Source organism: Eleutherodactylus coqui, chromosome 13 (assembly GCF_035609145.1).
Source record: "Eleutherodactylus coqui strain aEleCoq1 chromosome 13, aEleCoq1.hap1, whole genome shotgun sequence".
In the NCBI taxonomy this organism is placed as follows: domain Eukaryota; kingdom Metazoa; phylum Chordata; class Amphibia; order Anura; family Eleutherodactylidae; genus Eleutherodactylus; species Eleutherodactylus coqui.
This window is the reverse complement of record NC_089849.1, coordinates 68,127,683-68,249,578: the sequence shown is the minus strand read 5'-3', so window position 1 is coordinate 68,249,578 and position 121,896 is coordinate 68,127,683. Positions and strand designations below refer to the sequence as shown.

The following is a 121,896-nucleotide window of genomic DNA, read 5'->3' as shown; positions in this document are numbered from 1 at the left end:
GCTGTACTTACCAACTGACTAGCCAGAACTGTCCTGGCAAGGCATAGATGAGGAATTCCTCCGCCGTCAGTCACAACTAAGCCGTCTGCCACGGATGAAGGCATTTAGAAAAAACCTTCATCTAATCATCCTGCCTGCTGAGGTCTCTGCAAACTCTTGTAATAAAGATTGGTGAATGGTGAATCAGGTCCTAGGCCAGTGATGGCGAACCTTTTGGAGTCCGAGTGCCCAAACTGCGACCTAAAACCCACATATTTATCGCAAAGTGCCAACATGTCAGGGGGCGGGGCTTATCACGACGTATGATTTTACCTCCGTCGTTCTAAAAAGGACAGGGCCGCTTCAAAATAGACAGCGTGCAGATTTTAACTGCTTTTTGGATGCGCGTCCATCAAAGTAGCACATTATTTACCCCACATGGTGACCGTCATCCGAAAAAATTTAAAAAAAAGAACGCCAGAAATGCACTTTCAGTCACCCTGTCTCCCAGAAAAAAATGCAATAAAAAGCGATCAAAAAGTCGTATGTATTCCGAAATGATACTAAAATAAACTACTGGACATCTCGCAAGAAATGAGCCCTCGCACAACTACGTTGATGGAAAAATTAAAAAGTTATTGTGCGCAGATGATGGCGGCAGAAAATAATTTTACAAAATTAGATGTCTTTACAAAAAAATAAAAGTAGTACAGCAAAAAAAACTATACAAGTTTGGTATCATTGTAATCGTACTGACCAACTCGTCCCGCAAAAAACAAGCCCTCATACAGCAACGTCGATGGATAAATAAAGGAGTTATGATTTTTAAAAGGGAAAAGGAAAAAACGAAAATGGGGGAAAAAAACGAGTCCACGTCATTACAGGGTTAAACGTGAACTTTGAGCCACCTGCACATAGCCGGGTCAGATCCCGCAGCGGAATCAACCCTGTGCCTTGCCAGTGATCCCCGCGTACCTATCCGGGTTCTTCATAATCTGTATTGCGGCTCTACCAGCCAGCATGCATGCGCAGTACAGATTATGCCGCGCTGACGCAGGTCCTGCGGCCATTCTGTAATTATGACTGTGGAATGGCCGCAGGACAAGCTGCTTCCATTGACTTCAATGGAAGCCATCCGTGCGTAACCCTCACAGAATCGCTGCATGCTGTGATTTCTCTTCCGCGAGCGGAAAATCGCAATCAATTTCTGCTCATGGAAGTGAAACCACGTATTTCCCCAGCATGCTATGGGGCGGTATTTGCTGTGGAGTTCGGAGGTGGACGCCCGCTGTGGACTCCACAATGCAAATCCACCTGTGTGCGTTCTGCCAAAGGCCGCCTGCACATGAGCGGAAATTCCGCGGTGGGATTTCCCGCGGAATTTCCGCTGCTGGAAGCCTGCATAGGATTGCGTTAACAAACGCAATCCTATGCAGACGGCCGCGGTTTGGCCGAGAGAAATATCGCGCAGCAAACAAATTGCGGCACGCTCTATTTCTGTGCAGGGCTCGCAGAAATGTCACTCACCCGCTGCCGGATCCGGTCTGCCCAGCAAGCCAGCACATCAAACAGCCGGAGCTGCGGGGCGCGGGTGCGTACGCACTGGTCCCTGCAGGTGCTCGGGTCGGATCCCGCGGCGAGAATTCTCGCTGCCGGATCCGACCCGCCCGTCTGCAGGCGGCCAAAATACAACATGCTGCGATTTTCCATCCGCGAGCGAAAAGTCGCAATTGATTTTCGCTCGGCGACATGGAAAACTGATTTCCAACAGCATGTCTATGTGCAGTATTTGCATTGCGGAATCCGGAGGCGGACACCGCAATGCCAAAACGCCCGTGTTTATGTGTGTAGCGGTGAACTGAAGTGTTTAGCAGTTATCTTTGCAGTAACTGCTGTTCGCTTCTTACTTTAACCCAGGCAGCAAGGATCTTCTTTTAAACCTCTTCTTTACTGCTGCAGCTCCGCTCTGCTTCTCTCACCACAGGCAGTCACTGAGCGAAGGCTGTTGTCGGCTCTGCATTGGAAATCCCCGCACTACTTCTGACATGGGAGGTAGAAAGCGCTCCCATTGGGCTGCTGTGCGGAGGGGCGGGGATATGAGGAGCAGACAACAGCCTGCGCGTGCCGGCATCTCCTTCACCTCCGCTGCCGTCTGGGCTTTATTTAAATCTCCCGCTATAGGAGTGACAGGGGAGTAAGGAAGCGCTCCCATTGGCCTGATGTGTGGAGGGGCGGGGGGGGGGGGGGGGGGGGGGGGGGTACGAGGAGCTGCTAGAAGACCGCGCGTGCCGGCAATCAAGTTCACTCTGCAGTCAGCGCTGCCCTGCCTTACGTTTGACAGGGCAGGAAGCTCTCTCTGCAGTGCCGACGGCCGGGGTGATATCAGCGAACAGCACGCGTGCCGGCAGAAAGGACTCCGCGTGCCCTCCCCGGCACGCGTGCCATAGGTTCGCCAACACTGTCCTAGGCTAATAATCCCCAAATTGGAGCAATAAGGAGGAAATCAGACCACACACTAATATAGTCCCAAAAAAAATCTGTTTTATTTGCTTTCGAAAAAAAAAAAAAGAAAATAAGATCTGCAAATTTATCCTGATTGGAAGTTGGATAAAATCAAGACTTTTGAGAATAAATCCTGTACTTCTAAACGTAAACTTTATATATAATTTTAGAACAGGGAGAATACAGGTAAAAAGCTCCTCAAACATTGAGTAGAACTAAAATGAACTTTGTTTTTCTGTCTTGGGAACAGGTCCACCTCTTATAGGGACGTCCTGCCTGCTCCAAAAACGGAGCAGCTGGAAAATGGCAAAATAAACTCTGAATACTCTTCAATACCTAGGGGACCATTATCACAATAACTTAAAGAATTGATTGATCTCTATTAGAAAGATGGTTATTACCGTCTCAGACCAAAACTCCCAGGTCTGGTTCACCGAGGACAGCATATATGCTACTGAGCAGTAAGTATTAACCACCTTCACTTTTCTCCATCTCATTAACTTCGGAAGCCAAAGATGCCTTTGATGTAACCCGTCAATCCGCTCTTTGCTTTCTGCTCCAGCTTGTCTTCCAGAGATGGCAGTGCGACATGATTTAAGGCCAGATCAAAGAAGAGTGGCTACAAGGTATGGGATGAAAGTCTGGGGGGAAGGGCACTATGCGGGCATGTTTGGTCACAAGAGATGGATCAAGGCAGAAGTTGTCGAGACGTTCCAAGAGAGGCTGTACAAGAAGACAAGATAAAAATCAGAACAGAGACTGGGCGCATCCACTACTTATTGTCAAGTACACTGTAGATCTGCTATGGTTCTCTTCTGGGCAGTAGCTGAAGCCTATGAAAGCTCTATCACTCCCTAGCGGTGTGGCACTCACCGCTCAAGAGTCTGTACAGGACATATGCTCTCTGCCAGTTAGTACCTCAAAGGGGCTTGATCCGTTTAGTCTTCAGGCAGTTCATGACGATGTCACACCAAGGCATAGGCTTCAGCTGTGACCAACAAGTGCAGGGATGTGCACAGAAATATAACTTTGGTCGTTTATACACATTAAAAGTACCCTAAACAACTTCTGGACTTGTAGATTATAGACAGAACGATTATCGTTAAAAAAAAAAAAAAAAAAAGTTCAAATGAGCGAAAGTGAACGATAATCGTTGAGTCTAAACATGAGCCAACGACGAACTCTAAGTTGTCAGCTGATCATTTTATGCTGGCATAAAAATCATCATTGGCTCGTTCACTAATCGTTCAGTTTAACCCGCGTTCGTTCAGTCCTCAGTCACTTCTACAGCGAATGGGAAAGTCAATGATCCTGCATGATTTCTCTTTTGAACGAGCCAATGATGTAGCTGCCTGTATAAACAGACTGCTGAGTGAATGATGACGCCATCCGCTCGTTCAAATGATAAATCGGCACGTCTAAAAAGGCACGAAGGCTTACTTTGTTTTCTTTAGCCTGATAGGGTGAAACCTCCTCCGTGTTGACGGTTGTATCTGAAATAAAAACAAAGTATCAAGTACTGCGCTCAGAAAATGGAACGTCACATGGCTTTGAGGAAAAGAATTAGATTAACTGTTAAAAGAATCTTTGACGATTCTTAGCTATTTAAGGGGTTCGTATCACAGAGGTTATCTACCAAATGTATGTGGCAAGTAGGATTTTGGAGTCTGACTACACAAAGCACCTCTTGTGTCATCCCTATTTCCTCAGATTGTAAGGGCCCTCCCATCTATTGTTGAAGATGTCCATTGGCTTAATACTAGATGTAAATTCTGATTCTGTATGTTCATATTCCCTTTCATTAGCAAAGTAGTGCAGAATATGCTGACATACATAAATATTAGTCTTAACAGAGACAGAAGGCTGCACAGGACACACAACTACAGGTTTGTAATGAAAACTTTGCAAACAAGTTCATTTTAGATGCACGGAAACAAGAAAACTAAATGGGCTGCAAAGGTGCACCTTCTATTTAAGTGAATGTTTTCAGTTTTCTGCTTATTAGGTTGAAAGGGAATGAGGACTCTAATTATGGGGAAGGAGGGGGTTGTCTCCATCAAGTTAAAAAGAAAAAGTCATTAAAAAGTTGCACATTTTGGCATAAGCCTTATTTAGGCTGTCTGTCCACGGGTGGGTTTGAATTGCATTCCCCGCGGCGATAATCCAGCTACGGGGAACGCAGTGAAAGCTCTCCATAGTGTTGCTATGGAGAGCACTTTGCCCCTGTCCACGAGCGGAGAATCATTGCGATTCTCCACTCGCAGCCAGCAAATTGTAGCATGCTGCAATTCTCCGCGGTCAGCCTGTCTGTCAGATAGGCTGACAGCAGAGATCCCTCTGCGGGCTCCTGCTCCCGGGTGGAGATCCGCCGCAGGATACCGCAACGCCCGTGGACAGGCAGCCTTACACAAAAAATTGGCAACTTTCTACCTTTGTGCTGGCTCATGCCGCTGGTGTAAAATATACAAGAAATGTACTCCAGCTCCTGCATGATATTGTTTTCTGTATAGGCGCATGGCCAACTGATAATATCCACTTCATACAATAGGAGCATCAAGTGCCAGTGGTGATTATATTAAGGCCTCTTTCACACGGGTGACAGCGATATCGCAGCTACAAAATCGCAGATTTGTTCCCGCGATTCTTGTGAATAATCTTACATCACGTCTACCCACGATAAAATTGTGCGATTTTTCATTGCGATAGTCAATAGGACTTTCCAATGTTAAAGATGTATCACGCGACAATTGCAAGATCGTGTAATGAGATAAAAAAAGGAAGCTCTATGAGGAAAACATAGGAGATTAAAAAATTGCACATCGCAGAAAGATAGGGCATGCCGCAATTTTTTTCCCTTCGCAACATAGCATCAGTGAAAACATCGCTATGTGAAAAGCCATGGAAAAGCATGGGTTTCACTAACATGCGTTCTGTAGCGCCGTCGCATCACTGCAAAATCGTGCGATTTTGTAGCCCATGTGATAGCGGCCTAAGACAGATGTTTCAAATGGCAATATAATAGAATTTTAACTGAAACTAAATATATAGTAAAGAAAATGAAAACGGTGCATCATTTTTCTGAAAATGTTATGTGTCATCCCAACTAACCCAGCTAGTACTGTACAATCAGAGCCAAAAATCCAAGACATTTCTTCTAGCGCAAGCCTACAACTAAACTAAGCTATAGGATTAAATGTACATCCCTCAGCACAGCACATCCGAGGTGAGATGTGCGGTCATTTACGAACATTAATCCTACAGTGTACAAGCCCCCTCACACTCACCAAGAATGGCAGCGGCCTGTAGCGAGTACTTCTCCGCATTCACCTGCTTAATCAGCTCTTGTACATCCGGTAGCTCCTGCAATACCAAAAAGGCATCATCCTCAAGTGCTGCAATTTAAAATAATTATGGTGTCTGTTCTCATGAACTATTAGAGCATACGGATACCAGACAGTGGTGCTCGCCACTTGGCATGAGAAGGAAGTGGCTACTGCAGATTGCATCCTGCTTTGGTGGACTATATTTTACGTATTGGCCCTTTAATTTAGGAGAAAACCGTGACCTCTCACAAATGTCGCTTGCTGATACTGGATGTCTGCTGCTCTGATCAGCCGACAGCTGGGTCATTTTCATCTGAAGGGGATGTCATTGTGTGTCAGCTCCTTTCACTTTTGGCGTTGTAACCTGTTTATCCCAGCTCATGTAAAGGCAAACAATCTTATTGCTGCACATTTTACTGCAATGCACATGGTCCATGAAGAAATACCTTGATATTGCTCTTCTTATTTCCAGTCTGAGCTTGGACTTCCTTTGCGTATTTCAGCACCCGGTCATACAGCACCAGCGCCTCACTCCACTTCTTCACCAGGACATAGGACTGAGCAATGAAGAAGCACCTGCAAGAAGAGCCATAGTAACTTATAGAGACATACTGGATATCCAAAGGTTATACTTTAGAAAGATTCATATTTAGAACATACAGCGGTCCAATGTTAGCGACTGTTGAAACCTCAAGAACTCAGCACTCATACCTGTATGCCTTATATACCAGCGTCTTAAGGACAATCTCCTTTTGGAAGCTTTGGTCGTCCTCCAAGCCAGGCAGCTGTGTCAGCTCTGCCAGGTTCTGCAATACAAATAAGTGGAGGAGATCAAGTGTAAATCACACAGAAATACAAAGAGAAAGACAAACAATTCACACTTCTGTTGGCCAGTTTTTCTGTAGCATCACCCATGGGCATACATTAGGGATTTTAAACCTGTGTTCGGACTTGAAATCAGCTGCGTACCCGCAGCTGATTTTAGGAGACACAGCACTCACCTCCAAAGTCTCTGGCTGTCAGAGCACTACTGTATTCAGTACTTGGCTGCCTGTACTGGCACTTCAACTGACCAACTATGCTGTACTCGGTACTTGACACCAGGTGAAGGAGTGCGCCGACAGCTGGAGACTTCGGAGGTGAAATCAGCTGCACGTATGCAGCTGATTGTGACTGTTTTTGATGCGGAAATGCTGCTGAATTTGCAATGGAGTTTCTGCTGAGGACAATCTGCAGTATTTCCATCCTTAGGCCTCATGTCCACGGGCAAAATAAGAATTAAAATCCGCAGCGGATTTTAACTCATCTCCCGCACGCGGATCCGCATCCCATAGGGATGCATTGACCACCCGCGGGTAGATAAATACCCGCGGATGGTCAATAAAAGGGATTTAAAAAAAAAAAATGGGAGCATGAAAAAATCTGAACCATGCTCCATTTTCATGCGGGTCTCCCGCGGGGACGGCTCCCGCAGGCTTCTATTGAAGCCTATGGAAGCCGTCCGGATCCGCGGGAGACAAAATTCGGAATTTACTCACACGCTCCGTTTCTTCTCTTCGCCGCGGCGCCATCTTCTCTCCGTCGCGGCCAGATCTTTTTTCTTCGGGACGGCGCATGCGCGGGGCACGTCACCGACGTCATCATGCGCATCCGCCGAGCCGAAGAAAGAAGATCCAGCCGCGACGCAGAGAAGATGACGCCGCGGCGAAGAGAAGAAACGGAGCGGATGGGAGGTGAGTTTATTCTCATTTATTCTTATTTTCAGCGCTCATGTCTGCGGGGCAGGAGGGACCCGCTGCAGATTCTCCATGGAGAATCCGGAGCGGGCCTGATTTTCCCCGTGGACATGAGGCCTTAAGCTGGGTTCACATGGTACAGATTTGCTGCGGAAATTCCATGCAGAGCCTCTGCACAGAAAGGTTGAAAATCACATCCACAAACTGAAAAAAAAATTTTACACAAAGCCCGTGCGAAAATTGTAATGCGGCACAGAATTTAATTCCTCAGCATGTCAATTATATCACTGATTCACCTCTTGATGAAGGGGTGAATTCCACACAAAAATGCACAATAAAACCTGTGGTAAATGTTTTGGGTTCTGGGGCAGAGTTTACACTGCTGATTTGCTGTTCTGGGGCAGAGTTTACACTGCTGATTTGCTGAAGACATTCTGCAGCAAATCAGCTCCATGTGGACCCAGCCTTAGGATAGGCTCACATGTAGTGAAAATGCTGTCGATTGGTCACAGCGGGAGAATTCAGTTGCAAGATCCACGAATCAAAATCAGCTGATTTCAGAAAATATTGCGCTCTCTCACCTCTAAGTCTTTGCACACTCTGCGCAGCCTTCACCGGGCACCCGGTGGCCTCTAGTGAGCACAGCGGTGCTGGTCAGATGATGCAGAAATGGCCAACTGTACTGCACTCACTGGAGGCTGGCGTGTGCCCAGAATATCGGAGGTAAAAATCATACGTTGTGATAATTCCCTCCCCTAGTCCCTCTGCTTGACAGCACCCCCTTTTTGGTAGGGGTGCCCCGCAGTAAATTTTTTCCATGGGGTGCCCCACAGCCGAAAACACTGAAGTAGGGGATGAAGCCCCTTTCACAGCATTTGCAGTGTCTGTTTTTTACCGGAATCTCCTGGCACAAAGAAAAAGCCCCACACAACACATTCGGCTCACAGATACAAAGTCTCCATCAGGGTTGTATAAGTTGGTATACTTCTCTGCTGTATGCAATAGTGTAGTCTGCTGCGCTTTTACACCCAGAGACATCCAGTAAGAAAAAATAAAGCCATATACCGCCCGCTATACATTTTGTAAACATGGAATCCATCAGAAGTACAGGTCAGGAAATCCTAGCTCCCCTGATGAAGCCACAGAGGTGGCGAGATGCATAGGGTTTCTTCCTTCCCCCTTCTCTTATGTGAAGGCTCAGTATTAAGGGAGTGCTGCCCTTGGGTCACATTCCTTATAATACTCAATCTTAGATGTGGATGTGTTAACGGTTGGTTATCTTCTGTCTAGGAATCATATTATCATTGGCCCAAATAGAACACCGCATGAATCCACAGTTGTATGTAACATTTTTTGTTTGCTGGATAGAATGTATCTCATATTTCATTAACTATTGGATTCATGTAGAGAATGAAGTAGGCGTTTGCATAATATGGTTTTGCAACACCTCTTGACACTTCTGTTGCACTTTTAATGTTTTTAACAGTTTGTGATTTCTTATTAAAAAGGGTATTTATACTTACATTTGCTGGTTTTTTGCACACTACTGTGTCTATGTGCTTTTGTAGCTTTTAATTCAGTATGTTACCTACAAGTGTTATTTGCATAGCGGTGCTGGCCAATTATGTACTTGGTGCCCCGTGTGAAAATACCGTATATTCCGGCGTATAAGGCAACTGGGCGTATAAGACGACCCCCAAACTGTCGCCTTATACGCCGGGAATACGCTGTCAAAAAAAAAAAAGCAATACTCACCCCCCCCCCCCCCCCCGACATTCTGCAGCGTTCCTCGTCCCTGACAGAGCAGCCTGCAGCAGCGCTGCAGAACGCCGGGAGAGGAGAGTACTGGTTTTTTTTACACCTTTTTTTTTGTATACCCGGCGTATAAGACGACCCCTGACTGCAGAGCAGATTTTTCGGGGTTAAAAGGCCGTCTTGTAGGCCGGAATATACGGTACCTCAACACAAGCCAGCAGAATTAGACTAAACACAAGAGATTGTAACCGAGGCGATGCCAGGTCCTATAAAGACCCGTGTGACACAAAATGGTAGCATATTTTTTTTCATTAAGGCACCAATAGAGCCAACAGCTATAAGGCACATAAAGAGGCGTCATATGCAGTTATTTACCTGCAGGATGATATCGTAAAGTCTAATAAGGTCCTGGGGCCTTGCGGTCCTCTTGCCATCCTCTTCAGTTTGAGGTTGGCGGAGCAGCGCCTTCTGCAGAGCACTGGCCATACTTTCATTGCGCTGGATGGCTGTTGAGAGCTTGATGTAGGACAGGTAACTGCAAACGGAAAGAATTAACTAGACTGCAGCTTGGATCTGTCAACGGCTTATATATACTTAACTGGAAATTAAACCACTGTAAGGGTGTGTTATACATCACGGATTTGCTACAGATTTCTTTGCATATCTGCAGAAAATCAGCGACGTGTGAATGCATCCTTAATGGTCCTATTAGTTCTGCTGAAGGTAGTTTCCTTTGAAGGTTCAAGTAAAACGGTCATGATCATGGAAATGACATTCCCAACCTCCCATACAGATAATGCTCCATTAGAAACTACCTTCACTCTACAGCATAATGCTATGACCAACAGTATCGCCCACACATACCTGTGCAGGTACTGCAAGGTGGAAACTTTCCCCATTTCTCCATCCATAACAGCATCTCTCTGTCTCTGAAATCACAGCGTATATTACGGGGTTACAGGATTGATAATGCTACACTCCCAGGGTCCTTGATGATGTAATGGAAGAGATAGTAATACACAATACCTGTTCAGCTTTTAGTTCCTCACGCACACTTTGGATGGCATCTCTACATTCGCTCAGCACAGATTCAAACAACCGTTCTTTAGCCTCATCATCTTCAGCCTAAAGAAAAAGAAAGACCTTCATTATGGGATGATGCTCTTTAAAAAAAAAAAAAAAAAAGGGCCCTTACCCCCAATTTCTTCCCTAGTGAAAAACCTATAGTTTTGTTATTCAGAATTGTAGCCCACCATGCCTTAATGTCACCTTGTCTGGAGATATCATTACAATTCAGCCTAGCATAAGCATGAACCAGCGTTAGGTCGCCTGCACACGAACGGATTTACACTGCTGAGTCCGCACTCGGCGTCACCACCGTGGTTCTGCAGCAAATACTGTTCATAGCATGCTATGAGAAAACGCTTCTTCCTGCACACTCGGGAAAACCAACTGCGATTTCCACGAGCGGAGGAAAAAAATAAATAAATAAAAATCGCAGCATGCTCTATTCTTGCATGTTGTCCCCACTGACGGCTTCCATTTAAGTCAATGAAAGCCATCTGACCTGCGCCGCCGCCTGCCATTAACAAGCGATGGCATGGGGGAAAAAAAATAAACTGTACTGCGCATGTCCAACAGCGAGCCGCCAGGTCCATCCACAGTACAGGTTATGAAGAGAAAAGACAGGTATGCAAGGACGCCGGACATGGTCAGGGTCGGATTCTGCTGTAGGCTCCCGCATGCGGAATCCGACCCGTTCATGTGCAGGTGGCCTTAGGAAGAAAAGGATAGAAGCAACGCCAGGAATAGGACAGCATGCCTGTTCTCAAATTATTTGTAAATCCATGGTATAATAATAATCTTTAACAACAACTTATATAGCGGCAACATATTCTGCAGCCCTTTACAAAGGAAACAGAAAAAGTAAGACATAACATACAATATTAAACCAATAGTCAATTAGAACAATGGCAGGACCCTGCTGATGAGGAAATGGGGGAGATGCAAGATGTACAAGTGCTTGTTCTGTACATTACTAGTGTCACTTTTTATATACATAGGGTATTATACATAACTGTACATTAGGGTTTATGGGGGATGCAGTGGGATGAAGGGGGTCGGGTTTCCAAGGGTTAATATAGAAACTGGATAAATGAAGAAAGGTTTGGGCAATACGATAGGCCTTCCTTAGGGCACACAATAAACTGTGGGTTTGGGGAATTAACAGATTGTCTAGGGTAGCGCATTCCAGAGAACTGGTGCAGCTCGGAAAAAATCTTGGAGAAGGGAATGGGAGGTTTCAATAAAGGAGAAACTTAAGTCTAAGGTTATTAGCGAAGAGAATGTGTAGGGGGGTAAACAGAGGAGGAAGGAGATCCAGAACAACATTATTGGGAGCTTTATGGATGAGAGTGAGGAGTTTAAGTTGTATTGTACATTGAAAGGGCAACCAGGGCATCGGCCGGCACAGGGGGGGAAGCGTCAGGGCATCGGCCAGCACAGGGGGGAAGCGTCAGGGCATCGGCCGGACAGAAAGACTAGCCTGGCTACTGCATTCAGCATAGATTGTCGAGACAAGAGTTAATGAAGGGGGGGGGGGGGGGGGGGGAGAGACACACACCAATTGGCAGCAAGTTGCAGTAAACAAGTAGAGAATGAATCAGGGCAATAAGAGTTCTCGCTGTATCCACAGTAAGAAAACGTCAGATTCTGGAGAGGTTTATGGAGGTGCAGGTGACACGAGTGTGCAAATGATTAAATATAGTGAGCCAAGGAAAGATCAAAGTTGAATATGATGGCAAGACAACGGGCATGCTGCGTAGGAGACACGGTGGTACCAAAAACTAAAATGTAAATATCTGCATTCGGTTGGTTAGTAGATGGTAGAAACTAGAGATAAGCGAGTGTACTCGGTAAGGACAGATACTCGAGCGAGTATCGACCTTACCGAGTACCTGCTTGCTTGCTCGCCCGCAAGCGTCCCCAGTGCCATGATGTCCCCAGCGGTGCAGCAAGCTGTTTGAGAATTCTCCCCACTCAACTTTGAATTTCCCCACCGTCAGCGCTGTGTAGGTAAGCAGTGTGATTGGATCGAGTGCCAGCCAATCCCAGCTGGTGCTCGATCATTCCAGCTATTCAGTGGATGACATCACTGAATGGCTCTGCTTGGTATATCGAGTGCCGGCTGTGATTGGCCAGTACTCGATCCAATCACAGTGCTTACCTACACAGCGCTGACAATGGGGAAATTCAAAGCCGAGCAGGGAGATGACAGCGGGGAGAATTCTCAAGCAGCTTGCCGCACCGTCGGGGACACAGACGTCAGCTGGTAGGTGAGTATTGCATTTTTTCTTTACCTAGTATATACTGGAGTATAGCTCGGCTTATACTTGAGTCAATAAGTTTTACAAGATTTTTTTCTGGTAAAACTTATTGACTTGGCTTATACTCGGGTCAGCTAATACTCGAGTATATACGGTATATTAAAAAAGGGCTCTGGGCAGGAGAGCAGGTATATTTCCAAAATAAAGAAAAAAATTCAGACAACTACTTTAATGGATCAGCGTCCACAAATATTTTGTTATGTTCAGTCTGCTGGGGCCTATTACACAGTTATTTTGTTCTTCCTATGAAATTAGAAATAGCTTTTCATCTCATCCTCCTCGGACTTAGCGGAGAGAACATTTTTTTTTTAGAAACATTTACCAATTTTAAACTGCAAATCGAAATCCATCTCGTCCAAAACCTGAATTTGGAAGTAGAGATGGTCATTAAGCAAGCAGACTAAATGGAGAGCTGATCATCTTCTACACTTAGAATGATTACTGTAAGTAGAAGCAAAAGCATGTTCAAGAGGCTGCCTCACATTGTAATGCTCTGGGTAATGGGCTCCACGGATCTCTCATCAAGCTGGCCTGATAGCAAAATGAAATTGCTGCATATTTCTAGATTCTGACAAAAATATAAAATAAAAATGTCCCAAAAGATGGAAGTTTCCAAAAACTCTGTCTTCGCCCTACAATACCCAAAAGTGTAGTAAATGCAGTCTTTGGGAAAATACATATAAAACTTATACTATATAATGAAGAATCATGACACATTTTAAAACACTTTGGGGCCAAAAATAGCATTCAGACCGGACAACACCACTATTCATAAAATCAGAGAGTTGGAAGGGACCTCCAGGGTCATTGGGTCCAACCCTCTGCTCAGTGCAGGATCACTAAATCATGCCAGACAGATATTTGTCCAGCCTTTGCTTGAACACTTCCATTGAAGGATAACTCACCACCTCCCATGGTAACCTGTTCCACTCATGGATCCCCCTCACTGTCCAATATCTAATCTGTGTCTCCTCCCTTTCAGTTTCATCCCATTACTTCTAGTCTTTCCTTGTGCAGATGAGAAGAGGGGTGATCCCTCTGCACTGTGACAGCCCTTCCGATATTTATAGACCGCTATTAAAGGGGTTGTCCCGAGGCAGCAAGTGGGTCTATACACTTCTGCATGGCCATAATAATGCACTTTGTAATATACATTGTGCATTAATTATGAGCCATACAGAAGTTATAAAAAGTTTTATACTTACCTGCTCCGTTGCTGGCGTCCTCGTCTCCATGGTGCCGACTAATTTTCGCCCTCCGATGGCCAAATTAGCCGCGCTTGCGCAGTCCGGGTCTTCTTCCTTTCTGAATGGGGCTCCGTGTAGCTCCGCCCCGTCACGTGCCGATTCCAGCCAATCAGGAGGCTGGAATCGGCAATGGACCGCACAGAAGCCCTGCGGTCCATGGAGACAGAGGATCCCGGCGGCCATCTTCAGCAGGTGAGTATGAAGACGCCGGACCGCCGGGATTCAGGTAAGCGCTGTGCGGGTGGTTTTTTTAACCCCTGCATCGGGGTTGTCTCGCGCCGAACGGGGGGGGGGGGGGGGGGGGGGTTTAAAAAAAAAACCCGTTTCGGCGCGGGACAACCCCTTTAAGTCTCCTCTCCTTCTTTGCAAGCTAAACATTCCCAGATCCTTTAACCATTCTACATAGGACATGATTTGCAGACCGCTCACCATCTTGGTAACTCTTCTCTGAACTTGCTCCAGTTTGTCTATGTCTTTTTTTAAGTGGGGTGCCCAGAACTGGACACAGTATTCCAGATGAGGTCTGACTAAGGAAGAGTAGAGGGGATAATGACCTCACATGATCTAGACTCTATGCTTCTCTTAATACATCCCAGAATTGTGTTTGCCTTTTTGGCTGCTGCATCACATTGTTGACTCATGTTGAACACTGATTTACCAATAATAGCCACTACTGGCATAATCCTAGCAGTTGTGCAGTGTTCAGCAAAATGGTGGGTGCTGACTTGATGAATAAAGAGCACTCTACATGTACAGTTTCATTCGCTCTTGAACTGATTCCATGGAGTCCTATATCTAGAGTCGCTGGAAGCTGCTCTTTATTATGAACAATGCAGGAGAGGAAACAATCACACAAGGCAAGAGTGATATGGAATTTACTGCATGCACACCTTGTCAAAAATAAATACATTTTTAAAAACCCAATCCCTAGAAGGCATTGTCCGAATGAAATCAATCTGTGTGGGGGAGATTGTAACACTGATATAAGTAAGTGATCACAATATCAGAGCAAAAGGAGAATTTATTGTGGAAAACTGAACATTTGAAGGGAGGCTCTAGTACCCTGTTGGGCCAACTGTAGCTTGGATACAAGATGTGATACAGACAGGCATACAGGTTCTGTACAATATCCTGCGGTATATCAGTCCACATTTGCTGTAACTGAGCCTCTAGATCATGAAAACTTATAGGCTGTTGAAGTTGGCGTCCCAGATGGTTCCATACATGTTGTATTGGTGATAAATCTGGTGACCGGGCAGCCACTGAAGTGTGACAATGTTGTGGGGACATCCCTGTGCCCCCCTTGTGTGTGCGGCCGAGCATTATCCTGCTGGAAAATATCTCTTGGAAGCCGCCATGAGAGGAACACATGTGGCTGCAGGATGCCCTGAACATATCCCTGGGCTGTCATTGTCCCCCGTACTGCTACTAGGGGTGACCGACTGTCATATGCGATGGCCCCCCCAGACCATCACACCAGCAATGGGGGCAGTGTGTGTTGCTCCACACCAAATGCAGGATTGAGGCGCTCATCCCGAGGTCTCCAGACACGAACACAGCAGTGGTCAGTGCCCAAACTAAACCTGGATTAAACACTGACAACAACCCAGTTCCACTCTATAGCAGTCTAGTTTCATTGTTCATGACACTGCTGCAAACGGAGGCGACAGTGGGTGTCAAAGGCAGTACATGTGATGGACGCCATAGAAATGGGTCTGACAGACACAGGGGCTTGTAATAATGGTGCAACCAGTCTCTGAATGGCAGACAATGAAACAGTTGGAGCTGCTTGTGGGACAATCAGAAGATCCTCTCTACTGGTGGTCTGTCGAGGGAGTCTGTAGCCCAGTCGCCTTGTGTCCCTCATGCATCCACTGGTCCCAACAACTAACAGTCTAGTGAAAACGTCCCAAGTGGTAGGCAATTAGTAGACAGATTATACAGATTCCCACATTGCAGTAATGCGCCCCTCTCAAACTCTGGTAACGGGGTGAAATCTCTTCTCTGCATCGTAGAGGCGTCTAGTGGTCAACAAGCTCCACACAAGTGAAAAAAGAGGTCACTACGTACAAGGAGCCTCCGAGATGTAACTGCATACCAAATTTTACAGCAAATCGACATCTCCCATGTGCTTGATTTTTTTTTTTGAAAATGAGTGTATAATGTTCAACATTTATGCTTTCAACTATAAAAAAATATCTTCTTTCCAAGGCCAAAAAAAAAAACAGGGCTGTGTCAGAGTCATGGCCGCAAGTCTTTAGGGACGTAGGATAATTTATTTGGACAAGACCCATCTAGTCAGGAAAAGTTTGAATTTTATTTTTGGAAATTTCATTTAATGCTAAACAAATTTCCACATCTCCCAAACAAAGTGGATGTCCAACGGGTCTGTGATATGAGAAGTTACATACATATGGTAAGAGATCAACGTCTATATTATGGGCAAATGTTACATTTTATTGGTACCCCCCAGAGTCATGGGAGATTCCATGGGCCGATAATGTAGATTAAAAGGCATTTTCATGAAGCTTAAAGTGTGTAAATTCAGTTTGGCATTGTTTTTGAAATCTCCAGCTTGTATGATGGGCACTTGTGTATAGACCATCGGCTGGGGTTCCAGTAGTGTGGAACTCTCCTTACGACGCACAGCCGCCTTAACTTTGCTACCGATAAGCCTTTTAACTAGAGATGAGCGAGCATACTCGCTAAGGGCAATTACTCGATCGAGCATTGCCCTTAGCGAGTACCTGCCAGCTCGGGAGCAAAGAGCGGGCAGGTACGGGGAGCTGCGGCGGCAGGCGGGCAGCTGTGGGGGAGAGCGGGGAGATCTCTCTTTCTCTCTCTCCCCCCCGCAACTCACCTGTCACCCGCACCCGAACCTTTTCTTCCGAGCGGGGAGATAGTGATTTTAGACTAATTTTTACAAGCCGCTCTAAGATCTTCAATGCGTTGATAATGTTGCAGACATTAGCCATATGTCGTAACATTTTGCAAAATAATATTTTTCATACTTTTTCGCACCAGAATTTCCTCAAATGTTAACTATTTGCTTTTTTCCCCCCACATACCTGTAGAACTCACAGACTTGAGATAAATCAAAAAACCCCTCACATAATGTGATAGCACGCAGAGTCCAAAGCTAATTTTTAGCTACATGGCATGATGATTTTAGTGCCTCAGTATGGCAGTGCTAAAGCATCACCTAAAAGCGTCATATCGAGGTCAGACTCTTGTTGCTGGGTACATCGGCCCTCCCTCTTTACAATTAGATACTTAGAACTGTCATCATACGTGTTGGCTAGAAATTACTTTGATTTAGCCCCTTAACGCTACAGGACGTACCGTTAGGACCTGCAGCATCGGGGTATGTATGAAGGGAGATTACTCGACGATCTTCCTTCATACAACAGTCGCCGGCTGTTTATTACAGCGGACACTCGTCAGACGGCTCAGAGTTGTTAACTCTTTAAATGTCGCTGTTAATTCTGACAGTGACATTTAAATTCCCCGGCTGACGTTCCAGAGTCCTGTATGGTCCCCCACAATGAGTTCACAGTAAAGCCTTCATGGCTCCCATGGGCCTTCTGAAAGGGCCAAGGGCTGTCATGGCAAAATGCCCATCAAGCCATTCCCGTGGGGTTGCTTCAAAGACTGCCTGTCCGATCGCAGTATGATGTGATGCTATGGCATTGCATCATACTGCGGGAGCGATCAAAGAATCGCAGGTTATTGTCCCCTCTGGGAACTAAGAAAAAGTAAAAATAAGATCAATAAAGTTTTACTATTATAAGAAAAAAAAACCCAAAAACTAACTCTTGCCAGATTTGTAATAAAAGAATCTAAATAAAAGAAAATTATATATTTGGTATTGCTGCGTCCGTAAAAGTCAGATCTATCAAAGTAACTCATTCACCCTGCACAATGAACGTTGTCATAAAAAAAAAAAAGAACCCCAGAAATGTTCTTTAATGGTCACCCTATCTCCAAGAAAAAAAAAATGCAATAAAAAGCGATCAACGAGTCGAATGTATTCCAGAATGGTACCAATGGAAACTACAGAATGTCCCACAGACAGAAAAATAGAAAAAGTTATTGCGGTCAGAAGATGGTGGCAGAAAATAATTTAAAAGTTATCTTATAAAAAAAAAAAAATACAAGCAGTACAGCAAAAAAAAAAAAAAAACCCCAATGAAAAAAAGAACGATATAAGTTTGGTATCGTAGTAATCATACTGACTAGAGATGAGCGAGCATACTCGCTAAGGGCAATTGCTCGAGCAAGCATTGCCCTTAGCAAGTACATGCCTGCTTGAGAGACAAGGTTCGGGTGCCGGTGAGTAGCGGCAGTCAGCAGGGGGGGGAGAGAGAGAGATCTCCCCTCCGTTCCTCCCCGCAGCTCCCTAGCCGCCGCCGGCAGCCGAACCTTGTCTCTCGAGCGGGCAAGTACTCGCTAAGGGCAATGCTTGCTCGAGCAATTGCCCTTAGCAAGCATGCTCGCTCATCACTAGTACTGACCCATAGAATAAAGCTATCATGTCATTTTTGTTGCAGTTTGTGCGCCGTAGAAACAAGACGCACTAAAAGATGGCGGAATTTAGTTTTTTCTTTTTTCATTTTACTCCACTTTTTCAGTACAATATATTGTATATTAAATAGCACCATTGAAAAATACAACTCGCCCAGCAAAAAACAAGCCCTCAGACATCTATGTTGATGGATAAATAAAGATACGATTTTTTTTTTTTTTTTAAAGGGGGGGGTGGAAAAACTGAAAATGGGAGAAAAAAAAAAAAAAGGGGACGTGACCTTCCAACAAATTCGTATCCGCTCTTGCTGAAAATATCTTCCAAAAGCTAGAAGATAGAAGGGGGTTTGCTATCTTGGACCTAATTCTTACCAACATGGTGGGAATGGTTGAGGAAGTAAGGGTGGCTGGGTCCTTAGGAGGCAGTGATCATGTGATCCTTGAATTTTGTATAAAAACTGGAGGAAGACCTGAGAAGACGCAGACCTCAAGGTTGGATTTCAGAAAGGCAGATTTTAATGAACTTAGAAAGAGGAGAGGAAAAATCCAATGGCTGGATGTTCTTAAGGACAAAAAGACCCAAGAAGGTTGGGAAATATTGCGATAAGAGATTCTCAAAGCACAATGATTAACAATCCCTGAAAGAAGGAAGAATGGGAAGCATTTAAAGAAACCAGGATGGATGAACACAGAACTTGCACACATGTTAAAAACGAAGATAAACATGCTTATCAAATGGCAAGAGGGGGGAATATCTAAAGAAGAATATAACACGGTCTGCATAAACTGTAAAGCAAATGATAGAAAAACTAAAGCTAATAATGAATTGACGCTTGCATTAGAGGCCAAAAGCAATAAAAAAGGATTTGGGGGGTATGTCAAAAGCAAAGGAAAAGTCAAAGATGCTATTGGATGCTTACAGGATGAAAATCGTGAATTGGTTAAGAATGATGTTGAGACGGACAAACTTTTAAATTCCTATTTTGTATCTGTTTTCTCTCAGAAAGTAGATGGAACATCAACTGATCTTCCCTGGGCTTTTGGGGGAATAAAAGAATGCAGGCTATCTGTAAGCAGGGAGATGGTGAGGGAACACTTAGCTAACCTAAATGAATTCAAGTCTCAAGGTCCAGATGAATTACATCCTAGGATACTAAAAGGAAGCAGCAGAGGTAATTGCTGAGCCACTCGCCATAATCTTTGTAAATTCCTGGAGAACAGAAGTCCCAGTAGACTGGAAAAGGGCAAATGTTGTCCCCATCTTCAAAAAAGGGAAGGAGGTGGATCCAGGAAACTACAGGCCTGTGAGCCTGACCTCTCTACCGGGAAAGATCTTTGAACAAATTATTAACCCCTTCATGACATGGCCTATTTTGGGCTTAAGGACGCAACAATTTTTGGCGGATTTTCTTCTCCGTTTATCAAAAGTCATAACTTTTTTATTTTTCTGTCGACGCGGCCGTATGAGGGCTTGTTTTTTGCGTGGCGAACTGTAGTTTTTATCGGTGCCACTCTTGGGTACATAGACTATATTGTAAAACTTTTTTTTTTTAATGATAGCAGGGAGAGAAAACGCATCAATTCTGCCATAGATTTTTTTATTTTTTTTTTTACAGCGGTACTCATGCAGCATAAATGAGACATTCCATTTTTTCTGCGGACCGGTACGGTTACAACGATACCAAAATTCTTACATTTTTTTTTAGGTTTTCCCACTTTTCTGCAATAAAAACCCTTTTTCTGGGTAATCTTTTTTTTTTTTCTAAATTGCTGCATTCAAAGTCCTGTAACTTTTTTATTTTTTGATGTACGGCACTCTATGAGGGCTTATTTTTTGCGAGACGAGCTGTAGATTTTATTGGTACCATTTTGGGGTACATACGGCTTTTTTGATCACTTTTATTGCGTTTTTAGTGAGGCAAAATGCTAAAAATTAGCATTTTGCCTCAGTTTTTTAGCGGTTTTTTTTTTTGCGTTTTTTTCTGTGCACAGTCAAAAGCATGTGCAACTTATTGTACGCGTCATTACGGACGCGACAATACCAAATATGTGGGGTTTTTTTTTTTTACCTTTCTTTATGCTAATCTGAGAAAAAGCATTAAAAAATGTTTTTTTTAACTTTTTTTACATTTTTTTAAAATTCTTTTTTTAATCTTTGTTTTTTTTTTACACTGTTTGTGTCCCTCTGAGGGACTTTAACCACTGCCCTGATGATCGCTGGTATAAGGCATGGCAGAGCTACTGCTCTGCCATGCCTTATCGCTTGTACAGCGATTATAGGCATAGGCAATACAGGACGCCAGTGTCTGGCGTCCTGTTGCCATGGTGACAGGCCGGGCTTTCGCGAGTTCCAGCCGGAGACACAGAAGGAGCCGCGCTCCCTCTGTGAACTCTTTCCCTGCCGCGATCTACTTAGATCGCGGCAGAGAAGGGGTTAAAAGCGGGGGGCGCATCTCCGATGCCCCCCCCGCTGTTGCAGCGGGACGCCGGCTGTGACTGACAGACTGCTCCCGCTGCGAGAGCGCGGGATCACATAAGATCCCGCGCTCTATCTCCAGGACGTAAGTTTACGTCCTGTTGCGGGAAGTACCAGGCTGCCAGGACGTTAACTTACGCCCTGCAGCGGGAAGGGGTTAAACAGCATGTATGAGAGTACTTGGATAAAAATGGAGTAATTAACCAGAGCCAGCATGGGTTTGTAACAAACAAGTCATGCAAGACGAATCTGATTTCCTTCTATGACAGAAAACTGACTGGGTTGATCAGGGAAATGCAGTGGATATAGTGTATCTTGACCTTAGTAAAGCATTTGACAAAGTATCTCATACCATATTTATTGAAATAATGACCAAATATGGGATTGACAAGGCAACTGTTAGGTGGATTCACAACTGGCTGAGTGATCGTACTCAAAGAGTGATCATAAAAGGCTGAACATCCAAGTGAAAGAATGTATCAAGTGGGAACCACAATGCTCTGTCCTAGGCCCAGTGTTGGTCAACATTTTTATAAATGATCTGGAGGAGGGAATTGATGAGAAACTGATCAAATTTGCAGACGACACAAAGCTAGGAGGGATAGCTTACACTAAAGGAGAGAGAGTGAGTATTCAAAAAGATCTAGAAAAGCCTGCACAGTGGGCAGCGACTAACAGAATGGTATTTAACAAGAAGAAATGCAAAGTCCTACATCTGGGGAAGAAAAATGAAAAAAGCACATACAGAATGGGAGGAATTGGGCTAAGCAGCAGCACTTGAGAAAAAGACTTGGGTATACCAATAGATCATAGACTGAACATGAGTCAACAGTGAGATGCAGCAGACAAAAAGGCAAACACAATTCTAGGATGTATTAGGAGAAGCATAGAGTCTAGATCACGTGAGGTCATTATCCCCTCTACTATTCCTTAGTCAGACCTCATCTGGAATACTGTGTCCACTTCCTGGCACCCCACTTTAAAAAAAAAAGATAGAAAAACTGGAGCAAGTTCAAAGAAGAGTTATCAAGATGGTGAGCGGTCTGCAAATCAAGTCCTTATGATGAACGGTTAAAAGATCTGGGAAGGTTTAGTTTGCAAATAACAAGGTTGAGAGGAGGCTTAATAGCTGTCTACAAATATCTGAAGGGTTGTCACAGTGCAGAGGGATCAGCCCTATTCTTATTTTTACAAGACTAGAAGCAATGGGATGAAACTGAAAGGGAGGAGACACATTAGATAAAACTTTTTGACAGTGAGGGTGATCAATGAGTGGAACAGGTTACCACGGGAGGTGGTGAGTTGTCCTTCAATGGAAGTCTTCAAACAAAGGCTGGACAGACATCTGTCTGGGATGATTTAGTGATCCTGCACTGAGCATGGGGTTGGACCAGATGACCCTGGAGGTCCCTTCCAACTCTACCACTCTATGTCCTTAAGGGGTTAAAAACTTTCATGATTTTGTAACTCTCACCGGCCCAAGTACAGTTCCGAAACTAGAGACGCATTCGTGTAGTGTTTTAGTGCTTCCTTCTGACGCGTGCACTTCCACGCACTGAATGGTTTAGAGTAGACAGAAGGGTTTTAATTCATGTAAGAGAACATCCGAAAGCGGCTGCATTCCACAGTTAATGGATTTTTCTGCAGACCTGAAATCATTTCTACATAAATCCTGTTTTCCTTTACTTCCATTTATTTTACTAGGTGAACACGTAAAGGTCAGTAAACAAGCAGGGATGGCTCTTCATTGATTACGCTGATTAGACACGAGTGGATATGCGGCTAAGTGGCTCGGAAATGTTATGCAGCAAACTAAACAATCCAACGTAGCAATGTTTAGATTGACACAATTTATGTAATTTCATAGTTGAGCACATTAAACGTTACATTATTGTGAAGGCTACATTGAAGTGGCAGAAATATCCGAGGCCACGCGAGGATACTAAACGACCTACCGTCTGGCCAACAGTTATGTCTATGGGAGTCAAATACCCACAATGGATTTTTCCCCCTTACAAACCATGGGTAGGAAATCCAAATACCTGTTCACGATGACCAGAAACATCACATTTGCTAGATTTCTACCACGAAAATGCAACTGTGGTAGAAGATATAAAACATACATAAAATAGTGAATTCTATTCTGCTTGAAGCAGTAATCTGGCTTATGACAAGATCTTTTTAAATAGAAGTCAGGTCAGCTTCTCTACCTCCAACTTATTAGTGTAGTGGGAAGCCAGGTTTGTTCACCTATCCCCCTGTACACAATCATTTAATGAACTGCCATGCCAGGTTTGCTAGAACTGGAGATCCTCTTACATAGAATGGAGGAGATCTGCGGTGTCTGAGTTGGGGTCTTAAGTGGATTAAGGTTTTACCTGGATGAGCGAGAGAAAAAGGTCTAAACCTCTCTCACGATATGCCACGAGAGGAGCAATGCAAAATGGAGTCGTCTCCATCAGATACGCTCCGACCAGGTGGACTGCACATATGGTTCAGCCTGTCAAGAACGGCCGTGGACGCTCTAGACAGGTCTTAAACCGCCAGCAACAAGAAGCGTGCCCATTCCGGATCGACGATCTGAGAGGGCTGAACGGGAGGGGTGCTAGTAGTAGGCCGCCCGCCGCAACGGGGTACAGCTAGTACAAAACGTCTCTAACTGACCCCATGCAAACTTTGTTTTACAGCAAAAACGTGCATAGTATGTAACTCTGCTGACCCTTCTCAAGTCTTCAGCTCTAAACTGATGCCATGGACAGTTACAGTACTGCAGTCTGCATGCTCCAAAGCTCGAGCAGTGTCTACCTGGCAATTGCCTGCCTTTACCAAGGGAGTGCTCCAGTAAAAAGAAAGGGGGGTGGGGGGTCTTGGACGTGTCTCCTTTTCTTCTCAGGTTAGTGCAGACAACAGAATGGTTAACTGTTCGCCCTCCTCAGTTGGGTAACTGGGAGAGCCCTGTCTCCCTGGATCCAACAGTACCTGAAGACCGGCAATAAGAAGGTCAGCCTCCTATGGACACTAAGCTAAAACTGTTACCTTGGTACCTGCAGGAGGGGTATAGCTGGGAGGAGGAGCTAACACAGCTTCTGCTTAGTGCCCACCTCCTAGTGACAGTAGCTATACCCACAGTCAGAGCTGTGTCCCCCAATGATACGGACAAGAAAAAAAAAAAATACGGCGACAAAAATATATATTTTTTTTATACCCGAGACATACCAAATTAAAGAGGATTTGCACCCGAAATATAAACACTGTAGATGAACAATTTTTTCTTTTTTTTAACTTATATTGGTAAAATAGTAGTTGAATCAGTCTGTTTTGTTTTGGGGGCCAGTGTTACAGATGTGATAAACAATACACCTACTGGTTGTCACTTCTGAGAAACTAATGATAAAACTACTATTGTTAATGATTAGAGATGAGCGAACGTACTCGGATAAGCACTACTCGTCCGAGTAATGTGCCTTATCCGAGTACCGCTGTGCTCGTGCTCAAAGATTCGGGACGCGCTGCGGAGCGGGGAGCTGCAGGGGAGAGCGGGGAGGAACGGAGGGGAGATCTTTCTCTCCTTCTCTCCCGGCCGCTCTGCCCCGCTCCCCGCTGCGACTCACCTGTCAGCAGCGGAGCGCCCCGAATCTTTGAGCACGAGTACAGCGGTACTCGGATAAGGCACATTACTCGGACGAGTAGTGCCTATCCGAGTACGTTTGCTCATCTCTATTAATGATAGAACAAAAGCTCAGTTTTGTGCAGTTAATACAAAAGATGACGACTTACATCACTTGTTTTTTTTTTCTTTAAACCTCCAATGTTGTCCTTACCTGGGAAATTGCAGCTTCTGTGTCCGACAGCCCCAGGAGGAAAATCCGCACCTTATCAATTTTGACAGGAATGGTGCGCCCTCGCCATTCCACCTCACTCATAGTAGCAGCTTGTTTTGCCCTTGTTTGTGAAATAAGAGTCTGTGGAAAAACATGAACATAATGAGACAAATTCTTCACATTAAAAGAGGATCATTCATTCTTGTGTTTCTTATAATTCGTCCCTTAATCTTTTCATATAATTTTCAATCTTGCTATATAGGAACTGGCAACGCAGCACTTCCATATGCTCCAAAGATAATGGCTCATTAGATACACCAGGTGCTCTCTGCTGCGGGGTTTTCATTTTGACAGGGGCATGTAATTCCTTATACCTTTATTGTCATATTCAGCATTAGTCAGATCAAGTCGCTGACAGCTCAGGCAACTGACTTAACCCTTTCCAATCCACTGTTTGACGTCTAAAGACATTCTGATTGAAGGCTGTACAGCTCTGATGTAGGAGGATGTCCGGCAGGGTATTCTTACTGTAGGTTACTGGCCGCTCCGTTGTCGGGGGCCTCTCCAGCATGCCCCATACTGCAGTACTGGCTCTAGCCAGCGGATGGCTCTATTGTATAATGGCAGACATAGAAAGCCCCCCTAGGAAACCCTGAATCCAAAATTGGAGTGCAAAGGGTTAAACCTGTGCAGTAGATGTGCAATGGCATGGGTTTAAGTACCAGGACTATCTGGTCTGCCATACATTGTATACAGAAACATTATTTAAATATATTATTACTCCATAAATAATATTAAAAAGGGGTTGTGCCAATATGGCATCCTCAATCCATGTGCCCTATTAGGGCATGTGAATGTCAGGGGGACCCCAAACTATGTCCAAAAAAGTGGCAGCCATCCTTAGTGGACCTCCTGCCATTCTGTTATTACAGAATGGCCATTCATGTGAATGGTTTTCCAGTAATTCTATATTCCCACAGAGTGTATGCTGCAATTAAAGTGTCAGGCTGTCCGTGGCTTCCCTCAGAAAGATCAGCTGTTTGCTGGTGTGCTAAGAACGGGACTTGGGGCGAGTTGCACATTTGCAAAGAAGTTGTACATCGGGGAACAACCTCTAAGTGCTTACATTTAACAGTTACCAAAATCAAGTGGAAATTTGGAAGCTTATTACTGAAAATAAATGAGCGATGCCGACAGCAGCAAATCAGACTACAGTCATTCTATTCCAATAAAAAAAAGGAAACCCCTGAAGTAACTGAATATTTAGGGACTTTTTATGTAATAAACATATTCTAGTAATGTATTATGACATAAAACGTATAAAGGACTTCCTTTATGAGAGATTATAAAAAGTACCTCCAGCTTCTCTGCCAGCAGTCCTTCCGCACCGCCACCACGGAGCCTCATTTGCATTAACTCATTCATAGCTGTCTTATCCCCTGAAACATTCAGAAATGATCATATAAGAGATGCCTACCACAGAGTTTGGCTCACCAGCAAAGAAATGGAATATAATACAAAGTGAAGAAACTCACTGCATCCTGCTGGCATCACAGGCTATAACACTAGTCCTCTTACATAGGAAATCTCACGGTTGACACTCTTTTCTTACCAATGTTGTAGGCACAATAGCGGATGTTTGGCGATATCTCATCTACTCTTTGGTTGTACAGCACAGCCTGCTCCTCTGTGAAAGCACTGGCCAACTTTTCATAGATCGTCCTGTAAAGAGTAGATATATATATATATATATAAAAAAAGCTAAAAAACACATTAGTTCTACCTGCGATATCCCAATTAGTCAGATCCCTATGGCACTCACTTGCACTTGTTGAATGCCTTCATGGCCGCCTGCCACTGTTGCTGCTCAAACTGCAGCATGCCATTGAGATAAGCACTATAGGCCTGTAGAGGAAGGAAAGAAACTTCAGATATCTAAAGCATTATTATTCAGCTATTCTCCACTGTGGTGGAATGCCGTCTTGTGTCTAAGGGCCTAAAAAAGCACTGGCATCACCCTGAGATCAGAAGCAGGCAAGGAAATATAACATTCCACATTACATATAATACCCTTACTGTACAAAACTAATAAGACAGATTGCAACCTACAACTCCTAATAGTAACAGGTTAAAGGGGTTTTGTAATTACAAAAAAAAATTAATTCTATACTTACCTATTCCTTCTCCGTCAGTCTTCTTACCGCATCTTCTCCTCACCCATCTGTTGCCGGCTCCTCCAATCCCGTGGGTCATGTCACCGCAAGCCGACCGGATCCTCCTCTTCCTGTTATGCAGCGTCCATTCTTGTCATTCTGCTTCCTCCAGGTCAGTGTACGCTACGTCACTAAGGACTTGGCATTCATTACCTGGCAGGGAATGCCGAATTCTCGCCAGCCTGCTTTACTGCACAGGGTCTCGCCTAGAGTGTTTATATAGTATATGAACACTCGCGGCAAGACACTGCAGTTCCACTAGCATGCTAGGTAGTGAACGTTACAACACTGACGTAGCGTACACTGACCTGCGGGAAACAGATTGGCAAGAAGGTACGCTACGTCACAGGAAGAAGAGGATGTCCTCGGCTTGCTGTAATATGACCTGGGAGACTGGAGGAGCAAGGCGATCGGGAAGGAGAAGATGCGGTAAGAAGACTGACGGGGAGGAATAGGTAAGTATTGATTTTTTTCTAATGACAGAACCCCCTTAAGTACTCTGCTACAACGTGTGGTAGTACCTGAGCTTCCAGCTTGGTCTTTGCATCAACACGATCACTTTCACACAGTCGCTCCAGCTTCTCGCCATGCTTTACTGCCTTTCGCAGTCGGGAGGTCAAGTGAAAACGCTTACGAGGTTCTGTATTGGCCTCCATTTTAAGCTGCATGGCATAGCTCCAAGCCCTCTCTGCATCCATCAAAATGAGAAGTAGATACCTGAAACAACAACAAAAAAAAAGTTATTGCCTAAGAATTTATAACATTCAACAAAGATAAACAAAAGAACAAAATGAGCAAAATATGAGAAATAAAAACATTATCTCTGGGATGTATCTACAATAGCTACGGGCTTAGCAGAGATGATTACTTTATGCCCTATGTATGTTATATGATGTATGTTGCATCATTATACCTATGCTTACAACAGGTAAAAACATTTACACCCCCATGTGCATTATAGAAAAAAAAAGTAGTAAACATGGCCGACATCAAGCGTGTGACCAACCTGTTATCAGACAGCATGTCCACCGTCACTTTCTTCCCAGTAAATTTGTGTCTGTTTCCCATCTTAAAACCGAGGGTTTTTCTCAGACGTCTCAAGCGACGGGAACAGTAGCCCCTAAGAACAACAACAACATAAACAAAACACAGAATTCACAGGTAAGAGGCCATAAAACATCTAGAAATTATTTCTATTGCTCATATACCATTAAACAATATTGCGGGTTTGTTAACTGAGTGCTATTACACAAGCGCTAACACTTGCTTGTTGCTGCCTGTAATTTAGGACTAATTGCCAGGCTGAAGTGCAGGTACCTCCCAGCAATGAGCCCTAAACTTCAAACAGCATGTATCTCTTAACGGCTGTATTTTCCACAACCGATTTTTAAAAACGCAGCATGACCTATTTTTTGCGCTTTTGCCTCCCTATTATTTTCTATTGAGCAAATACAGATCAGTAAAACACTGTTGCCGTACGCTTGTAATGTCATACGGATCCGTATTACAGACGTGATACAATACGCTCGCCTGAAATCGGCCAAGAGTAACTTTACACAGGTGAGCGCGATATGGAGCTGTGAATCCTACCCCCATATCCCCTCCATGTGAAATCCCAGAGGATGCGAGGTGTTTTTATGGCAAAACAGCCTCGCATCACTTTGGGGATGTAGGGATCCTCTGCTGCAACTGTCATAGTAGCGGCAGAAGATTGCAGAATTTCTCCCATTGCTTTCAATGGGGCAGGTGGTGGTGCTGCATCCGGCTCCATTAAAAGCCATTGGTGCTGCAATGCAGGACGACACATCCAGATAGAACATGCTGCGATTTGTCTCCCGCCTAGCATCGTATCGTGGTGCCATGCAGGAAAACATCGCTCATGTGCATGATCCCATTCAAAGGCATGGGGATCATATTTGTGCGTCTCAAAACGCACAAATCTCGTGTGACTTTGATGCCCGTGAATAGCCGGCCTAAGACAAAGAATAACACAGCAAAAGAATCCACTAAGATTCTGGCAACTATTTAATTTAGCACGTGTCTTATTTGTGTGTTATTCTTTAAAGGTTTGTCAGAGAGCCACAAGTAGTATTTATTCAACTACTAACGTTATTATTAAAGGGGTTTTCCAAGTTGTATTTTTTCAATAAAACCCCGTTCCCCATATTATAAAATACATAACCAGCGTATCGTCACCTCTGTCCACTGTGTCCCACGCCACTGCTCTGGGTCTCCCACCTGACATGTTTACAGGCTGGCCCAGGCATTTTTACGGGATGTCACAGGTGTGGCAGCCAATGACAGAGCTCAGTGCTCGATCACCGAGGCCTGTCATTGGCTGCAGTGCCTGTGACATTCTGTAACATCCTGTAAAACAAAGGAGTGGAGGACTGAGAAGTGCTGTGGGACACAGCGGAGAGTATATGCCGGTTAGTTATGTTATAGCATGGGGTAAAAGGATTTATTGAGCAAAAATACAACTCTGACAACACCTTTAAGATTTTTGTAACATGCCTAGTAATAAAAATAAATCCCGTTCCACCAATCTGCTTGATAGTCATGTGGCCGAGTTGTTACATTTCCCAAGCTTCCACCATCATCACATACACAACCCAGGAGCCTATTGAGGCTTGATGTGTACATGTATGTCCACAGCTACATCACTGCCGCTGAACTGTGCCCACAACGATGTTCCTCCCCAGCCCCTGCACAGGTGATGTAGCAGCTGATAGACACAACGAGCCACAAAGCCTCTAGTGGGCTGTGTATGTAATGTTGGTAGAAGATCGGGAGATTTGACAGCTCGGACAAGTAGAAACTATTTTTATTAGTAAGCATGTTATAAATTTTAGTGATAACATGAATGGATGAATAAACACCAGTTAGAGGTCACAGAACACCTTTAGTGTAGAGACCACCCTCTGTGACACACGGTTTAGGAGGAGGTGTTCTCACCTGTATCTCTGGAAGTCTCCATGACGCATCCCATGCTGCTGCTGGGACTCCTTGATAATTTGTAGGACTGTAGAGAGAGTTAAGGGAAGAAACACACAGGAAGAGACCTGCCTCCCCTATATAGCAACTATTCCTGAGGTCCTCGGTCCGCATACAATATCAGGCTATAGTCACAAGGTTTGGATATGCTGTGGAGTTTCCTTATGGCATTTAGAGTAGCAACACAGTAAAAAATCTTCACAATCTTAGGGCTTATTTAGACGACCGTATATTGGCTTGGTTTTCATGCCGAGCCGATATACGGTGTTCTTGTCTGCAGGGGGAGGAGGATGGAAGAGCCAGGAGCAGGAACTGAGCTCCCGCCCCTTCCTACTATTTGCAATGGGAGGGGCGGGGCAGAGCTAAGCGCTGGTACTTAGCCCCACCCCCATCTCACCCCCTCCTATTGTAAATAGTGGAGAGGGGCGGAAGCTCAGTTCCTGCTCCTGGCTCTTCCATCCTCCTCCCCCTGCAGACAAGGACACCGTATATCGGCTCAGCATGAAAACCAAGCCGATATACGGTCGTCTGAAATAGCCCTTATCTGGGGGCTGCGAAAGAGAAATGCACTAAATCTACCAGAAAACTGACCTGTGATGCACATTTCACGCTTTACAATGTAAAGGATAAAAGGATGTTTCTGCACCAAAATCTGCAGTATATAGATAGGACAAAGTTTACCTTGTGATAATACGGCGCTGATCGTTATCTTATCCCATTAAAAAAATTGTTCTCGTCTCAACACAAAAAAAAAATTTGTAAAGTAATTCAAATAGTAAATAAACCACCCTAACAGCGCGGCACATACAGAAATCAGTTTCGTGTTAAGAGTCGAGCTAAAGAAAAACCCATCCATGTGAACGGTACTGGTGTATCTTGTCTCCACCACAGTTATGGTGGAGACCTGGGTTGGCTGGCTGGAGATAGAGGGAACGCCCCCAGGTTCTGATTGGCTGCCGGAGACACAACAGCTGCGAGTAGGAGCCACAGACAGTAGTGCCGGCTTCAGGTCTGGCAGACGGGACTAAAGTTAGCAGCAGTGATGGGTGGCCAGACACCACGAGACAGCCCTTGGTGATGGGACAGTAGGCTGCCTGCAACACACTGAGGGGCGCCTGTACCGGGACCGAAGAGCCTTTGCTGGTAGCGAGGGATCTGGGTTCAGTGGTGCTCACTTGGTGTTGCACAGCTTGCTGCTGTCGGTCTTCTTGGGCAGAACGCCTCCCTGGCCGATGGATGATGTCGTCCTCCGCGTTGCTCCTTCTGTGCTAGACGCTCCAGGTGGGGGCGGTCCCCTATCAGTGAGGCATGAGTGTTGCAGCCAATCCACAGGTGGGGGGGGCCACCTGTCACTGAGCCAGCCCAACCCATGTCTCCACCCAGAGCTCTGGTGGAGACAAGATACACCAGTACTGGTTATATGATGGGAGAGCAGCGTGAACAGTTACAGCAGCGATACTGATATCTCCTTTTGTCTGCCGGCGCCGCTCCACTTCCATCCGTTCTGTGTCTCCCCGTCCCCCACAGGCTCTGAGTCGCCGTCAAGGTATCCACCGCGCTCCCTGTCTCCACTGACTTCTGCCGCCGCCAAGTCAGCCAATCAAGAGCTGTGGGCGTTCCCTATAACTTCTGCAGGACAAACCCAGGTCTCCGCCCATTTTTCAGATGAAGACAAGATACAGTACTTTTAAGACCTTATTACCGGTCCCTACAAAATGAAAACTGACTTCTGGAGTCATCGAAAGGCTCCTCTGGGAAGGGATAACTTGCTGATCGGTAGAGTCTCACCGCCAAGACCCCTACAAATTCCAAGAACAGGGGTCCTGTTTTCCTGTTCCTCCTCCTACTGTATCCCCTGCAGTGAGAAGGAGACTGAACGGTGTGCTAGTCACACCAGAGCGCCTTCATTTTCAATGGGACTGCAGCGATTGCTGAGCGGTAAGCACTCAGGCATCTCCATCAGCCTCGCTGAAATTAATGAAGCGCAGATGGCGTATGGTCAACAGTTCTGATGTCACTGTGGGCAAGAGGGAGATAACTTGTATTAAAACAGGATTGTTGGGAGTCCAACTGTTGGGACCTCCAGCGACCCTAAGAAAGTGTGTCCTAACAGCCCAATCACGAACGGCGCATTTCCGCCTCATAACCTGTATGGTAGAGTTGGAAGGGACCTCCGGAGTCATCGGGTCAGACCCTCTGCTCAGTGCAGCAGTCACCAGAGTCACATTTAGACAGGACGACGGTAGTCTATACCAGTGTTCCCCAACTCCAGTCCTCAAGGACCCCAACAGGTCATGTTTTCTGGATTTCCTCAGACATTGCCACAGGTGCTCTTACTATAGGAGATCCTGACAACATGACCTGTTGGGGTCCCTGAGGACTGGAGTTGGGAAACCCTGGTCTACATGACTGCAGGAGCGCCGGCGTCTCCGCTAGTCGTTAGCGCTCCTGCAGAGAGTTTAGACAGGCAGATCACCGCTGGGGCCTCGCTGTGAAGCGTTTACACGCAGCGAGAAGTCAGCGATGATTTTCATGCCGGCTGACAGTGAGTGATAACTGTCTGTAAACGAGTAGTGCGCGATGTTTTATATTCAGACGTGACAATTATCTCATATTTTTGAACGAATTCAGCACTGTAATCGCCCCGTATAAATGGCCCTTTAATCCTGGCATGCAGATCCTGCCCCTCTAGTGCAGACATGTTCTGCTGGTGTGAACGCTGCCTACAGCCACATCTGTGTGGGAGGCTGTGGCGTAGATCCGGTACAAGAACCCCAATCAAAATAGTGCAGCCTGCTGAGGGACTTTGTCATCAGGCACACCTGTGGCATGAGAGAAGCCCGACAGACCCCGATGTGGACAATGGAGTCCACCCGAATCCGTTCCTAATTGGCATTTCAGTTTCCACTTCGCGTGACAGAACAGAAAAACAAAATCCGAAATGTTAGCGTGACTTAGCGCGAGATCCCTTATTACTGCCCTGTGATTGGTCAGAAAGATACCATGTGACATTGGTCCATGTGGGGGACATAAGAGCAGGGTATGACCCCCTGTACACATGGCCTCCTCTGTAGTGCACTGTGTTGAGCTTTACCACTAGGGCTGTGACTTGTGTCCTCCGCCTGCACCACACAGTATGACGGCTGCCCCATGGCTGGAGTGACACGTCAGCCCTCCGCTCCCCGCACTCCCGGCCCCTCTCACACTCCGGTGTCAGGATACTCTCCAGCCCCAGAGTGTCCCCCAGCACAGCCGACTTCCCTCCAGCTGCCGGCCGCTCGTTCTCCTTATTCTCCTCCATCGCCGTTCCCAACTGCCGCTCCGCCGACATCTGCCTGCAGTGAGGGAATCCGGAAACCAGCGAGAGTATAGAGCGACAGCGCGCGCAATGTGTGCCGGGATACAGGCGCGCGGCCCGCTGGGAGCTCGGAGGAATGGAGAGGGGAGACCGAAAACCAACGAGAGCATAGAGCGCCGGCGTGCGCAATGCATGCCGGGATGCATGAGATACAGGCGCGTGGCCTGCTGGGAGCTTGGAGGACCGGAGGGGGGAATCAGGAAATGCTAGGTGGTTTCTAGACGTGGACCATAGATTGTGGGCCAATATAGACCTTCCCTCTTCCTGTGCCATAAGTCATGGGATAGCAGTATGGAAATGGATTATGAATTAGTGTTACCTGAGGTGACGGCTTGGGAACGTCCCCACCTGTATAAGTTGTGAGGTTGGACACCGGCCGGCGCGCTCATGGAACGGCGGCGTGAATTATCGGAGTTCGAGCGAGGCATGATAGTGGGCGCCAGGCGGATGGGATGTCCTATTTCCGAAGTCGTCCGGGAGTTAAATATTCCCCGCTCCACAGTGTCACGTGTGTACCGCGAATATCTCATCCAAGGCGTTACCAGCCACAGCGGACAGCGCAGCGGCCGCCCACGGTTGCTTAACGATGACGACCGGCAGCGTCTTGCCGGTATTGCGTGTGCGAACAGCCAAGCAACTCTGGCGGAAATCACGTGCATATTTAACGCAGAAGCCCCCGCGCACGTTTCCCGCAGGTCCGTGCAGCGGTCATTAGCGTCCATGGGATATCGGAGCAGAAGACCCCCCAGGGAGTCTGAGCAGTCCGACGAGTCACGGTACTAATTACATATATGTTCTCCTTAAGTGTTTTCATAGATTGTCGCCGTGTATTTCCCAGTGTAGAGTAACCGTAAATATAGCGGGGACATAATGTCTCCTTTATAACAAGGGGTTAAAGGGTTTCCAGGGAAATAGTATTGATAAGGTATCCTCAGGTCATTAATAGCCGATTGTCTGGAGTCAGCCGCTCGGGATCCTGGCTGATCAGGCGCCACTGTCAGCGCTGCAATACACAGGGAGTTACAGCTCCGACCCCGGTATAGTGGGCGGCACTTGTAACTGCAGGCTGGAGTCTCTAATTAAATCAGTGGGAGCTGCGCCTGTAGTTACAAGCATTGGCCACTACAGCAGGATCGGAGCAACGACTTCACTCCAACCACTGTGTATTGTTATCGGGTGCTCGATCAGCTGATTGGCTGAGGTCTCAAGCGGCAAGCCCCCACTGATCAACTATTGATGACCTATCCTAGTATTGGTCATTAACAGTATTTTCCTGGAAGACCCCTTTTTATTAACCCTTTTAAACTGGTTATAACCAGATCACACACATGCGTACTTAAATATAATTATGTACGCTTCGTTAGCCGAATTAGTACTATACATCCAGTAATGTTCAGCACTAATGTATTCTTTACTCGTGTTTCTAGTAGATATGATCGGATTTTCCGTATTTTTTGCTCTATGAGACGCACCGGATGATAAGATGGAGCCAGGTTTTAAAAATATTTTGCACTCACCCAGGACTTTAGGTGGCAGTGCAGGGGATGGTACGGGCATGGAGGCCACTATAACTCCTCTTCTTTCTCTTCCACAGCATGAGCAGCAGCAGAGCTCTGTAACAGCGGCGCTCGTGGTACTGCGGGAGGAAGCTGATTGGTGGAGACGGGGAAGCAGCAACAGTTCCCACCGACGCTCACCACCAATCAGCGGTACTTGCAGGCAGTGCTCATGGTATGGTGGGAGAAATGTTGAAGTTCATCATGCTTACTTTATAAGACGCACTAACCCCCCACCCCCACTTTGGGAATAAAATGCATCTTGTAGAATGAAAAATACAGTATGTCCTATTTCACTTTTTATCATGTCATTCCATGTCAAGTGGTCTAAAACAAGAAAAAGTCCCCACCTTTATACCTCACAAAATTTGGGCATTCCAAAAAACACTGCTGGTGGTAATATCATGCTAAACAGCATGCTATAACCCTTTCCAATCCAATTTCAGGGTTTCCTAAAAGGCCAGTGTATATGCGCCAGAGAGGCTCCAACAGCGGAGTGGCTGGCAGTAGATGGTAGGAATACCCTGTCGGATATCTTCTGACATTGGAGTTGTACAAGCTTCAATCACAATAAAGGAAAACATCAGACAGTGGAAAGGGTTAAGACTTGCATTGGTCCATGGTGGTTTTACCGCTACTGGTTTTGACCGGCATCCCCATTGCCATAGGGGCCACGCCTGATAGCCGTGCAAGAACAGCCACAGTTGGGTTTCTTTTACTGCAGGTTCCCAAGCCTGATTATGGGTTTCTTTACTGTAGGGGTTTCTTTTTTCTGTGGGGATGCTGGTGAAAACCAGTAGCGGTAAAACCAGCATGGACCCACCCAAGTCTTAAAGGGGTTGTCTCGCGGCAGCAAGTGGGGTTATACACTTCTGTATGGCCATATTAATGCACTTTGTAATATACATCGTGCATTAAATATGAGCCATACAGAAGTTATTCACTTACCTGCTCCGTTGCTAGCGTCCCCGTCGCCATGGATCCGTCTAATTTCGCTGGCTTCTTGCTTTTTTAGACGCGCTTGCGCTGTGCGGTCTTCTGCCTGGTGAATGGGGCCGCTCGTGCCGGAGAGCTGGTCACCGCGTCGTCATCGTAGCTCCGCCCCGTCACGTGTGCCGATTCCAGCCAATCAGGAGGCTGGAATCGGCAATGGAACGCACAGAGCCCATGGTGCACCATGGGAGAAAACCGCAGTGCATCCCTGGGAAAGGACCGGCGGCCATCTTAGGGAGAAGATTTTTTTTAACTCCTTATTTCGTCGGATCGGTGAGTAGCAAGCGGTTTAAAAACTGCTTTAATTTGCTTTAATTTAATTTTTGCCAGGGGGGTGACAGGGGGAATGGGGTAATTTAAAATTTTGATGCTTGCCGCGAGACAACCCCTTTAAGAAGTGCTGCTTAGCATGATATTACCACCTGCAGGGTTATTTGGAATGCCATTAAGCTTTGCGCATGCATGAAAACCCCCAGAAGTTATAACCACCCCGTAGGTGGCATTGTAAAATGAAAACCTACTGATCTAATAGAGAAAAAATTCCCTTTCACATAGTGTCAGTAAGAAAAAAATTTAAGCTGACCCCTTTTTTTATAAATAAGCTTGAAAAGTGGTAACTTTTATCATTTTTGTAAACAATGACATATTTGATGGATTGGTGTGAAGTGCCCGTAGGCCTTTAGGAGCTGAAAATTCACCAGAACAGTGACTACCACTAGTACTGGTACAAATATCAGGTGTGTATCTCCTTTCGGGTGGATGCTACATTGGCCCAAACCCTGGCACAAATTGTCTTCCATGGAGAATGACAGATTTTGAGGCACCCTTCGAGCAAAATTTTCAAGCTCGCTTTGGAACCAGAAAAGCTCATGATGGTACCATTAAATTTAGCATAAAAAGTTGTGCAGAACCTCCCAATTTTTAGCTTTTATGGCCATTTTATTCATTGTTGTGTGTGCACTTGCAGACACCCCCCTAAACAGGGGGTCTAACTCAGGAACCATTAGCTGTAGGAACCTAAAACTTTGGGAAATGTCTTCTGATACCATGGGCGTGTAATACACACGTTTTGAACAAAATCTGAGATATGAAGGTGGGGAGCCTTAGACCACTTGACATGGAATGACTCATAAGTAAAGGGGCTGGCTAGCCCATGGTTAGACCTCATTTTATCCCCCCACCATGAGTACGTGCTTGTCTGTACTGATCTATCTAAAGGTTGGCCAGAAGATGGCCCGTGACCACAGCTACAGTAAAGTATACGGCCAACAGGCTATCATTTGAAGTGGTATGTTGATTTGGAGTCCATGAGGTCGGGAACATAGACAATAAAGAAAGACGTCACTCAGCCGTTTGGAGATTTTGATAGGCTAGGGCCCTAGAACAGGGTTGTACGTTCCGCAGCAGTTGTGGGCTACACATGGAGATCAGCATGTTATGTAGCTTCATAGTCGGCCAGCAGCTACTCATGACCTTGTCTTTAGTTCTATTCCAGATCCTAACTCTCTGGAGAGCTCACATTCCCTTAAGCCACATGATTCTGTGGCTCCAAAGACAAGTCCGAAAGCCTTGAAGCCAGATGTGATGGTCTCTACAGAGTCCAGCTGACCACTGCTATTTCAGAAGGACGACCTACTTGGCTCGACGGCAGCCACTGCAAAAAGCTTCTGAATCCCGAGGCACTGCCACGCGAGCGTTCCTCTTCTGCATCTCCGTTTTCTATGTCCGAGGACTGAATGAAATTTCGAAAATAAGTTTTAACTTGGCAATAAGTTTTTATTAAAACACCATGAGGCAATCAAAAAGATGACTCTTCTCTCTGATTACTGGGTTTGTACTCACTCTCTGATTTCAGAAAGACAATGCCATATTAAGCAGTCCCCTTAACTGAAGAACTGCTGCAAGAATACGACTGCATAAATCAGGCTCTTTACAGCTGTCACAGAATGTGTTTCTAGAAATCCTGATTCTGATTGCAGAATGGATTACTCCACCTTGGTGGCAAGGATAGGTCATCAATATCTGATCGGTGGGGCTCCAACACTCTGGTCAGCTGCTTGAAGTAACAGCAGCTCTTGGGTGAGTGCTGCTGTCACCCTACTGCATACCAGGCACAGTGCTGTGCATTTCATAGTGGCTGTACCTGGTATTACAGTTCAGTCCCATTCACTTGAATTAGACTGAGTTACTCTCAGGTCATGTAACTGATAAACATGATATCACAGGACTCTTCAATCAGCTGATTGCAGGGGTACCGAGCAGTGGACCCCACACTGATCTGATATTTGTGAATTATCCTGAAGATAGGTCGTAAATATTTAAGTCAAAAGTCCTTTAACCACCTGCTGCTGCAGCACCGCTACTCTGGTTCTCCCAGATGGTCTTTGTTTATTTTCAGGAATGATGGTATCCTCTACTGGCACGTGATAGAACATGCTACGATTATTAGCATCGCTGCTAGGGGAAAAAGACGCTTGTGTGAATAAGTCCATTCAAAAGAATAGAGATCATATTTGTGCAAGTTTCGTGGGTCTCGCAAGGCACAGAACTTGCGCGAGGTTCTCGCCCGTGTGAATAAGTCGTCAGGATAATTTCACACGGGCGAGTGCGATATGGGACTGTGAAACTCGGCCCAATATCGTGCTTCCCAGGGTGCAATGTTCTCGCAGATGCGAGGCGTTTGTTAACACAGCCTTGCATCACTTCAGGGAAGCAGCAATCCTAAAAGCCGCGGCGGAATAATTGCCGGCTCCGATCCGCCCGTGAACATGAGGCCTTAATCCTATCTGGTTAGTACTTGGTTATATAAATCAAGGAAGTCGAAATCCCTTACACATGATCACTATAGCTGGAGCTAAACCGAGCTTGCAGACATGGATTGATATGACCCCTCGTCCCTTTAAACATTTCTTATGCAAATGGTTTGGGTGTAAACTTCTTTTAGGAAAGAGACACGGGTACAAAAATTCTTTGAGAATCGGGAGAGCTTTATTGACGTATCGCCTCATTGTGGGAAGGAGCCTATCAGTGAAGTCTTCAAATCAACTTCCTGGCATATGGAGAGATCCAAGATGGGAGACCCACCGATCACCTTGATGTAAGATGGTCCAGTTAAGAGATCTATTTACTTTTTCCTTCATGCCCAATTTTCTTTTAACAGAGTATAACAAACTACTGTTGATTATTCAGCTCTAACCTTGAATAAGCATGATAAAACATTCATACTACAACTCCATATTTAAATAACTTTGCCTAAGCGGTTGAACTTTTGTATACTTAACACCATATGACTTGTAAGCAAACTTCACCCTGTAAGTGTTGGAAAAAACTATCCTCAAGATAGTTGGGGTCCAACACTTGCGACCCTGCCAATGAGCTTATCAGGTCCCGGCGCCACAAAACACAGGTACAAAATGCAAATAGTTAGCTCCGACCCCTGTGTAGTGGCCGGCCGTGGTAATTGCAGGTGCAACTGTCATTAAAATCAATAAGAGCTGTGCCTGTGATAACTAACACTGTCCTCTACACAGGGGTCGGACCTATCTGCTTCTGCTCTGTACCCCTGTGTGTTGTGGTTCTGACAGCAAGTGTTTGATCAGCTGGAGTCCTGAGCGAAGGACCCCAGCCAATCATGTCTGGATGACCTAGGTCATCAGTAGTATTTACCCGTAAACCCCTTTAAGGGGTTCTAGCTTCTCCACAACAATGTTTCAGAAGATCATATTCTCCTCCATTGCTCTTTTCAGTGCCAGAAGTGAACCAATCGCAGTGCTGTACTCATCTATGAGACATGTATAGTACGAATTAGGAAATAACTCATGGTAACGGTCCCATGTGTCGCCCATTGCTACCTCCACAGTCAATGGCCAATAAGGAGTCCAATAAGCGTGATAAAATGCTGGCTGAAAATCGAAAGCATTGGATTCCAATGCGTTTATTCAGATGGGCAATTTTCCGGGGCGTAAAATCAGCCGGCCAGAAAAGATAGCGCATACAGTACACATTTCGGCCGGCCACTTTTTACATTAACTGGAAAAGATGGGTTAGAAATACACCGGCCGGTTCCATAGACTCCTATGTTGCAAGAATACGAGTGTTTACCCTTCTTTAATAAATCAGGCTTTTTTACACATACGATTTTCGGCCCTTAGGCCTCTTTCACATGGAGGCAATAGCAATTTTGTAGCAGCGATATCACACAAAAGCCGCAATTTTGTGCATTGCGATATGACAAAAATGAAGGCTCCATAGGGAAACATGGCCTACAAAAAAGAGCTCTCTCTCTCCCTCTCTCCCCCCCGCTCCCCGCCACAACTCACCTGTCACCGGCGCCGGCCCCCGAATCTTTAGAGACGAGCGGGGAGATACTCGGCTAAGGCACTACTCGCTCGAGTAATGTGCCTTAGCGAGTATACTCGCTCATCTCTAGTGCTATCCCATCATGGCAAAATCGCGCAATTTTGTCGGCCATGTGATAGCGGCCTTATACAATACACAAACCATGAGAGATACTACAGCAGTCATTGCTTTGTCAAAAACTGTAGCAGCAGATACTATTTATTAACAAACATTCTTGGCATACAACAAAGGGGAATCCTAACCCCATCGCAGCCCTGCACTCAGAGCTGAAGCTACACTGCCCAAGGCTATATGTTTTATCCTGGCAGCCAATTCCTGCCTGGTTGCCCTCCTTAAAGGTCTTATACCTACCTGCTCTGGCCAATCTTTGTAAATATCCAGGTCAAACCACACACTACAGAGAAACGTGGCCCCTATAGTGGAGCTTGTGAGACACTCATCATGGTTGTGAGAAGGTACAGGTCCATAAAATGGAAGAATCTGTCTCAAAATGTCCGCTAGATACAAAATGGAGCATTATAAGATGTAAATAAGCTTGTGTGTAGTGAAACAATAATTAAAGCAGAAATAACTTTAGAGCATGACATTCGGTGCAATGTCTAATGATTTTTTCTATTCATCCGAGAACATTTGCCTGGTACAGTCGCTATCAGAAGAGACTCCCCCACGTCCTGAGCTTTGGGAAAAGAGCAAATCGTGCTGATAAGGCGCTGCGATCATCCAAACTCACAAGGGAGGAATAATCATTTGAAGGACATTTCACATAGATATTCTCACTACGCTGATTGTTGAACAATACACGATTCTTGATGTTTTTCTAACCCAATAAGATTAACCCCATGACTAATGACGTATTCCTTTCCTGTATTAGAACTATACCAAGTGAATAAACTTTCAGGGTACGCGCCTTAAGCAGAGTGGGCTGTATACTTGCCGCGGCTCATCTCTACGTATCTGTGGGAACTAATTACTATAAATCATATCGTTTTTGGCCTCCCTGATGCATCCAGGTACGAACTAATTTGGAACCCAAGGCTTGAAAGGTTAATGTGACCGGTCATGTGTAACGGTCCTTAACAGTTGTACCATACTGTCACCACTGAAGTGCAGAGCTGCAAACTTGAGTTTCATGAATCAAAAACAGTAATTCAAACCTTCTTCCAAAGGGTTGGTTGGGCGGGAGCTTCTTCATTCTCTGCTCTTCAACTAAAGAATTGGACCCTCACCTCCCTACCTCTTCTTTTAAACCCACACTTTTCCCTCACCTAAATCCCACTACCTAATCACCTACTTCTATTTTTCTGCCATTCTGTCGCTGCATAACACCTAACTCCTAGATCTATAATAGGTGGCCAACAATTCTTCTCTACCGGGACACTGCAAAGCCACGGACCAAGCAGCTGCCATCCTAGTCTAGTATCGGGCCTACGGCACATAGAGATTAACCTAACTTAGAGCCTAAGTGCTAAGTAAGGACTGCTTGCAAAGAAAATATCCTGGCCCTTTCTTCAGTAATCTCCATCCTTCCATTATTTCTAGTTTATGCCAAACTTCAAATAAAATTGAGAAACGTGTAAAGAAATCTCTGTGTGCCAGGAATTATAGCTTCACAGAAGTTCTGCTCAGTAGGCCACCTTACGAATCATAGAATGGTAGAGTTGGAAGGGACCTCCAGGGTCATCGGGTCCAACCCCCTGCTCAGTGCAGGATTTACTAAATCATCCCAGACAGATATCTGTCCAGCCTTTGTTTGAAGACTTTCATTGAAGGAGAACTCACCACCTCCCGTGGTAACCTGTTCCACTCATTGATCACCCTCACTGTCAGGCTGCATTCACACAAACGTATATTGGCTCGGTTTTCACGCCGAGCCGATATACGTCGTCCTCATCTGCAGGGGGGGGGGGAGGATGGAAGAGCCAGGAGCAGGAACTGAGCTCCCGCACCCTCTCTGCCTCCTCTCCGCCCCTCTGCACTATTTGCAATGGGGAGAGGCGGGGCAGGGGCTAATTCTCGGAACTTAGCCCCGCCCCTGCCCCACCTCCTTTCATTGCAAATAGTGCAGAGGGGCGGAGAGGAGGCAGAGAGGGGGTGGGAGCTCAGTTCCTGCTTCTGGCTCTTCCATCCTCCACCCCTGCAGATGAGGAGGACGTATATCGGCTCGGTGTGAAAACCGAGCCGATATACATTAGTGGGAATGCAGCCTAAGGGTGCGTTCACACGAGCGTAGGCGTATTTACGTTCGCACGAGCGCAGCGTATAATCGCCGGAAAGAACGTTTTTCGCCGATCACGACCAGAGCTAGAAAGCGTATTTTCATTTGTTCCTTTTCGGTCTTTTCGGCCATCGAATATTCGCCGGCACGTATTTCGGTCGCGTATGTCCGTTTTTTCGCGGGTTGCCGTTTTTACGCGCCGTAAAATCGCCCATGTGAACGAATACATTGGAAACCATTGCCTCAGATGGTCACGTATATACGTTTGGTTGCAAAAACGCGCCGTTTATGTGCTCGTGTGAACGCACCCTAAGAAAGTTTTTTCTAATATGTAATTTGTGTCTCCTCCCTGATCACTGATTAATCAAGTAATGATTGTGATAACATACCAAACTATATTTTGCCTTTGAGATCATTTGAAGCATGCCCAAAAAAGTATGGGCCAACACTAAAATTTGTCTTTCATAATAAAAAAGGCTGCTTGGCTATTTTCACTAATGATTATAGTCAACCAAGACGGCCAAGAACAGCCAATGCTAAATGGTGTACAGCTGAAAAAAGTCTGCCCCGTTTGCTGACGAATCTGTTGTGTCTTGGACTTGCAAATTTATGTAAAAATTTTCTTTAATACAAGATCAAAATTGTCGTCCCCGTTTGCATGAGCCTTCTTTCATCTAATATCATTTATAATGACTACTGGCAGAAGCTGAACACATACCCGGTACATCACCGTAACATGACTTGAGGCCATACCAGGTCATCTCAACAAGTTCCTCGGATACAAAAAATCTTTTATTCATATGGCAACTAATTGTGTAACTAGATCATTGTCCTTCTGCCTCGTATTATCCTTTTTCTAGGCTGGAGTCATTTCAATCACTTGTACAGCCAAGTGCTTAAATTGCTTCATATTAACTTACTAATCAGCTCTCATTTGCAAGACACCAACTCAGCTCGCCTCTTCTGTATTCACATGGAAAATAATATACTTCATTATTAACATCCACTGGTTATTGCATGGGTTTATACATAGCGGTGGCCTTTAGCATCCTGCTGTCCTTGGTTCTATCTCTGTAGAGCCCATCTGTTGGTGTTAACCTGAGGATACCTCATTTAAATTCTACAACTCATTGCTTAGTAATGCACTTATGTAAAACCACATTGTGATACCACCTGGAGCAAGATGAGGGTCAAATGGGCTACAGCTGTTTTTCCCAACTTCTCCATACACATACAGTTGTTCATCAGCACTCCCGCTTATCACAGCTATTTACCCTTTATGGTCAAAATATGTTTTTATTCAAAGCAATACTTGTTACATACGTTGTGGTTCGTTCCAGAAGCGGACCATATAATTGACATAACATAATATAATATAACTATAACTACCAGTCTCAGCTCAATGAAGAATGAAAAAGTCCTCAGGCAAAGATGGTCTTAACAGTGGTAGGGTTAACTAGTTTGCCTATGTTTGAGTCAGTGCATGCCTGTCACCCTGAGCAATTATTACTACTGAGCTGACTTATCTGTGTTGTGTTCCTTGGTCGGCTCGGAAATGGTTAGATTGCTTCTTTTTCTGAGGAATCAAAATGAATATTTATAACTCAACTGTAATCAAAAACATGGGATCGTTCCAGACCGATCCCTAAACTGGGGTGGGTATAGAGGGGTTGGCGGGGTGGGGGGTGGGGGGGTCGGGTAGGTTGGGGCGTCCGGGTGGGGAGGGAAAGGGAGTTAGAGAAAGAAGAAGAAAAAGAGGGTGTCTCGTTCCGTGGAAGCTTCTGAAGGGGTCCCATTCTTCAGCTTCAGTCAGGTTGGCACTATTCCATTTTCGGTCCATAGGTCAAATCCGTTGGAGCTACGGAAGGAGATCCATACCTCCCACGTGGCGTAGTATGTTGTCCATTTGTCATTATCTTTGGCTCTCAGTTCCTCCATGTATCTAATTTCGTCTAATGCCATTGCCCAGTTCAGGCGTGTCGGTGTCGTCCTGGTTTTCCATAGTCTGGGGATCAGGGTCCGCATGGCTAGAAGGAAAAACCTAAGGACATCCTTTTTGTTACCGGAAATGTTTCCTGGCAGGATTGACAGGAGGGCCATCTCTGCTGTAAGGGTTAAGCATTTTCTTTTCAAGGCATTGTATATGTCTTCTATTTCTACCCACAGTCTAGCGATACCCGGGCAGGACCACCAGATGTGTACAAACGTACCTAGCCCATTCAGGCATCTCCAGCATGCTGAGGAGGTACCAGGGTATATTTTGGCCAGTAGTGCTGGGGTACGGTACCATCTCATGATAAGTTTATAGTTTATCTCGTGGTGCCTGCCAGCAACCGACATCTTGTGGGTCAAGACGACCCCTTTGGCCCAGTCTTCCTCTGACAGGGGCTGACCTAGCTCACCCTCCCAGGCTCCGCGAGCTCCTCGTTCCGGGTCCAGAGCCCCCCTGGCCACCTGTATGTTGTAGACCTTGGTGATCTCTCCCCTTGATTCTTGGGGATTAGCACATAACTCCTCCAAGGGAATAGCTGGGACTGACAGCTCTGCAATTGAGCCTTGTGTTTTTATGTAATGGCATAATTGTAGGTATTGGAACCATGCACCCGTCTCCGGGCCCCTCTCCCCCGTGAGCTTGTCTAGGGTCTTAATTCCATTTTCTTGAAGACAGTCGTGTATCCTTGGGATGGGAGCCCCAAGGTTGGCTAGGAACGTCATTCCCCAGTCTCCCGCAGGGAAGTCCGGGTTGCCGACCAGGGGAGTCCAGGGTCCCGGCACGGATATCAGCCCACATCTGTGTGCAAAACTGTCCCAGATCCTTAATATAGTGTTCAGAAATGACAACACCTTTATGCCCCGTCTGCCCAGTCCTCCTTTAAGCCAGAATAGGCCTTGCGCCCGGTGCGGGGCGGAGTTCTGTTCCAGTTCCACCCATAATTTAGAGTGTCCCCTGTGCATGAGGTCTAGAACTACTCTGCATATTGCGGATCTATAGTAGAGGAGCAAATCAGGTAAGCCCACTCCGCCCCTCTCTTTCTTTTGGGTGAGGAGCTTGTAGCTCAGTCGAGCCTTGCCCCCCCCCCCCCCCCATACGAATCTCATCAAGGCTCTTCGTAGCTTAATGAAATAATTGCGTGGAATTTGGATAGGCACCGCCTGGAAAAGATACAGGAATTTTGGGAGGGAATTCATTTTGATGGAGTTTATTCTGCCGAACCATGATAATGTTAATGGTCTCCATCTTTCGAGATCTTTAATCAGGGAGGAGTAGATGGGTTCGTAGTTTAGGTTAAACAGTTGGGCTGGGTTGGGCGATATTTTTACTCCTAGATATTTGATGTTGTCTTCACGCCACGAGAGTGGGAATAGGAGTTTAAGTTGGGCCAGTTCAGCTTGCTGTATTGTTATGTTTAGGATTTCTGACTTGCGCAGATTAATTTTAAAGTTGCTAACCTTGCTGTAATTGTCAAATTCTCGTAATATGGCTGGTAGGGCCTGTCTGGGGTTTGTGATATAGACTAGGAGATCGTCCGCAAATATCGCCACCTTGTGTTCGGTTTGTGCCGTGCTGTATCCCTGGATTTCTGGGTTTGCTCTGATTGCATTAGCGAGTGACTCCATAACTAAAATATATAAGGTTGAGGATAGTGGGCATCCCTGGCGTGTCCCGTTTTTGATATTGATTGGGCGTGAGAGTTTCCCATTCACTCGTATTTGAGCCGTGGGGTTTTTGTAGAGGGCCATTATCCAGTTGCTTAATCTATTTCCCAGGCCGATTTTTTGTAAGGTGGCTTCAAGGAATCTCCAGTTAACACGATCAAATGCCTTCTTGGCATCTACTGATAGAAGGCAAAAGGGGCTGTTGGAGTTGCGTACCCTGTGTATCAAGGAGAGAGTTCTTATGGTGTTATCTCTTGCCTCTCGACCGCGGACGAAGCCCACCTGGTCTTTATGAATGATTCTAGGGATCAATGACCCAAGGCGTGTGGCTAGTGTTCTGGCAAAGATTTTTGTGTCCACGTTTAGTAAGGATATGGGCCTATAGTTCCCACAAGAAAGGGGGTCCCTTCCGGGTTTTGGGATAACAGTGATTGTGGCTTGTAATGCCTGCCGAGGGAAGGGGCAGTTTACTGAGATCGCATTGAAAGCTTTGCATAGTATTGGCGTTAATTGGGTCCCGAGGGTTTTGTAAAAGCGGGGGGTGAAGCCGTCAGGCCCGGGGCTTTTGCCCACTTTTAGGTTCCGGATCTCCTCTAGGATTTCCTGTTCCATTAGATCATTTTCGAGCGTCTCAGCCTCCAGCAAGGAGATCTTTTGGGGGGCAAAGTTGTGTAAGTATGCCTCTATGGTGTCATGGTTATCGTTTGGGTTCGCCTCTGGGGGGGCCGGGATGTTGTATAGTTCTTCATAATATTTTCTGCAGCATTCTAGTATGTCTTCCGTGGCGTGTACCTTCCCCTCCTTAGGTGCATTCAGCGCAAATACGTAGGACTGGCTTTCCCGAGGGTTTAAGGCCTTTGCCAGCCAGCTGCTGCATTTGTTACCATATTCATAGTAGCCTCCTCTAATCCTGTCTCTCATGCACAGGTGGGCCTGGTCCAGTACCGCCAGTATCTGCTGGCGGAGGGAGGTTATCTCCGTATTTAAGTGGGCGGAGGCCTTAGTTTTATTGGCCTGTTCAGCTATCCCCAAACGGGTGATGAGGTCTGTCAGTTTGCCTATTCTATCTTTTTTAAGCCTCGCCCCGTGAGATATGAAGACCCCTCTTAACACACACTTAAGTGCTTCCCATTGTGTTGGGTGGGATGTCGTGTCTCTACTGTGGGTTTCTACAAATGTCTCGATGGTTCTGTTGATCTCGTCACGACAGAGCGCGTCCGTCAGGAGGTTGTCGTTTAGGCGCCAGGTGTTGGCTCCGACCCTATGGTCGTGTTTCAGTAGAGCCCCGAAGACGGGCGCATGGTCCGACCAGATGATGTTGCCTATTGTGCTTCTTGGGGCCAGGTCTAGAAGACCGTGTGTGATAAATAGGTAGTCCAGTCTCCCGTAGCTGTTATGTGCTGTGGAGTGGTGACTGTAGTCCTTGACCCCTGGATGAAGAATCCTCCAGAGGTCAACGAGTCTCAGTCCTTGCAAACATCTCCTTAGTCTACGTATGGCGACCAGGGAAACCCCGGACTTACCTGAAGACGAGTCCAGATCAGGGTCCATCGTCAGGTTGAAATCCCCACCGAGGATGATGCCGGTTCCTGCTGCGAATTGCTCTAGTTCTCTCAGGGCGATAATCCCGAAGCCGACTTGTCCTGTGTTGGGGAAATATAAGTTAGCTAACGTCAGGATACAGTGTCCAAGGTCAAGTTTGAGGAATATGTACCGTCCCTCTGGGTCCTCTTTTGTTGCCAGTACTTTGTGGGGGAGGTTCTTGTGGATCGCTATTGAGACTCCACAAGCCTTTTTTTCAGGGTGGGTGCTATGATACCACTTGGTGTAGTATTTGTTATTGCATTTGGGTGTGTGGCCTGTTTTAAAGTGCGTTTCCTGTAGGAAGGCAACTAGGGCCCGTTTTTTATGTAAGTGAGCCAAAATCTGGCCTCTTTTGGTGGGGTTATTGAGGCCTCTAGTATTATATGTACAGAATGAGATACCAGTCATGGTGGTTGTGTAGTGGTGGGCGATGGGTCCTTCAGGGCTTCTAGACACTAGAGACTGGGGGTGGATGGGTGAAAGGGGAGAGAGAGTTAGGTTGGGTTAGGAGGGATGGGTGACGGAAAGCGTGTGTTCCGTCGATTGGGGGGACAAGTCCCAATCTCCTGAGGTGGGTTTCGGACCAGGGGTCCGTGTCAGACGGCACCATGGTGGCGTCTACCCGTTGGGGAGGGGGGTGAGAGCCGGAAACACGGGAGTCAAGATCGCTCCCGGTCTCCCTCGTCTATGTCTGTAATTTTTCAAACGGTAAGAAACATATGTGAAAAGCCTGTATCTAAGGGGAATTAGAAAATATGGTTAAACGACCATTTGGGGGAGTATAGCTAAACAGAGGGGGTTGAAAGTGCACGTTGATACTCAGTGAGTTTGGCGGGGCCGGAGGGTTGGGCTGACCGGTGACCCGGTGCCCAGCGTGCTAATTGTGGGTAAATGCGGATCGATGCGGGGGCAAATAGTGCAGGGTCGGATTAGTCGGACCCGTCCGCTGATAGTTCGTTCACATATAGTCCGAGTGGTATCGGGTCTCGCAGGTGGCATCTTCAGCGTGTGGGACCCAGGAGCATGTGGGTGGGATGGTTCCTGCTCCTCTGGCGCCTTGGTCTAGCTTCTTGCCAGGTGGTTTTGGGTGCCGTAACGGGCAGTGTTGGGATGTGCGGCCAGTCCGGGATCGCGACCATAGGGAGTTCCAGGACACTGAGGAATTTAGGTAGGTCTGCAGGTGATTTGAAGACCGCCGTCTTTCCGTTTTTTGATGCTATGAGGATGAAGGGGTATCCCCATCTGTAGATTATGTTGTTGGCTCGGAGAGCTTCAAGGAGCGGTTTCACGGCTTTTCAGAGCTGAAGGGTGCGGCGGGCCAAATCAGGGAAGACCGCAATAGGGGAGCCATTGTGGGTGAGGGGATCCTTCCTGTCTCGGGCGCTTTTCAGTATGGCTTCCTTGTCCTTATAGAAATGTATGCGGCATACAATGTCTCGTGGTTTCCCTGGGTCATCGGATCGGGGGCCCAGTGTTCTGTGTATGCGATCTATCTCTATAGGTCGGTCTGGTGGGCGCTGAAGCAGGGAGCTGAAGAAGTTGCGGGCCCAGTCTTCTAGCTGAGAAGGGGCGACCTCCTCAGATAGGCCACTCAGGCGCAGGTTGTTGCGTCTATGGCGGTTTTCTAAGTCGTCGAGATGAGACAAAATGTCCGCCATTTGTTGGGCTTGCGCTTTGATGATTTGGCTGTGGGATTCTAGTGTAGTGAGGACTTCGTCTTGTGTCTCCTCTACCGCATTTATGCGGCTTCCCATCTCTTTAAGATCCTGATGTATGAGGGATAGCGCTTCTTTTTGGGAGCATTCTAGTCGTTGGAAGTCCCTTTTGGTCGGGACGGCTCTCAAATGTGCCTTCCAGTCCCAGTCCTCATCTGATGACGACTCGTTATCAGTTGACGGGTTAGTTAGGGGTGCTGCTGCGGCTGCTGCGTGGCCCCTGTAGCTTTTCTGTTGGGAGGAACTACTACTCCTCTCGGACTGGGGGCTTCTGTTTTGTGCTGTTGCTTTGATGGGTGAGGTCTGTCTGCTGCTTGTGGGTCTTCCATCCCTCTGGCTTTGTATTTGGTCTGGGTTGCTACCCTCTTCATATACTGTGGGGCTCTGCTGTGTCCCAGGTACTAAGGTGGAGTGTGCTGCATGGGGAGAACGGTGCCTGGAGGGAGACTCTGCGCTGCCTGCTTGAGGGCTGTGTGTCCCTGGTATGTGGAGGCACTTATCTGATAGGCTGCTGTCTTCAGGTCCCTCCGTCTCCCGGTCTCTAGGTCCGCGGGTCTCCGCTCTGCTGCTGCTGCGGGGAGCTGATGCCGAGCGCACGTGGCCGGGCGCCATCTTAGGTGAAGGAGCTGCCGCGCTGTGTCTCCCGAAGAAGCGCTGGATGTTCGGCGGTTCACCTTCTCCCGCTGTCTCCTGTCTGCTGGGGGCCCTCTTCTTCCCCATCCTTGCTTTGGAGGTCGTTTGGTGCTGTTTAGGGGGTGAGTAGCAGGCTTTTTGCTATGAGGGAGCCGGGAGCTCGGCAGGAGAGCGACTTATCCCTGCATTGGCAAGTCACGCCCCCAGCTATTTACCCTTTAAATGCTGCCGTCAATCAAAGTTCGGGGATCCAGGAGGGCCCCGGCATTGACTTTGCAGGTTGGCGTTTGGTTGCCATTGCAGACGGAATCCTTCTGAAAGCCTCTAGGACTGCCATTGCAAATTGCCTATTAAGCCATGCCTGTGGTGGGGCTTAATAGATTGCCTGTAAGATCGTAGTTAGAGATGAGCGAGTATACTCGCTAAGGCTAACTACTCGAGCGAGTAGTGCCTTAGTCGAGTATCTGCCCGTTCATCTCTAAAGATTCGGCTGCCGGCGGCGGGGGAGAGCAGGGAGGAACGGAGGGGAGATCTCTCTCTTCCTCTCTCCCCCCCCACTCCCCCCTGCTCATTCCCGCAACTCACCTGTCACCCGCGCCGGCAGCCAAATCTTTAGAGACGAGCGGGCAGATACTCGACTAAAGCACTACTCGCTCGAGTAGTTAGCCTTAGCGAGTATGCTCGCTCATCTCTAGTCATAGTATAATGTAATATTATGTAATTAAAAAATACTGCTGGAACGATCAAACTATTCAAGGTTCCTGTCCGAAAGTAGTACAGCAAAAAAAAAAAAAAAACTATATAAATTTAGTATTGTTGCAGTGACGCATAGAATAAAGTTATCGTGTTGTTTTTGCTGCAGTATGTACACCATAGAAACAAGATCCCCACAAAGACGGCAGAATTGTGCTTTTTTTTTCATTTCACTCCACTTAAAATTAAAAAACAATTTCTATACATTATATGGTACATTAAATAGTACTGTTAAAAAATACAACTCATTCTGCAAAAACAACAAGCCCTCAGACAGCTACATTGATGAATAAATATAAGAGTATGGGCTTTTTCACACGGGCTTGGTTTTAGCACAGAATGGGCACGTCAAAAAATTGTGACTAAATAAACTGCACTAAAAATTGTGTAAACGGTAATTTTTCATGCGATGAAGACCCGAGTTTCATGCACGTGAAAATCACGAATTCAGTGGAGCAGTGTGTTGCTTAAGAAAAGCGCGGCTGCTCTGGGAGGAGAAATAGATGAAGCCCTGCAGGGCTTTGGGATTTCCCCATAGGAGGGAGAGAGAGAGCAGGGCTAAGGGGATCCTGAGGGATATCCTAGCACAGAAAGAGGGTGAGGCTAGTGGGCTTCTCCCAGGGATATCTCCACAGCAAGGAGAGAGGCGGTGGGGCTAGAGGGCGTAACCCTCTAGCCTCGCCCCTACTCTCCGGGAAGCCCTCAAACCCCACCCCCTCTCTTTCCACGCTATAGGGAAATCCCTTGGGGAACCCACTGATGGGGAAAGAGATAGCTGGAGGATGTTACGATCGTGTGGGCAAACCAAGCATGGGGCCCACACGATCATACCCAAAGGAGGAATGGGTATGCACACGGATTTCAAGCAACTGACCCTGTGCTACCGGGAGGTTGACCTGGCCCTACCTAAGCGGGGACATTGCCGCAATAAGGGCAGCCCAGTGGTCTTTGGATCTGGGCCCTAGCTGATCCTACGAGCCACACACCAGAACAGGATGCATTTACATGACACATGACAGTGACTGAACTACAGGACACAGAGCCAGAATACACAGCATACAGCAGCCAAAATGCAACCACTAGTAACAGATAGGAAACTGAATATAAATACCAGGCATTAGTTGACATTTTGTACAAAACATGAAAGCTATCAGGCCACTTCACGGCTCCCGGTTATACTGCTAGTCCCTACACTAACCAGGAATCCAGCAGAACCAGACAGAGTTCACACAGAACGCTGCAACAGGACAGGACACAGATAGCAGGTCACACAGCAAGCTAACACAAAACTGACAGAAAATAAACGAACAAACGGACATGAACCAGCAAGACACAGATCACACAGCAAACTTCAACAGACAAGGATTCATGACTGCTCACCCTGAACACCAGACAGAGACTGACCAGGAGCTGGGTTTATATGTGAGCACAGACCCAGGTGATTGGCTAGCAGGAAATACCACATCCAGCCAGCTCAATCAATTAACCCTATGAGGGCTGTGCTGCTAGGAAGCTTAGAACTACAGATCCCAGCAGCATACATAACAGAGGAATTCCCCACTGCCTACAGCAGGACATTTAAAACTTGCTGCCCAGAAGCACATTTTAAAATGTTCCACTGTAAACCCCTGTTAGTCCCCGAAGGGATTAAAGGAACCCTCAGGGAGATGAACGGAACCCTCGGGGTGTCCCCTCATCCCCACAGGGACTAACGGGAGTTTACAGCGGAACATTTAAAATGTGCTTCTTTGGCAGAAATCTTCCTAATGACTTCTAATCTGGTTTCCGGAGTGTCGGGCACAGCTACACTCCTGTTCCCAAAGATAGGTCAGGTCCTACCTTTTCACGCAGCACGGACTTTAGATGCGAGCATTGTATCAACGCATGTCCTATTTTTTTAAGGTGCGCGTTTTTGCGTATCTAACATTAATTCTTCTGAATGTTTCTATAGGAAACCATTGGTTCTAATAGATGTGTGAAAATGACACCCGTGTGAAAAAGCCCTTATGTTTTTTTTTAAGTTAAGAGGAAAAAAGGAAAAAGAAAAAAAAGCTGTGTCTGTAAGGGGTTACAGAGGACTTATAACATGACCAGTTATATAAGCCAAATCACGCCTTCTCCAGGCTGACAGATACCATTTAGAGACCGGCTGCTTCGGGGTCAGGCTTTATTCACACGAGCGTATATATGCAGCTAGTTACCTGTGTAAATACGCTGGCCATCATTGGGATTCAATGCAATCCGATGGCCCAGCGTATATGTACATGGGTAAATAGCTGCATATATACGCTCATGTGAAGGCAGCCTCAGTCTGTGCATGGTTAACTTCTCCTTCTGGATAAGGCTTTATTTACACGCGCGTATATCGACCGCCATTTTCACAGCCAGCTGATATACTCTACCATCTGATGCATTGGATTCCAATGCATCAGATCAGAAGGGCGATTTTCCACTGCGTCAAATGGCCCGGCCGACTAAGATAGTGCATTTCGGCTAGGCGTTTTTACGCCGGCCAGGAAAGATAGTCCTGGAACTATCTTTCCAGCCGAAATACATCGGCCGCTGCATGGGCTTCTATGGGAGCCATATGACAGCGGCCAGAGAAGGGAGGCGTGACTGCTAAACTCCCTCCCCCTTCTCTCCTCCTTTCTGCAGCTTGCCGGCTGTTTGCAATGGGAGGGGATGGGGCTAGTTGCTAAGCTCCTGCTCTGTTCTGCCCTCTCCCTTTGCTGTCTGCCGGCAAGGGGCAGAGAGGGGGTGGGAGCTTAGCACACTATCTCCTGCCCCCTTCCTGAGGCGGCGGAGAGGGGGAAGGAAGTTTAGCAGGGCTAAACTGTCTTCCCCCGCCCGACGGTAATCTGGGCGCCATTAGGCGCACGTAAAAACGCCTACTCTTGTGTGAAAGAGCCCTAAGATTGTGGTTTATATCCCTAGTCATGTTATAAGGTCTGTTTAATGGTCACACATTCACTTATACGGACGCCAGCTTCTAGACTAAAGAACTTATTCACATGAACGCATTTGGGCTGTGTATTACTCAATACGCAGTGCCTACAACCAATTTATTTCATTGGGTTCGATCACATGTGTGTTTTTGCGTGTGCATTTTGGTTGCGCAAAAAGAAACGCAGCATGTCCTATTTTCATGCATATCGCGTACGAAAATAGCACATATTAAACTTAATTGCCCATTAAAACCAATGGGAGCATGCTTGTGTGTGGTTTTTTTTTGCATGCACAAATACATAGGGCATGTGTGTGCAAAAAATACAGTAAAATATGCACAGATGCGCACAAATATACAGGGCAAATGCGCACGTAAATACGTTTACACCCGTGTGACGCCGACCTAAATCACTAGAAGTTTATTTATGAGCAGTTTACGATTTGCTGCAGCCCCAAAGTAGCGATCACAGCTATAGGGGACTAATATTTTATTATGCAGTAGAGGCCAATGAATCAGAGGCATAACTGTTGGGGTTACAGCAGTAGTACCGTGTTTCCCTGAAAATAAGACAGTGTCTTATATTAATTTTTGTTCAAAAAGGTTTAACTTTTTTACATGTATAGCTGCCTGGACACTATTTAAATTGACTTTTTTAATTAACTGTTAGCAGGGCTTAATTTTCGAGTAGGGCTTATATTTCAAGCATCCTCAAAAAGCCTGAAAATCATTATGCATCCTCAAAAATTCTGGAAAATCATGCTATGTCTTATTTTCAGGGTATGTCTTATTTTCAGGGAAACGGGGTAGTAGAAACACCACCCAGGTCCTCGTGCTCCAGGGGTCCCATAAGACCATCCGTTACAGAAGAGGACACCCATGTTATAAATGGCGCCGTGTAGGAGGAGGGCCCAAATTTAGCATTGTTTTCCAGGACCTCCATTGTATGCCTCTTATACATCAGTCATATAATAAGCATGCTGACGAGGTTTTCAATATTTTTTCCCATTTCCTGTACTTGTTGCTGAATTGCTCTAGCAGATATTTGGAAGTCTAAGCAACTTCTCTCTATTCTTGGCAGATAAGTTAATATGTATCAAGAAATATTACATACAATGCCAGAGGAAGACAATACTAGTGTTTTTTTGCAGATGATCTACTTATCCCAAATATTAACCTCCAATGTTCATATGGCTTACATCTGCCAGCCACTAAGTTTGCTATTTTGGCAGTCCCACAGACATGATACGTCTCCCCTGCGTTCCGCTGACGTCCAGCTAATGAATAGATCAGGGAGGGGGTTTAGTTACTATGGACACCATCACTATTTTTTGTACCTTTCTATCTCCGTGGAAACGGGATGCTTCTCATCTATTTATTCTCATAACAGTTTGCGGCACGCACACATCTCCGTCCTCCGTACAAGGAGGGTCTTTCTGTCTCCGCTTATTCGTCTCCCATGAAGAGGTCGGGTGGCAGTGCTTAAGTTTTTATAGTGAGCTTGTTAAAACTCACGGGAGGCGATCAGTCAGACATGATGAAGAACAGAGCGTGACACTCACAGAGACAAAGAACCCACACAATGAACCTACAGCTCCTTCAAGGCTTGTCCTAATCCCATCTTCTCCCGGATCTGGAACAAACTAGTTGGACCAAAGAACAATACAAAGTTTTGGGATAAACTGATGTTGGATAGTTCTTTACTTGCTCTTATTGATTATTCCATACCTGGCCATGGAATTATTGTCCCTGGTTGGACGGTGGCAGTAGACTGATTCCCCCGGCGTATGCATCACTCCATCCATGAAGCTCAGTCTTGCAAGCAGTAGCTCATCCCCAACAATATTGGATCGGGACTGAGAAGGAATATTATTGACTGTCGTGTAAGAAAGTGGTAATGATCAGTTAATCGACATTCACTGATCTCGACTTATTTACCAACTGGTGGACACTCGAGAGGCAGTGAAGATGAATGTCTCAATCCAGGTGTCATCATCAGACAGCTATCATCCTGAGTCAGTGCTTATCCCCGTCTTATACTCACTTATTTTCCTAGTGGGCACAGTGGGTAACAGCCTGGTATTGGCGGTCTTGTTAAGGAATGGCAAGATAAATAACACCACCAATCTCTTCATTTTGAACTTAGGAGTTGCAGACCTTTGCTTTATTATATTCTGCGTACCCTTTCAAGCCACCATCTATACCCTGGACAGTTGGGTATTCGGCCCAGTTATGTGCAAAGCTGTGCACTTTTTCATATACCTCACCATGTATGCCTCCAGCTTCACCCTGACTACTGTGTCACTCGATAGGTAAGTTCAGCTCAAGATTATGGCTTTCAAAGCTCCTTGTATTATAAGTAATGTATTCAGGTAGCCGGCTCAAGGTCGACTCAGCCTTCCATCCTTTCCGAGGTTGGTAAAATGAGTACACAGCTTGGTGGTGGTGGTGGTGGTGGGGGGAATGGGTAAATTACCTGAAAGCACTGCAGAATACATTGGCGCTACAAGTTTTGCTCAGGTCTTTTGATGCAGTTTTTGAAGACAAAACCAGGAGTGGATTAGAAAAAGAGGGGTAGTAGTATCTGGTCTTGAGGGTGCGTTCACATCTGCAGGTATTTGGTCAGTTTTTTTTTTTAATATGGTTCTTGAAACCAAAACCCGGTGAGGATCATAAAAGTATAGAAAGAATAAAGGATGGATACAACTTCTCTTTTTTGGGGATTTATTCCTGGCTTTGGCTTCAAAAAACTATTTTTAAAAAAACCTGAACAAAACCTGCATATGTGAACATGCGCTTATATACTTTCTTTTCTTGCGTGATCCAAACCTGATTTTGGTTTCAAAAACTGCATCACAAAAAGTCTCAAGAAAACTTGCAGATATGGAAGCACCCTTAGGTGCTTTTTTGTATCTATGCAGCTGAAGGTGCGGTCTACATAGTGTTCCTCTAAGCTACGTGCCCTGGAAAGAAAAGGGTTAAAAGAGAGATCCTAGTGTGGTGAATGAGCACAATAGCGCTGTGGTTCTCTGCAGCTCCTGGGTTTTTAACTCCATCATTTCCATTGCAGTCAGGGTTGTCACACAACAGTTACAATTGGAAGATCACTCTACTTTGTAGTTTCGAGGACCTTCTCAAATGCTGTTTTCATGCAGCTTTGTGATGCATTTGTTAATGCCAATGCCAGATGGGTTTCTGAAAGGGAGGGGAAATATGTAGGAAAGCTTCTATTTTTCTTCTTTTTCATCCATTCATGGTTTTGTCTTCAAAGACTGTATCAAAACCAATTCGTATGGAATTACCTTAGGCATGCTATGGTGTCTGATCCACTTGTTATGTTATCTTTTGAGATGGGTTCACAGACCAAAAGATCAAGTAACTATTCATGGATGTGCATGCATAAAGGATTGCACTCATTAATGTAGTATATGAGTTCTCTCTTCGCAGGTCACACCAGTATATCCGCTTAGCTGTGTGACCTGCAAAAGAGAATTTAAACACTATGGTAATAAGGAAACTGAGCGTATTGACTAATTGTCAAAACCATGGCAATAGCCAAGAAATGTGCTATCTGCATACTATTAGTCAGAACTAGTGATGAGCGAGCATACTCGCTAAGGGCAATTGCTCGAGGGAGCATTACCCATAGCGAGTACCTGCCCGCTCGAGCGAAAAGGTTCGGCCGCCGGCGGCGGGCAGGGAGCTGCGGGGTAGAGCGGGGAGGAACGGAGGGGAGATCTCTCTCTCCCTCTCTTCCCCCCCCCCCTCCGCTCCCCCTGCTCTCTGCCGCAACTCACCTGTCACCCGCGCCGGCACCCGAACCTTTTCTCTCAAGCCGGCAGACGGATCTCCACTCTGACAGATAGGCTGACTGCGGGGAATTGCGGCAATTCACAACATGCTGCGAATTGCTGGCCGCAAGCGGAGAATCGCAATGATTCTCTGCTCGTGGACAGGGGGCCGGCGCTTTCCATTGCAACGCTTTGGAAAGCTTCAGATGGCATGATTCCCCGATTTACTGCTGGCAGAATCACGCAGGTGGACAGGAGCCCTTAGTCTGAAGCTTATGTTACTGTTAATAATATTCTTCATTTATGGAGTTTAAAAAGATCAAGAATATTAAGCCGCCTGCACACGGGCAGATGTGCATTGCAGAATCCGGAGCGGGCGTCCGCCTACGGTATTCTGCAGCAAATATCGCCCATAGCATGGGCGAAAGGGATTCTTCCTGCACATTCGCGGAAACCAATTACGGTTTCCACTCAAGGAGGAAAAATTGCAGCATGCTCCATTTTTGCGCGGATTCCATGTGGATGGCTTCCATTGAAGTCAACGTAAGTTGTCCAATCCGCGGCCCTTCCGCAATTGAGAAGAAAAACATCTGTGCTACGCAGGCGGAATCTGACCTGCCTGTGTGCAGGCGGCCTTAGGTAGTAAGTGTTATCACAGCATTTAAAGGGACCTTTGACACGGGGTGGAATATACTGCAATATTTAGCGTTGCAGAATATATTGTCTCTGAAATCCGCAACAAAATCTACACTGCTAACTGCAGATTTCGATGTGCAATTGCCGACAGGATTCGGCTATTTTCAATTCCGCACCAAAATACGCAAGTGTGGATTTTGTGGCTGAATATTCCGCAAGAGTGAGTATTCCATAACGGTGTTGCAGAATATTCCGTTCTGTGTGAAAAGTCCCAGAAGTAACCCAGGTTTCCCATCCAAAAATGTATAAAAACCAAGAGATAATGTGAAGCTATTGTAGTCGTCTATAAAGAGGTCAGGCAGCGAATCCGTAAGTAACACAATATATACATAATGCAGTTACGCACCCAATTTACGGATGCATTAGGCTACATTTACACAGGCGATTACAATATCAAGCCGAGAAACTCGTCCTGATATCACACTTGCCATCGCTCGATTTTCATGGTCATGGGATTTTGATTAAAATTCACATTGCATCGCTTCTGTGAAATTGCGATCTTCAAGTGCGTGAAAGGATCGACTTCGATGGGAAAAATCACATCGCACTCACATGCATATCGTATGGCATGCGAGTTCCATGCAATCTTTTGCAAGGTCCTACAGGAAACAACAGGGCATTCATCCTCCCAGGAATGCCCAAAAATAGTGCTGCAAGCTAAATTTTTTTGAAATTTTTGTTCATTAAAAAAAAAAAAACATTTGGTCACAATCTGTGTTTTTAAAAAATCCTAAAATCCAATATTTTTCCCACTGACCACACAGCCTATTAATGGTCTGATACTTCCTGATCTGCAGAGAAGACTATACAGCAGTCGTCTCACTAACAACACAGGCAGGATTACACTGACAGGTAACACCTATATGTAGAGAACACGGGATCCGCCAATCACAATAGGTATAAGCTGTGGCTATCTACCCCCATCCCTGCAAAATGACCTGCTCAGATCACAGAACATGCCTAGAACAGTCCCCCATACAAGTCAATGGTTCTCTGCCTGTCCATTGTGTGAATGGCCCATGAAGCTGCTGTTAAGCATCTCTCTAAATGCCTCTAACTGGCTCAGAGAGCTGTCCGCCCCTCATAGTCATTTATAGAGAACAGAATGAAAAATTCTGCAATCATAAAATTCAAACAGATTACAAAAATGTATTATGATTATCTATTTGGTTTTAATCAATAAAAACAATTTTTGGTGATAAGGTCCCTTTAAGGTGACCACCATTCTGTTTTCCATGAAAATGAATGTGAGGTTGTCACAGCCCCTCACACTCAATGGATGGTTGTGATTGGCTCATTGAGCGCTGGCTCTGATTGGCTGAGCTGCGACACTCGAGAACCAATCCCAGCCAGCATTTCCAGGAGGCGGAGAATTTGAACCCCTGACCCGGAAGCACTGAGAGAAAACTACAAGCAAGTGTCGGGGACCTACAGAGAAGACACGGCTGTTGGGGATGTATTTTTTTTTATGCTGTCAGGGCTTATTTTTGGGGTAGGGCTTATATTTCAAGGGAGAAAACACAGACCACCGATACGATATCGCTGTGATTTTCTCATGGCAATGTCGCGTCGCCCATGTGAAAGATGGCTTATATCTGTGCATACTCCTAAACTACAATAGCATATTGCTATATTCTGGTTGATAAGCATTAGCGTATTTAACATGAAATTGCTCTCACTCATAGCACCTCTTAATGTAATTGGCACTTACAAATCAACAGATCATTGCTGCAGGCTTCTTGGTGAGAAATGAGTTATGGATTATCATGAAATGTTCTTTATTGAAGTATCTTTAGTACAAACGCAATGCAATGAATAAATTGACTTTTTTACTTAAAAGGCGCAAAGAGCTACTTATTATTAGGTCTGCTTTATTATCACTGTGCAAATTACACTATAGACAAGTGGTGGTGAACCTATGGCACGCAGAGGTGGCACGCAGAGCCCTCCCTACTGGCACGCGCCACCATCGCCGCTCATCACTTGTGAATACTGGTAGGGGCCGCGGCTCCCCTGCCCATATTCACTCACAGCGCTGCTAGCCGCGCTGATCCTGGCACACACCATGATTTCAGTGTGCACCCGGAATCCTCCTCTCCCCTCTCCCGACGTCTCCTCTTAGGTTCTGCAAGAACAGGGGAGGAGGCGTCAGGCAGCACACTGACGACACAGTGTGTGCCGGGATCAGGGCCAGCAGCAAGCTTGAGAAAGGCCTAAGTAGTGGCCGAAACGTCGCTGGTCTTTTTTATGGAGGAATAAAGGTTGAAAATTATTTGAAATTACATCTAATGCTGCCTGGTCTACACTTTGCAACTCTGATGACTACAAGGTTTTGATCCGGACCAAACTGGGCTGGTGCATCCATTTACTCCTCACTGCTTATACAGCAGAATATCAGAATCTGATCATATAGATTCTATGAGAGTGCTGCAGTTGACTTACACGCTATTACTGCTGGGGGCCGATGTGGGGTGTCACTATTACTGCTGGGGGCAGCTGTGGGGTGTCGCTATTACTGCTGGGGGCAGCTGTGGGGTATCGTTATTCTGGGGGCCGCTGTGGGGTGTCGCTATTATTCTGGGGGCCGCTGTGGGATGTCGTTGTCATACTGGGGGCCTCTGTGGGATGTCGCTATAATTTTAGGGGCCGTTGTAGGATGTTGCTGTTATTCTGGGGGCCGTTGTGGGATGTTGCTGTTTTTCTGGGGGGCTGCTGTGGGCTGTCGCTGTTACTCTGGGGGGCCGCTGTGGGCTGTCGCTGTTACTCTGGGGGGCTGTCGCTGTTATTCTGGGGAGGCGCTGTGGGCTGTCACTGTTATTCTGGGGGCCGCTGAGGTTTGTCGCTGTTATTCTGGGGGCTGCTGTGGGCTGTCGCTGTTATTCTGGGGGCCACTGTGGGCTGTCGCTATTACTACTGGGGGGTGCTGTGGGTGAGTCACTTTTACCGCTGGGGTATGTTTACATGTGGTGGAAATGGGCAGGGCTGTTTAAAAATAGACAGGGTGCAGATTTTGACTGCTTTTTGGATGCGGAAATGCTGCAGAATTTTCCACAGAAATGTCTGCTTAGGACATTCTGCATCCAAAAAGCAGTCAAAATCTGCACACTGTTTATTTTGAAGCGGCCCTGTCCATATTTATAATGAGGGAGGTAAAAATCATACGTCGTGATACACCCTGCCCCCTTACGTGTTGGCACGTTGCAATAAATATGCGGGTTTTGGGTTACAGTTTGGGCACTCGGGCTCTAAAAGGTTCGCCATCACTGCTATAGACAGTACAGCAGTTAGGGATCATGCATTGGACCATATTCTGGGTCCATACATCCTCCAAATTGTATGGACGTGTAACATGGTATCCCAGGAAGCCTATGGGGCACTCACAGTAACTTTGTATGTGTGGGTGTGTGTATATATATATATATATATATGTGTGTGTTTGTGTGTGTGTGTGTGCATATACATATCCAAAGTCATACACAATCATATAGATCATTGCGCACCCCATTGGGTATTATATTGCGTAAGTCTTCTTTCCTAAAAGCATTAAAGTCCTACAAGCAAGGCATAGGCTAAATAATATAAATAAGCAATCCTCACCAGTTAGAGGTTGCCCATCATCCAGCAGAGGAACCCCAATTCCCCCAATAAGCGACTAGCACTGCTAAACTATATCAGCTGGCTCTGTTGAGGCAGTTGAAGTATTTATGTTGACCGAAGTAATTCCAGGCTGCGGCATCTATACACATCTATCCGGCCGTGTGAATGAGCGAGAAAATGTAACATTTAGCTGCAACCTTGTCGCAGGTTTTTCTGGTCCATGCGATTTTCAGCCGCTATGCGGGTTTCCCCGAAAATCGTAACGCTCCTGTTAAAGAGTCCTTATGGATAGAAGTTTTCAATTAGATTTTCAGTTCCACAAAGTTATACCTAGCTGGACGGATTGCTGAGCAGTGATCCATATACTGTATATATTCAGATTGCTGCCTGGTACCAGCAGACATGGCCTGCGTAGGTGTTGCCTGCTTTTGTACAGATCCATCATTGTCACTCAACAAGACCCACTAGCAATGGCCAAGTATCATTATAGGTCGCTCATTTCCAACCAACTGTAACAATAACTGGCCAGTGTAAAGGGAGATGACTCAAAACTGCATTGCATAACACTTGATAACAATGTGTATTATTTTTGTATTTGATGCTTTATAAGGTGACGGTTAGAGGAAGAATTAGCACATGACTCTGTTTGCCTGCTGTCATTTTCTAGAGTGAATACATACTTTCTGTATTCACTATTTGTTTGTGATTTCAAATTATGCGATTTCTGAGCGATAATCGTTGTGTGCTTTTTTACAGCGCAAGGTGATCGCTCAAATGTTGAGAGATCACCTTGCGCTCCGAGCAGGGGATGCAGAAGACAAGCAGTGCCGCTTGTCTTCTGCATCCAGCTGTTCCCCACTCGGAGCGCACGGCTGTTATACAGCCGAGCACTCTGAGCGGGGAATGAAGAACACAGATGGACCGCTGTGTTCTTCATACCCCGCCTGTCTTCAGAGAGCGGGATACAGCCAAAACAATAGTATCAGCTGTATCCCACTGTGAATTCCGATAACTGATCGCTGATCTTTCAGTATGCTGGAAGATCAGCAATTAGCGACGGCTTAACAAAAACTGCATTTTTGGGGGGGGGGAAATCGTTGTGTCTAAAAGGGCCTTTAGATTTTTTGCAAATATTTATCAATCTTTATTTTCCTTCCAGGTACCTAGCTATACGCTACCCATTGCGTTCAAGACTACTACGTACACCCAAGAATGCTCTAAAGGCTATCAGCCTCATCTGGAGCCTGTCCATAACCCTGTCTGGACCTTATCTCAGTTATTACCAGGAATTTCAGTTGACTAACCTCACTGTCTGCCACCCGGTGTGGCCAATCTCTCATCGTAAGATTATGGATCTTTCTACTTTTATCTTCAGCTATGTTATACCTGTCCTAGTCCTTAGTTTGACCTATGCCCGTACTATACGTTATCTCTGGACATCTGTAGACCCGATTGAAGACATGTCTAAATCAAAGAGAGCCAAGAGAAGGGTGACTCGAATGATCATCATTGTTGCCGTCTTGTTCTGCTTGTGTTGGCTTCCTCACCACCTTGTAATTCTTTGTATGTGGTTTGGATACTTTCCCCTTAATAACTTCACATATGCCCTACGTATTCTCTCCCACCTGGTATCCTATGCTAACTCTTGTGTAAATCCAGTGGTCTATGCCTTAGTCTCAAAACACTTCCGGAAGGGATTTCGCAAGATATTTCTATGCCTGTTGTTTCGGCAAAGATCAGCCAACGAGATCCATGTGGTCCCTACAGCCCATACCGGGGTGAGCACCTTAGAAGTGGCGTGTACAGAAATGACACAATTAACTGAAGGTCCATTGCACTGCTCTGCCTGTTGTGATGATCCTGGAAGTCCATGGAAAGAGAAAGAACGGATTGGAGATCAAAGAGGTACGGAGTTCATCAGGTTTAATGTTACTTAGTTACGAGCGTCAAGGAAGAGTAGATGAAGAGAGGCAACTTCAATGACATTCTTCTTCACCGCCGCCAGCCGTTTCAGAAAATGATTTTACTGCCAAAGTAACAAGTGCTCTCTTTAACCCTAAGAGTCCAAGAGATATGCGTACCATGAGGACTACAAGTGGCAATCAATATGAGCACCATCAACATGGACTTGGTAAACATTCTTAAGGCATTTGATGGACTTTTAATACAAAGAAATGAATTGAGAATGTGTGTTTTAGCCAGGACTGATGAATGATAGCACATGCTACAGTATATAACTTTGCTTTAATATCCTTAAGAGGACAATGTACTTGAGCCGCCAATTATCATTACTAGTCGTTAACTTCAAGATATCTTTAATGTAACAGCACACTCGTAAATTTATTTAGGCTAACCACACAAGGGGCGAGCTCGGAGGATCAGCAAGTGTTTCCCATTGTTTTAATGGGAAACCTCGCTTCGCACTCACGTGCACATTGCAGGTGGTGCGATGTGTTTTACTGCCCCATTGAAAACAATGGGCGACACATTCCGAGGAACACAATTAAATAGGGGACACAGCGATTTTTTTCTCACACAGCTCATGTATATGATTCTATTAAATGCACAAATGTTGCATGAGTTTCTTGGCCGTGTGAAACCAGCCTTAGGGCTCTTTCCCACGAGTGTTTTTACGTGCGCCTGCGGGTGCCATAAATGAACAAGTGAACAGGCACACAAATCTAACATTTCTGTGCCTGCTCAGACGGCACGGGCCCGGCGCGTATACTCCGATGCCACAATACTGTTGCCTCCCCTTTCCTCCCCCTCCCTAACTCACCTCCTCTTTCCTTCCCTCCAGCTGTTTGTAATGGGAGTGGGTGGGGCGGGGGCAGAGCAAAGGACCCTTACCGCCCCTTGTCTGCAGCCAGCAATGGGAGAAGGCAGGGCTAAGTTTAGCTCCACCCCTCCTGCCCCCTCCCATCACAAACAGCCGGAGAGAAGGGGGAGGGAGCTTGGCAGTCACGCTGCTAACCTCCCTCCCTTCTCCGGCCGCTGTCACTGGCTCCCATAGGAGCCCATGCAGTGGCCAACGTATTCCGGGCACAAAGATAGTTCCAGGACTATCTTTGCTGCCCAGCGTAAAAGCACCCTGCGCTATATTTGCCGGCCGGGTGCTTTTATGCCGCCGGAATCCAATGCATCAGATCACAGCGTATATCGTCCGGACGGGAAAACGGCGGCCGATATACGCTCGTGGGAAAGAAGCCTTAGACATTGTATCTGCAAATTGTGAAAATTCAGGACTGTTGTTACTCCCTTTAGGAATGAGCTTCCTATTAAGTTCACTCCAGGAGTACAATGGGCAATCCTGACAGAGGTGAGAAAGAGCTCAAGGATGAAGCTCTATTTACACACAAAGATGATCGCTCAAAATTCTTTCAAAAGATAAGGAGAATGACAGTTTTGAGCGATCATTTTGCATGAAGTACTAATGGGCGCTATAGCCCATTAGTACTTTATCAGCCTTTTTGCGTGTAAACGAGCCTCCGGGAGCTGTTGCAGAACTCAGCAGGAAGTCTGAGCTCTATAATTGGCTCCATTGTTTTGGCATGGACTGCTTAGAGAAAACAACGTAATCTCTAGCTACCATGTAGATAACAGCCTGAGGTCTGTTTTCTCTCAGGAGCTGCACAGAGAATACAATGTTATCTCCTGCTCCCAGCATGCGGTCTGAAACTGGTTTTTAAACTCAACTAAAAATCATCCTTCAAGCAAAAAGTGCATGATAATAGCATTTACACACAATGATTATTGCTCAAAAGCCATCGTTTTTGAAAGAATTTTGAGCGATAATCGTGGTATGTAAAGGGGCCTTAACAGCAAAACATCTAAAAAAGACTCTACAGACTGCAAGAAACCTCTGCTCATGAGTCTTTAGAAAAATAATGAACAAGATTTGCATTCAAGGACATCACAAAGGAAGCTACCTGAAGAAACAATGAATTTTAAGATGCAATCAAATCCAGCAGTTCATGACATCAAGTTGAAGAGATAATGGGTGATGCAACAAAACAATGGTCCAAAGCACGCAAGTAAATCAACTAAAGAATAGTTGAAAAAAGAAGATTTGCATTTTGGAACGGCCAAGTCAGAGTTCTGACCTTAACCCTATGTAGATGCTGTGGTATCACCTAAAGAGGGCTGTCCACATAAGACATCCCAGAAATAATGATGAACTCTGACACATTTGAGGAAAGAATTATCCAACATTCCTCTGCAATGTTATGGAAGTCATATTTGCACTACAGGAATCATTGTAGGTGATTGCTGCTTAAGAGGGACCTACAGGTTATTAAATAATAGGGATCACTTACTTTTTCCCCTTGCACTGTGGATGTTTACTCAATGCGCTTAATAAAAAATATGAACAGTTTAACTGTGTGTGTTATTAGTTTAGTGCGTTATTATTTTATAGTTCATCTATAATTATCACTTAGATAACAATCAGACCACATTTTGTTAGTAAAACACGTAATTCTAAAGGGTTCACTAACTTTTTCTTACAACATTAGACATAGCGTTAAATGATACAATTACTTGCAGCCATTACTAGGATGGAGCTTAATGCATACAACTAAAGGCCCATTTAGACACAATGATTCACTCAAAATTCGCTCAAAAGCCATCTTTTGAGCAATAATCCCTGCATCTAAATGTGCGCCCCTCGTGCACTATTCGTTCACCGCTGACTTCAAGCCAGTTTGAAAACCGTCATTACTGCTTATCAGGACTGCACGCGGAGTTCTTTGCGGGTAGCGCTGACAGCATTCTTTCAGCTGCAGTCTCGCTGGAGAATAATGGAGCTGAATGCGGATAACAGACCTACAGCTGTTATCTGCATTCAGCAGAAGGCTTAATTTGCACGCTAATCAGCTACTAAGTAGCTGAGTAGCTACTTAGTAGTTTATGCAAAATGATCGCTGAAAGCTGTCACTCAAACTGTCGTTTGAGTGATTTTTGAGTTATCATCTTTGAGTCTAAATAGGCATTTAGAATAGGTTAAGCTCAGGATTCTGCTATTTAGCTATTAGTCCAGCGCAGATGTATGTCCGCATTGGGGTCAAAGACAAAAGTATAATAGAAGGCACAACTCATTGATGTCAATGGGAGTGATGCCTTCTACAACACTTCCAGCTCCAACCCCAATGCGAACATCTGGCTTGGCAGCATTTCCAGCGGACTGGAGAATTAGATCATAGGTGGGGATACTAAGCAGTGGACCCCTGTCAGTCAACTATTGATGACCTATTCTGAAAACTCATTTAAAGCGACCCTCCGGTCCTGAACAAACAAAGATAGCCGCACCGCTTCTTGGACCACCTGATGCACACTGTGCACTAGTGTTCATTGGTGGTCTTCCTCTGGAGCTGGAATTAAATTTGTTTTTAACAAAAGGCTCGTAAATCTCGTTCATGTTCGTACAAGAACCAGATTTACGCTCTCGTATTCCTTTATCTCTTTTATGTGATGTTTTTAAGACAATCTTTTTCTATCTCGCACACAAGACCAACTGCACTATAAAACTTTTATTTACAGCCTGTACAGTAACGCTTAAATCCCTCTCATAAAGCAGTCTGTGCGCTGGTGTATCAGCACTACAGCTCATGAAAAGCAGAGCTCTTGTTTCTGCAATTATCGTTAATAGTGCTGTATTACTGATCTGCTTTTTAGGCATTGGTTCCATTAAGTCCAACCAATTATGCTATGAAGAGTCACAATGGCTGGTTGCTAATACAGAGTTAAAGGCCCATTTACACCAGCCGATGATCGTAAAAAAAAAATAAAAATCGCTCATCGGCGATCGTTTTAGCGATAATCGTTGCGTGTAAATGTGCGCCCATCGTGCGCTTTTCCGGCACTGCTGACTGATTGTTAAATTCAGTCCAACCTAAAAATCGTCATTCATTCTTATCAGAAGTTCTCCACAGGGGAGTGCGGATAGCATTGTTTCCCCATGGAGAACAAAGGATCTGAGCACAGATAATAGCCTCTGGCTATTAACTGCTTTCAGGGAAGGCTTCATTTGCACATCTAATTGGTAGTTAAGTAGCTGAGTAGCTACTTAATACTTTATGCAAAATGATCGCTCAAAGCTGTCACTCAAACTGTCGTTTGAGCGATCATCAGCCCGTGTAAACCAGCCTTTAGTTGAACTCTCGCAACAATCTAATCTCTATGGAGGGGTTATGTGGAAAATATACAGGACAGGTTTGATTTTTCCTGACTGAGATAAGCAACTCCAGAGTTATCTGTCAGCTGCTTATCTTATCTCTTCCTATAAAACAACTTGATTGACTATGCATGCAAACTGATAGGATAGCTTCACATTTTTTAACATATATTGGGATTTTATATTTGATGTCATTTCAGGTCAGAAATGGGTCAACGATCATAAGAATGATAAGGACCATTATAGGTCCTTTTACTTGGGCAGATAATTTACCATTGCTTACATCCACTTAGCAACAATGAGCATGTCGGTCAGCACTCATTTCCTCGTGTGCAAGGGCAGATTTTCTGGTTTATGGCGACGACCAATCATTAATAGAGATGAGCGAACGTACTCGGTAAGGCCGATTTCGCAATCGAGCACCGCGATTTTCGAGTACTTCACTACTCGGGTGAAAAGTACTTGGGGTTGCAGAGGGGAGTGGGGGGGGGGAGAGGGAGAGAGAGAGAGCTCCCACCTGTTCCGCGCTGCTACCCCCCGCTCCACCACGCCACGCCCCGCCCCCTGGCGACCCCCGAATCTTTTCACCCGAGTAGTGAAGTACTCAAAAATCGCGGTGCTCGATTGCGAAATCGGCCTTACCGAGTACGTTCGCTCATTTCTAATCATTAACTTGATCATTCGTCACCATACAGCTGTCATCGATAGGCAGCACATCTTCCCATTTACATGGAGAAGTGTATCCAACCAGCAAACATTTTTATATTTGCCTAAGCTTCGTAATCAAACCATGAATGAGTGTTTGCTCATTCATCAACTGATTGTTTGTCACTTTACACAACTGTATTGTTGGACAACTGTGCATTCGTAGAAATGTTCGGGCCCATTAATCAGCCTATGTAAACGGACCTTTAAAATGAACATTGTATAGCATCCACAAAGGACTTTCGGCAAATTCCACAATGTATTTCCAAAAGATGGAAATAAATAGACATTGCCAGGCAATTAAAGGATATGGAAACCTTTCAATGAAATATCAATACTCAAATCTTACAGTCCCTGCAGAAACAAAGACGCACTTATCAGTTTTTGCATTGAGTTTTCCTTCTCATGCATTTCAAAGGCCTCATATTTCATTTGCAGACTCACCTACATTCAAGTTTCTGACTGGAAGGCGTTTCCAGCACTAATCAGCTGGTCGCTCCAGAGGCGTAACTAAAGGCTCATGGGCCTAGGTGCAAAAGTTTATCTTTGGCCTACCAACTTCTCTTAACCCCTTAATGCATAGGGTGTAACTTGAAGCTTCTGGGCCCCAATGCAAAACCTGTAACAGGGACCCCAACTATAATGCTTTATTTTTAGTACTGGGTTCCCTATATAGAGAAAAAAGGCCTTATGGGCCCCCTAAGGCTCCTGGGCCCAGGTGCAACCGCATTGCCTGCATTCCCTATAGTTATGCCAGTGCCTCCAGGAATAGTAATGAGAGGACTTTTGAAAAGTTTAGTTAGGCTGATTTGCCAAACTTTTGCAAAAAGTTTGGGTTGGTCCAAATAGATTCAAACTCATCAAAACCCCTAAAACGGTATATAATACTGTCTAAGCATCCTAAAAACCCTGTATAACACTCTGAGAGTGTTATATAGGGCTTTTAGAACTGTTGGGCCTCCTCCTGCACACGAACAGGTCGGATTCCGTGTGTGGAAGCCTGCAGCAGAATCTGGCCCTAAGCCCGACCAGCATCTGTGCGTACCTGTCTTTTCTGTTCTTTTTCTGTACTGCAGATGGTCGCAATGAGCCGCTGTCGGATATGCGCAGTACAGATTTTATTGTAAATGTTTGTTTTTTCCATGCCATCGCTAGGTCTCCAAGACCTATCCCCAATAGGCTTCAATGGAACTGCACAAAAATAGAGCAATGCTATGATTTTTCCAACAGTTGCGGAAATCATAATTTGTTTCCCCGAGTGTGCAGAAAGAATTGATTTTCCACAGCATGCTATGAACGGTATTTTCTGTGGACCTGCGCTGCAGACACCGACACCGCTGCAGACAGGAGCCCTTAGGCAGTGTTATACACCAGTGTTTAGGACATGTGTTAAGCGAACCGAACCAGTGGAACCCTATTTTGTGTAGAACTTTGCTAAAATCTTGGTTTGGGTTTTTCCTAACTCAAACTTTTAACAAAATTCAATCTGAAACAGGGTTCTACTGGTTCAGTTTGCTCAACACTACTCATGAACATGAGGTGGTAGCTTCTCCCATTAGCATACAATGGTGAGAGATTCAATGTTAAGGCCCATTTAGACACAACAATTATCGCTCAAAAGCCATCTTTTGAGCAATAATCGCTGTGCGTAACTGCACTGACATCGTGCAGTTTTCGTTATCCCGTAACTCATCGTCGTCTTTGAGCGTGCTGAAAGACGACAATGAGCCTTATCAGAGATTCAGAGCGGGATACAGCTGATACTATTGTTTCAGCTGTATCCCGTTCCTGATGACAGGATGGGTATGAAGAACAGAGCCGCCCAGCTCTATAACAGCCGGGCGCTCCGTGCAGAAAACATCTGGATGCAGAAAACAAGCGGGGACACCCCGCTTGTCTTCTGCATCCTCCGCTGTTATACAGCCGAGTGCTTGGAGTGGGGAGCAGCTGTACACAAAAGACAAGTGGGGACACCCCGTTTGTCTTCTGCATCCTCCGCTGGCAGCGCAAGGTGATCGCTCATCTTAAGCGATCATCTTGCTTTAAATGACACACCGATAATCGCTCAAAAGTCGCTTGAGCGACATCTTTTGAGCGATTATCGTTGTGTTTAAATGGGTCTTTAGGACAGTGCTGTTGCTGATGCAACCATTTAATGTTTACTGTTTGCCTTGCAGGTCTTGATAGATGGGCCTTCTTCTTTGATGTCTTCTTGTCTAATTTCTCATTGTCACTGACAGATTTCAATGTGAGAAGTAGGTATTTATGAAGGCATAACTTTAAATGGGTCTGTCATGGTAGGAGATTCCCTTTATAAAATATTAATGCAACATCTAAGTAAAAGTCTATATGATAATAGTATAGCCTCAGCTAATGCATCATGGTATAGATGTTTAAGGGAAAGTAAAAACTCTCAGCTTCAAGAAGTGGCTGGAATACACAGAGAAGACCTCTCGAGTGTGACAGACAATCAAGTGAAGGGGGGGCAGGCATGGAAAATGTGTTTTCACTGGAGTGACCCTTTATAAGTCTTCCAATACATTATATGGTAGGTTAAATGGTACAAATGAACAATACAGCGGGTCCCGCCAAAAACAAGCCCTCCTGTATGTCACCTGAAAAATAAATAAGTTATGGTTCTGTGACCATGGCCACCGGCTCATCAGTGATCCTTAGTCATGAAAGGCTTACGTGATGTGAAGAAGACAATAAGTGATGAGTGGTCATTCGGTGACAATATCTACTATGCAAAAACAATAAACTTAAAAACTACATAAATTTGTATCAACGTAATTGGACTGAATGAAAAAAAATGTGTCTTTTATTTCGCATGCTGAACTTTGGAGAAAAAAAAATCAAAGCAATGGCTAAATAAAACATCTGTTGTAAATGTACACCAAGATTATACCATTAGGAAATACAACTTCTCCTAAATAAAACAAGCCATCATATGGGGAAATAAAAATTGTATGGCTCTAGGAATGTAACTATAAAAAAATGAACAATTAGTCGGTTATTTGGGCCTAAAATGAGCCAGTCATTGAGGAGTTAAGAAATTATTATTTAACTTATTTGTAAATACGGTAAAAGGCCGTTAATCTGGCACATGGTAACCCAGGAATATGAATAATCCACCAAGCAAAAAAACTTGTCACACAGAGTATATACAAGCTTTTCTCATAGTCCGTGGTGGACCTTCTGAAACTCAGGAGCCTCTCCAGGAGGAGCCAATGCAATAGCCAATGGAACCATAGGTGCTAGCTAGAGATGAGCGAACCTACTCGTTTCGAGTAATTACTCGATCGAGCACCGCGATTTTCGAGTACTCCCGTACTTGGGTGAAAAGATTTGGGGGGCGCCAGGAGGCGTGCCGGAGCGGGGGTAGCAGCGGGGAACAGGGAGGAGCCCTCTCTCTCTCCCTCTCCCCCCTCTCACCCACGGCGCCCCCCAAATCTTTTCACCCGAGTACGGAAGTACTCGAAAATCGCGGCGCTTGGGCGAAAAAGGTGCGTGGCCGATTACGCTCGCTCATCTCTAGTGTTAGCCCTATAGTATCAGCACATCAATGCCAGCAGACTTATCACATCATGGCCTTTAAGAACCACCATGGGTTGTCATACTGTATGTATAGGTGTGTATGTATGCTTTGTACAGTATGTACATCTACAGGAATGGATTATATGATTTTGGAGAATTGGAAGATGTTGCATTACAGGAATTTGACTGCTGACATTCATGAAACAATAGAAAACTTTACACTCCATCTCTGGTTGTTATACACAGAAATTATAATATATTTCACACTACTTGATGATGGTGCTTGTAGAACACCAATATTATGATCTCACTGTATGAATTTTGTCACGGCAACTTGCAGAACTCTACTACAGTGAGATTCCATATGAAACATGTCACAATTGATTTGATGACATCATCACCTTCTATATCCCACTGTCCTGCCTTGAAGGAAATCACTGCCTTACAGACTTCTGACTGTAAGGCGGCCCCCTTTGCGTATCGTGATACACAAAGCAAAAAGTGATTTTTATGATAGAGAAAAGTAGAAGAGCCAAACGAGATCAGGTTCTGATACAGAGGAGAGGGATTATCGAGGAGCAGCTACCCATATTCGTTTTAGGGCAAAAAGACACCCAGCCTCCGGATATGGATAATGCCACTTCAGAAATAATGTCTAAAAGACAAAATCTGGAGAAAAGAAGATCGAGCATGAGACATGAGATCCATACCCAAAAAAGGAATATGGAGAATCTCATGAGTGCTAATTCTGCAGAATCCGCTGCAGAACTCCAGAAGGCCATTCATGACTCCATGAAGAAAATTGGAGAATTGGCCCCAGAAATAAGAAGGATGAATAAAGATGCCATCCTCATAAAGCTGAGGAACATCATCAGCACAGAGCTGGAGTTGGAAGAGGCTCTCCAAGAAACACCTGCAAGCGTCCCATTCTCTGGATGGGAGAGCGAAAAGACCCCAAATCCACAGAGAGAGGCAGCCCAGAACAGGATGAGAAACAACAGAGACTGGGTTGTCCAACGTAGAAGGCGTCTCAACTACGCCAGACCCATAGAGAATGGAAATGGTGCTCTAAAAAGGTCCCGGTCATCGGCTATAACCATCTCCTTTAAAGAGTCCAAGAAAATCAAGTACAGTGACTCCACACCCAATAGATCATTGGAGGAAGAAGCACCAGGTAAGCTGGAAATAATTCACTATGGTTAAACTGTAGGGGATAAGCGGGATTTTACAGCTAATTATTTGTAGGCCTGATTTATCCAAACTGTCTAATGGAAAAACTGTTCTTGTTGCCCATAGCAACCGATCATAATGCAGCTTTCATTGTTCCACGGAATTTCCAGAAATGGAATCTGAGCTCTGATTGGTCGCTATGGTGGGCAACAAGGGCAATTTTTCTATTAGTTCTAATAACTTAGATCCCAAATATTAGACTTTTTTATTAAGTTAAATCTCATTTAAAATATAGATTTTACAGTTCTAGTTAATATTGAATCTTTTCTCTTCCCAGCAGATGAAAGCCTTAATCCAGCCGTGATACCAGTTGAACACCTTGGTAATGCCAGCAGCCGGACTCCACCCCCCAGAGAACAGGTCAATACAGTAACATCCATTGACCTGGATCACCTCACATTCCATAGAAAGCTTGGAGCGGGGACATTTGGAAAAGTAAGTGGCCAAAGATTTAAATTTCTTCTAAAAATTAGACTTATTTTCATAATAAATCACTTTGTTTCTCCAAAATTCTCCTTGTTCTGATCTGTTGTGATTCTCCTCCAGGTGGTCTTGGCATCTGATCCGGTTAGTGAAGAACTGCTGGCCATTAAAATTATGAGTAAGAGCCGCACCGGTGATAAAATCTATACCGAGCTGGACGCTCTGACCATTGCCGCTGGGAGCCCCTTCTTAATATCACTGCGGGCATTTACAGAGAAGAAACATCATTATATAATTGCTATGGACTACATGGCCAGAGGAGACCTGCACCATCTGATGATGGAATGGATGCCGTTTGACTATCAAACAACAAGGTAAATATCTTATAGCTGAATCCTATAAGCTGCTGCATGTACATTGTGGTCCTGGAGCAAGGGACAATGACAACAGGAGGGGGTTTAAACATGAACAGGACATGTCTGTATATCTTCTGATGATCTCTAGGATTATGTATGGAGTCACTTACCAATCCCCTATTTTCTTCTCCACAGACCGTTTGCAGCAGAGATGGTCTGCGGCATCCAATTCCTACATGATCATGGCGTAGTACATCGGTAATTAGTTATATCCTGATATATAAATTCTGTATCACTAAGTTGTCTTCTTACATATCTATTCTATGTGGTTCTTTTCATGAACCATCCATCATAATAAATGTCTGTTCTTTCTTTCTGCAGTGACCTGAAGCCCCAAAATATACTCCTCAGTGACATCGGGCACATTAAGATCGCTGATTATGGATTAGCTGCGATTAATGTGTTTGGGGAGGACACGATGAATGACTTTTTAGGCACTAAAGGTTACACCGCCCCAGAGGTAAGGAACGTTCTTGTCTGATTGGTGAATACAGTAGGACTGAGTAATAACCTGTTACTTATGGCTTCCAGTGTGGTAACTTCCATCATCACCCAAGGAATCGCTATCTACCCTAATCTAATCACAGACCTGTCCTCATAGCCTCTGTATGTATATCCCTTCACCAGTATACTCAGCTGATCTTCCCATTGATATTTTAACAGGTGATGAACGGTGACAGCTACAACCACCTGGTAGACTCCTTCTCTTTGGGTGTCATCTTATACATGATGAGCATAGGAGATCAACCGTTCTATGGCGAAGGCACAATGGAGGATTATTATACATCACTGCAGGAGGATGAACCTTTTTACCTAGAGGGAATGTGCCCGAATGCCATCAGTATAATCGACGGGGTGAGTAGCATCAAATGAAGGATGATTGAGAGGAATAGAAGTTATTGTACTACAACCTAATACATATTATAATGGCTAATGGCTTCTCTTATTTTCCAGCTCCTCTGCAAGACTCCTTGTGACCGGTTGCCGATAACATCTTCCATCAGATCCCACCCGTTCTTCTACTCTATTGACTGGGATGATGTAGAGACAGGCAGTTCCTGCCCACCATTCCAATGGGACTTTGTAAGTATAACGCCTAGTGACATCCATTAGAGTGTTATCATTGATGTGTAACACATTCACAGTAGACCCCTTATTATATGTATATCTGTGAAGAGCAGTATCTCAGACATGTATTTTTGTGTTCTTACAGGAGTAATTGGCTCATACAATCCAGCCACATTCCCATATCATCCGGGAATGAGCCTTTCTACATCAATTATATTTACCATCTTATAAATCATCCACTACTCAACATCTAGAACAGTCCATTTCCATCAAGTGGATGATACAACTCTAACAACTGGACTGTTCTAAAAATCGGAATAACAGTACCATCAAATTCCCCCCACTTAACATCAACGTGGATCATAACACCAAACATCTCGGGATTTATTCCGATCGCCATATTACTAATTATAGGTTGAAACTGAAAGAGTTCTATCAACCTTACTTGCTATGGAACCTTCTGAATGTCTCAACTACAATGTGGTGACAATGACAGAAGAAAGTTGTGAGGCAGAAGTAACTCCTTCACCTACCAGACATGGACTTATAGAAGGCTGACTGGCGAACCGCAGTGTTGTAAGAAGAACATCCAGGATAAATTTCAGCTAGACGGGCCATACTTCAAAAATTGCTGCTCTTTCCTCTCCATCACACGTGACCTGGACCTGGATATCCAAAAACAACACATATGTAAGCCAAGGCCTGAAGAGCGGACTCACCATCATCTGCTCCTTTCTATTGAAAGTAATACCATTGCATAAGAGTAACATCTTTCATGTACAAATAAATGTATATTAACTTCTATGGAGGTTTTGGCTAAATTCTTTCCATAAACAGAACTTATTAATTATCATGAGATCCTAATATAATTGGGGGAGGATTTATGTAACATAAGGCGCTTTTGCACGGGACAACCTGTCGGGCGCAAGATGCCTAACAGCGATAATTATAACCGTATCTGTGATTTTACCCAGGAATGATTAATACTAGTGAATGGAGGCGGAGTGGGACGGGGATCATACCGGTCTGCCTGCCTCCATTCACAGTAAGCAGGCAGTCATTCATAAGTGATCAACTGCCTGTTTACACGGGCCGATCCATCCTTCAGTTTTCTGCATACATTTACACTGAACGGTAGTCATTAGGATTCTTGCAGGATCGACAGAAATCGTACGATTATCGGCCGGTATAAAAGCATGTACACTCCCATGTTACATTGTATACGGTAAAGGAAGATGACTTATGTCTGGTTAGTTCAAAAGCAGTGAATGCGTATGGCTGCCACTATTAGACAAGCCGTATGGTTGGCACTGCATTAATATTTGGGCTCTATTTAATGGTGCTAATCTAGAGCCCTAAAGTTGGGAGTTATATGGGTACCAACATGTGTTCCTCTTATACGGTGGTTCTCTTATATAAGGGTATGGTCATGTGGTTCAGATCTGCTGAGAAAAATCTGCAGCAGCAAAATCCACACTTAGAGCCCATTCACATGGGCATATATTCAGTCATGGCAGCGCACGGGCACATTATAGCCTTTGAGTTATTCATGTGCAAATTTTCAAACGGACCAATGTTCCATGTGAAGAAAGAACTAGCATGTCCTGTCCTAGTCCACATCAGGGATAAGAGTAGGATGTGTAATATCCACTGCCCCGCACATTGGACATCAATCAGACAGGGTGACGATGTCACTTCAGTCAACTGATTGACGGGGATCCCAAGAAGCGAACCCTGATGATGAACTATCGATGACTTAGCTTAAGGATAGGTTATCAACAGTCTAGTCCAGTAATAGCGAACCTTTTAGAGACCGAGTGCCCCAACTGCAACCGAAAACCCACTTATTTATCAGAAAAGTGTCAACATGTCAGGGGGCGGGGCTTATCACGATATATGATTTTACCCCCGTAGTTCTAAAAAGTATAGGGCCGATTTAAAATAGGCAACGTGCAGATTTTGATTGGTTTTTGGATGCGGAAATACTGCAGAATGTCCTCAGCGGAAATTTCTGTGGAAAAGTACTTCAGCGTTTCATCCAAAAAGCATTAAAAATCTGCACCCTGTGTAGTTTGAAACAGCCCTGCCCATTTGCACCACATTAAAAGATACGCCAGCAGTAATAGTGACGCCCCCTCACCAACCCCAGCGATAATAGTGACCCATCCCAGCTGACAAAGTGATAATAGTGACCCCCCTCAGCGGCCCCAGCAAAATTAGTGACACCACCCCAGTATAATAAGGACAGCACACCAGAATAATAGTAACACCCCCCGGTATAATAGTGACAGACCCCCAGTATATAAGTGACACCACACAGTGGCCCCTAGTTTATTATACTAGTGAGAATCCACAGTGGTCCCTAGTGTATTAGTGAGACCCCACAGCAGCCCCCAGTATAATAACAAAACCCACAGCGGCCCCTAGTATAATAGTAACACCCCACAACAGCTCCCACTATATTAGTGACACCCCACAGCGGCCCCCAGTGTATTAGTGATAGTCCACAGTGGCCCACAGTATAATAGTGAGACCCCACAGTGGCCCCCAGTGTATCAGTGACACCCCACGGCGGCCCCGAGTGTAATAGCGACATCCCACAGCATCCCTCAATGTATAAGTGACACCCACAGCAGTCCCAAGTGTTTTAGTGACTACCAACAGCGACCCCTGTGTAATAGTGAGACCCCACAGTGGCCCAGAGTATAATACTGAGACCCAACAGCAGCTCCAAGGTATAAGGTACACCCCACAGCGGCCCCCGGTGTATTATTGACACCCCACAGCGGCCCCCAGTGTATTAGTGACACCCACAGTTGCCACCAGTGTAACACTGAGACCCCACAGTGGCCCCCAGTGTATTAGTGACACCAGACAGCGGCCCCTAGCATATTAGTGACACCCCAAAGCGGCCTGCAGTGTAACAGTGAGACCCCACAGCGGCTCCCAGAGTAATAATGACACCCCACAGCGTATCCCAGTGGATTAGTGAGACCACGCAGCAGCTCCCAGTGTATTGGTGAGACCCTATATTGGCCCCCAGTGTATTAGTGAGCTCCCTTGCAGTGGCCCCCAGTGTAATAGTAAAACCCCACAGAGGCCACCAGTGAAATACTGAGATCCCACAGCAGCGAACGGTGTATTGGTGACACGCCACAGTGGCCCCCAGTGTAGTAGTGCCACTCAACAGCGGCCCCCAGTGTATTACTGAGACCCCACAGTGGACCCCCGGGTAATAGTGACACCCCACAATGGCCCTGAGTGCATTAGTGACACCCCACAGCGGCCCCAAGTATATAAGTGACCCCCCATGGCAGCCCTGATTGTAACAATGACACCCCACAGCGGACCCCAGAGTATTAGTGAGACCCCACAGCAGCACTTAGTGTTATAGTGAGACCCCAAAGCTGCCCACAGTGTATTATTGAGACCCCACAGCGGCCCCCATTGTAATAGTGAGACCCCACAGTGGCCCTCATTGTAATAGTGGGACCCCACAGCGGCCTACAGTATATTAGTGAGACCCCACAGCAGCCCCACTGTACTAGTGAGACCCCACAATGGCTCCCAGTGAAATAGTGAAAAAAATTATGTACCCCAAAAGGAAAATTGCCAGATGGGGAAAAATGAAAACAAAGAGAAGTATTTCCGCGCTAATACCGGTTGCTCCAAAGAATTTCCTCCAGGGAAAATGTTATTAAATAGTGCCAACAACACATTTATTGATGTAAAGTCTCAATACAAAAAACTATTAAAATACTTGCATGAAAAAATGCAACGCGTTTCGGCGTATTATATCGTTTGTTTATGCTTGAGAAAGGCGTTATAATACGTAGTATTAAAATGCAAGTATTTTAATACTTTTTTTGTATTGAGACTTTACATCAATAAATGTGTTGTTGGCACTATTGAATAACATTTTCCCTGGAGGAAATTCTTTGGAGCAACCGGTATTAGCGCGGAAATACTTCTCTTTGTTTCCCTAGTGTATTAGTGACACCCCAAAGCGGCCCCCAGTGTAACAGAGAGACCCCACAGCGGCTTCCAGTGTAATAATGAGACCCCACAGCGTACCCCAGAGGATTAGTGAGAACCCACAGCAGCCCCCAGTGTATTAGTAAGACCCCACAGCAGCACCCAGTGTATTTGTGACACCCCACAGCAGCCCCAATTGTAATTGTGACACTCCACAGCGGTCCCCCCAGTGTATTAGCGAGACCCCACAGCAGCCACCGGTGTATTGGTGACACCCCACAGCGCCCCCCAGTGTAATAGTGCTACTCCACAGTGGCCCCCAGTGTATTAGTGAGATCCCACAGTGGACCCCCGGGTAATAGTAACACCCCACAGCGGCCCAAAGTATATTAATGACCCCCACGGCGGCCCCCATTGTAATAATGAGACCATACAGTGGCCCCCAGTGCATTAGTGAAACGCGACAGCGGCCCCCAGTGTATTAGTGACACCCCACAGCAACCACTAGTGTATTAGTGACACCCCACAGCGGCACCTAGTGTAATAGTAAGACCCCGTAGCGGCCCCCAGTGTACTAGTGAGACCCTATAGTGGCCCCGAGTGTATTAGTGAGACCCCACAGCGGCCCGCGGTATATTAGTGAGACCCCACAGTGGCCCCCAGTGTATTAGTGAGACCCCACAGCGATCCCCAGTGTATTAGTGAGACCCCACTGCAGAGCCCAGTAAGACCGCACAGTTGCCCCAGTGTAAAAGTGAGACGCCACAGTGGCCCCCAGTGTAAAAGCGAGACTCCCTCAGTCGCCTCCAGTGTATTAGTAAGACCCCACAGCGGCCCCCAGTGTATTAGTGAGACCACACAGCGGCGCCTAGTGTATTAACCCTATTTAATCCAATTTGTATCCTGGTTTTCTTAAATCAGCCTTAAATCATAATGTCTTCAGAGGTCAGACAGTGGATTGGAAAGGGTTAATGAAACCCCACAGCAGCTCCTAGTGTGATAGTGACACCCCACAGCGGCCTCTAAGTGTAATAGTGACACCCCACAGTGGCACCCGGTGTATTAGTGAGGCCACACAGAGGCCCACAGTGTATTAGTAAGACCCCACAGCGGCCCCCAATTCTAACAGTGACACCCGACAGTAACCCCCAGTGTATTAGTGAGACCGCACAGCCGCCCAGAGTGTAATACTGAGACCCCACTGTGGCTCCCAGTGTAATAGTGAGACCCCACTGCGGCTCCCAGTGTAATATTGAGATACCAAAACGGCTTCCAGTGAATTAGTGACACCCAACAGCTTACACCCCCCCCCCCATTGTAATAGTGAGACACCATAGTGGCCCCCATTGTATTATTGAGACCCCACATCGGCCCCCAGTGTATAGGTGACAGCACACTGTGTATAAGTGGGATCCCACAGTGGCCCCCAGTGTATTAGTAAAACCCGACAGCGGCCCCCAATGTATTAGTGAGACCCCACAGCGGCCCCCAGTGGATTAGTGAAACCCCACAGTGGCCCCCAATGTATTAGTGAGACCCCACATTGGCCGCCAGAGTATTAGTGACACACCACAGCAGCTCCCAAGTGTAATAGTGACACGCCACTGTGGCCCCCAGCGTATTAGTGAGACCCCACAGCGGCCCCCAGTGTATTACTGAGACCCCACAGCGGCCGCCAGTGTAATAGTGACACCCCACAGTGGCTCCCAGTGTAATATTGAGATCCCAGACGGCTTCCAGTGTATTAGTCACACCCCACAGCGGCCCCTAGTGTATTAGTGAGACCCCACAGCGGCCCCCAGTGTATTTGTGAGACCCCACTGCGGACCCCAGTGCATTATTCAGACCCCACAGCAGCCCCCAGTGTATTAGTGACACCCCACAGTGGCCCCTAGTGTATTAGTGAAACCCCTAGTGCAGTGATGGGCAACCTTTTGAGCTCAGTGTGTCAAAATTCGCCAAAAAAACGAGCATGACTCGGGTGGTGTGTCACTTCGAGAAAAAAATCCATAAATTCGCGATATTTATAGTTTAAATAACAAATATGTATAATTGTAATGTATAACTGTATTTAATAAATCCAAAACACCCATAGCACAGGCCCTCGCCTCTCCCAGCCTTCACCTCACTTATCTTAGTAATGATGAGCCCCCAGCGGCGACAGAGCCTCCCACAGCCGCCCCCTGCAGCGACAGAGCCTCCCACAGCCGCCCCCTGCAGTGACAGCGGGCCCCAGCAGCGACAGCGCCCCCCCCCCCACAGCGGCCCTCAGCAGCGACAGCGGCCCCCAGCATTACCTGCCCTCCACACAGCGGCCCCCAGCATTACCTGCCCCCTCACAGCGGCCCCCAGCATTACCTGCCCCCTCACAGCGGCCCCCAGCATTACCTGCCCCCCACACAGCGGCCCCCAGCATTACCTGCCCCCCACACAGCGACCCCCAGCATTACCTGCCCCCCACACAGCGACCCCCAGCATTACTTTCCCCACACACAGCGACCCCCAGCATTACCTGCCCCACACACAGCGACCCCCAGCATTACCTCCCCACACACAGCGACCCCCAGCATTACCTGCCCCCCACACAGCGGCCCCCAGCATTACCTGCCACCTTTCAGCGGCCCCCAGCATTACCTGCCCCACACACAGCGGCCCCCAGCATTACCTGCCCCCCACACAGCGGCCCTCAGCATTACCTGCCCCACACACTGCGGCCCCCAGCATTACCTGCCCCCCACACAGCGGCCCCCAGCATTACATGCCCCCCCCACACAGCGGCCCCCAGCATTACCTGCCCCACACACAGCGGCCCCCAGCATTACCTGCCCCACACAGATGCCCCCCCCAGCATTACCGGCCCCACACACAGATGCCGCCCCAGCATTACCTGCCCCACACACAGCGGCCCCCAGCATTACCTGCCCCACACACAGCGGCCCCCCCAGCATTACCTGCCTCACACACAGATGCCCCCCGCCCCAGCATTACCTGCGCCACACACAGCGGCCCCCAGCATTACCTGCCCCACACACAGCAGCCCCCAGCATTACCTGCCCCCCACACAGCACCCCCCCCAGCATTACCTGCCCCACACACAGATGCCCCCCCCCCCAGCATTACCTGCCCCACACACAGCGGCCCCCAGCATTACCTGCCCCACACACAGCGGCCCCCAGCATTACCTGCCCCACACACAGCGGCCCCCAGCATTACCTGCCCCCCACACAGCACCCCCCCCAGCATTACCTGCCCCACACACAGATGCCCCCCCCCCAGCATTACCTGCCCCACACACAGCGGCCCCCAGCATTACCTGCCCCACACACAGCGGCCCCCAGCATTACCTGCCCCACACACAGCGACCCCCAGCATTACCTGTCCCACACACAGCAGCCCCCAGCATTACCTGCCCCCCACACAGCGGCCCCCAGCATTACCTGCCCCCCACACAGTGCCCCTCCCCCCCCCAGCATTACCTGCCCCACACACAGCGCCCCCCCCAGCATTACCTGCCCCAAACACAGATGCCCCCCCTTAGCATTACCTGCCCCACACACAGCGGCGACAGCGCCCCCCACAGCGGCCCGCAGCAGCGACAGCGCCCCCAGCAGCAACAGCGCCCCCAGCAGCGGCCCCCAGCATTACCTACCCCCCACACAGCGGCCCCCAGCATTACCTGCCCCCTCACAGCGGCCCCCAGCATTACCTGCCCCCTCACAGCGGCCCCCAGCATTACCTGCCCCCTCACAGCGGCCCCCAGCATTACCTGCCTCCTCACAGCGGCCCCCAGCATTACCTGCCTCCTCACAGTGGCCCCCAGCAATACCTGCCCCACACACACCGGCCCCCCGCATTACTTGCCCCCCACACAGCGGCCCCCAGCATTACTTGCCAAACACACAGCGGCCCCCAGCATTACCTGCCCCCCACACAGCGCCTTTCCCCAGCATTACAGGCCCTACACACAGATGCCCCCCCAGCATTACCTGCCCCACACACAGCGCCGCCCCCCCCCCCCAGCATTACCGGCCCCACACACAGTGGCCCCCAGCATTACCTGCCCCACACACAGCGGCCCCCAGCATTACCTGCCCCACACACAGATGCCCCCCCAGCGGTGACTGCCCCCTTACAGCGGACCCCCCCCCCCATGTACTTACCTTGTGGATGCCCCGCTCCTCCTGTGCCCGGCGCCCTCCAGCAGCGATCATCTCCGGCGCCAACTGTGACGTCAGTGTGTTGCAGGACGCCTTCTTCCCCGGACGCTCCCGCGGAACCAACAGGTAAGAGACGTCGGGGGACGGGGGGAGGAGGATCCTGGTGCACACTGACATCACAGTGTGCGCCGGGATCAGCGCTGTTAGTACTGCTGGTTAATGAATACCAGCAGGGGAGCCGCGGCCCCTGCCGGTATTCATTAGCGGAGGAGCGGCCGCGTGTCAGCGACTATGGCTAGGCGTGTCAGTGCTGACACGCGTGTCATAGGTTCGCCATCACGGCCCTGGTGTATTAGTGAGACCCCACAGTGGCCACTAGTGTAATAGTGAGACCCCACAGCGGCCCCCAGTGTATCAGTGAGACCCCACAGCGGCCCCCAGTTTAATAGTGAGACCCCTCAGTGGCGCCCAGTGTATTAGTGACACACCACAGCAACCCCCAAGTGTAATAGTGACACGCCACTGTGGCCCCCAGCATATTAGTGAGACCCCACAGCGGCCCCCAGTGTATTACTGAGACCCCACAGCGGCCCCCAGTGTAATAGTGACACCCCACAGTGGCTCCCAGTGTAATATTGAGATCCCAAAGCGGCTTCCAGTGTATTAGTGACACCCCACAGTGGCCCCCATTGTAATAGTGAGACCCCATATTGGCCCCCAGTGTATTAGTGAGACCCACATCGGCGCCTATTGTTTAAGCAACACCTCACAGCGGCCCCTAGTGTATTAGTGAGACCCCACAGCGGCCCCCAGTGTATTAGTAAGACCCCACAGCAGACCCCATTGTAATAGTGAGACCCCTCAGCGGACCCCAGTGTAATAGTGAGGCCCCACAGCGTCCCCCAGTGTATTCGTGAGACCCCACAGCGACCCCCAGTGTATTAGATAGACCCCACAGTGGTACCCAATGTATTAGTGAAACCTCACAATGGACCCCAGTGTTATAGTGCGACCTCACAGCAGCCCCCAGTGTATTTGTGAGACCCAACTGCGGCCCCCAGTGCATTATTTAGACCCCACAGCAGCCCCCAGTGTATTAGTGAGACCCCTAAGCGGCCCCCAGTGTATTAGTAAGACCCCTCAACGGCCCCCAGTGTATTAGTGAGACCCCACAGTGGCCGCCAGTGTATTAGTGAGACCCCACTATGGCCCCCAGTGTATTAGTGAGACCCCAAATTGGCCCCAAGTGTATTAGTGACACACCACAGCAGCCCCCAAGTGTAATAGTGACACGCCACTGTGGCCCCCAGCGTATTAGTGAGACCCCACAGCGGCCCCCAGTGTATTACTGAGACCCCACAGCGGCCGCCAGTGTAATAGTGACACCCCACAGCGGCCCCCAGTGTAATAGTGAGACCCCAAATTGGCCCCAAGTGTATTAGTGACACACCACAGCAGCCCCCAAGTGTAATAGTGACACGCCACTGTGGCCCCCATAGTATAAGTGAGACCCCACAGCGGCCCCTAGTGTATTACTGAGACCCCACAGCGGCCCCCAGTGTAATAGTGACACCCCACAGTGGCTCCCAGTGTAATAGTGACACCCCGCAGTGGCTCCCAGTGTAATAATGAGATCCCAAAGCGGCTTCCAGTGTATTAGTGAAACCCCACAGCGGCCCCCAGTGTAATACTGAGACCCCACTGCGGCTCCCAGTGTAATAGTGAGACCCCACAGCAGTTCCCAGTGTAATATTGAGATACCAAAACGGCTTCCAGTGAATTAGTGACACCAAAGAGCTTACACCCCCCCCCCCATTGTAATAGTGAGACACCATAGTGGCCCCCATTGTATTATTGAGACCCCACATCGGCCCCCAGTGTATAGGTGACAGCACACTGTGTATAAGTGGGACCCCACAGTGGCCCCAGTGTATTAGTAAAACCTGACAGCGGCCCCCAGTGTATTAGTGAGACCCCACAGCGGCCCCCAGTGTATTAGTGAGACCACATAGCAGCCACCATTGTAATACTGAGACCCCACAGCTGCTCCCAGTGTAACAATGAGATCAAAAAGCGTTTCCCAGTGTATAAGTGACACCCCACAGCAGCGCCCAGTGTATTTGTGAGACCCCACAGCGGCCCCCAGTATATTAGTGAGACCCCTAAGCGGCCCCCAGTGTATTAGTAAGACCCCTCAACGGCCCCCAGTGTATTAGTGAGACCCCACAGTGGCCGCCAGTGTATAAGTGAGACCCTACAGCGGCCCCCAGTGTATTAGTGAGACCACACTGCGGCCCCCAGTGTATTACCGGTAGTGAGACCCCACAGCGGCCCTCAGTGGATTAGTGAGACCCCACATTGGCCGCCAGTGTATTAGTGACACACCACAGGAGCCCCCAAGTGTAATAGTGACACACCACTGTGGCCCCCAGCGTATTAGTGAGACCCCACAGCGGCCCCCAGTGTATTACTGAGACCCCACAGCGGCCGCCAGTGTAATAGTGACACCCCACAGCGGCCCCCAGTGTAATAGTGACACCCCACAGTGGCTCCCAGTGTAATATTGAGATCCCAAAGCGGCTTCCAGTGTATTAGTGACACCCCACAGCGGCCCCCATTGTAATAGTGAGACCCCATATTGGCCCCCAGTGTATTAGTGAGACCCACATCGGCCCCTATTGTGTAAGCAACACCTTACAGCGGCCCCTAGTGTGTTAGTGAGACCCCACAGCGGCCCCCAGTGTATTAGTAAGACCCCACAGCAGCCCCCATTGTAATAGTGAGACCCCTCAGCGGACCCCAGTGTAATAGTGAGGCCCCACAGCGTCCCCCAGTGTATTCGTGAGACCCCACAGCGACCCCCAGTGTATTAGATAGACCCCACAGTGGTACCCAATGTATTAGTGAAACCCCACAATGGACCCCAGTGTTATAGTGCGACCTCACAGCAGCCCCCAGTGTATTTGTGAGACCCAACTGCGACCCCAGTGCATTATTCAGACCCCACAGCAGACCCCAGTGCATTAGTGACACCCCACAGTGGCCCCCAGTTTATTAGTGAAACCCCTAGTGTATTAGTGGGATCCCACAGTGGCCACTAGTGTAATAGTGAGACTCCACAGCGGCCCCCAGTGTATTAGTGAGACCACACAGTGGAGCCCAGTGTATTAGTGAGACCCCACTGTGGCCCCCAGTGTATTAGTGAGACCCCACATTGGCCGCCAGTGTATTAGTGACACACCACAGCAGCCCCCAAGTGTAATAGTGACACGCCACTGTGGCCCCCAGTGTATAAGTGAGAACCCACAGCGGCCCCTAGTGTATTACTGAGACCCCACAGCGGCCCCCAGTGTAATAGTGACACCCCACAGTGGCTCCCAGTGTAATAATGAGATCCCAAAGCGGCTTCCAGTGTATTAGTGAAACCCCACAGCGGCCCCCAGTGTAATACTGAGACCCCACTGCGGCTCCCAGTGTAATACTGAGACCCCACTGCGGCTCCCAGTGTAATAGTGAGACCCCACAGCAGTTCCCAGTGTAATATTGAGATACCAAAACGGCTTCCAGTGAATTAGTGACACCAAAAAGCTTACACCCCCCCCCCCCCCATTGTAATAGTGAGACACCATAGTGGCCCCCATTGTATTATTGAGACCCCACATCGGCCCCCAGTGTATAGGTGACAGCACACTGTGTATAAGTGGGACCCCACAGTGGCCCCAGTGTATTAGTAAAACCTGACAGCGGCCCCCAGTGTATTAGTGAGACCCCACAGCGGCCCCCAGTGTATTAGTGAGACCACACAGCCGCCACCATTGTAATACTGAGACCCCACAGCTGCTCCCAGTGTAACAATGAGATCAAAAAGCGTTTCCCAGTGTATTAGTGACACCCCATAGCAGCGCCCAGTGTATTTGTGAGACCCCACAGCGGCCCCCAGTATATTAGTGAGACCCCTAAGCGGCCCCCAGTGTATTAGTAAGACCCCTCAACGGCCCCCAGTGTATTAGTGAGACCCCACAGTGGCCGCCAGTGTATTAGTGAGACCCTACAGCGGCCCCCAGTGTATTAGTGAGACCACACTGCGGCCCCCAGTGTATTACCGGTAGTGAGACCCCACAGCGGCCCTCAGTGGATTAGTGAGACCCCACATTGGCCGCCAGTGTATTAGTGACACACCACAGGAGCCCCTAAGTGTAATAGTGACACACCACTGTGGCCCCCAGCGTATTAGTGAGACCCCACAGCGGCCCCCAGTGTATTACTGAGACCCCACAGCGGCCGCCAGTGTAATAGTGACACCCCACAGCGGCCCCCAGTGTAATAGTGACACCCCACAGTGGCTCCCAGTGTAATATTGAGATCCCAAAGCGGCTTCCAGTGTATTAGTGACACCCCACAGCGGCCCCCATTGTAATAGTGAGACCCCATATTGGCCCCCAGTGTATTAGTGAGACCCACATCGGCCCCTATTGTGTAAGCAACACCTTACAGCGGCCCCTAGTGTGTTAGTGAGACCCCACAGCGGCCCCCAGTGTATTAGTAAGACCCCACAGCAGCCCCCATTGTAATAGTGAGACCCCTCAGCGGACCCCAGTGTAATAGTGAGGCCCCACAGCGTCCCCCAGTGTATTCGTGAGACCCCACAGCGACCCCCAGTGTATTAGATAGACCCCACAGTGGTACCCAATGTATTAGTGAAACCCCACAATGGACCGCAGTGTTATAGTGCGACCTCACAGCAGCCCCCAGTGTATTTGTGAGACCCAACTGCGGCCCCAGTGCATTATTCAGACCCCACAGCAGCCCCCAGTGCATTAGTGACACCCCACAGTGGTCCCCAGTTTATTAGTGAAACCCCTAGTGTATTAGTGGGATCCCACAGTGGCCACTAGTGTAATAGTGAGACTCCACAGCGGCCCCCAGTGTATTAGTGAGACCACACAGTGGAGCCCAGTGTATTAGTGAGACCCGACTGTGGCCCCCAGTGTATTAGTGAGACCCCACATTGGCCGCCAGTGTATTAGTGACACACCACAGCAGCCCCCAAGTGTAATAGTGACACGCCACTGTGGCCCCCAGTGTATAAGTGAGACCCCACAGCGGCCCCTAGTGTATTACTGAGACCCCACAGCGGCCCCCAGTGTAATAGTGACACCCCACAGTGGCTCCCAGTGTAATAATGAGATCCCAAAGCGGCTTCCAGTGTATTAGTGAAACCCCACAGCGGCCCCCAGTGTAATACTGAGAACCCACTGCGGCTCCCAGTGTAATAGTGAGACCCCACAGCAGCTCCCAGTGTAATATTGAGATACCAAAACGGCTTCCAGTGAATTAGTGGAACCCAACAGCTTACCCCCCCCCCCTCCCCCCATTGTAATAGTGAGACACCATAGTGGCCCCCATTGTATTATTGAGACCCCACATCAGCCCCCAGTGTATAGGTGACAGCACACTGTGTATAAGTGGGACCCCACAGTGGCCCCCAGTGTATTAGTAAAACCTGACAGCGGCCCCCAGTGTATAAGTGAGACCCCACAGCATCCTAAAAACCCTGTATAACACTCTGAGAGTGTTATATAGGGCTTTTAGAACTGTTGGGCCTCCTCCTGCACATGAACAGGTCGGATTCCGTGTGTGGAAGCCTGCAGCAGAATCTGGCCCTAAGCCCGACCAGCATCTGTGCGTACCTGTCTTGACTGGGGGCATCCTAATCCTAAGCATACGCTTGCTTACCATATAATAAACATATCTTATAATAACCAATACTTACAACTTCTTGCTGAAAACGTGGGTTGGCCACAGCTTTATTAACATTTTCAAACATATATTATAACCTTTACTTTTAACCTAATTACCTAAGTCTAAATTCCTCACGCTTTCCCATGCCTAAACTGTTGAACTTTTATTACCGTAACGGCCACAGGACGTTCGTAAGCCCCTTGTTACCTCGGGCTTGCAAACCCTCCTCTAAGCCGTAGCCCGCATGGGAAGCTCCCGGCCTACAATTCCCCAGCTGTGACAACTTCCGCCTCCTTAGAACACCCTGCATCCTTGCACCCTGCCCCTTACCTGGGCGGGTGGGTGGGCGTCTGCTCTCCTCCTACGTCCTTCTTCTTCCACTCCTCGGTCGTTTGTGGCTTTTCCCGCTCTTCTCCTTTCTACTTCCTGTTCTAACTCCTCCCTCCCCACTACCTTTGCTCGCTAATTGACTAAACCCCTCACCCCCCTGCCCCCAGTCCCACGCCGCCTCGTTAATCACTTTGCGGCTTGCAAGACTGGGGGCATCCTAATCCTAAGCATACGCTCGCTTACCATATAATAAACATATCTTATAATAACCAATACTTACAACTTCTTGCTGAAAACGTGGGTTGGCCACAGCTTTATTAACATTTTCAAACATATATTATAACCTTTACTTTTAACCTAATTACCTAAGTCTAAATTCCTCACGCTTTCCCATGCCTAAACTGTTGAACTTTTATTACCGTAACGGCCACAGGACGTTCGTAAGCCCCTTGTTACCTCGGGCTTGCAAACCCTCCTCTAAGCCGTAGCCCGCATGGGAAGCTCCCGGCACGCGGTATGCGCCGTATTCCTATGGCGCATCCCGCCCCACCACGCCAACCCTAGCCAACGCCATTTCCACACCGTCCTGGAGTCCTGACAAAAACGTGTCCAAACCAACATCGTTAAGGTGCACTCCATCATCCCTAAGTGCTCCTTTTTCCTTGTCCTCGAGTTCCCAATGGCGAACTGCCACTCCGCCCAACGATTGAACGAATCTGGACATCCTAAGGTTTATCAATCTTCTTACTCTCTCAATCGCATCACCGTCTCTGGCACCCCTCCAGCAACTCCTGGCCACGATATCCGACCATACCAGAACACACTCTTGGAAACAGTCTCGAAAACGCATCATGTCCTGTTTCATGAGTACTAGCAATTCGTTCATTTTAGTTCTTCCTAAGTCGTTCCCCCCCGGCGTGAACGACCAGTATAACTCTCCGGGGGGTCCACCTGCTGATTTTAAGCACGAATTGTAGAATCCTGGGCCATTGAAGCCCCCGCACACCCATCCAGTTTACCAGCGCGCCACTCAGACCCAGATTCCGTCCCATAGGTCGAGTGGCCGCTCTTCTCTCCGCCCAATAGATAAACGAATGGCCGATGATCCAAACATGCCATGGGTCAGACGCTGAAACAAGATAAACATAGCAAATACCCGCAAATTGCAAGAAAAACGCCTACATAACGCTAAGCTTTTCGTACACATCAATCCTACTCCAAAACCACGTCTACCGTACGGTCCGGTCGTATGTACGACTTGTACGCTTGCGATTTCCATCGCCCCAATCGTTTTAAACCGTCCTCCGACATACCATGGGCTTCCGCTGTCGTTTCGGCCCCAATCCTAAAAGAATGCGTCCCGAATTCCCCCGGCTCCAAACCGCACTTCTTTAACGCCGAACGTAAAACCGCCGAAAATTGGAAACGCGTGAGCGGGGAACCAGAGGCGTGCACTAAAAACTGCCCGCTCTGGGGGCGCTTTTTTAAGAACTCACTGATAACCTGAACCGGGCACCATTGTGCCCCTAATTGGTTAATGGTGAGCCATTCACCTCTTCCATATATATCCGTTTTCGACTTCCTTATACCTATCCGTATGGCTGGTCCCGTAGCTATAACGTCGGTGGCCCGTAGGCCACCCAACTTGACTTTACTTGCCGGGACCATCTCTCCGATACGTAAGGCCGCGAAAAATGCTAATGAAAAAGCCGTTCTAAACAACAGTGTTTCGTATTCATCCGCACAGACCGACTCCAGAGCTGACAACAGGCTTGTCAACACTGGAAACGTGATTGGACGGTGCGTATCCGTCTGGACCTTTTCTTTTTTCCACCCGCAAATTATTTGCTGGAACACGAAATCCTTAGTCACATCTAGCCTACCGTGTAATTTTAACAAAAACGCCACTCCCGCTAGATGCTTTTTGGCTGCTCCCACCGACAACCGCTTTTTACGCAACTCCGTCAGCATATCCAAGGTTGCTGACCTTGCCCTTTCACCTCCTACCACTTTTCCACCTGCAAAATTCAACCATGATAACCAAACTGAATTGTAATTTCTCCACGTTGCAGCCGCCACCGATGACTCCACCAGCTTCAACAACTCTCCTCTGCCAGATTCCATAAGGAAGGCGGGCAGCGTACCCCTTCGGCATCCGCCTGCGGGTACCGTTCCCTGAACAGCTCCATCTGTGAACGAGAGAGTGCATCAGCTGCTCTGTTGTCACAACCCGGGACATGCTTTGCACGCAAATACATATTGCCCTGTAAGCATCTTAGCACCACGTGTCTCAACAAAGCCAAAACCGGCGGGGAGGCCGACGATTGTTTGTTTATCGTCTGTACGACCGCCGCATTATCCGACCAAAAACACACTCTCCGATCTCGTAACTCTGCTCCCCATAACTCAATTGCTACCACCACCGGGAAAAATTCCAGCAGAGTTACGTTCTTCGTCCACCGTTTTTTTCTCCATGCCCTTGGCCAGGACTCCCTGCACCAATGGCTGTTGAAGATCACGCCAAAACCGCCCGAGCCCGCCGCATCGGCAAACAAACTGATGTCGGTTCCTTCCACATCTTCCCTAGGGCATACCACCTGCCCGTTGAAAGAATGCAGGAACACCGTCCATAAATGCAAGTCCGCCTTTATTCCTGCCGTCACACGTATAAAATGGTGTGGTTCGCGGACCCCCACAGTTGCCAATGACAGTCTCCTGGCAAACGGCCGCCCCATGGGAATCACTTTGCAGGCGAAATTTAAAAGACCCAACAAAACTTGAACCTGCCGCAGCGTCACCTTTTTACACTTAGCCACTTCGCCCACCGTTTGCCGCAACCTGGCCACTTTATCCGCCGGCAACCTGAAGACCATATCCACCAAATCAATTTCTATCCCTAAAAACGTTAGGCATGTAACTGGGCCCATTGTCTTTTCTTCGGACAATGGGACCCCCGCTAACCGCATTAACCTCTTAAAATTCGTCATTAGGAAACCGCAATCACCCGATGTCTCTGAGCCGACGAACAAAAAATCATCCAAATAATGGATCACCGATGTGATACCCGTCTCATACTTTAACATCCATTCAAGGAAGGAACTAAATAACTCAAAAAAATAGCATGAGATCGAGCATCCCATCGGTAAGCACATGTCGACGAAAAACTGGTCCTCAATTCTACATCCCAAAAGATGAAAGCACTCCGGGTGAACCGGAAGCAAACGGAACGCTGATTCAATATCAGCTTTAGCCAAATGCGCAAATCTACCCGCCGACCTTACTAACCGAACCGCACAATCGAACGACGTGTAGGCTACCGCTGCCTCTTCTTTTGAGATGCCATCATTGACCGATCCCCCTGTCGGAAACGATAAATGATGTATCAATCGGAACTTCCCGGTTTCCTTCTTAGGTACCAGACCCAAAGGAGACACTCGCAAGTTCTCGAAAGGAGGATCACTGAAAGGGCCGGCCATCCGGCCCAACTCCACTTCTTTTTGAACCTTCTCTTTTACCAATTCGATATCGTCCCTTGCCGATTTCAAATTGGGGCATAACATAGTGGCAGGCTGATGCGCGTACGGAATTCTGAAGCCTTCCCGAAATCCTGACCTAAGGATTTCTGCTTCCTGTTTCCTGTGGTACATGTTTAACCACGGATCCAGGTACTGGCTTCTCACTGGAGTTCGCATTTCCGCCGGTGCTACCCACCGCGGGTACCGACCTCTGTTTCTTGAAACAGCGGATCGCTGCATGCTGCCCCCCGCATACCGAGCACTCGTGCCGGAATTTGCAGGTTGCGTAAAATCGACAATGGCCCTCATTGTACAACCAACAGGAGCCATTCGGTCTAGGAGATGCCGCGGGTGGTTGAGATGCCCCCCCGCCGCTCCCCCGGGAAAGGAAGTCCTGGCTGGACGCTGCGCTAGGATCAGCTGAATCCATACATCAGTGGCCTTAGAGGCCCAACTCGTATGCGTTCCCGACACGCGACGCCGAAAATCTTCGTCATAGCGCCACCAGGCTGCACCTCCGTGCAACTGATACGCGCTATAAATGGTATTTAGATATACCATCATCTCCGTCGCTTTGCGCGGCTGAAACTGACACGTTACATGAACCAAAATCACAAAAGCCTGCAACCAATTACCAAAAGTTTTTGCAATCTTCGTTTTTTTGTCAGCACCTCGCTCTGCCGACCGCTCCTTGTCAACCATTACGTGGTCCGCAGAAAGCAAAGACCATATATCAATATACAAGCCATTTTTAATCTTTTCCACAACATCATCGGGCAGACCCACCCCTAAAGGGGCAACCCCACAAAACAACGAATCAGCATATTGTAAACTATCAGTTGGAACACTTTCTGTGCCCGCTGCTGAGCAAGAACCAATATTACCCGCAGGCGGGCCTGCGCCCCCTGGAGCCACACAGGACACTGAAAGCCCCTTTTCTGAATCAACCTTGCTCAACAGCGACCTCAGAACCGACACTAAATCATCTTTTTCCGCACCCGCTGCGGGATCCGACACACTTTTAAGAACATTGTATAGGGTAGACTCACCAACTGGACGGACCTCCGGCGTTGCCAAGGGTGATGCCCTCGCTGTACCGCTCCCTTGGTTCCGTCCTAGATCATACGCGGGCTGCCGACCACTCGATCGCCGAACCCTCCTTGTGTCATCCGACTGGGACGTGCCAGGCTGGTCCGGCCCTGACCGATCCTGCGCAAGCTCTTGCCACCTACGGCGTTCCCGGACCTTCCGATAAAGGGATGACTGCGGGTCCGCTCTCCGTGGCTGCTCCCTTCGCACGCAATACTCGTCCTGATCACTGCTAGGCACTTCTTCGCTTGAATCGCGCGCCCTGCTGCTGGCACTACGCCCTACGCTGGCCTTCTCTAGCTGCGCCTGGAACTCTCTATCCTGCCTCTCCTGTCTGGCTCGCTCTTTCTGCCTCTGCCTGGCGCCTTGGCCCTGCTTCTTAGAGCTCCGGCGTGGGGCCTGGCTATGTGTGGGAAGGTAAACTGCGGGGTCTGCTGGAGGGGGAATGTAGTGGGGGTTCACATAGCATTGTCTGTATTCGTTGGTCTGGGCTGGTGGGCGCTGGTACAGGGTAAAGGAGGGTGGGTGTTGTTGTGGGGGGGGATGGCAGGCCTGAAATGTGTCCATGTACCGGGGGGGGGGGGGGGAAGTTGACTAGGCCATGCGTCTAAATGTACCCTCCCCGCTCCCCCCTGAGGGCTGTGTGGGGTCCTAAATGGCCTGTTCCCCTCTATGTGGCGTGCTGACCCTGCGCCCCGTGCTGTCAATGGAGGGCAATGTGACCTGCCTCCCCCCTCTCTGCTGCTGTTGGACCCGCTGGTGCTAACCGGGCTGTGTGTCAGGGGGGGGTTGCGTGGGCCCCAGCTATCCGTGTTCCCCCTCTCTCTCCCTATCCCCCACCCCCTCCCCCCCTGCCAAACGGGCTCCTTCTTTTTCGCGCCCTCGGCGCTACCTGTGCCGCCACGTGCGCTGCGCCGCCATCTTGCGGGGACGTGCGGCCGGACCGCGCGCTCCCCTGCTCTTCTCCGCTGCTCGTACTCCGCTCACCTCGCACTAGTCCGGTCATCCTGCGCCTGGCTGCGCGATGCTGCATCAGTTCGGCGCCCGCTGTCGCTTCCGAGCGCCGTCCTCCGAGCTCCGGACCCTCCGCTGGCACAGTCCTTTGAGCCTCCGATGCCGGTCCTCCCGCCGTACCTCTCAGTGCCGGCGCCGACTTCCGGTTTGCTCCTCCGTCCCTCCTCGTGCCTGCGCTGCCCTGGCTGGCTCTTCCTCCTCCCCTCTTCGGCGCGGGGCTCGGACTGAGCCTCGCAGGGGGCTGCTTTCGCCGGCGCGGTCTCCCTCGCGGTGCCTCTTGCGTGCTGACTGGCTCCTTTCCCGATCTCCGCTGCGGTCTCCCACGCGGTGTATCTTGCGTGCTGGCTGGCTCCTTTCCAGGTCTCTGCTGCGGTCTTCCTCGTGGTGTATCTTGCGTGCTGGCTGGCTCCTTTCCAGGTCTCTGCTGCGGTCTTCCTTGCGGCGGTTCTTGCGTGCAGGCTGGCTCCTCTCCCGATCTCCGCTGCTGTTCTTCTTCCCCGGCTGGTTCTCTGGCTCCGGCGATCGTCCTGCAGCTTGCCAGCACCTCTTCAAGCCATCCGGTACCGTCTTGCATCACTGCTTCCTGGATCATGGCACGTAAGTCGTCCATTTTTCTTTCTTCTTCCTCCGCTGCTACTGTCTTCCACCCGACTCTTCTAAGCTTGTCTGCTGATGGCTTCTCTCTTGCCCGACTCCTGTCGTCTGTGCTCCGCGACTTGCTTTTTGTTCTTTTGTCTTTTGCTGCTCCTATCTTTTTTCTGCTCGTCTGCTCTCCTCCTACGTCCTTCTTCTTCCACTCCTCGGTCGTTTGTGGCTTTTCCCGCTCTTCTCCTTTCTACTTCCTGTTCTAACTCCTCCCTCCCCACTACCTTTGCTCGCTAATTGACTAAACCCCTCACCCCCCCTGCCCCCAGTCCCACGCCGCCTCGTTAATCACTTTGCGGCTTGCAATTCTGTTCTTTTTCTGTACTGCAGATGGTCGCAATGAGCCGCTGTCGGATATGCGCAGTACAGATTTTATTGTAAATGTTTGTTTTTTCCATGCCATCGCTAGGTCTCCAAGACCTATCCCCAATAGGCTTCAATGGAACTGCACATAAATAGAGCAATGCTATGATTTTTCCAACAGTTGCGGAAATCATAATTTGTTTCCCCGAGTGTGCAGAAAGAATTGATTTTCCACAGCATGCTATGAACGGTATTTTCTGTGGACCTGCGCTGCAGACACCGACACCGCTGCAGACAGGAGCCCTTAGGCAGTTATATACACCAGTGTTTAGGACATGTGTTAAGCGAACCGAACCAGTGGAACCCTGTTTTGTGTAGAATTTTGCTAAAATCTTGGTTTGGGTTTTTCCTAACTCAAACTTTTAACAAAGTTCAATCTGAAACAGGGTTCTACTGGTTCAGTTTGCTCAACACTACTCATGAACATGAGGTGGTAGCTTCTCCCATTAGCATACAATGGTGAGAGATTCAATGTTAAGGCCCATTTAGACACAACAATTATCGCTCAAAAGCCATCTTTTGAGCAATAATCGCTGTGTGTAACTGCACTGACATCGTGCAGTTTTCGTTATCCCGTAACTCATCGTCGTCTTTGAGCGTGCTGAAAGACGACCATGAGCCTTATCAGAGATCCAGAGCGGGATACAGCTGATACTATTGTTTCAGCTGTATCCCGTTCCTGATGACAGGCTGGGTATGAAGAACAGAGTGGTCCAGCTCTGTTCTCCATACCCAGCACAGAGCGCTCGGCTCTATAACAGCCGGGCGCTCCGTGCAGAAAACATCTGGATGCAGAAAACAAGCGGGGACAGCCTGCTTGTCTACTGCATCCTCCGCTGTTATACAGCCGAGTGCTTGGAGTGGGGAGCAGCTGTACACAAAAGACAAGTGGGGACACCCCGTTTGTCTTCTGCATCCTCCGCTGGCAGTGCAAGGTGATCGCTCCTCTTAAGCGATCATCTTGCTTTAAATGACACAACGATAATCGCTCAAAAGTCGCTTGAGCGACATCTTTTGAGCGATTATCGTTGTGTTTAAATGGGTCTTTAGGACAGTGCTGTTGCTGATGCAACTATTTAATGTTTACTGTTTGCCTTGCAGGTCTTGATAGATGGGCCTTCTTCTTTGATGTCTTCTTGTCTAATTTCTCATTGTCACTGACAGATTTCAATGTGAGAAGTAGGTATTTATGAAGGCATAACTTTAAATGGGTCTGTCATGGTAGGAGATTCCCTTTATAAAATATTAATGCAACATCTAAGTAAAAGTCTATATGATAATAGTATAGCCTCAGCTAATGCATCATGGTGTAGATGTTTAAGGGAAAGTAAAAACTCTCAGCTTCAAGAAGTGGCTGGAATACACAGAGAAGACCTCTAGAGTGTGACAGACAATCAAGTGAAGGGGGGGCAGGCATGGAAAATGTGTTTTCACTGGAGTGACCCTTTATAAGTCTTCCAATACATTATATGGTAGGTTAAATGGTACAAATGAACAATACAGCGGGTCCCGCCAAAAACAAGCCCTCCTGTATGTCACCTGAAAAATAAATAAGTTATGGTTCTGTGACCATGGCCACCGGCTCATCAGTGATCCTTAGTCATGAAAGGCTTACGTGATGTGAAGAAGACAATAAGTGATGAGTGGTCATTCGGTGACAATATCTACTATGCAAAAACAATAAACTTAAAAACTACATAAATTTGTATCAACTAGAGATGAGCGAACGCGTTCGTCCGAGCTTGATATTCGTGCGAATATTAGGGTGTTCGGGATGTTCGTTATTCGTGACGAACACCATGCGGTGTTCTGGTTACTTTCACTTCCTTCCCTGAGACGTTAGCGCGCTTTTCTGGCCAATTGAAAGACAGGGAAGGCATTACAACTTCCCCCTGCAACGTTTAAGCCCTATACCACCCCCCTGCTGTGAGTGGCTGGCGAGATCAGGTGTTCGCCTAATATAAAAGTCGGCCCCTCCCGCGGCTCGCCTCAGATGCGGTGTGAGTTAGATGAGGGACAGTGCTGTTTATACCGGAGCTGCTGTAGGGAAAGAATTGGTAGTTAGTGTAGGCTTCAAGACCCCCCAAAGGTCCTTATTAGGGCCACTGATAGCTGTGTGTTGGCTGCTGTTAGCAGTGGGATTTTTTTTTCTTTCTCAAAATCGCCTCTGCAGACCGTTGCACCTGGCATTAGGGACAGAAGTGCTGCATAGGCAGGGAGAGTGTTAGGAGTGAGTGTAGCCTTCAAGAACCTCAACGGTCCTTTCTAGGGCCATATTTATCCGTGTGCAGTACTGTCCAGGCTGCTGTTGGCTGTGCTGCATTTTTTTTGGGCTTCTCAAAATCGCCTCTGCAGAGCATTGCACCCTCCATTGATACTGCAGGGAAAGAATTGTATAGGCAGGGCCACAACACAGTTATTATTCATAGAATATACGCAGTGCTGCCTGTTGGTGGGAAAAAACTGAAAAGAAATCTATTTGTCCAGCCTGTGTCCGTCCTTACGCCTGTGTAGACGTGTGAGCTGCGTGAAAAACATTGCTAAATCATACGCAGCCAGCTACGCTTTACTGCTGGGTTCGCCATTTGCTTTCCTTAATTGGGGAAAAAAATACCTGCTCTCCAAGAGTTATAATAACTCTGCTACCCTCACGTTCTGTGACACATAAGCAGGGACACAGCGCAGTTATTAAACTTCGCAGGTTCATTGAATATACGCAGTGCTGCCTGTTGGTGGGAAAAAACTGAAAAGAAATCTATTTGTCCAGCCTGTGTCCGTCCTTACGCCTGTGTAGACGTGTGAGCTGCGTGAAAAACATTGCTAAATCATACGCAGCCAGCTACGCTTTACTGCTGGGTTCGCCATTTGCTTTCCTTAATTGGGAAAAAAAATACCTGCTCTCCAAGAGTTATAATAACTCTGCTACCCTCACGTTCTGTGACACATAAGCAGGGACACAGCGCAGTTATTAAACTTCGCAGGTTCATTGAATATACGCAGTGCTGCCTGTTGGTGGGAAAAAACTGAAAAGAAATCTATTTGTCCAGCCTGTGTCCGTCCTTACGCCTGTGTAGACGTGTGAGCTGCGTGAAAAACATTGCTAAATCATACGCAGCCAGCTACGCTTTACTGCTGGGTTCGCCATTTGCTTTCCTTAATTGGGGAAAAAAATACCTGCTCTCCAAGAGTTATAATAACTCTGCTACCCTCACGTTCTGTGACACATAAGCAGGGACACAGCGCAGTTATTAAACTTCGCAGGTTCATTGAATATACGCAGTGCTGCCTGTTGGTGGGAAAAAACTGAAAAGAAATCTATTTGTCCAGCCTGTGTCCGTCCTTACGCCTGTGTAGACGTGTGAGCTGCGTGAAAAACATTGCTAAATCATACGCAGCCAGCTACGCTTTACTGCTGGGTTCGCCATTTGCTTTCCTTAATTGGGAAAAAAAATACCTGCTCTCCAAGAGTTATAATAACTCTGCTACCCTCACGTTCTGTGACACATAAGCAGGGACACAGCGCAGTTATTAAACTTCGCAGGTTCATTGAATATACGCAGTGCTGCCTGTTGGTGGGAAAAAACTGAAAACAAATCTATTTGTCCAGCCTGTGTCCGTCCTTACGCCTGTGGAGACGTGTGAGCTGCGTGAAAAACATTGCTAAATCATACGCAGCCAGCTACGCTTTACTGCTGGGTTCGCCATTTGCTTTCCTTAATTGGGAAAAAAAATACCTGCTCTCCAAGAGTTATAATAACTCTGCTACCCTCACGTTCTGTGACACATAAGCAGGGACACAGCGCAGTTATTAAACTTCGCAGGTTCATTGAATATACGCAGTGCTGCCTGTTGGTGGGAAAAAACTGAAAAGAAATCTATTTGTCCAGCCTGTGTCCGTCCTTACGCCTGTGTAGACGTGTGAGCTGCGTGAAAAACATTGCTAAATCATACGCAGCCAGCTACGCTTTACTGCTGGGTTCGCCATTTGCTTTCCTTAATTGGGGAAAAAAATACCTGCTCTCCAAGAGTTATAATAACTCTGCTACCCTCACGTTCTGTGACACATAAGCAGGGACACAGCGCAGTTATTAAACTTCGCAGGTTCATTGAATATACGCAGTGCTGCCTGTTGGTGGGAAAAAACTGAAAACAAATCTATTTGTCCAGCCTGTGTCCGTCCTTACGCCTGTGGAGACGTGTGAGCTGCGTGAAAAACATTGCTAAATCATACGCAGCCAGCTACGCTTTACTGCTGGGTTCGCCATTTGCTTTCCTTAATTGGGAAAAAAAATACCTGCTCTCCAAGAGTTATAATAACTCTGCTACCCTCACGTTCTGTGACACATAAGCAGGGACACAGCGCAGTTATTAAACTTCGCAGGTTCATTGAATATACGCAGTGCTGCCTGTTGGTGGGAAAAAACTGAAAAGAAATCTATTTGTCCAGCCTGTGTCCGTCCTTACGCCTGTGTAGACGTGTGAGCTGCGTGAAAAACATTGCTAAATCATACGCAGCCAGCTACGCTTTACTGCTGGGTTCGCCATTTGCTTTCCTTAATTGGGAAAAAAAAATACCTGCTCTCCAAGAGTTATAATAACTCTGCTACCCTCACGTTCTGTGACACATAAGCAGGGACACAGCACAGTTATTAAACTTAGATAATTCATTCACTAGAGGCAGTGGGGCCTTTCGTTTTCCAAAAAGGGCAAAAATTATATTTGGCCTGCAGTCTTGCGCCAATTTATTTCCTGCCTGGGAAATCTAATCACTGGTAATACAGCATGCTGAGGGGTAGGGGTAAGCCTAGAGGACGTGGACGTGGACGTGGCCGAGGACGCGGAGGGCCAAGTGAGGGTGTGGGCACAGGCCAAGCTCCTGATCCAGGTGTGTCGCAGCTGTCTGCTGCGCGATTAGGAGAGAGGCACGTTTCTGGCGTCCCCACATTCATCGCCCAATTAATGGGTCCACGCGGGAGACGGTTATTAGAAAATGAGCAGTGTGAGCAGGTCCTGTCCTGGATGGCAGAAAGTGCTTCGAGCAACCTATCGTCTACCCGCAGTTCTGCGCCGTCCACTGCTGCCAATCCGAATCCTCTGTCTGCTGCTCCTCCTTCCTCCCAGCCTCCTCAGTCCACTACAATGACACCTGCTCAGGAGCGGGAACACTCCCAGGAACTGTTCTCGGGCCCCTGCTTAGATTGGGCAGCAGCGGTTCCTCTCCCACCAGAGGAGTTTATCGTCACTGATGCCCAACCATTCGAAAGTTCCCGGGGTCCGGGGGAAGAGGCTGGGGACTTCCGCCAACTGTCTCAACAACTTTCTGTGGGTGAGGAGGACGATGACGATCAGACACAGTTGTCTTGCAGTGAGGTAGTAGTAAGGGCAGTAAGTCCCAGGGAGCAGCGCACAGAGGATTCGGAGGAAGAGCAGCAGGACGATGAGGTGACTGACCCCACCTGGTGTGCAACGCTTACTCAGGAGGACAGGTCTTCAGAGGGGGAGTCAAGGGCATCAGCAGGGCAGGTTGCAAGAGGCAGTGCGGTGGCCAGGGGTAGAGGCAGGGCCAGACCGAATAATCCACCAAGTGTTTCCCAAAGCGCCCCCTCGCGCCATGCCACCCTGCGTAGGCCGAGGTGCTCTAAGGTCTGGCAGTTTTTCACAGAGACGCCTGACGACCGACGAACAGTGGTGTGCAACCTTTGTCGCGCAAAGCTCAGCCGGGGAGCCAACACCAACAGCCTCACCACCACCACCATGCGCAGACATATGATGGCCAAGCACCCCGCAAGGTGGGACAAAGGCCGTTCACCGTCTCCGGTTTGCACCCCTGCCTCTCCCCCTGTGCCCCAACCTGCCACTGAGATGCAACCCCCCTCTCAGGACACAGGCACTACCGCCTCATGGCCTGCACCCACACCCTCATCTCCGCTGTCCTCGGCCCCATCCAGCAGTGTAGTTCAGCGCACCGTTCAGCCGTCGCTTGCGCAAGTGTTCGAGCGCAAGCGCAAGTACGCCGCCACGCACCCGCACGCTCAAACGTTAACCGTCCGCATCGCAAAATTCATCAGCCTTGAGATGCTGCCGTATAGGGTTGTGGAAACGGAGTCCTTCAAAAGTATCATGGAGGCGGCGGCCCCGCGCTACTCAGTTCCCAGTCGCCACTACTTTTCCCGATGTGCCGTCCCAGCCCTGCACGACCACGTCTCCCGCAACATTGTGCGCGCCCTCACCAACGCGGTTACTGCCACGGTCCACTTAACTACGGACACGTGGACAAGCACAGGCGGGCAGGGCCACTACATCTCCCTGACGGCACATTGGGTGAATTTAGTGGAGGCTGGGACAGAGTCAGAGCCTGGGACCGCTCACGTCCTACCCACCCCCAGAATTGCGGGCCCCAGCTCGGTGCTGGTATCTGCGGAGGTGTATGCTTCCTCCACTAAAGCACCCTCCTCCTCCTCCTCCTCCTCTGTCTCACAATCAAGATGTGTTAGCAGCAGCATGTCGCCAGCAGTCGGTGTCGCGCGGTGTGGCAGCACAGCGGTGGGCAAGCGTCAGCAGGCCGTGCTGAAACTACTCAGCTTAGGCGATAAGAGGCACACGGCCCACGAACTGCTGCAGGGTCTGACACAGCAGACCGACCGCTGGCTTGCGCCGCTGAGCCTCCAACCGGGCATGGTCGTGTGTGACAACGGCCGTAACCTGGTGGCGGCTCTGCAGCTTGGCAGCCTCACGCACGTGCCATGCCTGGCCCACGTCTTTAATTTGGTGGTTCAGCGGTTTCTGAAAAGCTACCCACGCTTGTCAGACCTGCTCGTAAAGGCGCGCCGGCTCTGCGCACATTTCCGCAAGTCCCACACGGACGCTGCCACCCTGCGCACCCTGCAACATCACTTTAAGCTGCCAGTGCACCGACTGCTGTGCGACGTGCCCACACGGTGGAACTCTACGCTCCACATGTTGGCCAGGCTCTATGAACAACGGAGAGCTATAGTCGAATACCAACTCCAACATGGGCGGCGCAGTGGGAGTCAGCCTCCTCAATTCCTTTCAGAAGAGTGGGCCTGGTTGGCAGACATCTGCCATGTCCTTGGTAATTTTGAGGAGTCTACCCAGGTGGTGAGCGGCGATGCTACAATCATTAGCGTCACCATTCCTCTGCTATGCATCTTGAGAAATTCCCTGCAAACCATAAAGGCAGCTGCTTTGCGCTCGGAAACGGGGGCGGGGGAAGACAGTATGCCGCTGGATAGTCAGGGCACCCTCCTGTCTATTTCTCAGCGCGTACAGGAGGAGGAGGAGGAGCATGAGGAGGAGGGGGAAGAGACAGCTTGGCCCGCTGCTGACGGTACACCGGCTGATTGCCTGTCATCCTTTCAGCGTGTATGGCCTGAGGAGGAGGAGGAGGAGGAGGATCCTGAAAGTGATCTTCCTAGTGAAGACAGCCATGTGTTGCGTACAGGTACCCTGGCACACATGGCTGACTTCATGTTAGGATGCCTTTCTCGTGACCCTCGCGTTGCACGCATTCTGGCCACTACGGATTACTGGGTGTACACACTGCTCGATCCACGGTATAAGGAGAACCTGCCCACTCTCATTCCCGAAGAGGAAAGGGGTTCGAGAGTGTTGCTATACCACAGGACCCTTGCGGACAAGCTGATGGTAAAATTCCCAGCCGACAGCGCTAGTGGCAGAAGGCGCAGTTCCGAGGGCCATGTTGCAGGGGATGTGCGTAGATCGAGCAGCATGTACATCCCAGGCAGTGCAACAGTCTTTAAGGGCCTGGCCAGCTTTATGGCTCCCCACCAAGACTGTGTCACCGCTCCCCAGTCACGGCTGAGTCGGCGGGAGCACTGCAAAAGGATGGTGAGGGAGTACGTAGCGGATCGCACGACCATCCTTGGTGACGCCTCTGCCCCCTACAACTACTGGGTGTCGAAGCTGGACACGTGGCCTGAACTAGCCCTGTATGCCCTTGAGGTGCTTGCTTGTCCTGCGGCTAGCGTGTTGTCGGAGAGGGTGTTTAGTGCGGCTGGGGGAATCATCACAGATAAGCGTAGCCGCTTGTCAACCGACAGTGCCGACAGGCTAACACTCATCAAGATGAACAAAGGCTGGATTTCGCCAGACTTCTGTTCTCCACCAGCGGACAGCAGCGATACGTAAGCAATACGTAGGCTGCACCCGCGGATGGAAGCTACGTTCTCTCTCACCATCCAAAACGGGGACATTTCTGCTTCATCAATCTGTGTCTAATATTCCTCCTCCTCCTCCTCCTGCTCCTCCTCCTGAAACCTCACGTAATCACGCTGAACGGGCAATTTTTCTTAGGGCCACAAGGCTCACTCAAATAATTTTTCTGAACAATTTTTATAAGTTTCAATGCGCTTAAAAGCATTGGAACTTTAACTTGAACCAATTTTTCGTTACACTGGGCTGCCTCCAGGCCTAGTTACCACTTAAGCCACATTAACCAAAGCGATTAATGGGTTTCACCTGCCCTCTTGGCTGGCCATGGCCAATTTTTGGGATGTACATTAGTACTGTTGATACAGCAATTTTTGTGGGCCCTCGCCTACAGTGTAATCAAATTAATTTTTAGCCCACCTGCATTACAGCTGACGTTACCTCAGCTGTGTTGGGCAATGCAATGGGATATTTTTGTGTACCGCCGGTGGGTTCCAGGGAGCCACCCATGCTGTAGGTGCACACTGAGTTTTTAATACTTCTGTACACTTCTAAAGAACCCGTCTGACTGGGGCATGCAGTGTGGGCCGAAGCCCACCTGTATTACGCACGACATTACTACCTCAGCTGTGTTGGGCAATGCAATGGGATATTTCTATGTACCGCCGGTGGCTTCCTGGCACCCACCCAGGCAGTGGGTCCACAGGGAGTTAAACCTACATGTGTCCACTTGTAAAGAACCCCAGTCTGACTGGGGCATGCAGTGTGGGCCGAAGCCCACCTGCATTACGCACGACATTACTACCTCAGCTGTGTTGGGCAATGCAATGGGATATTTTTGTGTACCGCCGGTGGGTTCCAGGGAGCCACCCATGCTGTAGGTGCACACTGAGTTTTTAATACTTCTGTACACTTCTAAAGAACCCGTCTGACTGGGGCATGCAGTGTGGGCCGAAGCCCACCTGTATTACGCACGACATTACTACCTCAGCTGTGTTGGGCAATGCAATGGGATATTTCTATGTACCGCCGGTGGCTTCCTGGCACCCACCCAGGCAGTGGGTCCACAGGGAGTTAAACCTACATGTGTCCACTTGTAAAGAACCCCAGTCTGACTGGGGCATGCAGTGTGGGCCGAAGCCCACCTGCATTACGCACGACATTACTACCTCAGCTGTGTTGGGCAATGCAATGGGATATTTTTGTGTACCGCCGGTGGGTTCCAGGGAGCCACCCATGCTGTAGGTGCACACTGAGTTTTTAATACTTCTGTACACTTCTAAAGAACCCGTCTGACTGGGGCATGCAGTGTGGGCCGAAGCCCACCTGTATTACGCACGACATTACTACCTCAGCTGTGTTGGGCAATGCAATGGGATATTTCTATGTACCGCCGGTGGCTTCCTGGCACCCACCCAGGCAGTGGGTCCACAGGGAGTTAAACCTACATGTGTCCACTTGTAAAGAACCCCAGTCTGACTGGGGCATGCAGTGTGGGCCGAAGCCCACCTGCATTAACCCTTTCCAGTCCACTGTGTGACCTGTGAAGACATTAGGGTTTAAGGCTGTACAGCTCCGTTGTTGGTAGACGTCCGTCGGGGTTCTCTTACTGTATATTGCCAGCCTCTCTGCTGTCGGAGTCTATCCTACGTGTCAGCTCATGCAGTACTGGCTTTAGCCAGCATATAGCGCCGTTGTATAACAGCAGAAAAAGAGTAAGCCCCCTAGGAAAACCATATACAAATTGGATTGGAAAGGGTTAAGCACAACATTACTACCTCAGCTGTGTTGGGCAATGCAATGGGATATTTCTATGTACCGCCGGTGGCTTCCTGGCACCCACCCATGCTGTAGGTGCACACGGAGTTTTTACTACATCTGTACACTTATAAAGAACCCCAGTCAGACTGGGGCATGCAGTGTGGGCCGAAGCCCACCTGCATTAAGCACGACATTACTACCTCAGCTGTGTTGGGCAATGCAATGGGATATTTCTGTGTACCGCCAGTGGGTTCCAGGGAGCCACCCATGCTGTGGGTCGACAGGGACTTCACAATAGGGAGTTGTACCTGCCTGTGTCTATGAATTAAAAAGCCCGGTCTGACTGGGGCATGCAGACACCTTGACAGAATGAATAGTGTGTGGCACATAGGTTCCCCATTGCTATGCCCACGTGTGCAGCTCCTGATGGCGGTGGCACAGGATTCTATTTCTCATTGCTTCTGTACAGCATTGTGGGCTATCGCTCCGCCACTTTTAAAGAGGGTCGCTGCCTAGCCGTGCCAACCTCTGCAGTGTGTGCCTGCGGTCCCTCGTCATGGCAGACGCAATTCTAAATAGACATGAGCGTGGTGTGGCATGAGGGCAGCTGAAGGCTGCGCAGGGACACTTTGGTGTGCGCTGTGGGGGGGAGGGGGGGCGGTTGGGCAGCATGTAACCCAGGAGAAGTGTCAGTGGAGTGTCATGCAGGCAGTGATTGTGCTTTGTTGGAGGTAGTGTGGTGCTTAGCAAAGGTATGCCATGCTAATGAGGGCTTTTCAGAAGTAAAAGTTGTTGGGAGGGGGGGGGCCCACTCTTGCCGGTATTGTGGCTTAATAGTGGGACCTGGGAACTTGAGATGCAGCCCAACATGTAGCCCCTCGCCTGCCCTATCCGTCACTGTGTCATTCCCATCACTTTCCTGAATTGCCCAGATTTTCACACATGAAAACCTTAGCGAGCATCGGCGAAATACAAAAATGTTCTGGTCGCCCATTGACTTCAATGGGGTTCGTTGTTCGAAACGAACCCTCGAGCATCACGGGAAGTTCGTTACGAATAACGAACACCCGAACATTTTGGTGTTCGCTCATCTCTAGTATCAACGTAATTGGACTGAATGAAAAAAAATGTGTCTTTTATTTTGCATGCTGAACTTTGGAGAAAAAAAATCAAAGCAATGGCTAAATAAAACATCTGTTGTAAATGTACACCAAGATTATACCATTAGGAAATACAACTTCTCCTACATAAAACAAGCCATCATATGGGGAAATAAAAATTGTATGGCTCTAGGAATGTAACTATAAAAAAATGAACAATTAGTCGGTTATTTGGGCTTAAAATGAGCCAGTCATTGAGGAGTTAAGAAACGATTATTTAACTTATTTGTAAATACGGTAAAAGGCCGTTAATCTGGCACATGGTAACCCAGGAATATGAATAATCCACCAAGCAAGAAAAATTGTCACACAGAGTATATAGAAGCTTTTCTCATAATTCCGACAATTACTGGGCCCCTGTGTATCTTCATAGTCCGTGGTGGACCTTCTGAAACTCAGGAGCCTCTCCAGGAGGAGCCAATGCAATAGCCAATGGAACCATAGGTGCTAGCTAGAGATGAGTGAACCTACTCGTTTCGAGTAATTACTCGATCGAGCACCGCGATTTTCGAGTACTCCCGTACTTGGGTGAAAAGATTTGGGGGGCGCCGGGAGGCGTGGCGGAGCGGGGGTAGCAGCGGGGAACAGGGAGGAGCCCTCTCTCTCTCCCTCTCCCCCCTCTCACCCACGGCGCCCCCCAAATCTTTTCACCCGAGTACGGAAGTACTCGAAAATCGCGGCGCTTGGGCGAAAAAGGTGCGTGGCCGATTACGCTCGCTCATCTCTAGTGTTAGCCCTATAGTATCAGCACATCAATGCCAGCAGACTTATCACATCATGGCCTTTAAGAACCACCATGGGTTGTCATACTGTATGTATAGGTGTGTATGTATGCTTTGTACAGTATGTACATCTACAGGAATGGATTATATAATTTGCAGAATTGGAAGATGTTGCATTACAGGAATTTGACTGCTGACATTCATGAAACAATAGAAAACTTTACACTCCATCTCTGGTTGTTATACACAGAAATTATAATATATTTCACACTACTTGATGATGGTGCTTGTAGAACACCAATATTATGATCTCACTGTATGAATTTTGTCACGGCAACTTGCTGAACTCTACTACAGTGAGATTCCATATGAAACATGTCACAAATGATTTGATGACATCATCACCTTCTATATCCCACTGTCCTGCCTTGAAGGAAATCACTGCCTTACAGACTTCCGACTGTAAGGCGGCCCCCTTTGCGTATCGTGATACACAAAGCAAAAAGTGATTTTTATGATAGAGAAAAGTAGAAGAGCCAAACGAGATCAGGTTCTGATACAGAGGAGAGGGATTATCGAAGAGCAGCTACCCATATTCGTTTTAGGGCAAAAAGACACCCAGCCTCCGGATATGGATAATGCCACTTCAGAAATAATGTCTAAAAGACAAAATCTGGAGAAAAGAAGATCGAGCATGAGACATGAGATCCATACCCAAAAAAGGAATATGGAGAATCTCATGAGTGCTAATTCTGCAGAATCCGCTGCAGAACTCCAGAAGGCCATTCATGACTCCATGAAGAAAATTGGAGAACTGGCCCCAGAAATAAGAAGGATGAATAAAGATGCCATCCTCATAAAGCTGAGGAACATCATCAGCACAGAGCTGGAGTTGGAAGAGGCTCTGCAAGAAACACCTGCAAGCGTCCCATTCTCTGGATCGGAGAGCGAAGAGACCCCAAATCCACAGAGAGAGGCAGCCCAGAACAGGATGAGAAACAACAGAGACTGGGTTGTCCAACGTAGAAGGCGTCTCAACTACGCCAGACCCATAGAGAATGGAAATGGTGCTCTAAAAAGGTCCCGGTCATCGGCTATAACCATCTCCTTTAAAGAGTCCAAGAAAATCAAGTACAGTGACTCCACACCCAATAGATCATTGGAGGAAGAAGCACCAGGTAAGCTGGAAATAGTTCACTATGGTTAAACTGTAGGGGATTTTACTGCTAATTATTTGTAGGCCTGATTTATCCAAACTGTCTAATGGAAAAACTGTTCTTGTTGCCCATAGCAACCGATCATAATGCAGCTTTCATTGTTCCACGGAATTTCCAGAAATGGAATCTGAGCTCTGATTGGTCGCTATGGTGGGCAACAAGGGCAATTTTTCTATTAGTTCTAATAACTTAGATCCCAAATATTGGACTTTTTTATTAAGTTAAATCTCATTTAAAATATAGATTTTACAGTTCTAGTTAATATTGAATCTTTTCTCTTCCCAACAGATGAAAGCCTTAACCCAGCCGTGATACCAGTTGAACACCTTGGTAATGCCAGCAGCCGGACTCCACCCCCCAGAGAACAGGTCAATACAGTAACATCCATTGACCTGGATCACCTCACATTCCATAGAAAGCTTGGAGCGGGGACATTTGGAAAAGTAAGTGGCCAAAGATTTAAATTTCTTCTAAAAATTAGACTTATTTTCATAATAAATCACTTTCTTTCCCCAAAATTCTCCTTGTCCTGATCTGATGTGATTCTCCTCCAGGTGGTCTTGGCATCTGATCCGGTTAGTGAAGAACTGCTGGCCATTAAAATTATGAACAAGAGCCGCACCGGTGATAAAATCTATACCGAGCTGGACGCTCTGACCATTGCCGCTGGGAGCCCCTTCTTAATATCATTGCGGGCATTTACAGAGAAGAAACATCATTATATAATTGCTATGGACTACATGGCCAGAGGAGACCTGCACCATCTGATGATGGAATGGATGCCGTTTGACTATCAAACAACAAGGTAAATATCTTATAGCTGAATCCTATAAGCTGCTGCATGTACATTGTGGTCCTGGAGCAAGGGACAATGACAACCGGAGGGGGTTTAAACATGAACAGGGCATGTCTGTATATCTTCTGATGATCTCTAGGATTATGTATGGAGTCACTAACCAATCCCCTATTTTCTTCTCCACAGACCGTTTGCAGCAGAGATGGTCTGCGGCATCCAATTCCTACATGATCATGGCGTAGTACATCGGTAATTAGTTATATCCTTATATATAAATTCTGTATCACTAAGTTGTCTTCTTACATATCTATTCTATGTGGTTCTTTTCATGAACCATCCATCATAATAAATGTCTGTTCTTTCTTTCTACAGTGACCTGAAGCCCCAAAATATACTCCTCAGTGACATCGGGCACATTAAGATTGCTGATTATGGATTAGCTGCGATTAATGTGTTTGGGGAGGACACGATGAATGACTTTTTAGGCACTAAAGGTTACACCGCCCCAGAGGTAAGGAACGTTCCTCTCTGATTGCTGTATACAGTAGGACTAAGTAATAACCTGTTACTTATGGCTTCCAGTATGTTAACTTCCATCACCACCCAAGGAATCGCTATCTACCCTAATCTAATCACAGACCTGTCCTCATAGCCTCTGTATGTAAATCCCTTCACCTGTATACTCAGCTGATCTTCCCATTGATATTTTAACAGGTGATGAACGGTGACATTTACAACCACCTGGTAGACTCCTTCTCTTTGGGTGTCATCTTATACATGATGAGCATAGGAGATCAACCATTCTATGGCGAAGGCACAATGGAGGATTATTATATATCACTGCAGGAGGATGAACCTTTTTATCTAGAGGGAATGTGCCCGAATGCTATCAGTATAATCGACGGGGTGAGTAGCATCAAATGAAGGATGATTGAGAGGAATAGAAGTTATTGTACTACAACCTAATACATATTATAATGGCTAATGGCTTCTCTTATTTTCCAGCTCCTCTGCAAGACTCCTTGTGACCGGTTGCCGATAACATCTTCCATCAGATCCCACCCGTTCTTCTACTCTATTGACTGGGATGATGTAGAGACAGGCAGTTCCTGCCCACCATTCCAATGGGACTTTGTAAGTATAACGCCCAGTGATATCCATTAGAGTGTTATCATTGATGTGTAACACATTCACACTAGACCCCTTATTATATGTATATCTGTGAAGAGCAGAATCTCAGACATGTATTTTTGTGTTCTTACAGGAGTAATTGGCTCATACAATCCAGCCACATTCCCATATCATCCGGGAATGAGCCTTTCTACATCAATTATATTTACCATCTTATAAATCATCCACTACTTAACATCTAGAACAGTCCATTTCCATCAAGTGGATGATACAACTCTAACAACTGGACTGTTCTAAAAATCGGAATAACAGTACCATCAAATTCCCCCCACTTAACATCAACGTGGATCATAACACCAAACATCTCGGGATTTATTCCGATCGCCATATTACTAATTATAGGTTGAAACTGAAAGAGTTCTATCAACCTTACTTGCTATGGAACCTTCTGAATGTCTCAACTACAATGTGGTGACAATGACAGAAGAAAGTTGTGAGGCAGAAGTAACTCCTTCACCTACCAGACATGGACTTATAGAAGGCTGACTGGCGAACCGCAGTGTTGTAAGAAGAACATCCAGGATACATTTCAGCTAGACGGGCCATACTTCAAAAATTGCTGCTCTTTCCTCTCCATCACACGTGACCTGGACCTGGATATCCAAAAACAACACATATGTAAGCCAAGGCCTGAAGAGCGGACTCACCATCATCTGCTCCTTTCTATTGAAAGTAATAACATTGCATAAGAGTAACATCTTTCATGTACAAATAAATGTATATTAACTTCTATGGAGGTTTTGGCTAAATTCTTTCCATAAACAGAACTTATTAATTATCATGAGAACCTAATATAATTGGGGGAGGATTTATGTAACAAAAGGCGCTTTTGCACGGGACAACCTGTCGGGCGCAAGATGCCTAACAGCGATAATTATAACCGTTCCTGTGATTTTACCCAGGAATGATTAATACTAGTGAATGGAGGCGGAGTGGGCCGGGGATCATACCGGTCTGCCTGCCTCCATTCACAGTAAGCAGGCAGTCATTCATAAGTGATCAACTGCCTGTTTACACGGGCCGATCCATCCTTCAGTTTTCTGCATACATTTACACTGAACGGTAGTCATTAGGATTCTTGCAGGATCGCCAGAAATTGTACGATTATCGGCCCGTATAAAAGCATGTGCACTCCCATGTTACATTGTATACGGTAAAGGAAGATGACTTATGTCTGGTTAGTTCAAAAGCAGTGAATGCGTATGACTGCCACTATTAGATAAGCCATATGGTTGGCACTGCATTAATATTTGGGCTCTATTTAATGGTGCTAATCTAGAGCCCTAAAGTTGGGAGTTATATGGGTACCAACATGTGTTCCTCTTATACGGTGGTTCTCTTATATAAGGGTATGGTCATGTGGTTCAGATCTGCTGAGAAAAATCTGCAGCAGCAAAATCCACACTTAGAGCCCATTCACATGGGCATATATTCAGTCATGGCAGCGCACGGGCACATTATAGCCTTTGAGTTATTCATGTGCAAATTTTCAAACGGACCAATGTTCCATGTGAAGAAAGAACTAGCATGTCCTGTCCTAGTCCAAATCAGGGATAAGAGTAGGATGTGTAATATCCACAGCCCCGCACATTGGACATCAATCAGACAGGGTGACGATGTCACTTCAGTCAACTGATGGACAGGGATCCCAAGAAGCGAACCCTGATGATGAACGATAGATGACTTAGCTTAAGGATAGGTTATCAACAGTCTAGTCCCGTGATAGCGAACCTTTTAGAGACCGAGTGCCCGAACTGCAACCGAAAACCCACTTATTTATCAGAAAAGTGTCAACATGTCAGAGGGCGGGGCTTATCACGATATATGATTTTACCCCCGTAGTTCTAAAAAGTATAGGCAATTGCCGATTTAAAATAGGCAACGTGCAGATTTTGATTGGTTTTTGGATGCGGAAATACTGCAGAATGTCCTCAGCGGAAATTTCTGTGGAAAAGTACTTCAGCGTTTCATCCAAAAAGCATTAAAAATCTGCACCCTGTGTATTTTGAAACAGCCCTGCCCATTTGCACCACATGTAAAGATACGCCAGCAGTAATAGTGACGCCCCCTCACCAACCCCAGCGATAATAGTGACCCATCCGAGCTGACAAAGTGATAACAGTGACCCCCCTCAGCGGCCCCAGCAAAATTAGTGACACCACCCCAGTATAATATAAAACTTTACATCAATAAATGTGTTGTTGGCACTATTGAATAACATTTTCCCTGGAGGAAATTCTTTGGAGCAACCGGTATTAGCGCGGAAATACTTCTCTTTGTTTCCCTAGTGTATTAGTGACACCCCAAAGCGGCCCCCAGTGTAACAGAGACACCCCACAGCGGCTTCCAGTGTAATAATGAGACCCCACAGCGTACCCCAGTGGATTAGTGAGACCCTACAGCAGCCCCCAGTGTATTAGTGAGAGCCCACAGCAGCACCCAATTGTAATTGTGACACTCCACAGCGGTCCCCCCAGTGTATTAGCGAGACCCCACAGCAGCCACCGGTGTATTGGTGACACCCCACAGCGCCCCCCAGTGTAATAGTGCTACTCCACAGTGGCCCCCAGTGTATTAGTGAGATCCCACAGTGGACCCCCGGGTAATAGTGACACCCCACAGCGGCCCAAAGTATATTAATGACCCCCACGGCGGCCCCCATTGTAATAATGAGACCCTACAGTGGCCCCCAGTGCATTAGTGAAACGCGACAGCGGCCCCCAGTGTATTAGTGAGACCCCACATTGGCCGCCAGTGTATTAGTGACACACCACAGCAGCTCCCAAGTGTAATAGTGACACGCCACTGTGGCCCCCAGCGTATTAGTGAGACCCCACATTGGCCGCCAGTGTATTAGTGACACACCACAGCAGCTCCCAAGTGTAATAGTGACACGCCACTGTGGCCCCCAGCGTATTAGTGAGACCCCACAGCGGCCCCCAGTGTATTACTGAGACCCCACAGCGGCCGCCAGTGTAATAGTGACACCCCACAGTGGCTCCCAGTGTAATATTGAGATCCCAGACGGCTTCCAGTGTATTAGTCACACCCCACAGAGGCCCCTAGTGTATTAGTGAGACCCCACAGCGGCCCCCAGTGTATTTGTGAGACCCCACTGCGGACCCCAGTGCATTATTCAGACCCCACAGCAGCCCCCAGTGTATTAGTGACACCCCACAGTGGCCCCTAGTGTATTAGTGAAACCCCTAGTGCAGTGATGGGCAACCTTTTGAGCTCAGTGTGTCAAAATTCGCCAAAAAAACGAGCATGACTCGGGTGGTGTGTCACTTCGAGAAAAAAATCCATAAATTCGCGATATTTATAGTTTAAATAACAAATATGTATAATTGTAATGTATAACTGTATTTAATAAACCCAAAACACCCATAGCACAGGCCCTCGCCTCTCCCAGCCTTCACCTCACTTACCTTAGTAATGATGAGCCCCCAGCGGCGACAGAGCCTCCCACAGCCGCCCCCTGCAGCGACAGAGCCTCCCACAGCAGCGACAGAGCCTCCCACAGCCGCCCCCTGCAGCGACAGCGCCCCCCCCCACAGCGGCCCTCAGCAGCGACAGCGGCCCCCAGCATTACCTGCCCTCCACACAGCGGCCCCCAGCATTACCTGCCCCCTCACAGCGGCCCCCAGCATTACCTGCCCCCTCACAGCGGCCCCCAGCATTACCTGCCCCCCACACAGCGGCCCCCAGCATTACCTGCCCCCCACACAGCGACCCCCAGCATTACCTGCCCCCCACACAGCGACCCCCAGCATTACTTTCCCCACACAGCGACCCCCAGCATTACTTTCCCCACACACAGCGACCCCCAGCATTACCTGCCCCACACACAGCGACAGCCAGCATTACCTCCCCACACACAGCGACCCCCAGCATTACCTGCCCCCCACACAGCGGCCCCCAGCATTACCTGCCACCTCTCAGCGGCCCCCAGCATTACCTGCCCCACACACAGCGGCCCCCAGCATTACCTGCCCCCCACACAGCGGCCCTCAGCATTACCTGCCCCACACACGGCGGCCCCCAGCATTACATGCCCCCCACACAGCGGCCCCCAGCATTACATGCCCCCCCCACACAGCGACCCCCAGCATTACCTGCCCCACACACAGCGGCCCCCAGCATTACCTGCCCCACACAGATGCCCCCCCCCCCCCAGCATTACCGGCCCCACACACAGATGCCGCCCCAGCATTACCTGCCCCACACACAGCGGCCCCCAGCATTACCTGACCCACACACAGCGGCCCCCCCAGCATTACCTGCCTCACACACAGATGCCCCCCGCCCCAGCATTACCTGCCCCACACACAGCGGCCCCCAGCATTACCTGCCCCACACACAGCGGCCCCCAGCATTACCTGCCCCACACACAGCGACCCCCAGCATTACCTGCCCCACACACAGCGACCCCCAGCATTACCTGCCCCACACACAGCGACCCCCAGCATTACCTGCCCCCCACACAGCGGCCCCCAGCATTACCTGCCCCCCACACAGCACCCCCCCTTAGCATTACCTGCCCCACACACAGATGCCCCCCCCCCCAGCATTAGCTGCCCCACACACAGCGGCCCCCAGCATTACCTGCCCCACACACAGCGACCCCCAGCATTACCTGCCCCACACACAGCGACCCCCAGCATTACCTGCCCCCCACACAGCAGCCCCCAGCATTACCTGCCCCCCACACAGCGGCCCCCAGCATTACCTGCCCCCCACACAGCGGCCCCCAGCATTACCGGCCCCACACACAGATGCCGCCCCAGCATTACCTGCCCCACACACAGCGGCCCCCAGCATTACCTGCCCCCCACACAGCGCCCCTCCCCCCCCCCCAGCATTACCTGCCCCACACACAGCGGCCCCTCCAGCATTACCTGCCCCAAACACAGATGCCCCCCCCCCCTTAGCATTACCTGCCCCACACACAGCGCCCCCCACAGCGGCCCCCAGCAGCGACAGCGCCCCCAGCAGCAACAGCGCCCCCAGCAGCGGCCCCCAGCATTACCTGCCCCCCACACAGCGGCCCCCAGCATTACCTGCCCCACACACAGCGCCCCCCAGCATTACCTGCCCCCCACACAGCGCCCTTCCCCAGCATTACCGGCCCTACACACAGATGCCCCCCCAGCATTACCTGCCCCACACACAGTGGCCCCCAGCATTACCTGCCCCACACACAGCGCCGCCCCCCCCCAGCATTACCTGCCCCACACACAGCGGCCCCCCTCCCCCCAGCATTACCTGCCCCACACACAGATGCCCCCCCCCCCAGCATTACCTGCCCCACACACAGAGGCCCCCAGCATTACCTGCCCCACACACAGCGCCCCCCAGCATTACCTACCCCACACACAGCGGCCCCCAGCATTACCTGCCCCACACACAGCGGCCCCCAGCATTACCTGCCCCACACACAGATGCCCCCCCAGCGGTGACTGCCCCCTTACAGCGGATCCCCCCCCCATGTACTTACCTTGTGGATGCCCCGCTCCTCCTGTGCCCGGCGCCCTCCAGCAGCGATCATCTCCGGCGCCAACTGTGACGTCAGTGTGTTGCAGGACACCTTCTTCCCCGGACGCTCCCGCGGAACCAACAGGTAAGAGATGTCAGGGGGCGGGGGGAGGAGGATCCTGGTGCACACTGACATCACAGTGTGCGCTGGGATCAGCGCTGTTAGTACTGCTGGTTAATGAATACCAGCAGGGGAGCCGCGGCCCCTGCCGGTATTCATTAACGGAGGAGCGGCCGCGTGTCAGCGACTATGGCTAGGCGTGTCAGTGCTGACACGCGTGTCATAGGTTCGCCATCACGGCCCTGGTGTATTAGTGAGACCCCACAGTGGCCACTAGTGTAATAGTGAGACCCCACAGCGGCCCCCAGTGTATCAGTGAGACCCCACAGCGGCCCCCAGTTTAATAGTGAGACCCCTCAGTGGCGCCCAGTGTATTAGTGACACACCACAGCAACCCCCAAGTGTAATAGTGACACGCCACTGTGGCCCCCAGCATATTAGTGAGACCCCATAGCGGCCCCCAGTGTATTACTGAGACCCCACAGCGGCCCCCAGTGTAATAGTGACACCCCACAGTGGCTCCCAGTGTAATATTGAGATCCCAAAGCGGCTTCCAGTGTATTAGTGACACCCCACAGCGGCCCCCATTGTAATAGTGAGACCCCATATTGGCCCCCAGTGTATTAGTGAGACCCACATCGGCCCCTATTGTGTAAGCAACACCTTACAGCGGCCCCTAGTGTGTTAGTGAGACCCCACAGCGGCCCCCAGTGTATTAGTAAGACCCCACAGCAGCCCCCATTGTAATAGTGAGACCCCTCAGCGGACCCCAGTGTAATAGTGAGGCCCCACAGCGTCCCCCAGTGTATTCGTGAGACCCCACAGCAACCCCCAGTGTATTAGATAGACCCCACAGTGGTACCCAATGTATTAGTGAAACCCCACAATGGACCCCAGTGTTATAGTGCGACCTCACAGCAGCCCCCAGTGTATTTGTGAGACCCAACTGCGGCCCCAGTGCATTATTCAGACCCCACAGCAGCCCCCAGTGCATTAGTGACACCCCACAGTGGCCCCCAGTTTATTAGTGAAACCCCTAGTGTATTAGTGGGATCCCACAGTGGCCACTAGTGTAATAGTGAGACTCCACAGCGGCCCCCAGTGTATTAGTGAGACCACACAGTGGAGCCCAGTGTATTAGTGAGACCCCACTGTGGCCCCCAGTGTATTAGTGAGACCCCACATTGGCCGCCAGTGTATTAGTGACACACCACAGCAGCCCCCAAGTGTAATAGTGACACGCCACTGTGGCCCCCAGTGTATAAGTGAGACCCCACAGCGGCCCCTAGTGTATTACTGAGACCCCACAGCGGCCCCCAGTGTAATAGTGACACCCCACAGTGGCTCCCAGTGTAATAATGAGATCCCAAAGCGGCTCCCAGTGTAATAGTGAGACCCCACAGCAGCTCCCAGTGTAATATTGAGATACCAAAACGGCTTCCAGTGAATTAGTGACACCCAACAGCTTACCCCCCCCCCCCCATTGTAATAGTGAGACACCATAGTGGCCCCCATTGTATTATTGAGACCCCACATCAGCCCCCAGTGTATAGGTGACAGCACACTGTGTATAAGTGGGACCCCACAGTGGCCCCCAGTGTATTAGTAAAACCTGACAGCGGCCCCCAGTGTATTAGTGAGACCCCACAGCTTCCTAAAAACCCTGTATAACACTCTGAGAGTGTTATATAGGGCTTTTAGAACTGTTGGGCCTCCTCCTGCACACGAACAGGTCGGATTCCGTGTGTGGAAGCCTGCAGCAGAATCTGGCCCTAAGCCCGACCAGCATCTGTGCGTACCTGTCTTTTCTGTTCTTTTTCTGTACTGCAGATGGTCGCAATGAGCCGCTGTCGGACATGCGCAGTACAGATTTTATTGTAAATGTTTCTTTTTTCCATGCCATCGCTAGGTCTCCAAGACCTATCCCCAATAGGCTTCAATGGAACTGCACAAAAATAGAGCAATGCTATGATTTTTCCAACAGTTGCGGAAATCATAATTTGTTTCCCCGAGTGTGCAGAAAGAATTGATTTTCCACAGCATGCTATGAACGGTATTTTCTGTGGACCTGCGCTGCAGACACCGACACCGCTGCAGACAGGAGCCCTTAGGCAGTTATATACACCAGTGTTTAGGACATGTGTTAAGCGAACCGAACCAGTGGAACCCTGTTTTGTGTAGAACTTTGCTAAAATCTTGGTTTGGGTTTTTCCTAACTCAAACTTTTAACAAAATTCAATCTGAAACAGGGTTCTACTGGTTCAGTGTGCTCAACACTACTCATGAACATGAGGTGGTAGCTTCTCCCATTAGCATACAATGGTGAGAGATTCAATGTTAAGGCCCATTTAGACACAACAATTCTCGCTCAAAAGCCATCTTTTGAGCGATAATCGCTGTGTGTAACTGCACTGACATCGTGCAGTTTTAGTTATCCCGTAACTCATCGTCGTCTTTGAGCGTGCTGAAAGACGACCATGAGCCTTATCAGAGATTCAGAGCGGGATACAGCTGATACTATTGTTTCAGCTGTATCCCGTTCCTGATGACAGGCTGGGTATGAAGAACAGAGTGGTCCAGCTGTGTTCTCCATACCCAGCACGGGGCGCTCGGCTCTATAACAGCCGGGCGCTCCGTGCAGAAAACATCTGGATGCAGAAAACAAGTGGGGACACCCCGTTTGTCTTCTGCATCCTCCGCTGGCAGCGCAAGGTGATCGCTCATCTTAAGCGATCATCTTGCTTTAAATGACACAACGATAATCGCTCAAAAGTCGCTTGAGCGACATCTTTTGAGCGATTATCGTTGTGTCTAAATGGGTCTTTAGGACAGTGCTGTTGTTGATGCAACCATTTAATGTTTACTGTTTGCCTTGCAGGTCTTGATAGATGGGCCTTCTTCTTTGATGTCTTCTTGTCTAATTTCTCCATTGTCACTGACAGATTTCAATGTGAGAAGTAGGTATTTATGAAGGCATAACTTTAAATGGGTCTGTCATGGTAGGAGATTCCCTTTATAAAATATAATGCAACATCTAAGTAAAAGTCTATATGATAATAGTATAGCCTCAGCTAATGCATCATGGTGTAGATGTTTAAGGGAAAGTAAAAACTCTCAGCTTCAAGAAGTGGCTGGAATACACAGAGAAGACCTCTAGAGTGTGACAGACAATCAAGTGAAGGGGGGGGGGCAGGCATGGAAAATGTGTTTTCACTGGAGTGACCCTTTATAAGTCTTCCAATACATTATATGGTAGGTTAAATGGTACAAATGAACAATACAGCGGGTCCCACCAAAAACAAGCCCTCCTGTATGTCACCTGAAAAATAAATAAGTTATGGTTCTGTGACCATGGCCACCGGCTCATCAGTGATCCTTAGTCATGAAAGGCTTACGTGATGTGAAGAAGACAATAAGTGATGAGTGGTCATTCGGTGACAATATCTACTATGCAAAAACAATAAACTTAAAAACTACATAAATTTGTATCAACGTAATTGGACTGAATGAAAAAAAATGTGTCTTTTATTTCGCATGCTGAACTTTCGAGAAAAAAAAATCAAAGCAATGGCTAAATAAAACATCTGTTGTAAATGTACACCAAGATTATACCATTAGGAAATACAACTTCTCCTACATAAAACAAGCCATCATATGGGGAAATAAAAATTGTATGGCTCTAGGAATGTAACTATACAAAAATGAACAATTAGTTAGTTATTTGGGCCTAAAATAAGCCAGTCATTGAGGAGTTAAGAAACGATTATTTAACTTATTTGTAAATACGGTAAAAGGCCGTTAATCTGGCACATGGTAACCCAGGAATATGAATAATCCACCAAGCAAGAAAAATTGTCACACAGAGTATATAGAAGCTTTTCTCATAATTCCGACAATTACTGGGCCCCTGTGTATCTTCATAGTCCGTGGTGGACCTTCTGAAACTCAGGAGCCTCTCCAGGAGGAGCCAATGCAATAGCCAATGGAACCATAGGTGCTAGCTAGAGATGAGCGAACCTACTCGTTTCGAGTAATTACTCGATCGAGCACCGCGATTTTCGAGTACTCCCGTACTTGGGTGAAAAGATTTGGGGGGCGCAGGGGAGGCGTGGCGGAGCGGGGGTAGCAGCGGGGAACAGGGAGGAGCCCTCTTTCTCTCCCTCTCCCCCCTCTCACCCACGGCGCCTCCCAAATCTTTTCACCCGAGTACGGAAGTACTCGAAAATCGCGGCGCTTGGGCGAAAAAGGTGCGTGGCCGATTACGCTTGCTCATCTCTAGTGTTAGCCCTATAGTATCAGCACATCAATGCCAGCAGACTTATCACATCATGGCCTTTAAGAACCACCATGGGTTGTCATACTGTATGTATAGGTGTGTATGTATGCTTTGTACAGTATGTACATCTACAGGAATGGATTATATAATTTGCAGAATTGGAAGATGTTGCATTACAGGAATTTGACTGCTGACATTCATGAAACAATAGAAAACTTTACACTCCATCTCTGGTTGTTATACACAGAAATTATAATATCTTTCACACTACTTGATGATGGTGCTTGTAGAACACCAATATTATGATCTCACTGTATGAATTTTGTCACGGCAACTTGCTGAACTCTACTACAGTGAGATTCCATATGAAACATGTCACAATTGATTTGATGACATCATCACCTTCTATATCCCACTGTCCTGCCTTGAAGGAAATCACTGCCTTACAGACTTCTGACTGTAAGGCGGCCCCCTTTGCGTATCGTGATACACAAAGCAAAAAGTGATTTTTATGATAGAGAAAAGTAGAAGAGCCAAACGAGATCAGGTTCTGATACAGAGGAGAGGGATTATCGAAGAGCAGCTACCCATATTCGTTTTAGGGCAAAAAGACACCCAGCCTCCGGATATGGATAATGCCACTTCAGAAATAATGTCTAAAAGACAAAATCTGGAGAAAAGAAGATCGAGCATGAGACATGAGATCCATACCCAAAAAAGGAATATGGAGAATCTCATGAGTGCTAATTCTGCAGAATCCGCTGCAGAACTCCAGAAGGCCATTCATGACTCCATGAAG

General features: G+C 47.7%; 2 protein-coding genes and 2 long non-coding RNA genes across 4 annotated transcripts; 3 read left to right on the top strand and 1 right to left on the bottom strand.

Moving 5' to 3' along the window:
- Positions 1-2,505: 2,505 nt before the first annotated feature.
- SRP68 (signal recognition particle 68) lies at positions 2,506-33,350 on the bottom strand. Its single transcript, XM_066587214.1, is given in 17 exon segments — positions 2,506-3,102; positions 3,105-3,204; positions 3,922-3,974; positions 5,766-5,841; positions 6,251-6,380; positions 6,516-6,610; positions 9,671-9,830; positions 10,160-10,224; positions 10,322-10,420; positions 24,750-24,890; positions 26,106-26,188; positions 26,362-26,471; positions 26,572-26,654; positions 27,484-27,679; positions 27,969-28,082; positions 29,918-29,984; positions 33,179-33,350. Coding segments are annotated over 17 exon segments (1,806 nt in total). The 5' UTR covers positions 33,288-33,350; the 3' UTR covers positions 2,506-2,977.
- LOC136588187 (uncharacterized) lies at positions 33,306-37,670 on the top strand. The gene is made up of 2 exons (XR_010787553.1): positions 33,306-34,090; positions 37,348-37,670. It is a non-coding gene; the product is annotated as an uncharacterized lncRNA (long non-coding RNA).
- A 17,477-nt stretch (positions 37,671-55,147) lies between these two features.
- On the top strand, positions 55,148-64,364 carry GALR2 (galanin receptor 2). The gene is made up of 2 exons (XM_066586258.1): positions 55,148-56,035; positions 62,967-64,364. Exons 1-2 carry the CDS (start codon positions 55,692-55,694, stop codon positions 63,742-63,744), a joined length of 1,122 nt encoding a protein of 373 aa, XP_066442355.1. The 5' UTR covers positions 55,148-55,691; the 3' UTR covers positions 63,745-64,364.
- Positions 64,365-110,900: 46,536 nt separating this feature from the next.
- Positions 110,901-111,381, top strand: LOC136587871 (uncharacterized). The gene is made up of 3 exons (XR_010787509.1): positions 110,901-110,940; positions 111,040-111,168; positions 111,299-111,381. It is a non-coding gene; the product is annotated as an uncharacterized lncRNA (long non-coding RNA).
- Positions 111,382-121,896: the final 10,515 nt, after the last annotated feature.

What these genes read in the sequence shown, in the direction of transcription:
- GALR2 (XM_066586258.1), top strand. Translation starts at nt 55,692, where the DNA reads ATGAATGTCTCAATCCAGGTGTCATCATCAGACAGCTATCATCCTGAG. An exon ending in ACTACTGTGTCACTCGATAG is followed by an intron (nt 56,036 to 62,966) that starts GTAAGTTCAGCT and finishes TTTTCCTTCCAG; the next exon opens with GTACCTAGCTATACGCTACC.